The sequence below is a fragment of the Peromyscus maniculatus genome, chromosome 8 (assembly GCF_049852395.1).
Source record: "Peromyscus maniculatus bairdii isolate BWxNUB_F1_BW_parent chromosome 8, HU_Pman_BW_mat_3.1, whole genome shotgun sequence".
NCBI lineage: Eukaryota > Metazoa > Chordata > Mammalia > Rodentia > Cricetidae > Peromyscus > Peromyscus maniculatus.
The window spans coordinates 97,000,132-97,144,310 of record NC_134859.1 but is presented as its reverse complement, the minus strand read 5'-3'; the positions used below and the strand labels follow the sequence as shown (position 1 = coordinate 97,144,310).

Here is a 144,179-nt window from a genome sequence, read left to right as displayed (position 1 = left end):
TCTCTCTCTCTCTCTCTCTCTCTCTCTCGTGTGTGTGTGTGTGTGTGTGTGTGTGTGTGTGTGTGTGTGTGTGTGTGTGTGTTTCACAGTTACTTTTTCTGTTGTTTTATGAGAAAAAGTCATGTCATGAACCCAATGATTCAGCTGAAATGGCTGGGCAGCAAGCCCTAGGGATGGCGCTGTCTCCACCGCTCCAGCACTGGGTTTACAAGCATGCACCACCAACCCTCATTTTCATTACATACGTTCTGGGGGTAAACTCAAGTCCTCACATTTGCACAGAATCATTTTCCTGACTAGGCAATAGCCACAGTTTTTATGGGTTTATTTGTTTGGGCTTTTTCTTATTTGTTTATTTGTTTTCTTCCTTTAATTCTTTTTTTTTTTTTTTTTTTTTTTTTTGGTTTTTCGAGACAGGGTTTCTCTGTGTAGCTTTTGTGCCTTTCCTTGGACTCACTTGGTAGCCCAGGCTGGCCTCGAACTCACAGAGATCCGCCTGGTTCTGCCTCCCAAGTGCTGGGATTAAAGGCGTGCGCCACCACCGCCCGGCTCCTTTAATTCTTTTAAATCTGTTCTGTTACATGATTTTTGGAGAAAGGAAAAACCTCAGAGGAGTTTGGAATGTATTAATAGGCCACCAGCCCAAAGTCTGAAAATGGCACCAGATATCATCTGAGACCTACAGTAGAGATGTCCCTGCTTTGTTATAACCCGCCTACCTGATGTTTTCACAATGTATGTGTATATGAGGGGTACCACGTAATTTTTATCTTTCACTTTTAAACACTTATTTATTCTTTGAAAATTTCATACATGTATAACATATTTTTATCACATCCATCCATCAGCGGTGCCTTCCCCCAACTCTCCCCGGTGCAGCTCACCCTGTCTCCCTCCAAACTTGACATCTTCTTTTTGTTGTTGCTGTTCTTAACAACTTCCTGAGTCCAGTCAGTATTGCCTATATGTGCATAAGTATGGTCCAAACCCCTGGGACATGGACAACCTAGCAGTAGTCATAACCCCAAAGAAGAGTGACAGTCTCTTCCTCAGCAACTTTCAACTGCCAATAGTTCCCTGCCAAGCATGAAGCCCAGGGCCCCTTTCCATTCATGCTAGAATTTTGATTGGTTTGATCTTGTGTAGGTCTTGTGTAAGTAACTACAGTTACTGTATGTTGATTGCACAAAAACTATGCCATGTCCAGAAGTCAGCATTTCATAGCTTTTTCCAGCATCTGTCAGCTCTCACATTTACCACCACTCTTCTTCAATGTTCCCTGATGTTGGTGTGTGTGTGTGTGTGTGTGTGTGTGTGTGTGTGTGTGTGTGTCTGTGTGTGTGTAGGGGTGTAACAGCACAGCTAAGCACTCACAGTTACTTGTGCTTGGCACTTTGACCATAATGAGACTCTACATTAACAACTACCAACTACAAAAAGAAGTTTCTCTGACCGAAGTTGAGATTAGCACAAATCTATGGATATAAGCATAATCCGTATTTATTTAGAAGACAGTTGGACATCATGATTATTTAACATAGCTACAACAGTAAGTTTCCCACAATCTCCCCAATCATGAGCTTTGGACCAGGTCTATAGTACCAGGCATGAAATCCCTCCTGTGCCGCAGGCTTCATATTCAATCAGAAAGTGGTTGGTTACCCCCATAACAGCCATGCCACTATTGGACCATTGGGTACAGCTTTCCAGGCAGGTTGGTACTGTAGCATGCATGGGGCAGTGCTAGGTGAGACCATTGACGTCTTTTCTCCCCAAGCAACCTTCCTAGCACCTTACAGCACTATGTAAGCTATCCAACAAAAAGAGACTTTCCTGATCGCTTGAGATTTATTTCTCTGTGTCCTGCATCCAAAGTGAGTGGTGTCTTCATTGATACAGTCTTGCCATTTAGTTATGGTGGGAAATCAAGAGCAATGTCAAGTATGTTTTGTGTGCTATTTTGGGTGCCTCTGGGGACTCCAAGACCAATAACTCTTCAGGAGGCATCTTGTGCTTGACACAGTTTTTCTTTTAGTAACCCATATCTTCTGGAAGTACCATTGTCCATTCTCAGAGGATATGCCTGTCCAAATTCCTTTTATAAACATATACTACATTTTAAAAAAACTTGTTTATTTTTATTGTGTGTGTGTGTATGTGTTTGCCTGCTTGTCTGTATGTATACCATATGAATGCATAAGGTCAGAATAGGGCATTGAATCCTCTAAAAGTGGAATTTCAGGAGACTGAAAGCTACTTGATGTGGGTGCTCCAGATCCTCTGGAGAGTAACACATGTCCTTGACCACTGAGCTATTTCTCCAGCCCTATATTGTGTTTTTTTAATTAGCTTACAAACGAGTGGATTTCTGTAAGGCTTCCTTGCTCACCCTCAGTTTTTGTTACTCCACCCCTTATGACCTTTCCTTTCTTATCACCTTCATCTCCTCTCCACTTAAACCTTTAACCTGGAGCACTGCCTATGATCATCCATGTCATTTATCATTCAGTCTACTGTCCCCTCTGATTATAGTTTTGACTGACCACCCATGTTTAAGACTACCTTGATTTATGACTTTCTTTTGTTAACTATAAATCTTCCTAAAGTTGTTACCATGTGGAATATGGTGTTTGGGATAACCTGCATCTGTGTCCATGGGCTACGGTCACTCTTATTTGGTTCCAGAATAAACTCTTACTCCCTTTGAGGGAAGAGATGTTTTCCCATTGACAGTTGATCATTGCCTCCTTCTACCCTTGAGAGTGCCTCATGTGGTGCTGTAATAAGCTCTGCCTACCTTCTAACCTACCTTCCGTACTTCTCATTTGAGCCTTTCTGCAGAAATCACAGTGCTGGGGAGCTAAGGGAAGCCAGGGCAAGATCCCAGGAACACCATCAGAATATCTCCCCAAGGAACTTGGAAAACATCAGCCAAGTATTGACTAGTAAATATTAACCCTGTGATGACATAATAACTTTCCTCTTTACAGCTAGTAAAGAAGTTTTTTGTTTGTTTGTTTAAATTTCACTGGATCCTGTCCTAACTCAATGGACAAGAGTAATGAGTCTGGAAAGATTGAAACTGACCTATTAGGTCATTCATGGCTCTAATCGCTCTTCCTTTCCCACTACCCTTCCTTCCTTCTCTCCCCGCTTCCCTCTCTTTCTTTCTCCAATCGCTTTGCAACCACACACACAAACAAAGGGTAGATGAACTCACAACTTTCCCCCACTGAAGCACTTTTTACAACAGCTGTAGGCTATCCACAGCCCCCACTCTCAACCAGCTGTTTATAAGCAGCAAAATAATCTCACAGCTGCGCAAAACTGTGTGCCAAAGAGATGGACAGATCTCTCCACAAGCCAGCAGCTCAGCTGGGTGCCATGGAGATCATCTTGTGGCTTTTCCTGCACATTTAAAGGCAGGACTTCTGAGGCAATTAGCAGACTGCAGAGGCTACATGACCCATGGTATTGCACCCAACATGAGAACCAGTTCTGAATAAGCCTTGGGTCGCTAGCATGAGAAAACCCCTTACAAATATTTTAAAATATAGACATTCTCAGGTAAGTTTCTCAGTAGTATCCTCCCTACTGTCCAGGGCCCATTATTAGTAGCCAAGAGGCCAGACTTGAGGATAGGGTAATGATATTCTCCAAAGAGGAATGGAAAAATGAATGATGTCATTGCTTCCTGGTTCCCCATGGCTTTCCTAGTCCAAATTCCTGCTATTCTTGGGTTATATATGACACTCCAGCAATTTAAAAATAAATCACCCTTTGTTTTGTTAAAACTTGTTTCAATGAAGGTTGAATACTTATAACAAAAAATAATGATAGATACTTTTACACCATTTTTCAATGGAGAAATTACATTAAGTAACAATGGTGTTGAGTGATTTGGCCAGCATCAAATGGTTCTCTTCCCCAGTCTTCTTACTCAGAAGGCTGGGACCTTTCCACTGAGCTCATGAGGTCAGATATACCTAAGCTGATGCCGAGTGAGTCATCCGGGTACAGTTCAGACATTTAAGCATCTGCATTCTCTTTAGTCAACCATTATTCACTAAGCTTCCACAGGAAGAATCAGCTTTTCAAAAGGAACCACTCACAGGGAGCTGACTGTTGAGTCCCTACTGGATCACAGTCTTTTGCAAGCCAACACTTTCCTCCTTAAGAAGTAGGCCGTGGGATTGATGTTCCAGTGGTATGCTATTCTGGTGTGAATTTATTAGGAGGTAAGTTGTTTCCAAACCTCACTGTTAGCATTAAGATTAAACAACATTTAGGATGCTTTCAGTAGTTGGGAAGAGAGGCTCACAAGATTCCAAATGATTGAACCATATGTGAGCTCTAGGAAGGCTGGAGGCCCATCTCATCTCTACTCACTCTATGATGTATGTTTTACTTAGATAGATGAGAATAAGACCATAAATGATTTTCACTCATAAATGCTAGGTAAGAGAGACATTAGGGGGACTGTTGCCCTTACCTCAACCCAACAGTGTCTATAGTTCTTAGGAGTAGATAAGACCAACAAAATACAACCCCATGTCTAGTCCTTAATTAAGAAAGAGCTGGCTTGGAGAGAGAAAGACTACAGTATAGAAGGGGTGCAATCATTCATCCAGAATCTAACCATTATCATTCAACTGAATTGCTTTAGCTCTGGGTAAATAGATGAGCAGTGGGTGGGTAAGTGAGTGGATGAATTGATGTTGATGAACAGCAGGGTCTTGCTGTGGGATGTTCTTTATGGCAAATGTGTTGCTCTGATTGGTCAATAAATAAAACACTGATTGGCCAGTGGCTAGGCAGGAAGTATAGGTGGGACTAACAGAGAGGAGAAAAGAAAGAACAGGAAGGCAGAAGGAGACACTGCCAGCCGCCACCATGACAAGCAGCATGTGAAGATGCTGGTAAGCCACAAGCCACGTGGCAAGGTATAGATTTATAGAAAGGGATTAATTTAAGCTATAAGAACAGTTAGCCAGAAGCCTGCCATGGCCATACAGTTTGTAAGCAATATAAGTCTCTGTGTTTACTTGGTTGGGTCTGAGTGGCTGTGGGATTGGCAAGTGACAAAGATTTGTCCTGACTGTGGGCAAGGCAGGAAAACTCTAGGTACAGGGTCTCCTTAATTTAGGGGTCACTATTATACTTGTAGATAATGCACTGTGATTGCATTCACACCCCACTTCTCTCTCTCATCCCCTCCAATTTCTGCAAATACTCTTCTTCCTGTCTGGCCCTCCTTTTATTCTCATGCCTTATCTTGTCTTCTCCAGGACCCATGCTCACAGTCATAGCTGCTCCTGGTTGCTACAGCTGTCCACATAACCAGAAGATGGCACCCCACCTCACACTTCCCCATTCTCTAGTTCCACAGTACTTTTATCTCCTCTTTTGGGGGTGGTGACATTCAGAGATGTCCCATCTAAGGTCAAGCACCACACAATCCCTTCCCAGCACCTGAATCCCCACTTGAACCATTGCCTGCTTTGACCAAAGCTAAGCTGTATTAACTAGTCTATGGGTATAAACATAAATGTTTATAAGAAGTTTAACTACATGCCAATTTGTCAAAACATCAGTATTAGATTCCCCAGTGGAGCCTGTGACCTCCCTAGCCATAAACTGTTGAGCAGTTCTACAATGTCATGCATGCATTCTTCCTGATGGAGCAGGTTTTAGATCCAATTAGGAAGCAGCTGGAATGTATGGGGTGGGGGAAACCACATAGAAACCTACTATTTATCACAACAACAACAGCATGGCATGATAATCCTAAGGGTTCAGTGATGGAATGCCTTCCTTGGCAGTAACCATCAGCTCTCTAATTGGACTTCAGACCCAATCAACAAGAGGAAAATCATCTTCACACTGGAAACCCAGCCAACTATCAAGAGTAAGTGAAGTCATGGATCTTGGAGGAGAACCTACAATCGCCATGTTACTAGCCCAGCATCATCCCTAACTGCATTCTAAATAATTGTCCTTATACCCATGAAGAAGTGTAGACCTCACCCCTCAGGGAGGAAATGTGTCTCTGCAGCAGCAGAAGAGACCATTACAGAAAACCACAACCAAACAAAGTGAGTTGCAGAGTCCAGTCCCAACTGATTCATCCACAAGACAACTCCTACTCTTAAGGCTCGGGGATCATTACAAAGAAGGGATGGAAGGATGCCAACAGCCAGAGAACAAGGAGTTTGCTGTAAGACTGTTCTCCTAGAAGTGTCAGGAGCTACACCCATGAAGTCTCATTAATATGGTTGTCTAAACATGACCTGAACAAGGATGGCACTAATGAGCATGTCAGTGTGGATGAGGGAAAGCTCATGAGGCCTCAACCTTAGACAAAGAACTACAGACAACGAAGAAATCCTGAGTGGGAGAAACAGTTTTCCCAAGGGAAGAGCACACCAATTTGTTATCCAACATTAAATCATGAGTCTTGAAAACACACACACACACACACACACACACACACACACACACATATTTATACACACATATGTGTGTATTGTATGTATATGTGTGTGTGACATCATATAGACTGATCTGTGTATGTATGTTTCTCAACAATTAAATAAAAAGAGGTTATGAATTTGAAAGAGAGCAAAGGGGGCACATAACAAGGGGTTTGCATGGAAGAAAGGGAAAAGAGAAATTATAGAATTATACTCCCAAAATTATATTATTTTAAAAAAGAAGTCTACTGTTTTATAAGCTAGCTAAAAATGTGACTTTAAAGGGCTTAGTTTGATTGGAACTGCTTTCCATGGGTGCTTAAGGCTGCTCCCAGAAGTCATGAGCTTTCAAAGAAAAATCCCAGTGCCAGGTACAGGATACCTCCCCAGGAGTTGTTGGCAAGATAGCCCCCAGAGCCTCCTTATCAATACAGGCTACTGTCATTGCCCTTGGTTGCCCACTGGAACTGAACAGTAAGACCATTGGTGAAAACACCACACACTCTGGATTTAGGACAAAAAAAAAAAAGTACGAACCAAACTGGAAGCTTCTTCCATGATGATTAGCATTCATAGTGCCAGAAGGTGCTTATGCAGGCTGCTGAAGGAGGAAGATCACCAGTGACGACACCCGACTATGGATCCTGTATGCTACAATACTGAACTGCCTGCCGAGCTATGCCCACTGATGCAGTCTTGGCATAAACATCTTGAGGTAAGTAGCCACTTCCAGTTTGTGTCTTTCAAACGGAGCATACAGTCTGAGTACATTTGACGTTAATACTGACACATCTAAGCCGTTTTAACAGTTATTAGAGCTTCCACAAACCAGATATCTGGTTCAAACTGTGTTTTCTGGCAGTTAAAGAGACCGCCTGTCTGAGAGCAAGGGGTGGCTTCTTCCGAGGTATCTTGTCCAGGCTTGGCAATGGCTATTGTCTTTCTTTGTCCTCATAGGATCTCTCTTCTGAGCCTGTGCCCTTCTACCTTCTCCTTAAAGAAGAGTAGTTGTTAGATTAAGAGCCCGCCCTGATGACCATATTTAGCCTTACTTTCTACCTACTTGCCTAATTCACCTTGGAGCCAGGTTCCCGGATGTTGAGAGCCACAGCTTGAACAAGTGAACTAGGGAACACAATTCAGCCCATAGTAGTCATAAATATTCTAACCAATCATTATGTACTTGTTCACATATCCTTTGTTCTTTCTTTGTGTCCTCTTGACTTTGAGGGTAGGGATGGATTTTTATTGTCCCATCTTTTCTCCATTAATGTGAAACTCTACACACATCAATCTTTTAATGTTAGACACATACTCGTAAATTATCAAAGCACAGTACAAATGAGATCTTTATCCATTTCTAGAAACTACAAAGACCTTGGAATACTTTAACTCTACCTCAACTCTTCATGTTTTCATGTTTTGGTTGCCTTATATTTCAATTCAAAATTTATTTTGCTATTATTGATTATGTGATCAGTATTAATCTCTATTTGTTTGCATATTATTCCAAGAAACAAAATCATCTGTTCCTTTTATTTCTTATCCTATCTTGTACAGAATACATGAAAAGGGATATTAATCTTCTGAGAAGATAAGTAGAAGCAGGACTGAAATTCTAAACTCTAGACTTCCAAGAGAAGAAACCACAGAAATCAGAAAGTTATACCCCATAATACATAAATTCTGTCATATAAGATGATATTGTTTAACTTCTGTGGTGTTTATTTTGTTGTGTTGGCGAAGGAAAGGGTGAAGGAACATATCAAGTGTGAAAGAGTCTGTAGACTGGAACAGGGGAATCTTGGAAGACACCCAAAACCTCAGAGGTTTAGCTGGGAAATGTAACCCTGACCTCAGTTGGAATTCAGAAGTTGGTAAATATTTATTATTCCCAACCTTAAGTTGCTGAATTAAAAGAGACCAGAAAATGAGAGCAGAGGCCCAGAACTCATGCTGGTGACTGCACAGTGAGAACTCTCCATATTTATGAATTCTCCAGCAGTAAGAGTTATCTTAGAGTACTGTAAATACTGTCATCCTGTCCAAGGGCTTGTGAAAACCTGTCTAGAGCTTTGCAACCTGTGAATATTTAGCCTCAATTAATGCAAATAAGCCACATGCTCAGGGTGAAAATGTCCTTGCCTTTGCCAGCTCTACATCTTGTGTCTTATTAATGACATGATTCTGGGAGTGATATTGACAGGTACAACCTAACCCATTGTTCCCACAAGCATGTAAGGACATCTCACAGAAGGCTATACTTTGAGTCTTGTATGTTAAAATGAGGGTCCTGGGTTTGCTAAATTGACATACTCAAAGATATATTGAAGCCATATTTCTTATGAGAAATTTTATTTCTTATAAGAAACTGGATAACTCATGCCCAAAGTTTGGGCTGCCTTCAGGCCTTGATATCAGTTAATGGAAGTCTTTGTCTTTTTTGGGCCTTTTCCTTCTTCACAAACAAGGACCAAACAGAGCCTTACTGGACATACTTCAAATGAGGAAGCTTTCAAAATATCAACTTTATTATTATAAGTTAATATTTATTCTGGATTGGCCAAGGGTCAAATGTTCATTGTACAGTTCATAAGCTGCATTATACTTTCTCATGCAGACATTACAATGGTCCTGCCAGGTGCTCCTGTTGTCTCCACTTGAAAATGTGGCAAGGCTAAGTAGCTTGCCCCAGGTCCACTCTACAGGATGTGCTGGGGTCAATAATCACACCTGCCTTCTGGCTCCAAAGCTTATTGCGTCTTTGACCATCCCACAGTAACACATCCTAAAATGAGCTTGCCACTTGTCCTATCTCACTAATTGAATTAATTAACCCTAGTTTATCTCTTCTCGCTATAAACTCACCAAGGGTGAGTAAATCAAGAAAACCCATTTTCAAAACTGATCCAGCCAAGTTGCCAGATGTTCCACCTGGTCCTCCATCCTCCTCCAGCATGGGAGCGCTCTTGTCTCAGGACTTCTTTGCTATAGGCTGAGCCAATCTGAAAAGAGGAAGGACAGCTACAAGGAATTTCTTCTAAGAGAATGACAATAATATTTAAACATGGATGGAGTCAAGGCCTGGTGGGACATAGCTCGGTGGGAAAGCATTTGTCTAAATTCACACCGAGTAGAAAGTGTTGAAACGCATGGTCCACACAAGTTGCATGACAGTTTGTCACACATTAGTTCTTCTATCAAAGTGATAGATTTCATGTATTGACCTTCTGGGTCCTTATTCCAGTGTGGTGTATGTGTGTGTGTGCACACATGTGTGTAGTTGTATGTGCATATTTGTATACATAAGTGTAGAGCCCAGAGGTCAATGTCAATGTCTTCCTCAATCTTTTCCCACCTTACTTCTTGAAACAGGGTCTCTCTTTGAACATGGAGGTCACAGACTCAAGCCAACACAGAAAACTCCAGGGATTCTCCTGTCTCTACCTACAGCATTGGGATCGCACATGCTGGTACATCTGCATTTTGACATGGGTTCTGGGGATCAAACGCAGATCCTCACACTTGTGTGGCAAGCACTTTATTGACTGAGCCATCTCCCAAGTACCCACTTCCACTTTTATAATATCAAAGCTATGGTTATTGGTTCATCATACAGGGGCAGAGCATAGGTAAAGAAGAAAGCAGAGAAATTATTATTTTCCTGGCTCTTATGTTTTCAAAGCTGATGATGTCAGAGGTCAGGAAAGAGTTGACAACCTAGACAGAATAGTTCTTGGAAAACACCTTTAATGAGAAAGAGTAAGACCGTGTAGGAATTATACCAAAAGGAACAAGGAAGTCTGTGGTATCATGTTTAGGCCAAGAGGGGAGGACCAAACAGGAGGGGCAGATGTCTTATCCCATGACCAAATAACAGGATTAGATGCCTAAAATTTAAATCCAGTCCTAGCACCGGAAGAAACTTCATATTATCTGAGATTAAAGTTTTCCACCTTCGTGAAGCAGGAGCTAGGCTGAATTTCAAAACTCCATAAGTTATTTTCCTCGTACACTTAAGCTCCTGGGCGGAGTGAGATTCACACATGTGACAATGCGGACCATTGAATGCAGATCAACAGAGTTCCAACGCAGACCTCTGTCCCAAAGGTCCTCTAGGACAGGACAGCAAGGAAGAGGTGACAAACAGCAAGCCTGGGAGAGTTCTGGACAGCCAAAGGGACAGGCAGGCCATGCTTCAGTGCCAAGTTAGCTCAGATGAAAGAGCAGTTTGTCTCTTTACAGCCATCCCCCAGGAGGGACGTCAACAGTTTCGAAACACTTCTAAAGGAAAGGTCCAAGAGGTTACATAAAGTTCAAAGGCGATTTACAGCCAGAGGCACAGGCCTTGGACCAAAGCTTCTCTTCAAATGTGTTCAGAGGTTTGTTTCCCTGAAAAGGAAGGCCATGGTCGTATGCCCCAGGAACTGGATGCCATTGTTCATTTTGCTCTTAGCCAACAAATGGAAACAGGGAGAGGTCCGTGGCTGTGTCCACACTGAGTCCCCTTTGAATGCCAAATGTCCTGCTTCTTTGCTACAAGTTGGAACCTAGCTTCATGCACACGGGAGCTCAGTGGATGCCTTGGAGACAGGGCGAGGAGAGGAAGGACAGGAAAGGTGCATCCTGCATTCATAAGAGGTTCTTGACCTTTCTCCCCAAACCCAAGGCTCAGCAGAAAAAGCAGTGCCTGGGCCTCGTTACAAATGCTCTGTTCCGGGGCCTGCCTGAGTTTTGTTTCTGTTGCTGTCCTAAAATGCCCCAAGAAAAGGCAATTTAAAGGAGAAATGGCTTGTTTTAGCTCACAATTCCAGGTTACAGTCCATCACTGCAGAGAGCCCACAGCAGTGGGAGCTGGAGATATCTGGTCACACCACAGAGACAAGAACAAAGAGAAATGTATGCGTGCATGCTCGCTTGCTTGTGCTCAGCTCAGCTTCACCTCGAACATTTCACCACCCCCTGCCTAGGGAATGGTGCCACCCACGAGGTCTGGTTATTCTCACATCAATTAACCTAGTACCCCACAGACACACCCACAAGTCACCCCAGTGTTGACAACCCCTCACCGAGTCTCCTCCCAGGTGAATATAAGTTGGATCAAGATGACGAAGAAAACCATCACAGGACACCAGGTACATTTAATTAGGAAGTTTCATTTTTACACAAGATCCCCCATGTGGTTCGGAAAACTCAAAACAGTGTGAGAAACTGCACTATGGAGCCAGCATCAGGCTTCCAAAATGTAGGAGACTCCCTCAGTAGCCCAGCAAGAAATATTCCTCCTTCATGGAGTGCTTGCAATTACTCAACTGTCAGAAGAGAAAGGGCGGACCCTGGAATTGGTCTGACTAACTTAGGTGTATTTTAAGGACCTAGTTCCAAGGCCTAGGGAAATGGCCCAAGTCAGTAAAATGCTTGCCATGTAATCATGAGAACCTGAGTTCAACACCCAGCACCTCTATAAAAATCCAGATGTGGTGGTGTGCACAAGAAAACAGAAAAGCAGATCTCTGGGGATCCCTGACTACCCAGCCCAAGCTAATAAGTGAGCTCCAGACAGACCCTGTCTCAAAAAACAAATAACAAGTCAGGTGAATGGCACCTGAGAAATGACCCCCCAGGATTGACCTCTGCCCTCCACACAAACACGTGCGCGCGCGTGAACACGCGCACACACACACACACACACACATACAAAGGCAGCAAACACACAGAGACTTAAGACTCTAGACGCACTCTGGAGCCCTTAAGCAATGTTGTGTCTGAGCCCGAATGTTTTCTTCTATAACATGAGGATAATGATGACAATAGCTGACTCGGTTCCCACTGTGGTTGTAAGGCTTAGATGACTCAGGATGCATCAAATGTTTAGAATAGTGGCAGGATGCATCAAATGTTTAGAATGGTGGCGATTATATAAGCCCTAAAAAATATTAGCTACTGGCACTTTTTAACTAAGTAGTTTAGTTAGTGTGTGTGTGTGCCTGTGTGTCTGTGTGTGTATGTGTGTGTGTAGGACAGAGGACAATTCTCCCCGTCCACCATGTGGGTTCCAGGGATCAAACTGAGGTCATCAGACCTAGCAGCAAGCCTTCCTACCCTGCTAAGCCTTATCTCTGGTCCCAGATACTGGTGTTTTAAGAAGAAATTCCTTTAATGCTTTGGGTGCCAGATAAAGGTGCTGAAATCATCTTGGAGACTCCTTCCCCATTCTCCCTTCCCAGCTGAAGACATGAGGATGATTTTAAACCCCTCTGGCAGGCCTATGATAAGTGATGCGCCATGGAACAAGTTCTAGAGAGGAGTGGAATAAATCAGTGTTTCCCAAACTTTACCCATTTCAGGAGCATCATCTGCACTTTTTTTAACTATAGCATTATACAACCCTTATGTGCTATTTTTATTTAAATCAATATACAATGAACTTGACTTTTTACAAGTCACATCCTAAAGCCATAAATAACACCTATAAAATCAGAAAGTTCAGTGCACTGGGTTGTATTTCTTTCTATTGCATATTAAAGTAAAGCCATAACTCTGAGAATAAATATGTTCGCACGTGCATAAAAAGGTTGTGAGAACTCCAGGCCATCTCTTGCTTCCTATGTTAGCATTTTATTAGCTTCCAGCTGCGCTTAGAACTACTTTGACACCAAATCTCTCCACAAGGGGTCTGTGCAAAACTTTTGCTTCAGGCCCATTCTGCTCAGCTGAAGACCAGAGCCACCAAGTGACTTGCCCAAGGTAACACAGCCAGTGTTGGGCAAACAGATCAGGCCTCGGCTGTTTCATGATACAAGTGGTAGGAGCGTCTTTGCTGTCCCTAAGGGCATGTAGATAGCAGGTCTCCCTATGTCTCCCCACCCTCCCTGCTTGGTAACTTCTGTCTTCTCATTGTTTGATGTTCATTTCCTTTCGTATGGAATGTGATTGATGAATTCATAGACTAGAACTACAAATGATTATGCCTAATAGTCATGGCTTCCATTCTGCAGTCTTTCCATGTTGGAAGATGGGGTGGAGATTTTGCTCAGCATCATCCTACCCATCACAAAGCAACTTTCAAGGAATGAGCCTCCGTCTTCTTCACTGTTCAAGGCTACTTGTAAAACACAGTGATGAGAAAATTCTAATGCATGCCAACCTCCACTCCATTACTTTTTCCCATGTCTCCTCTTTGTGAATTATTGCTGGGGATAATCTAGAAATCTGTATGTAGTGCCATAAAGAGAGTGACATATGTATGTATGTATGTATGTATATGTGTGTGTGTGTGCCTTATGCATACATGTATGCAGTGTGCGTGCAGAAGAGGGTGTTGGTGTCCTCCTCTGTCATTCTGCCTTATTCCTTTGAGGCAGGATCTGTCCATGACTCCAGAGCTTGAATTTTCCAGTGAGGCTGGAAACCAGCAAGCCTTTGGTAATCCTCCTGTCTCAGTGCCCCCAAATCACTGGAGTTACAGGCCTGTGTGAGACCATGCCTACCTTGATATATGGATGCTGGGGTCTGAACTCAGATCTCAAGCACTCTTCACCACAGAGCTATCTTTCCAGCCCCTCTGGTGATTTGTGATTAATTAGTATACAAGAAAGAAGAACAAATTAGCACAATTTCCTGTGCCTCACGGTGGGCATGGTAGCATGGCAACATCCCAGAATGCTACCTTATCTGCATTCAACTCCACCCATACCAGCCCCAAGTGCTAGGTCCTGGGAGGTCACCACAGTCAATGCAGAATGGAATGGTCTTCACTAAAGAAGGGTGTGTCTGTTCCATAGGGTCGCCTCACAAAAAAGAGTTTTCAACTATGCTTTTCTAAATCCTGCAATCTCAATAGGGCAATTTTGCCTAGGAGCGAGAAATAATGGTTCTTGGAAGCAAAAATATCTTACATTTCTGTAAGATATACAAAACAAAACACACAGCTCATGTTTCATGTCTCTCATGAGGGAGGAATTTAATTTAACTTTAATTGACTAAAGCAATTAATTCAATAATCTAAGATAAGTTTTTTCTTAAGGAAGTAATAACAAAAAGGAAAGAAGTTGATAACTATTTATCTAAATAAAGTAAAACTTCAACACATCTGTCTGTCCTTGGTCCCAGCAAGACGGTTACTATTATCTGTCTCAGAAAGAGCCCAAGAGACACTAAAGAGAAGCAGGTTGCTCACTGCATCATCACCTCAACAAGAAAGCCACCAAAACAGCCATCCCTGTTGAGGGACAGCTCAACAAAGAAGGAGACATCCATTTTGAGGAATTCACACGAGAAGCCTGCATGCTGTTTTAATGGCTAGAAAAGGCCGTTTGAGGAATACAGTGATTCTTTGACATTGGAAGGGAATTGGCTCCAGGATCCCTCAAAGATGGACAAAAGCCTTCATACAAAATGGTGTTTGGGGGATGAGGAAATGGCTCATGGGTAAAGCACTCACAGCTCAAGTATGAGGACCTGAGTTCGAATCCCCAGCACCCCTATACAGCCAGACCTGGTAGCGCTCCTCTGTGATTCTGTTGCTCCTCTTGAGAGAAGGGGCGGAAACAGAAAAATCCAGGGGAGGTCAAAGGCTAGCTCTCCTGGAGTATGTATCAGAAAACAGTAAGTGGAAGGTGAGGACCACCATCTAGGGTTGTCCTTTGACTTCTACATGTGTGTCATGACACGTGCATACCTCCACTCACACAGATACACACCAAGTTTAAAACAATAATAGTAATTAAATAGTACACTTGCACAGAACACCTTTCTTTATAAATCATCTTTGGATAACCTGCTATAACTAACTAAAGGAACTGCTGTGTAAATAGTTCTTGTGCTGTGTTATCTAGAATATAATCTATATACAATCTATACACAATCTATACACAATCAATACGGGTGTTCTTTTTTCAAATTATATTCTATCTGCAGTTGATTGAATCTGCAAATATAAAGCCTGTAGCTACAAAGTATAGGTATAAATAAATAAATATTTGTGTGTATATCTACACATATACATATATATCTGTGTTTATATGTACGTATATAGAAACATATATAAAATCACATACACACACAGATATATACATATATATGTATATATATATGATCACACTCATATTGAAACAAACCGACCCAGCTCTGTGATCTTCTTTGTATGCATGATCTATATGCAATCACAAAAGAAGAGCTATAGAGCTAACACAGCTACCTGGGAATAGGTTGAAGAGGTCAGAGTAGTCCATACATCTTACATACATTGATTTTGTCATCTCCTCCTCCTTCTCCCCTTCCTCCTCCTCCTTCTCCTCCTCCTTCTTTGTTGTGTGTCTCTGTGTGTGCACACCTGTGTGCGCAGCTACATGTGTGCCCATATGCACATCTGTGTGAAAACCAGAGGTCAGTCTCAGGTGGTTTCCTCAGGACACCATCCATCTCTCTTTTTGGAGACAAGGTCTATCATCAGGACCTGGGACTCACTGAGTATACCAGGCTGGCAAGTTGTCCCCATTCAGCACTGGAATTACAAGTTTGAGCCAACATGTCAGGCTTTATGTGTGGGTTCTGGAGACTGAATTCAGGTCCTCTTGCTTGCAAACCAAGAATTTCACTGACTGCGCTGTCTGCCAAGAATGAGTTATGAATAAGTCATATAAGTAAGAATAATAAATACTTAAAAAAGAACCCCCACCTCATTCATGTCAGATTATGAACTATTTTCTTATCTGAAGAAAGATTTATTTAGCCCTGAAGAACAGATCTGTCACCGGATTTCTAATAAAACTAGAAATCAAAAGCCTATGTGTGCTTCAGGCCAATTAAAGTTTTATCTTTTTATCAAGTTATAGAAAAATGACATAAAGATATGCCAAGTCTTTGTAGAAATAACTCCCTAAGGTTTGACATTTTGAAAGAATCAAAGAGTAAAGAAAGATAGATTATACTTATAAAAAGGGGAACTCTGGTGGCCCTCCCTTCTTTAAGGAGCGTTTGGCAAATGTGGATCTAATGTAAGTGAGGACGTCCACCAGCAACCAGAGTTCTGGGCATCACACAAAGACGCTCGTTGCTGACTGCTTGCAATGGAGAGAAGACAGAAATCCTTTAATAAACCATTGAGGAGACTAGAGAAGCGGTTCAAGAGTTAAGAGCACTTGCAGCTCTCCCCAGCACATGTTTCAGGTGGCTCACAACCACCTTCAACTCCAGTTCCAGGAGATACAGCGCCCTCTTCTGGATTCCATGGGCACCAGCACACACATATACACATAAAGTAAAATAAATCTTTTAAAATATATAATTCCATTAATAGAGAATAGAAGTAAGGGCTACTTTAAAAAAAGAAGAGAGCCAGAAAGTGAGAAGGAAATAGATAGAGTATGTCAAAGTCACGAAAATGCCATGTTGAAACTCATTACTTTATGTAATAACTACATGCTATGGAAACTATTCAGATCATACAAAGTATGGTAGATACACAATAGTCCATCGTCCATAAGGAATTCATCCCAATATCCCTAGTAAACACCTGAACTCTCGGGTGCTACTAAAATCTATATTCAAATAATGATACCCTGGCAATCTGCTAACGAATGGTGGACAGCGTATGTAGCATGGATACACTGGACAAAAGGATGAATTTCATTCCAGGCTGGACAGAGTGGAACAGTATGAGATTTCATTATACTACGATTTATTTCTGGAAATTTTCATTCAGTACTTTGAGGCTCATTGGTCACAGACAGCTGGCACTTGCTGAAGTGAAGCAGTACACAAGGGAGGGAGGACCACGGTGCACAAGGGAGGGAGGACCACAGTGCACAAGGGAGGGAGGACCACGGTACACAAGGGAGGGAGGACCACAGTACTGAAGGAGACCCTCGGGACTCATCCTCAATGGTGGCCTGTGCTCATTGACATGGTAAGGAAAACATCTGCATGACAGTAGTTCACATCAAAAAGCTTGTTAGAAGGGTTAACAGCCTCATTTACGCACAAAAAAATTGAATGAATGTACATGTGTACACAGAGGACAGTCTCGAAAGCTGTCCACCAGTATATTAAAATTTAACCACTCAGGGCTAGAGAAATGTCTCAGTAGTTAAGAGCACTTATTGCTCTAGCGGAGGGCCCAGCTTTGATTCCCAGCACCCACATGATGGCTCACAACCACCTACAACTCCAGTTCCAGGAGATCCATCTTCCTCTTTCATCCTCCATGGACACCTTCATGGGCACAATGCTCATCAACATGTGGTACAAATACATGCATGCAGGCACATATGCATTCAATAAAATAAATCTTAAAAACAAATCTTCATTTTATAAACTGGAGGTTTTTTATTATGTAAGCAATAAATGAATTATGTTAAAAAGAGGAGCCAAACATATTCCAGGAATACAAGGAAGCAGCTAATGACAACACACTTTCATGAACTATATGAAATAATAAAAGTGATTACATATAATTTGAGACTATGTTCTCCACCAGCCATCCAGGAAAAGAAATGTTATACAAAATACATGTTTATAATGATGACAGCTACCAGAGTTCCTCTAGCTGTAAGATGCAACTTTTTCCTACTTTTAACTTCTCTAAAAGCAGGTTGTATATCCAACAACCACCTGTGCTATCCCCCTATGAGGGGTCATATTGGCAGCTGTATTTCCTGTTCAGAGACCATAAAATAACAAGTGTCTTACAAGTAACAGCATCTCAGCCTCCACGGTACGTGTGTATGTGTTAGCTTCTGCTGCATAACAAATGATGCCACGACAATAGCTTAAAGCATTGTTAAATTGTTTCATGGTGCTTGTTTGTGGGTGAAGCATCTAGGCTTCAAATCTGCCTCCGAGTCTTGCGTATGCTTCTGTGGAGGAGATTCATGGAGCCAGTGTTACTTTTAGGTGTAACTGGAGAAGAATCCATTTCCAAGATGATCTTGTAGGTAGCTTTCAAGTCTTGCCATTTGCTAGGCTGGCAGCCTCAGCTCTCTGCTGACCAACAGTTGTAACCGACCTTCTGTCTTAGTTAGGGTTTCTATTGCTGTGAAGAGACACCATGACCATGGCAACTCTTATAAAGGAAAAACATTTAATTGGGGTGGCTTACATTTTCAGAGATTCAGTCCATTATCATCATGGTGCGACATGGTGGTGTACAGGCAGACATGGTGCTGGAGAAATAGCCGAGTATCCTCTATCTTGATGTGCAGGTAACAGAAAGTGGTCTGAGACACTGGGCAGTATATTGAGCATGTATGAGACCTCAAAGCCTGCCTCCACAGTGGCATACTTCCTCCAACAAGGCCATGCCTTCTCCAACAAAGCCATGCCTCCTAATAGTGCCACTCCCTGTGGGGGCCATTTTCTTTCAAACCACCACACCTTCATTTCCTTACAACAAGGACCCCTACAGCGAGCGTTCATAACAAGGACACTGGATTTATCAAAGTGGGAGGAGCAAAAGGGCAAGAGAGCAAATGAGACAGAGGTCACATTTTTATAATGCAGTCTCAGAAGTGATATCCCATCGCTTTTTCCCATTGTTCTACTTCTTGGGTGTAAATCCCTAGGCTCAGCTCATAGTTTTTTATAGAAAACCATAAGAACCAGGAGGAGGGATCTCTGAGAAACTTCTTAGAAGCTATCTACCATAAATGATTCCTATAAAGACATAGCATGGAGAAAATATTAGAAAGGAGGGGACATGGTATTATCTTATTGACACTTTCAAACCAAAGTGGCAGAGGAAACGGCCTGTCACTCATCATGTGGCTACCTACTAGTGAGATCACCAATGGAGTGAAGTCCCAGGAGCCAGGGAGCCTGCTCAGAGACTGGACCCACTTCCCACACTGACTGACAAGTCAGAGGGACCAATCCATCCTCAGGCCTGGGATCAGAGGACCCTGACAGATCACGAAGACAAGAGGCAACTAACTGTAAAATATCACAGTTGACACTAAAATTTTCCTTGCCAATCTTAGGTCTCCCAAGCCATTGTGAAAATCATAAACTGAGGTAAAGACAGAACACTCAAAATCCCCACACTTTCAAGCTTCTTGATATTCTATCACAAATTCTTGACACTGAATTATAGCAATCATTCTCTTTATCTGTGTCTTCTCATAAGCTGCCAAATATTGCTGGAGAGACTTCTAAAACTGTGCCAACTGGTTCTGCCAAGCACACCTCATAGTTCCTGCCAATGAACTTCTATTCTCTTCCCCAACCCCCTAGCAGCATTGGAAAGACAATTGTGTGTGTGTGTGTGTGTGTGTGTGTGTGTGTGTGTGTGTGTGTGTGTGTGTATTCAGATAGAGAACAGGTAGGTGATGGAAGGAAGGAAGAGAGGATGGGTGGATGCATGGATGGATGCATGATCAGATGAATGGATGGATGGATGGATGGATGGATGGATGGATGGATGGATGGATGGATAACTAGATAATAGGTGATCAATGACCATAAGGTGGATAGATAGATGACAGGTAGGTAGGGAGATAGATTATCATCTAGACAGATAGATAGATGATAGATAGATAGATAGATAGATAGATAGATAGATAGATAGATAGATAGATAGATAATAGATGTATAATATGTATGTAGATAGAATATAGAATATTGATATATAAATAAAATAATAGATGATAGATAAATAAATAATAGAATACCATCACATTTTCAAAGCTCACACAAGTGCCCTTGTTGCCTGGAGTGTTCAACTCATCCTTGATGCCTCCATTCAAACATTAAAACATCCTTTCACTACAAAGGCCTTTCTCAGGCCCCATTCCTCAGCTTGTTGGGGTACCTGGGGTACTGGAGTGGTACTTATGGGGAGCACTCTGTGATATATAAATTTTTCAAAGAAAACCCAATGATCTACCAAAAACATTAAAAAGCAATAATTGAAGGTATTTCAGTTTGATCACATCCTGTTTTTGCAAAGTTGTGTTTGAATGGTGTGATTTTTTTTTTTAAAGTACCATATGAAAATCAAATGCACAGAAGGAAATGAGAGTGGCCATTTCTAGTCTAACTCAAGGTCTATCTGTAGAAAGTAAAGAAGCTGTGTATATTGTTGTTTGTCTGTAGCTATTTTTACATGTATGGGTACTTGGCCTGCATGTATGTCTGTACATCACATGGACGCTATTTTCCCAAGGAGGTCAAACATAATCAGATCCCTTGTAACTGGAGTTACAGCTGGTTGTGAGCCACCCTGTGGGTACTGGGAACCAAACCTAGGTTCTCTGAAAGAGTAGCCAGTACCTTAACCACTGAGCCATCTCTCCAGCCCTGTATTTGTGCTTTTTAAGAATAAAATTAAAATATAGTATCTTTTTTGAAATGGATATTAAGTTGTTAATATACGAATACTTGCAAATTTTGGAAGAGCTAATGACTTACTAAAGACAGCTTTTATGGATTTTTTTTTTTTTTTTGCCTTATTGTGCTGTGAAAGAATGGTCAAGACACTAAGGATGCCGTGAACCCTGGATATTTGGGGATTTCTGCCCTGGACTCATCTCCAGAGCTACCAGCCTTTGTTCTGCTCCTGACATTTCTGCCTAGGCTAACCAGCCTAGTTCAAGCTGTTTACCTGAATAACAAAGTGTTTAAACTGCCTATTGCTAGTACAGACCACCACACACACACACACACACACACACACACACACACACACACACACACACACACACCACTTGCATATGCATCTGACCTTTCTTCTTTATAACTAGCACAAGCCACAGAAGAAGCTTCATGACACATGAATAGATACACAGAGACAAAAATCTTAAAGGTGGAAAATTGAGGAAAGGACCAAAGAAGTGATAAAGGACACAAGAAAGAAATGAAGCCATACCTCTGCACCACCCACCCTTCCGGGTCCCCTAGACTCTATATGGAGGGAAAACACACAGGTAGAAGCCATTAGAGTTGTGAAACTCTGGGCCCAGGGGAAATGTCAACTGCAGAGCAGACCATATAACACAGAATAAAGATGCAGCCCTGTCCAAAGGCCCACCCTCCCCGAGGCATTTCACAGAAGTGAGCACAGGTTCTTGGACAATATGATCACAGCAGATGAGAGAAAACCAGGAGCCAGCATGAGCAGAGCAGACACTGTGGTGACTGTGGGAGGTAAACTAGATTCTGGGCCTCCCCTAAAGACCTGGGAGAGTCTAGAGAAGGGATGAGGCCTTGTCATTCATAGGTAGGAAGAATCTGTATGCACTATAATCTGTGAAGACAAGGACCAGTCAGGGATCTTTACACTTGCCTTCAATCCCTAGGGCAGAGCTTACTATGCAATAAAGGTTCATTTATTGGTTCTCGTCTATGTGTATTAACAAAGGCAGATATTTCTAGCCTACCAAATTCTGCAACTCAAGAACAAACTCAGTGGCTCCTCCTTCTTCTCGAAATGCCCTTTCAGTTCTCCCATTGTCTTAGTTAGGGTCCCTATTGCTATGAAGAGACACCATGACCAAGGAAACTCTTATAAAAGAAATTATTTAACTGAGTTTGTTGCAGTTTCAGAGGCATAGTCCATTGTCATCATGATGGGGAGCATGGCAGTATGCATGCAGGCATGGCGCTAGAACAGTAACTGAGAGCTTTACATCCGGATCCACAAGCAGCAGGCAAAGAGCCACTGGGCTTGGCATGGGCTTTTGAAACCTCAAAGCCCACCTTCAGTGACACACCTACTCCAACAAGGCCACTCCTACTCCAATGAGGCCACGCCTCCTAATCCTTCTCAAACAGTTCACCAACTGAAAACTAGGCAAGCAAATACATGAGCCTATGGGGGCCATTCTCATTCAAACCACCACAGCCATGCTCTTCCTTTTTATTTTGGTATCATTGTTTTGCTGCGTATTACTTTTCAAATGGGCATCTCATTATATTGCCCAGGCTGGTCTTGAACTCTTAAACTCAAGAAACCCTCCCATTTCCACCACCTAAGTAGCTGGGCTACAATCATAGATCACAACACCTGGCTCCCCCATATGCTCTGATAGCCAATACCCAATTTTCCAACACAATTTTTGTCTCTGTTCTTGAATGCTGCCTTATTCAGACGTTCATTCCCTCCATTCTAGTCCATCCTACAGAACACTTGCTCAAGCCTGCTTGTGAGCTGGGGATGTAGTTCCATTGGTAAAAATGCTTGTCTATCACACACAAAGTCATGAGTTCAATCGCCAGCATCACATAAAATAAGGCAAGTGGAACAAACCTGTAATCTCAGCTCTAGCAAAGTCAGGGTGAGAAAATCAGAAGTTAAAGTCATCCTGAGCTACCTAACCCTGAGACCAGACTGGGCAACATGAGACCCTGTCTCAGAAGAAAAGAAAAGAAAATCCAGTTGTTCGTTCTTGTACTCAGAATCCCCTGGCTTCCTGTCAACTACCCAAGCAAGACTGGCCTTCTTAGTGATACCCGTGAAGGCCCCACTGGCAACTTGAAACTCTTCCATTTCTCATACCCATGCTAAAGTCCACCTATACTTATTTAATTTGTGTGCATTTCTATTCCTATGCCTTGTTGTTTCTTCACTCTGGTGCTAGATTAGAAGTTCCTTTGATCTTCTGTTCCTTTGTAGCTTATCTTTAAATTCCTCTAGGCCCCATGTCTACCAATCCCAGCACCCTGTTTGGGGCAGAGAGATTTAATTACTAACCCATGGGAAGAGCATCCATGACATACATACTTCCAGCCTCTCTGCCTTCTTCCATGGCCAGGAGGACTTATCTGACTCAAAAGTTTGGCTAAAAGATCTGAGCTTGCTCTTCCCAGCATCTTCTTCCCTCTTAGAAGAGACAACCACACATGGGAAACCTATACTCTCAGCAGATCTTCCATCGTCTGTTCTCGGCCATCCCAAAGCCTTCTAGAAGAGATTATCCCTGCAAAGGGAGTCTACATTTGGGGGTGAGTGGTGTTGGTATGATCTGAGGGATTCCACACAAGCTGTCAACAAGACCTGAATCACGGCCTGTATATAATATAAAGCTCGGTGAGTAACAAAGGAAATGTTTCTTTATTTCCTTTTGGAGACACTGATTAAGAACTCTTAATCATTGGAAGGAAAATACATGGACGTGATTAAAGACAGAAAGATTGGTGGAGAGGATTTCACACTAACAGGAAACTGTCCCTCCCCTTAACCTCCATCCCTCACATAACAAGTTTCCGCATATGAACTTCTAGAATGCTCAGGGTTGCAAACACAAATGGAAGAAGTCTCTGAAATTTTCTATATTTCATACTGTGTCTCGTGTCGGCATACAGATATTCTCCATTCCTTTCCAACAGCTATGCTGGCATCTTTTGTATAGAACAGATCTGTCTTCCACTGAGCCCTTCCTCTCTGCCGACCACTGTTCTCTGCCGGCATTCACGTTTGCTGTTGGGAGCTCAGCTGCAACGCACATCTTTGTATGGTCTTCTTCAGGTCCGTGTTACCAGAGTTTTTTCTCTAATGTACATCTAGAAGTGGTGGTGCTGGGTTGGAAAATGCATATATAAATTTTTTTAATGTTGAAATAATTACAAACCTACAGAAACTTTGCAAGAACAATGCGAAGAATTTGGGTGTTTTCTTGTTTTGCTTTGAGGTAAGTTCATTACCTGATGTCTTAGCTGTTCCAATCCCTGAACACCGAAGCTTATTTCCAACAAACAAAGAGGTATCTATAGTGCCAGCATATGCAACAGGAAACCAGCTTAACCTGATTACATTATTATTACCTAATAGTCAGACCCCTATTCAAGTTTCACCAGCTGCCCCAATAGTGAAAAAGTTCACACACATCATTCACCTCAATTTCGCAGTTCAAAGTATTTTTTAATCTGTGTCCTTTTGGTTCTTAAGTCTGTCTTACAATTCTTTCCGTTTAAGGCAGGCTTGGTGATTTGGTTTTCAGGTCATGTCAAAAACTTAACATCACAAACATACTGCATGTGTCCTGAACGCATTCTAACAGAACTGACTTGAAATCTATCTCAGAAACCAATTTTCCATTTGTTCATCCTGAGGATGATAAAGCAAACAAAGCCTTATGTTATGAATAGTGTAACAGCCACATAGCTTCTCTCGTCCAAGGGAAGGGAAACATGGGCTTTGAGAAACATCCTCTGTTATTTCTCAGACAGCAGGAGAATGGGGAAAAAACAACAACAACAAAAAAAGTTTTTCATGCCCAATTTCTTTTCTCCTCTTAAGAAATTTGGTTTTATTTCCATTTTGTTTGGTTATCAGATTTAATTTCCTAGTTGTATTTTGTTTGGGGGTATTTTTCCAGTAACCACTTTAAATTTACAAACAAACAAACAAACAAACAAAAAACCTTTTCCTTATTCTTCATATTCAAGATCCTTCAATGTAACTCTCCATCTCTGGTCCATTTCTTTTCTCTGTACTTTGCTTTTTCAGTGACTCCATATATGGATTTGGCAGCCTGTGTGGACTTGGTGGTTTTTGATCCTCATCTCAAAACATCTGCTGATTCTTTTCACTATTTACTTGGTCTGGAAAGTAAACCTTCTCCTCCCACCCCCCGGAGTTCCCAGAGCTCCTTCCCCTCATTTTTCCATCTTGACCACTGGCCCCTCCCCCCTTAACAAAGCTCTCCTTGCTTTGAAGAGCCTCTCATTTCTCCCTTCACTTGTGGTTCTCCTCTAGCTACCCTCCCCCATTTTCTCTCCCCCTCCCTGCCTGTCACTATGGACAGACAGACAAACAGAAGGGGCTAGATGCTCCTCACAACAAGTCATTCTTACAAAAATGAACCCAGTTTCATATGAAGATTACGTTTCTTAAGGGCATTGTCACCCTTTATAGACAATCCCCACCCCCTTCCAACACTGCCACGATTACAAATTTCCCCAACAGTGTTACGAGGAGACAAAGAGTACCCAAGCCAGACCTGGCAGGAATAGTATCCATGCCTGATCAATGATAAGGATAGACACACAAGGTGTTCGTTGTGTGTGTGTGTGGAGGAGGATGCACAGCTGTGCATGCACATGTGTGCATATGTTGTGTGGAAGCCAAAGGTTAACCTCAGGTGTCAGTGTTCAAGTATCTTTCATCTCATTGCTTGAGACAGGGTTGCTCATTAGACTGGAGACCACTGCACAGGCTAAGCTGGCTGGTCAATGAGCCCCACGGATGTGTAAGTGTGGTCCCCCGGTGCTGGGGTGCGAGCACCACACCACACCCAGACTTTCTTACATGGGTTCTAGGAATCAAGTCCTCGTGCTTGAGAGTCGAGCACTTTACCAACTGAGCCAGCTCTCACCTATAAAAGAGGCACACAAGGAGAAACCCATTTCTTCTCCATCCTTCCTTTCTCTCTGTGATGTGGATACCTAAAAAGACAAAGCACGAGGCCGTGTCATCTTGCTGTCATAAGAGGTCAAGAGCACAGAAGCCACCATTGTGCTCCAACATCTATAGAATGGCCAAGCCTTTGTGGCAACTGCTTGACACCCAAATGGCCACGGGCCGATTACCCTCAGCCAGCTATCTTGAAGCATTCTTCTGAAAGTCTTCACCTCATTCATTGTCACAGAATGTGTCGGGATGTCTATACGGACCTCACTGAGACCCTTATTTCCAAACGTTGAAATGAGGGAGACGGGTTTAAGGAGTGCACACAGGTGAAACAGATTAGAAGATTATGTGTCCACGCAGCTCAGCTCTACCCGGTGGGCTAGGTGCTGCCCAGTGGGATGTAGGGACAAATCACACATGAGACACACGGTCCACGGGAAGAAGTGGCCAAAGATGAGGTCAACATGAGAGTGGCTTCCAAAGGAGTCCTCCCTGTGTAGTGGACAGAGTGGGAAACTTTCCGCCAGAGGACAATGTGATGAGATTCTGATTTTCTTCTCTTCTCATAGGCCCCTTTCTGGCTTCTTTCTCAACTCTTCTTACCGCCACTGTTCTGGTGGTTTGACACAGCATGGTTCATAGTTTCTACCCAGCACAGGACTCTTCTCTCAGGTGCTCTTTGCTCCACGCTGCATGAAGAGTAGCCTCACAGCTGCTCCCTCTGCCCAGCAAGCCTTCTATGCTCCTAATTGACTCAATATCTGCGTGACAGGGAGCCCAAGTGGTCCCGAGGAGTTCCTATCTGTTACATGTGACAAGCATTAAGTCGTTTTATTTCAAAGGAAGAAGAAGAAAGGTTAGTGATTTCCTCAACTACAACAATCTACCAAAGCACTCGGGAGGCAGAGGCAGGCGGATCTCTGCGAGTTCGAGGCCAGCCTGGGCTACCAAGTGAGTTCCAGGAAAGGCGCAAAGCTACACAGAGAAACCCTGTCTCGAAAAAACCAAAAAAAAAAAAAAAAAAAAAAAATCTACCAAAACAGGTATTCCTGCCCAATGCAACTCATTTTCCTATCGAAATGCTTAGCACCCACTGCTCTTTGTTATTGTTTGAACTCAGTTAACCCCAATAAAGTCACATACTTTCCCAGTCCCTCTGAAATCACCTTGGTTTCTGTCATCTCACTTTCCCCCCTGAATTTATTGTGCAATTGTATACTACATAGAAAAAAATGAGTAAAGATGAATTGCTAACACAGAAAGTACAGAGACCGTCATGCAAACCCCATGTGCATCATCACTGATTATTATACAGCTACTGTAGTGTGAACTGAAGTCATTCAACGTGTAACTCCATCTTCCTGAAAGCTTTGTCTACGAAGCTCAACTTACATGTCTGTATTAAACACACTCCAGGAACACAATGGCCAGAAGTATTGTCGCTAGAATTCATTGAAATGATTCTCCTTCTGAGAACCCAGCCATTTATTTCACAAAGAGGCTCATTTTATTTCCTCCTTTTATGTCAATCATCGCTGAGCTCAAATTAATCTCCCGAGAAAATCATGGATACCTGAAAATCTGTTAGCACTGCCTCCTTATGAGGAAACCACAAAACAGATAAGAATCAGCTTTCTCAGTTCCAGAAAGCCACTGTCATTGGCATACTGTTTCCGCTCCTTGATGTTCTCTCTCAGGGGTCAGCACCCAGCATCTGCAGACTCACTCTGGCCTCCTTTCTACTTTTATAAATAAAGTTTTATTGGAAGACAGCCATCTCCATTAGTTTACATCCTCGCTATGGCCGCTTTAGTACTGCCATGCAGACATGAGTCACTGCAATAGAAACCATCTGGCTTACAAAGCCCCACATGTTTACATTTCAGCCCTTAAGAAAAAAAGATTTGTTAACTTCTGTTCTGGTTTCAAACCCATGGCTTGCTCTTACACTTCATATATCTTAAACTTATTTCATTAACATTTTAACGTGTCGACACCATCATATATAAACATCGATCTGAAACCAATGTTTGTAAAAAATCGTAATGCATGCTCCCCTGATTTATTAGATGATTATTTCTAATCATATAGGTTTTTAATTATCTTCTTCCAAATAGCATCTAATGTCTTGAGTCCAACAGTTGGTATGGTTAGTCATATTTTAGACTATAGGTTCAAGCTTTAGGATAATAACAACAATAATAAAAAGATCCATGGTCAAAAAACGGAAATCAAACAGCTATAACTTTAAGAGAAACTTTTTAAAGTAATTATTCCCTAACTTGGAAAATGATTACATATTCCTCTCTTCCCTTTTAGAAAATTACATCTCTAAAAACAAGATGACAACCTTTTAAATGCCTTCCAGCCTTAGATCTCTTGACATCATGGATCTTCCTATTTTTAATAGTATGACCAATCTTCTAAGAATTTATCAATGAATCATGGCTAAAGAGAGAATTCCACATTAAGCAAAAGTGATGTAGGGAGAAACCAAACTGATCGTCTGCTGTATACGGCAAGTATGCAGAGCATCAGAGTGTGCTACGATTCAAAGATACCCACAAGGCTAAGCTTGTGGCTGCCAGCTTCCTGTGTCAGCTCTCTTGTTGGGGTGCCCTGTATTCATTGTAGCGCATAAATGGATTCAGTTTCTATGTGACTTCACCCTTCTCCCTGCACTTCTTAACTTCCCTCTACTGCCTCCCTCTCAAAACAATACGATTACTTCAGTCGTGTGAACCACAGCGTCATTTGCCCTGTATGGTTTTCCATGTTTGTGTGTCAAATACTGACTCTTGTTGCGTTTTTTTTTTTTTCTTTTTTAACCTCCAAAGGTAGCACAGAGATCTTTGGATAAAAGTCATAAAAATACTGATAGCCCAAAACCAGAAAAAAATAAAACTGATTGTTCACAAATCCTACCACCTAAAGAAACCTCTGAGTGCTGGGATTAAGCACCCAGGCATCAGAGGCAGGCAGATCTCTGAGTTTGAAGCCAGCCTGGTCTACAGAGTGAGTTCCAGGACAGCCAGGGCTGCACAAACCTGCCTTGAGAAAAAAGAAAAAGAACCCCCTGAAATGTTGTTATACATTTACTACATAACCAGTAGGTTAAATGCTACCCACCCCTAACCATACCATTCAAAAGGCAAGTCCACTTGGAACAAGTAGTTATAACTTTATTTGGGAACAAAAGACTTGTGTAAAAGCAAAAATCATCCTGCTAAAGATCTCAAAATGACATAATTCTGGATTATCTGTCAAGTCCTAAACTCAATGACAAAGATTCTTATAAGTGGGTGGGGGACAGTAGGTGGAGGATAAGGGCACACGAAGACAGAAGCTGACGTGGCTGTGATTTTGCCACAAGCCAAAGAATGTCTGGAGCCTTCGAAAACTGGAAGAGGCAAGGGCAGACTCGCCTCTCAAGCCTTCAGAGGAAGCATGGCTTGGGTCAACTCCTGGTGTCCAGGGATGCAGGACAAGTAATTTCTGTTGTTGTGGCAGCTCTAGAGAAAGATATTGCGGCAGCCCTAGGAAGCCAAGGTCATGTACGTATGAGCCAGTAAAGCATCAAACTTTACGCAGACATAGACATAGAAACATGCCTTAATGGGTCATAATATAATTGTTTCATATTAACACATTTCCATCTAGTAAAATCAACTGTGAAGCTGGAGTGATTAAGTAATTAAGAACACTAACTGCTCTTGCAGAAGACTCAGGTTTGATTCCCAGAACCCACATGGCAGCTCACAGCCATCTGTAACTCTAGTTCCAGGGGATCCAACGCATGTATGTGGTGGTGTACAGACACACACTGAGGCACATACATACACAGAAAATAAAATAACTATTTAAAAATAAATAGATAAGTACACAATTTTGACAAACAATAAGTATACATATACCTTGTATGTAAACCACTATTTTCCTTAATCAGGTCTTGGTTTTTTTCTTTTCTTTTTTTTAAAGAAGGTTTATTTTTATTTGTGTGTATGGGTGTTTTGCCTTCACGTATGTCTGTGCAGAGTTTAGGTCAAAGCATCAAGCTCTGTCTTTTCATTCCATCTATGGATTGACATGATCTGCTTTCTGGAAAGTGTCTTTCTCATCCAGAGTTTAGTGCTCAATGGTAAGTCCACTGTCTACATTTCAGTCTTGGGCTGACTGTGAGAAAATCTCCCTAGCCCCTCTCCCTACCTGCTCTTTCTGCATCCCCTCATCATTCTTATTAGATAACAATTATATCTCCTAAAATTTCCCTTTGAAATACTTGGTGAGCTTTCCAAGTCCTAACTGGATATTATCAAATATCATTAACTTCATTCTCCCCAATCCTAACCAATTTCATTCTTTTTTATAATGAAAATGTAAGGGGAAAATGATCCTTTATGCATTGCTTTTATCTAATTTCTCTGATTCATTAGAAATGGGGAAAGCTGAATATATGGCACATTGAAATAATTACTTCTAGGAAAGAAAGTGTGAAATAATGTAGTCAGCCTTTTTGATTGGGACCATCGGCTCCCCAATAATGACCTGGAAACTTATTAATTATGAAATCTTGGCCAATAGCTTAGGCTTATTTCTAACTAGCTCTTATAACTTAAATTAACACATTTCTATTAATTTATTTTCTGCCTCGTGGCTTTACTACCTCATCTCCATAGTGCCCAATCCTGCCTGCTCTGCATCTCCTAGCATCTCCATCCTTTTTCTTCCCAGCGTCTTCTGTGTCCCCAAAAGCCTGCCTAGCTATTGACTGTTCAGCTTTTTATTAAACCAATCAGAGTGACACGTCTTCACGGTGTACAAAAAGATTATTCCGCAACAATTCAAGAGACAGAGAGGGAAGGAAGGGAGACCCAATTGTTATTATAAAATAGTATATGTCACTCAAATATTCTACAAAGAGAAAATATTCAGGTGTTATTTGTAGAATAAAAAATAAACATGTCATGACAATGAGCTACTCTTGCTGCTCTGACTGCTCCCTGTCGCTGTCATCGGAGCTGCTGCTGGGTGCCATCATCACCCTAATTCACTTTGAGACAACTTCCTAGTGTTAGACTGAGGAGGCGGGACCCCGAAGACCTTCTGGGGCCATGGAGATCCTACATCATGAATGGATCAATATTCTCCTTGAGAGACTGGGTTAGTTCTTTCCAGCCTGGATTAGGACTCACAGTACAGGATTAGTCATGGGAAGAGCCAATTGTCCAATGTAAGTTCAGCATCCTTAGCTTCCCCTCTTCATCCGCGCTTACCACGTGACCACTTCTCTTTTCTTCTGGTGTCCTACCAGTAGCTGATTAGATGAGTTCACTGACATTAGACAGAGCCTTGAACTAAAATAAGCACCGTCCCCTTCCCCTTTTATGACATACTCAGCCTCTGTTATTTCGGAATGGCAACACAAAGGAGGATAAGCCACCTTTCTTGGGAGGACTGACGAATTGTCTTTAGAAATGGCGCATCCAGAAAGAAACATCTCAAGCTCCAATGGGGCTCTATGTCTCATCCCTCTAGAACCCCAAAGGGCAGTGGGAGCTCAGCCTGTGTATCTGCTAGAGTTTTCTCAGATGAAGGTCGCAGGGTTTTGTTTTGGTTGGTTGGTTAGTTGGGTGGTTCGTTTGGTTTGTTGCTGTTTTGTTTTGTTTTAGCAGCATGTCTCAATGAAACATCTTATTGAGGTGAAGTCCAAGTCCAGATTTTCATTCATGGTGTGATCACCATATGTCTGGGGAGAGATAGAGGGAGCCATTGGGTACATTTGAAAATGAGGGCTCAGTCTAACCCAGAGAGGAAGAGACGTAGATAATTCAGCACAGACTAGGGCTACAGTCATCTGTCTCTTCCTAAACTGACAAATAATCTTTTAACTTTCCGTCTTTGCTTCCAAATTGAAAATAAAACCACCATTGAAAGAGGTGAGATGATCATTGGTTTCTTAAATATATTTTAAACTATGAAAGTTGGCCAGGAGTAGTGCATGCCTTTAATCCTGGCACTTGGGAGGCAGAAGTAGATGGGTTTCTGTGAATTTAAGGGCATCCTGGTCTATAATGTGAATTACCTAGTGAGACCCTGTCTCAAAAATCAAAGATAAACAAATGAAGTATGAGAGTTAAGATGATGTCATCTCTTTCATCCCAGTTACTCTTAGTAATCTTCTGAATCATGATTTGACAGAATCCAATTAACTTAATATAGCCAACTTCACAGTTTACTATTCTAAATGGTACACCATCACATTCTACATGTATGAAGTTTTTCTTCTGGGGAAAAAAAGAACCCTTTAATTACACAGCCAATAGAAAACTGTTGAGCTGACTGTGTGGGGAATGGAAATGAAAATGGCAAGGGGGGTGGGGGCAGAGAGGATCACCCTCCATGTCACTGGGACAGGACTGGGGGGAGGAAGCATCATGGTGGGGGAATATACAGGATCACAGGAGGAAGCAGCCTGGGGGGGAAATATATGGGATCACAGGAGGAAGCAGCCTTGGGGGGAGGAATATACGGGATCACAGGAGGAAGCAGCATGGTGGGGGATATACAGGATCACAGGAGGAAGCAGCCTGGGGGGGAATATACGGGATCACGGGAGGAAGGGAGGGGAAAAGAGACCATGAAGCCTTTGCAAAGAGACAGACTTAAGGCTGTTTAGAAACATGCTGCAGGGCTGGCGTCATGGCTCAGTGGATACAGCACTTGCTGTCAAGCCTGACAACCTGAGTTCAAAGCTCTGGACTCATACAGTGATAGAACTAACTAACATCCCATAAGATGCCCTCCCCCAACCCCTACACACGCACAAGCACTATGGCAAATTAATTAATTAATGTAATGAAAGCTTTTTTTTTTTTTTTTTTTTTTGGTTTTTCGAGACAGGGTTTCTCTGTGTAGCTTTGCGCCTTTCCTGAAACTCACTTGGTAGCCCAGGCTGGCCTCGAACTCACAGAGATCCGCCTGGCTCTGCCTCCCGAGTGCTGGGATTAAAGGCATGCGCCACCATCGCCCGGCTGTAATGAAAACTTTTATAAAGGTGTGTGGCATACCTCAGTAACATAATTCTCACTTCTCCACCCCCTCAGGAGTTATTTTGTGAAAGCCTATGTTAATTGTCAAAGTTCTTTGGAGTGCTGTCTGTTTGTTTTAGCCGTGTTGGCGCTCTGGACTGAACTTTGAGCCAGAATATCCATTCCTGTTTCGTGGGTTGAATGTGCTGTTTAAGTAGGACAGTGAGACACAATGTGGATCACCCAGGCACCTGAAGCTCGCCTAACAAGTGCATGGGTGCAGCTCAGAATCACCAGGTCTGGAAGTAGTCTACTATGCAAGGGTCTGTGGATTTCTTCTCAGACAATTGCTTTAGGTCAAAAGTGTTCCTGCTTGCAGGCTTTTCCCTCTGTTGTACATCTTCTCAGGAAATGGAGTAAATGTTTGACTTTTATTAACCTTGTTTCACCTTACCGTTAAAACCCAACACTGTTGAAGATATCCATTTAATAAACTAAAATAGGGTAAATATTTGAGAAGGTAGAGGTGTTTGACCTGATTTAAATGTTACACAATGTTTATATGCATCCAAAAATCACATGGCATCCCATAAAATGCACACTTTGTGGCTTTATGTGCCCATTAAAAATTAATTTAGCTATGTATGATGGTGCATGCCTTTAATCCCAGCACTCAGGAGGCAGAGGCAGCAGATCTCTGTGAGTCTGAAACCAGCCTAGTCTACATAGTGAGTTCAAGACCAAGACCAGCCAGGGTTACAGAGTGAAACCCTATGTAAAAAAGAAAATTAATTTAAAGTTTTAAAAAAAACTAAAATAGCCCAGGATATAATGTCATGGAATAAATCACATCAAGCTTTTTGAATTTTTTTGAGTCATGGTCTCAGGTAGCCCAAGTTGGCCTCAAACTTGCTACATAGCCAAAGATAACCTTAAACTTCTGATCCTTGTGCCTCCTCCTTAGGAATGCTAGGGTTACATGCCTGTGCCACCATGGCCAGCTTTATATGGCTCTGGGGATTTAACCCAGGGACCTGTGCATGCTAGGCAAGCACTCTCCCAACACAGCTACCTCCCCATCCAAAGTCAAGCTTCTTAATGAAATATGATAAATATACTGACAAATGTAGAGAACGATATGAGCAATAGCCATGAATAGCCATTCAACTCTGTCAGATGTCAGCACTTCAGAACTCCTGACAATCCCTGTCTCTCACTTCAGTCACACAGGGCAATGCATGCTGAATTTGGCCCTTGCTATGAACTGAATGTATTCCATTCCAATTCATAAGTCAAGGTCAAAACCCCCAAAGAGGGCAATGGAAGATGAGGTATTTGGGACATCATGGAGGCGTGGAGATGGAGCACTGATGAATGTGATTAGTGAATTATAGGAGGATAAGAGGTCAGAGCTAACCCCCTCTATCATGTGCTGCTACAATGAGATGTCCATCTGAAGATCAGGAACAGTCCTCACTTGACACCGGACCTGCCAACACCTTCGTCTTGGACTTGCAAGAATTTGCCACTGTTTAAGCCACCCAGCCAGTGATACATTTGTTAAATTCACCCAAACTAAGACAGAAGTCATCATTCTCATCCATGTTTTTTATTATTTTACTACATATGTATTTATTTCTTAATATCAAGAATTACTTTTCCAATTTCAAAACGTATTTCAACAGTTACACCACTCCTGCACACATTGTGAATCGTTCCATCTTTATACAACCTGAGGATGCATCAATATCAAAAATATGTAGTTATATTCCTCCACCCTAGCTGCTGTTTCCCACTGTGTGGCCATGTCACAGCTTATTAACTTATGCTCCTATAGATGAATATTTACTTTTTATTTAAATTCTTTGCTACTATAAGCCATACAACATGAAAAAAAATTTTTGAATGAAACACATACAGCCTTTTTTTAAAATTCCATTTGGTTTTTAACTTGTAGCTATTTGATTAATATAATGGTACCGGTTTTATTCTGTTATTGTGATGAAAATATTTTGACCAAAAGCAACTTAAGGATGAAAAGACTTATTCGGTTTATACTTCCAGGTCACAGCACATCACTGAGGAAAAGTCAGAGTGGAAATTCAAGGCAGGAGCCTGGGGACAAGAACCCTGCAGAAGTAGTGCCTGTTGACTTACTGTCTGGTTCATGTTTAAGAGGATGAAAGATCAGAGCTCACCCTTCATTTGCTTACACAGCCCAAGGGCACCTGCCCAGGGAATGGTGCCACCCACAGTGAACTGGGCCTTCCTACATCAGTTAACCATGAAGACAATCCCTCACATGCATGCCCACAGACCAATCTTACAAAGACAATTACTCAGTTGAGACACTTTTCACATGATTCCAGGCTCTGTCAAGTTGACAACACTAACTGGGTAAATAACCAATAATGTTGACTTCATTTTTTTAATGTGTGTGCCTGTTATTTTTAAACATGTGAATTCCTATGGTCATTAAGATGTAGAACAGTTCTATCACTCAGTTACCTAACACTACTAGTTTATAGTCCAACTTTTGTCACCCCATTACCTGGCAACCAATGATACAATCTAACAATGGCAATGCCATAGTTCTTAGTTGCTGTTGTTGTTGTCCATTTCTTGGACATCATGTAACTGTAGCCAAACAGCATACAAACGTTTTGAGACTGGAATCTCTCACTCAGCACAATGCCATTCAGATCTGTCCTGCTACTGTGTGTCTCAATGTGATGTCCTTCATCTTACTAAGTCATATTCTATCACATGTGTTCTCATTGTAGATTCCAGGGTGTCTGCCTGCTTTTACCTTCAGAGTGCTGGGATTGTAGGTATGTGCTGTTCTGCATAGAGAGATTCTTTTAAACATTCAATGCTAGGGTTTGTTTTGTGTGTGTGTGTGTACGTGCATGCGTGCGTGCATGCGTGCGTGTGTATGTGTGTGTGTGTGTTTGAGGGCACATGTATACAGGTGGGCACGCATGTATATGAGTGTACATGTGGAAGTCAGAGGACAGCCTCCAGTATCATTCCCAAGGATATACACCTTCTACCTCCTTTGAGACAGGATCTCTTGTTGGCCTGGAGTCACTGGCCAGTGAATTTCAAAGATCTTCCTGTCTCTTTCCAGGGTACTAAATTACAAGCAGGCACCACGATACCTGGCCTTGCTTTTAGATTTATTTTAATTAATTTACTTAATTCAAGCAATCCCCCACAGACATGCTCACAATCCAACCCAGTATAGACAATCCCTCATTAAGACTATCCTCCAGATGGTTCTGGGTTGTATCAAGCTGACAATTAAAGCCAACCATCACACCACATGTTTTTAAGAGCTTAAGAAAAAAAATAATCTATTACCTTTACTTAGATATTTACCGTTTCTCTGTTCTTCCTTCATCCTTGATGTTCTGGGCTTCCTTCTGGAAGTATTTGTCTTCTGAAAATCCCCTTTAACATTTACAAGGGCTAAACTCTCTTCACTCTATTTTTTTTCTTCTGAGAATGTCCTTATTTCATCTTCATTCCTGAAAGAAATTAATGCTGGAAGGGAACTTTGAAATTGTCTAGCTCAAAATACTCATTTGCATGTGAAGCAAAGCCCAGAGGCATTAAATAACTCTAACCCGTGCCATCATGATCGTTAATGGCTGAGCCCGGACCGTGGGCTAACTCCCTCGCTCCCAAGCCTGTACTCTGCCCCTCTATATAATGGCCTGACTTGTTATTTCAATTATTGGGCTTGATTTGGGAATAAATTTATGCAAAAACAGACTCTTACTTGCTTATTAGTAAAAATGTAAAATTATCTCTTTTGAGAACTGAAGGGGCTTTTGAGATCATGAGCTTCGGTGTTCCATAGTTTTCAATGTAGAAAATGAGGCCCAGAAAAGACAGTGCAGTTCCCTAAAGAAGCTGTATTGATTAGTGCCATGACTTTTTAATAGCAAAATCATACTACATACCCACCATTTGTAGAGAGCAGCAGGCTAAAGCTGTTTTGACATTTGTGTTCCCAAGCAGTAGTAATGGCTTGTGCTGAGCAAACACACTTTCTTTAGCTCCTTAGGATGTCCTAATCACAATGGCAATGAGCAGCACTGGACAGTACAGCCTCGCTGGACACCTGGGATCAAATCTCTGTCTCTGCCACCATTAGCACTGTCTTCCCAGCCAGTGATTCCCAGACTTTATTGTTTGTCTGATTCTTACAAGCCTCTAAAAATAGGCTAGGCTTGGGGGCTGGGGGCTGGGGGGCTCAGTAGTTACAGAGCACTGGCTGTTCCTCCAGAGGACTCAGGCTTGATTCTCAGCACCCACATGGTAGCTCACAGTCATCTTCTATAACTCAAATCCCAAAGGATCCAATGCCTTCTGGACTCTGAGAGCACCAGGCACACATGTGGTGCACAGACATACATGCAGGCAAAACACCCATACACATAAGATAAATAAATATTTTAAAATTAAAATAGGCTTATTGAAAATACACATTCCCATCCCCAGCTCATCCCCTTTTCCAAACATTCTTTTTATTCTTTTTTTTTTCAAGACAGAGATTCTCCCTGTAGTTTTGGTGCCTGTTCTGGATCTTGCTCTGTAGACCAGGCTGGCCTTGAACTCACAGAGATCCACCTGTCTCTGCCTCCCGAGTGCAAGGATTAAAGGCGAGCGCCGCCACCACCGCTTGCCCCTTTCCAAACATTCTTGTGCATGTGTGTATATCTCCTCTCTCTCTCTCTCTCTCTCTCTCTCTCTCTCTCTCTCTCTCTCTCTCTCTCTCTCTCTCTCTCTGTGTGTGTGTGTGTGTGTGTGTGTGTGTGTGTGTGTGTGTCTGTCTGTCTGTCTGTCTGTCTGTCTGTCCCTGTCGGTCTGTGTGTGCGTGTGTGTTTGTGCATGCCTGCATGTTTGAGTGAGTGCAGACATGCATGGTCCATGGCATGCATGTAGAGTTCAGAGGGCAACCTCAGGTATTGGTCCTCAGTGTGCACCTTGAGACAGGGTTCCTCATCGCTCCCGATACAGACCCCAGTCTAGCTGGAGTGCAAGCTTCTGGATCCCCTCTGGTCTCCGTTTCCTATCTCCCATGTGTGCAGTTTCCTGCTGGTTCTGGGGATCCAAGTGCAGCTCCTCAGGCTTGAGTCACAAGCGCTTTGTCCACTGAGGTGACTCCCCAGCCCCAACCCACTTCCAAACATCCTAATCCATCCAAATCCAGGGCACAGCCTGGAATTCTCATTTTTATAAACACACCAGGTATTTCCGACACGTATCATGCACTGAAGAGAAACCTTCTGTCTATTTTGAGGCTCTGTGTCTCAGTTATGTGTAGAAAATTCTATCTGGAGTTTCAAACTCAAAATAAAAGGGAGGCCAGGTGGTCCAGCTACTACACAGACTAGGGTAAGAGGATAACAAGGACTACCAGACTACAGAGTGAGTTCAGGTCCAGCCTACAACTTACAGGGCACTTGTCTGATAATAAAAAAATAAAGGGAAGCTAGAAATATACTCAGTGTTAGAGTGCTTGCTTAGCATGTGTGAGGACCTAGGTTCACACCCCAACACACACAAGAAAAGGAGAAGGGAATTCTAGACTGTCTGGATCTGGTACATACTAACTCAGTCTCACTCCATTCTGGTTTTACCATGCAAGATCATTTCAAATGCCTCCCTCCTCTCACTGACGGCCGAGAAGCCTGGCAGGTAGGCAGCAGCACTGCCCTCACATATGCCTGCTGTGTAATAAAATCACGGGGACATGGATGCTTGTCTCCCTAAAGGCTCTCACCCACTTCTTAGATAGAGCCGTTAAGATTAAGATAATAGGCCTCTATTTCAACATAACTGCTTGAAATCTGGGGCTGAATTTTATAGCTACAAATTATTTTAAAGATCTATTTATTTTATATCAAGTGTTTTGCCTGTGTGTATGTATACAGGCCATGCCCACAGACACCTGAAGAGGGAGTCAGATCTCCTGGAACTGAAGTTACAGGCAGTTATAGGCCACCTGATATGGGTGCTGGAAATCAAACCCAGATCCTCTACAAGAGCAACTATTTCTCTTAACTGCTCAGTGATCTCTTCAGACCTCCAATAAATAAAAACCCATATCACCCCCTACCCATTCCACATGTGACTACACAATCACACACACATACACACACACACACACACACACACACACACACACACACACACACTATATTCTTTAAAAAGGTGTATTAGTTTTCATCCATAGGCCTTACTGTATATGATATCCTGTGAAGACCAGAAAGATGGTGGGGGGGGGGACGACAAAAAAACCCACATGTCATGAAGTTCTGGCTTAGCATAGAAAACCATCCATACAAATAAGAAATAATGTTTTAAGCAATGTGTGAACCGTGTGTGTGGTAAAGAGAGGGAAAAAAAGAGTACAAACTTCACAGATGAAGAGCTTCTGTATTTAAATACTGCCTCTGTTCTCTTCATGATTTAATTCCTGGAAGGAGAGAGGACACACTATTTCACAAAACCGAAGGGGAACACAGGTGCGCCTTGCGTTTGCTCCAGATGAGGCATGTAGTGGTACAGATTCCCTAATCTGCTTTGTGCATGGCCTCTCTCTTTTTCTTTTTTTCTTTTTTTTTTTTTTTTTTTTTTGGTTTTTCGAGACAGGGTTTCTCTGTGTAGCTTTGCGCCTTTCCTGGAGCTCACTTGGTAGCCCAGGCTGGCCTCGAACTCACAGAGATCCGCCTGGCTCTGCCTCCCGAGTGCTGGGATTAAAGGCGTGCGCCACCACCGCCCGGCTCCTCTCTCTTTTTCTTAGTTGGCCTGTAGGTACAGATGGATCTGTCTCTCTAATGATCATAAGAGATGCTTGAAGGCAGGAAGTAACTGTGTCAATATTTCTTCTGGGTCTCCTACAGGGTTCAAAATGATGTCATTTTATCATCACCAATGGTTAATCCCCTATGGTGCTCTCGGCCCTGTGTGAAATGCCATAATGGCAGAGATTTCCAGGATGCCTGTTCCTCATTCAGCATGCATTCCCTCAAATGGAAGTCTGTTTACCTAGAGATCTGTGTCTGTTAATAAGTCCTCTGCTTCCTTTGTGCCCAGGGTGGTGCTCCGTGAGGGGAATGGACATGCACACCGCATTAGCCTGCAGGAGCGGCTATAACAAGGCATGGCAAAGCGGCTCGCTCAAACAACAGAAATGTATTAGCTCACAGTTCTAGGGGCTAGAAGTCCATGTTCAAGGCATGGGCAGAGTTGGTCTCTTCTGAGGTTTCTGCTCGATGCCTCTTGCCTAGTTTGGGGGGTTTGCTGGCAATTTTCATGACGCTTTGTCTTGTAGTTGCACTGTCCCAATTTCTATGTTCATCTTTACCTAATTCTGTCCAGATTTGCACATCTTCCCCACCCACACTTCCCCTTAAGGATGCACTCTACTCCAGGTTGACTCAACTATCCCTGCAATGACCTGGTTTCCAAATATGGTCACACTGTGAGATATTGGACGTTAAGTTTTCAGCATACCAATCTGAGAAGGGGGCACATTTCAACTCCAAACACACATAAACAATGAAATACAACATGGGCAATGTGAAAGCACAGAACTATACGAAGAGCTGGGGGGAGGGCGTGGCACTTAAAAGCTGATAGCACTGAGTTAAATGGTCACAAGGGAACGCATCAGGGGACAAGGGACACATGGCCAAAGCTTCAGCAGAAAATGGATACATGGATGTTCTTCAAGTTGAGAAGGGAGAAAGAAAGATCATTTGTTGAAGAGTATCTCTAGGAACGCAAAGCACTTGAAGAACTGCAAAGACCGTTATGTTGTGAAGACTAGAGAGGGGAGTTATTTAGAAACGAGACTGGAAAGGAAGTTAGAAGCCAGGACATGAAGAGCTGTGTCACAATGGATGGCCTGATCTCAGGGCATGAGGAAGCTAAGGTACGTCATACCCTGGTTGTATCTACATGCTAGAATTCTGTTCTGGTGAGCATGGGTGAGCACTGAAATGGAGCCTTACTGAAAGCCAAGAAGCAAGACTTGCTTGTCTACAAATCGACAAATTTATGAAGCTCTGGATGCATCCAAGAGCAGCAGAGATGGAATGGGGGAGATGGGTTTCTGGTGGGAAGCTGAAGAGAACGGCAAGTCCTGGAAAACCATTTAGAACAGCTTCAGCACTAATTGAGACTATGTAGCTGAGGCTGGTCAGGAAACCTGGGAGCTCAGACATGAAGAAGCAGAGGAGGAGAACTCCCATTTGAAAAAGAAAGAGATTTGGGGAATACCTTGAAAATAGCAGCTAGATGACCAGTCCTACATGCAGACTACTGTCCTAGCTTCACTCTCACTTCCTCTCTGACCTCTACGCACAGTATTGCCCTTGACCTTTATTTTAGATAATCTTCAAGCAAGTCAGAAATAGCACTTCCTATACTGGGGCCAGATGAAAATGTCTGCTGAGGAAGTGTGACCCCATTGGCTGGGGAGAATCAAAGTCATAAGGCTTATGGTGTCTTTGCCAGTCTGAAAACATGCAACCAGCTTATTATCGAAGATACTGCACCGTCATTCACTACCTGGCTTTTTAATCTACTGGCCATGATGCCTAATTAGACACAACAAAAGTTGCAGATTTTCTCAGAAACGGACCACCTGCTAAAATTTAACTCTACATAAAAATGTCAACGTCCCACAGGCCTCTCTGAGGCTTACGGGTCACATCCATGTGAATAGGCTGGGAACGATGTGTCTTGAGGTTTCTGACTTGGGCTCGGCCTTAAGAAATCTAGTTCTTTCCTGGTGTTTTGTGTTTCCAAATTTTTCTGAGTTTTTTTTTTTCCTCAAATCATAAATAGTCTCCAACCTAACCTAGTGCATTACAAGAAACAAGAAGTAGTCATTACAGCTGACACATTTCCTAGTTATCTAGCATGGGTTAGGGAATATTCTAAGCAGTCTATATACTTGAACTCATTTTAGGCCTCAGAATGACCTCATGGGGAAAACTTTCATTTACAGGATGCTGAGGCAATAACTCAATTAGTGGACTTCTTGCCATGCAAACATAAGGCCCTGTGTACAGTCTCCAATATCCACATAAAAACCCAAGCTAGTGGGGTGGCATAGGTTTACAATCCCAGCTCTGGGGAGGCAGAGACTGGATGATCTCTAGGGTTCCCTGACCAGCCAATCTAGTCTAATTCATGAGCATCGGTCCCAGTGGAAGAACTTATCTTAAAAACATCAGTGTGGACAGCTCCTGAAGAACGACAATCAAGGTCGACCTCTGGCCTCCACACACGCGCGAACACACGCGCGTATACACATACACACACACACACACACACACACACACACACACACACACACACACACACACACACCTGAAGGTAAGAAGACAGCAGAGGCCACAAAAATATCTGACTAATGGCAGGGAAAACGCCATTGTGAATGAATCCACAAGCTCCATAGCGCGTCTCAGGATGGAGACTCCAGCAAGAGACTGGAGATCCTTAACCAATAAAATTAGCATACATAGGCGCTTTGCTGCCCAGACAGGCAACAGCTGGCAGAAAGGATGCCTTTTCTTGAACATTCTCCAGGGTGGGGCTACCTCCCCAGGCAGACTCGCATTTTACTGTACTCCCAGATTCTAAAACAGAGAGAGCCAGGATTTCAGGGCGGCCCCACCTCCCTACCCCCACCGGGCTCCTCAGAAGGAAGGACCACGGGTGGAGAAGTGTAAATGACCTCACAGGGTATCTGGAGAAAACCTAAGTAAGCGGGCCCTCCAGTGATTCATTCGGGTGGACTACTTTCACACCAAGCTACATTCAAGCAAGAGTTCGGAGTGGGGTCATCTGGGGCCCCTCCCTCCCTACCATTTCCTCTTTTCAAAGTACTGGCAGATTTGGAGTCAAACTCCATCCAAACAGGAAATCACCCAGGTTCTAGGTATTAAAAAAAAAAAAAAAAAAAAAAAAAAAGCCTTAGTTTTAAAGGGCAAGTTCTTTGTGCACAAAGTGGATGTGTCCAGAGCAAGTGCCTGCTTTGCTCTGGGCACGTGATTGTTTATGTTTATGCCCTGCAGGGAGCATGCTGAGAGATGAGATCCAAACCCCCATACACACATCTGGCAAAGCTTACAGGAGAAAGGCTTTTAAGGGTTTGCATTGTCTTTTTTTTTTTTTTCACCCTAAAAACTAAAAATGGAAATAAAAGGCTCCAGCCCACCTCACTTGAGTCCACCAGAATATCTATGAAGAGCCCCAGCAGGGAAAGTAGGAGGCCTGGAGCAAAGAGGAGGGAAGGGGGGAGGAGAAGAGGGTTGATGACAAGGTGGAGCGGCAGAGCCGGCGGCAGAGGGATTGGGAGTTTGGCTGGCAAGCTACGCCAGAGGCAGGTGCCAGCTGAGAGTGGGCGGAGGTGCCGGCGCCAGGCCAGGCCAGGCAGGGGGGAGGCCAGGCGTTACCTCTGCCTCTAGGAGTCCAGGCGCAGAGACAAGCTCGCCCCGGGGCGTCCCTGCTTCGTCAACTCTCCATTCCCTCCCCTCCTGCCAACCCGGACCAGGGGAGTCCCTGTCGCCTGCAGGAGGAGCCGCTGCAGAGCGACAGCATCCTTGGGAGAGACACCCGGGGCTACGTAGCCTCCAGCCTCCTCCTAGGGGAGAGAGCTCCCTTGCACTCCTAGTGATCACCCCTACCCGGCCACCGGCCACCAGAGCCTGCACCCGTGCCTCGGGGACCTCCACCTGCGCGGGCCCGGGGCGGGGGGAACACGGGGCAAAGAAGGCTCGAGAAACGGGTATCCAGGGAACCCCAACCCCGCGTCTCTACTGGGCGAGAAAAGGCGGCGCTGTCAACATTGTGAGCTTCCTGCACGCGGTCCCCCAAGTTTAGGGGCGACACCTTTCCAGAAGGAGCTAATCCCCCCCGCAGAGAACATTCCAGCCCCTTCGGGACTCCTGGAGCTTCTTCCGTCTGCACCCTAAGTGTTTCCCGGGTCTCCGCTTGGGCCATGCCCGGGCTGCGCAGGGACCGCCTGCTGGCCCTGCTGCTCCTGGGCGCGCTCTTCTCCGCCGACCTCTACTTCCACCTCTGGCCGCAAGTGCAGCGCCAGCTACGGCCCCGCGAGAGCCCTGAGGGCTGCCCGTGCTCCGGCCGCGCCCCCTCCGAGTCTCTGCACTTGGCCGCAGCCTCCCGGGACCCTGGCACCGCCGCGCACAACTTTTCCCAAGCCCGGCCGGGGGCTGAGCATCCCAGCCGCGGCCACCCTGGTCCGCGCTCCAAGCTGCAGGCCCTGTTCGCCCACTCGCTCTACCAAGTCCTGGAGGAGCCGCCTCTTCTGGGGCCCGAAGACTGGCTCTTGGCCAGCCAGGAGGCGCTGCGGTATTACCGGAGGAAGGTGGCCCGCTGGAACAGGTGAGGACCGTGCCAGGGGACCCTGGGCGCCCAGCTCCCTAGCCTGGACTCTCCAGGCGCTGGCTACCCACATCCACTCCCTCTCTGGGCTGCGGGGGCTTCACCCTGCCCTCACAGCCTGGCATTGGGCTTCTTTCCCCATCTGGACCCTCACCAGCTGTTGCAGACTTCAGACATCAGCCCTGGAGTAAGATCTCAGTGTGAGAAATAATTTCTTTGCAAGAGCAAAGAAATGCTCCCAGCCACTCCCCTTGAGTTCTCCGGTTCTCTATCCAGTTGCTTTCCTGGTCCCAGTGCCTTCTCAAGCCCTTCTCATGGTCCAGATGTAGACAGCTGTGTTAGGCCTTTGCTTTCCAGAATGAGGTTCGAGTTCAGCACTCACCTTTGCTCTTTGGTCAAACCTTGAGCACTTTGCACAAAGCTATGCCAAATCCCCAAAGACCTAGTTTTTCCCCTGTCTTTCTCCCTCTGCCCGGGGTTGGAGGCCAAAGAGGTCAGCTGGAGCGAGAGTTAAACTCTCAGCTCTCTGACATGGTCAATCCCTGTTGCTCATTAAACGTGGCTTGTCGGTTTGGGGGCAGTGTTCTGAATTGAAGGGCAGTTTATTATCTTTTATTATCGTGTTGATTTGGGCTGAGGCTTCTGGGGGAAGAGAGAGAGACAGAGACAGGGAAACTGTGTGTTCTAGGAATTTTATAAACTGAAAGTAAAATTTAGAGGGAAATATTAAAATATTTAAGGTAAATTTAAGAGTGTTTTGCAGGAGTGTGTTGGAGATGGCGTGGTAACGATTGCTGGGGAGGTCCCCAGCTGATGGCAGAAAGCCTTCTTAAGGACTCTTTTTCAAAGTATAGAACTTGTCTGTCACTTGAATCCAGAGTTCCCTTTTCATGCCACACCCATCTGTTAACACAAGAGATTTCAGAATGAGATGTCAGGGGTGGTTTTATGGTCCCTCGGGAAGATGAGAACGCAGTAAATCTCAGTTGAAACCCGCTGCTAGCCCAATTTAACTGTTTTCTCATTATTCTGTAGGGCTAAAACTGGAGGGGGCGGGAGAGAACTTCAGCAAATGAAGGGAAAGAAGTTGAGACTTATCAGCTGAAATCACTACAGTGAATTTCATTTGCAACCTCTATGGCTGGCGATTTTATATTAGAAAGTGGTTCTCAATTCTACTGCTAATTGCGTGTAATAAAAAGGCAGTTTAAGATTGCCTCACAGTGCTGTCACTTTCAATATTACCTTAATTTCATCAATAATGTGGGAGCATCATGAATCAGTGAACTAAGAAATTCTGCCCTTAGAAAAATTATCCACACATCAAATGAAGATTTAAGAATTACAGGCTGTGGGCAAAGTTGCTTGCTATTGTAAATGCAGATGCATGTTTGCCTAGTCTTGTTTCTATCACCTTCAATTTCCCTATGTTACTTAGGTCCTGAAGGAAATTCCATGGAAATATTTTGGGAGAAGAGCAAAAATCTTCCTTGCCAAGCTGAGTAATTGGTTTTTAAGCTTGCTTTTTAACAATGATATGTGTCAACACACAATTTACTGCCCAGAGATGTTGGTCATGTAACAAGGGATCAATGGGGGCTGCTGACCTTGCTGTCTGTCTTCAGAGGATCACTAAAAGTAGCAGTTTGCCAGGCAAGGTCTGTGGATAATGTGAAAAATTCAACTGCACCTAATAGTGGTGAACTTTGACCTTAGAGGCAGAAAACACATCCCCTCCACCTGAAGAGTGCTGTAAACATCAACAGGATGGTATTAATAAGCAAGTGTGTTCGAGTTAACACCAGTGTTAAAAACGGAAACCCCTGGGTTATATAGCTCAGTTGGTAGAGTGCTTGCCTAGCATTCATGAAGCCCTGAGTTCGATTCTCAGAACCCCACAAATCGGGTGTACTGGTGCACATCTGTAATCCTGATCCTTAGGAGAAGCAGAAATTCAAGGCCAATCTCCTCTACTTATTGAGGTTGAGACCAGTCTGGGGTACATTAGACCCTCTCCCCAAATGCATGGAACCTAAAAGACTCATTGGATTGTAATCATATCGAAAGTTCTACTGTAATAACACTAACCCTTACTGAAGTTTGTATCCTGATGACTATGAGGATCTGTGGATGTGTTAATGAACCCTGAGAACCTTGGTACAAGACCAAGGAAGCATCCAGCTCCCTCAAGCTGGCATTTAGAATGGGCAACCGAAGGAGAAATAATGAATGACCTGGCCAATTGTTTGTGTCTTGCACAGACAAGTCCTAGTTTGTAGCCATGACCCTGCTAGCATTTAAAAGCTACTGATACATAAGTGGTGCTTCCCTGCCAGTAATTATGTAACATTAATTGCTATCCAAAACTAAACCTATCAGCAAACTACCTACCACAGTAGGAAAGGTGGAGGCAATAAAATAGCCAAGTCAGCATTCTTCATCACTTGCCTAGAAGAGAATGTTATAGCCTCAGTGATTCCTTTTTTTTTTTTTTTTACTACTACACTAAGAAATGATGGTATTCGGTCAGAAAATGCCTTTTGACAACTAACTGGAGCTAGTTTCCAGTAGGGGGTACATCATGGCTTCTTCCACTCCTCACCCCTGAACATTCCTCTTCGATTTCACACGGTACCAGATGGAGTTTGTGCACTATCTCGAATGTTTCCATTCTCACCCGATGACAATTTATTGGATGCAGTGTTTTAGTTAGGTTGAAATGTGGAAGCGACGCTGTGTGTCCTGTGATCCTGAAGACTGGGCAAACCTCCTTCTATGACAGGTCTTCCTTGTCTTGCCGCCTGCCTCTCTCTCATTCGAAAAGCAACTGAGTGTGGTTCAGTCCAAGTTTAAAATGTAATCAGGGAAAGTGATCCTGTCAGGTTGTCAGCGGCTGATCACAGCGAGCAAGCCAATGCCAGGCTCCATCAGCCTTGAGGACACCTCTGGCACCTGTCTGGAATATCAAAAAGACAGGACAGGGAGCAGGAGTGTCAAGTTCACTATTTCAGGCCATAACTAACAACGCAGAACTATCCCGCTTTTGTTGTTAGTCCTTAATCGGCAATGGTGGCGGCAAGGCTTACCTGGGTCTGAGGTAACAGTTCACATTTGGGGCTATCCTGGCATTCTTAATGGCTGATCTTGGAGTTTCTTCTATGGTCCACAGCTTACCCAGCCAGAGGATGTTGGTCTGTAGACACAGACATGTCAAAACTGGAAAGCTTGGCCTGGCCTTTCGCCCACATATCTTTGGTCAGTTCTTCTGTAATCCTCTGGTCTTGGTGGTCAAGGTCAAATAGGGTCCTGCTTCCCTTGTGTGGGAACTTCAGCAGCTGTAATGCAAGTGTGAGTCCTCTGCTCTCCGCTTTTCTTTTTTTCTTTTTCTTTTTTTCTTTTTTTAACAGAGCTGAGGACCGAACCCAGGGCCTCGCGCTTGCTAGGCAAGCGCTCTACCACTGACCTAAATCCCCAATCCCTCCATTTTTCTTCCTATGTGTCTTCCTCTGATGTCAGGAACGTGATACTGGCCAGCAATCACAGACTCAGCATCCCTCAGAAGCGTGTGTGTGCGTGTGTGTGTGTGTGTGTGTGTGCGCGCGCGCGTCATCCCCCATCCCGAGCTTCTGCCATTCCCCTCTCCAACCTCCTTGTTGTCACGGAAAGGAACCCTGGTCCAAAGTCTCTCTTTAGAAGTCGCAGCGAAGAGACTGGGCAGCTTTTCAAAAATGACAGTTGTTCAAGAAGAATAAGTTGGCTGAAGTTTTTCTGGGGGAAGCTCTGAGAAGATGCAGAATCAGGGCTGACAGAGGAAAATAGGGAGAAAAGGCCAGGAGAGGAGAAAAAGAGTGCTGCTGGAAATAAGAACGGTCTAGCCAAGAATTCTCAAAAGATTAGCTCCCTCCTCCCACGGCCGTGTGCAATGAGCAACAGCATCTCTCCATTCTTTCTTTCCACGCCTTGGTGCCTTTGTATCTTTCTGGCTTACCTCGTGACCACTCCAGACCATTTGTAATATCCATATCTCACGAGCAGTTCAGCCTTCGGGGTGTACCGAAGTCCAGGCGCACAGTCACAGACAGTGGCATTTACCTTCCTCCCAGAGTCAACAGGACCTTGGTCTTTATCTGAGCATTCTTTCAGCAATGCCAGGCTAAGAGAGAAATGGCCTCCCAGGATTGGGGAATGCTCTCCAGCCACGGCCTACATGTGGTGAGCAACTGGAGTGGGGATTCATTGCCATCCTTCTTAATTAGAGCCTGGCTGGGCTGATTCGGGGAAAGCTATTATCTTGGTGGTTTCGGAGACCTCAAGCTGCTCAGCAGCCACAGGCAGATGGTTTCTGAGTGAGTGAGTCCAGAAGGCCAGTTCAGGCTCCCTCTCATTGCACACTGGCTCTCACTGCCTTCACCTCAACCAAGAACTAAATCAGGGAAGTACCAATGCCGGTTATCCAAGGAAGGTGACACATCCTGTTTCCAAACAGATCACAACGAAGACCCCTCCCCAGTCATGAGCCCCCGGCCCTGTCGTCATTTCCAGTCCCTAGCCATCTTCTTTCTTCTCAACCATCTTCCCATCTACCCTGGAAACTCAAGTGACTGATCTTTCATGTGTAAATCCTCCTACCTGAAGCATGCTTGTTCCATGCCAGTTCCTTCACCTACACTCTTCACTTGGCCCTGCCTCACAGGTTCTGTAGAAGTAGAGACATGTGGTCAGCACAAGTCCAAGATGGCTGCCCGTGATTTCCATTTCATTGTGTGTCTGCTGTAAATATATTTTGCAAGATGTCCCAGAATAGGGAAACTGTCTGGTGTGGCTGATCTGATCACATATCCCTAAATCAAGATCCCTTGAGTTTATGGGTAAGGGGGGAACCAGAAAGTTTGACTATTGCTGCTGACTTCAAGAGAAAGGAGACTGTTTCACGGGGGATATAAATGACCTTTCAGAATCTAGGTTGACACCTGCTGATGAACAGCAAGAAAATAGAGAATTAGGTCCTCCACCCCCAGGAAATGAATTCTGCTGTCAACAGGAATGAGCCTGGAAACAGAGATTGTGCCACACTCCCCAGTGCCTCTAAACAAGAATCCATCTCAGTCAGGACCTTAACTTCAGCCCTGTGTGACCCCACACAGGTCACAGATCCACTCAGAGCCGGGCCTTGAACCTCCAGAACTGGGAGACAATGTAGGGAGGGGAGGTGTTTGACCTGTTGGCTTTGTGATGATCCGTGGTACGGTAATAGAAAGGGAGCACACTGCTACTCTGTAGTCTGCTGTATGGAGGAAACGGGATGAGATGGTCACACAAGCTGCCCAAAGTCAGGAAGAAAGCAAACCACGCCAGGCTTTGGACTCAGAGGGGATGGCTCCAGAACCACGTCTGTAACTAGCAGCTCCCCAGCCACACCCCTGCCTGGTGTCCTTTGATGTCCAGAGGCCATCACCTGGACTCTTGGGGAAAGCCTCTTCTGGTGACAGTCCCCACCCTGGTTCTGCGGTGGCTGTGTGCATTCTCTCCACATATGCCACCAAGCTTTGCATGATCATCTGCTGCGCTCGACGATCACTTCATGGAGCTTGGGGTGAGGCGTGAAGATGAATGGCCACTTGCTCTCAGCATTGAAAGCCCCGGCTGTGTGCCATCCCCCCACACATCTGTTTCATCGTTTGCCATGGGGCTGATCACTAGTAAATGTCTGTGGAATGCATAATTGTGAGGAAACGACAGCGGGATTGGGGACTGTCAGTAGCTGATGGTCTCCTGTGGAAAAGGCCTTGACTATAATAGATCCCGACTGTGAAGCCACCCTACCTGTGACTTCCTGACTCCTCTCCTATGAAAGTCTAAAGCAGAAACACCCTGATGGGGCAATGTGAGACTTGGATCTGGGTTCACTTCCTGCGGTAGGAGCCTGAAGAAAATCAAGTTCGGACCTGAGAAGGAAGCAAGAGGGAAAGCTGAGAAGGTGTCATTTGCTAAGATGAAGGAATTTCTTTAGCATCTTCTGCTTTCTTAAGAAGAGCAGCCAAGAAGCCTTGCATGAAATAAAAATGGGAAACACAGAGGCCTTGACTTTGCCAGAATGGTCCCTGCCCTGCCCCTTGGCAGGTGCCCACCTATACTTTTCTCGTGATTATTCATTAAGCTGGAAGCTGATGAGAAGCTGCGGGTTCTGCTGAAGTATGCCTGCGTATGGCTCAAAGCCCACCGGGAACAGCATTCTAAACAGCTGCGGCTTCGGCGGGGCAGAAGTTACTGGGCATAAATTATACCTGTTATTATAGGCAGGGACTCATGTATGTGCCTAATGAAAACCAAAGTATGGAAAAAACACTTAGCTCTCTTTGTACCCTGCCACTTGGCACACCAGCGTCCTATGGCTGAAGTGGGAAATCAGGACACAACTGAGTTTGAGGGCTTTGGGGAGAGGCCAGTGTCCAAGACTTTCCACCCGTGGAGCTTGGCTTTAGGGGCCAAGCCTTGGGGGCAGCCAGGAGAATTTGGCTGGAGCAGCAAGAGACAAAGTGAAGTCCCAGAAAGGGGCTGTTTTATTGGAGTCACTAATAATAAACCGGATAATAAAGTTGTGGAGCCGCGGGAAACAGCACAGTCAAGGACGACAGTTCCTAAGAAGCCTGGTGCCTGTAATAAACTCAGCAAAACAGAGAAACGCTGGCCGAGGGGCCCGGGAGATGCTAAGTGGGAAAGGTGCTTGCTGCACACGTGTGAGCTCAGTGGTGCACACCTGTAATTTTAACACTGGGGAGGCAGATACAGGGGGGTCCCTGGGGTTTGCTGGCCTGCCAGTCTGGATGAGCTCCAGGTTCAGTGAGAGACCCTCTCTCAAAAAAATAAGGTGGTGAGCAACTGAGGAAGGGACCTGATGTCAACCTCTGGCCTCTGCATTCATATACATTCTCATTCCTCTCTCTGTCTCTCTTTCTCTCTGTATGGGTGTGTGTAGCACGAATCTTAGAAGGTCTTATTAATAAAAACAAACCCAGAGCCAGGTTTTGGGGTGAACGCTGAAAGATCAGAGAAGCAGAACAGGCCACAGCTAACTTCACCTCGCCAATTGCTCAGCTGATCCTGTTTCCTCAGACTGGAAGCCTCTGAGTCCTCACCCAAATGGATCTCAGCTCAACTGCTGCTCAAAAGCCTAAAAGCTTAACAAGACTCTAGTTCTTGGTCCTCACGCCTTATATCTTTCTGCTTCCTGCCATTACTTCCTGGGATTAAAGTCGTGTGTCACCATGCCTGGCTATTTCCAGTGTGACATTGAACTCACATTGATCCAGATGGATCTCTGCCTTCGGAATGTTAGGATTAAAGGTGTGTGTGTGTCACCACTTACTGGCCTCTATTTCTAGTGACTGTTCTGTTCTCTGACCCCAGATGAGTTTATTAGGGTGCATAATATATTGGGGAACACAATATCACCACATGTGTGTCTCTCTCTGTCTTTGTCTCTGTCTCTCTGTCTCTCTCTTACACACACACACACACACACACACACACACGATGGCACAGGAGCATGTGACTAAGAAACTGGATCATAAAAAGCATGGTGGAGCCTGGCAGTGGTGGCGCACGCCTTTAATCCCAGCACTCGGGAGGCAGAGCCAGGCGGATCTCTGTGAGTTCGAGGCCAGCCTGGTCTACAAAGGGAGTTCCAGGACAGGCACCAAAACTACACAGATAAACCCTGTCTCGAAAAACAAACAAACAAACAAAAAGCACGGTGGCCTGGATTTATTTTCCCATACTGGAGGTCAAACCCAAGCTGGAGCCCTCGCCTAGCACACACTCCACCACTGAGCCCTAGACATACACCAAAGAAAAGCAGAGCTGTTCATCTGCTAAGCTAAGAACAGCTCTCAGATGGCAAACCTGTTTCACTTGCCAGAATTTGGGCCATAGGCAAACATGTTTGATGGTGCTAACCAAAATAAAATCAATGCAAAGGGACAGATCATCTCTCCTGGCTCAGTCACATGTCCCAGAAGGTCAGTTTCAGCAGTTGAGATGGGCATATATGTGTATTTCTGGTCCATTTTTCTTTAATAGCAGAAAACTCACAGACCCTGTAGGGAAAGTTCATATCTGTTCTCACAGCTCAACTCATGCTCTTTATTACTCTGATAAGAGTTATGCATCACCAGTAATGCTCCTTATTTCTACATCCTGTGTTCCCCTGAGCACTCAGAAAAGAAGAAGTCAGACTGAGTGACCCCAATTCTATAATCAAATCCAGCTTCCTATATTAACCAAAGTTTCATTGCGGAGGGATTTTAACTGGGGTCACTGTATCCAACTGAGTTCAGGTAGGATCCGCATTTCCCTTAAATTATGCAAAATTTGCATTCCGAGCATATGTTCGGCCTCCTAGGAAATAGTTCATTATACTTGCAAAGTGCTCCTTGCATTCATCAGGATGCATTGGTTTAGTGAATTAGAAATCCAACTTAAGGTAGCTCAAGCAGGACTAGGGACAAAAGTAGACGCTCAGGAAGCCAAACCTGGGAGAAGGAGAGGGCTAGCCACACACAGCAGAAGCAACCTTTGACGGCCACTGCTCTTGCTCACCACAGCTCCCCTGCCTGTCTTGGCCCTGCCTGTCCAGTGCTCGCTCTCTGCCCTTTACCTTTGTTCATCCTTTCCTGAGGCTTATATTCCAGCAGCAACCAGGGGCCCCTTGCTTCTCTTCTTTGAGCCTCCTCAGCCTCCCTGCCTCCTAGACAGTCTAAATATCTCCTCTCCACTCACCCCCTTTTTAACCTACTTGTTCATACAGATAGACTGAAAGTCCTGCTTCTTCTAGAGCCTCTACACCAGACCATATGCGCGCGCGCGCGCACACACACACACACACACACACACACACACACACACACACACACCACTTTGAGGTCAGAAGTACAAAACTAGCTCTTTGTGTTTCTCTTCTTATAATCCTAGTCCTCAGAGCTGGAGAGATGGCTCAGCAGTTAAGAGCACTGGCTGCTCTTCCAGAGGACCAGGGGTCAATTTCCAACACCTGTACACAGGGGCTTACAACCATCTATAACTCCGGTTCCAGAGAATCCATCATTATCTTCTGACCTCTCAGGGCACCAGACACTCACCAAGTACATATAAATCCATATAGGCAAACACTCATACACATAAAAACATTTAAAAATAAATCTGAAAATAATAATAGTATCCAAGACTAACAGATGCTGTGATTCCATGTACCACACCACTTCTTCTTAAAAACCAATGTAATATTTAGAAACAATAATGAAAATTTGTCTCTCCTTAAGAGGTTTATGAAGAGCTTGTGTTTTAGAACAGAACTCTCAAAGACCATTCATTGTCTGTCCATTTCTCAGTTGGACATCGGTGATTGGGCTGAAAATGCCTGACTTGAGGCAAAATGCTTGAGGCCAAAAACATTTTGGATTTCAGACATTTTTGAGGGGAGAATTTTTATATATATTGTATGTGTGCGTGTATTATATGTAATATATATAATGAGATATGCAGAGGGTGGGACACATGTCTATATAAATTGCTGTTTTTGTTACACGTGTGTCCTGTACACATAGCCTAAAGGCAATTTTACACAGTATATTGAGAACTCCTGGTTTTGGCCATGTCCTGCTATATGACATCAGAAGTCTCTGCTCAAAAGTTTCAGATTCTGGAATCTTTTGGATTTCAGATATTTCAGACAGGGGCATTCAACCTGTAATAATTGTCGGCATTAACGCCATGGACATGCAGAGTCATTTGTGTAATTAGTTTCCCACTGAAAGGATTGGTCTGAAGCTGAGCATGATACACACGAATGTAACCCTCTGCACTCAAGAGTCTGAGGCAGGAGGATCACAAGTTCAAAGACAACCGGGGCTACATAGCATAAAAAAGAAATTGCCTCAAACAAGCAAAGTATTGGTCTGCAGAGCCAGTAAGACTGGCCTGAAGAGTCCCCTGCACAGCCACCGGCTCGTTCACAGTTCCCTATGACGTTACCGGCCCACTGGCCCAGGCTGCCCCTGCAGCTTCAGCTGTCTGCATAGGTGCATAGGGCCCCTGGTGAAGACATCCAGTGAGAAGCAGAGGTGCTGGTGGCATGCTAGGACCCTGCAGAGACCAAGCACCTCTCGAGAAGTCCCCATTTGCGTTCTCTGCTTTAAGCACTGCTGGGAGCACAGACATTTAAGGAAAGAAGGGTTTGTCTTGGCTCACAGTTTGAAGGTGCCTTCCGTTATGTCAAGGAGGTCATGGCAGCCGCCGGAGCTTGGAGCAACCGGTCGCATTACATGTGCCGCCTGGAGGTAGAGAGACATGGATGCTGGTCTGCAGCCTGCTTTCTCCTTTTCATTCAGTTGGAGATTCCCCAGTCCATGGAATCCTGTCACTCACATTTAAGATGGGCCTTCCCACCTCAATGAACCTAATCTAAAAGCTGCCTCTCTGCCTGCCTAGAGGATTGTTTCTTAGGTGAGTGTAGGTCCTAACAATATTAACCATCACACCATTAAAAAAGGAAAAATAGCCTCAGTGCAACTCCACAGCACCAAAGCAGTATGGAGGAAAATGCATGCTCTACGTTTATAGTTACAATCACAACATTATTTTCATATATAATAATATTTAGTGCAGTGGTGAGAAACAAGGAATGGATCTCCTAGGGCAGTTTACTCTGAGAAAACAAAAATGCCTGAGGTGGAGTTCCTACTACAAATGTGTCTGCCTCCTAGCCTGGAGCCCTCTACAGAGAGAGAACTCTTGAGGATCCACTCGGTCCGGCTGGGTGCCTGAGATGTCACACTTTCAGCCCACTGGGAGCCAGGGGACCACCCTGCCGTCCCCAAACAAAGGGAAATCAGGCATTGGTTGTATTTGATACGGAGGCTGCCATCGTCTCTGCCCTCGATGGTACCTTCACTTTGCTACCTGCAGCACTGAAGTGATGCAGCCTGGGTGCCAGCCAGAAGCCTCCCTCCAGCAGCTCCGGGAGACTTTAGTCCTCGCCTCGCCTGACTGGCATCCCATGCCCTCTGGCCATCACTACAATAGGTCTGAAGGCCACATCTCTGCCTCTTCTGTGCCTATGTGTACCTGTTTCCTCTCCTCTCCTGCCTGTGTGTTCGTGTCTCCCTTCTATCTGTCTGTACATGTTTCCTCCCCTGTCTGTCTTTCCCTTCCAAAACACTTGTCATTAAATTCATGGCCCATGTACATAATCCAATCGCATCTCAAGAATCCTAACTTAGTTGCATCCACAGAGTCTTTTGCCAAATGAAGATCTGTTTACAAGCTCAGGGTGCAGGCCAGGCATGGAGCATTTGGGAAATCACCATTCAGCCAGGGACAGCTATATTTCATTACAAATACAAACTCTATGTAGTTATCTCTTCAAATGTTTTTGAAACCTTTTAGATAAAAGAGAATCAAAGATCATCCATTAGATAAGCTTCCAGATATATCATAAAATAATCATGATCTGTTGCAACATAAAATAAAAAATAGTCGAAAAAATAGGTCAAAGAGAAAATGAGACTCGAGATCAGTGGAGTGAGTTGTAAGGAGTTTCTCACGTTTGCCAAGAAAACGTGCCAGAGTCAGCTCTGCTTAGAAACCACCATCGGTCTCTGAGACAGAGGCCTGGGGAAGCAGTGACCCCTGGGGTGACTCAGCAAAGAAATGTCTTCCCCAAGGCCCTCAAGTCCTCCCCACATCACTGCCACCACCACCACAAGTCATAGCACTGCGTAAGGACTGGCATCCTCCTCCACACCCTTAGGAGAGCCTCCCCGCAAGATGTCCCTCAGCACAAGCCTCCTGGAATTATCTTCACCCAGACCCACACTAGTGCCCTGGTACAAGTCTCTGCCTCACTCTTGGAAAGAAGGTAAAGTCTTGAGGCTCCAGGGCAGTGGGCACGAGACATCCTTTGGACCACCCTGCAGGAGCCTTGCCATTTCAACAGAGCCTCTGATCAGCACTTGAGTGACAGTGGCATTAAGATAAAACTCCAACAGCACCTGGGCTGCAGCTTTTCAAGGTTGTCATTTAGTGCAAAGAAACAGAGTCTGTAATTAGCTGAAGGTGGAAGTGGAACAGAAGGGCCTTTGTGCAGGTCATAGAGTTAAACAGCCTAGGTAAGTGGACACAGTCACTGACCTCTGTCCGAAGGGAAACCACAGGTCCCCAGGCCAGCTAGATTCTCCTCAGACTATACTTTCGGGTCTGCTGGGATGGGCCAATGAGTAATTAATCAATCAATATGCCATGGATGTGGCTGCAAAGTTAGGAGCTGGAAAAAATTTTAAATCGATTATAACCAAATGAAAACCATCAATAAAGCAATCATTGAATGCCTAATGCATCAGTGGCCTCTCTAGGTTAAACTCATTACTAAGCAGACACCCAGTTATTCACAGTGGATAACATCTGTTCTGTTATTAGCTATAAACCCATTAAAAGACAGGAGAAGCCAGCCAAAAACTACAAGCTTGGATTTATAAAATTACAGATTATATTTATATGAGCTACGACCCCTTTATTTGGTAGCCATGGAGTCTGTGATCTATTAAAAATAACGTGTGCGTTGTGATAGCAAAGCCATCTCATCTACATACATGAAAAGTATGTCTTCCCCAGTCCCCTGGTGAGGGATACTGTGCCCCACTCATTGGAAGTATTATCTACTGAAAAAAGGTATAATTTAATAAACAGGTGCACCTGAAGAGCCGGGTTCCTCTGGAGACAGCCGGTTGGCTCTTCTTGTTCTCTGGGTCTTCTTTACAAAAGGAAAACTTCTATCTTGCCATCCAGAGGGCACCCTGTGTGCTTCTTTTCCCAGCCCCGTTTTACTTTTCTGGGGGCTCCAATCACAGCTTGCTATGCTCTTGTTTGTTGACTTGTTTCACAATAACCTACCCCCACTGGATCCTAAGCCCTTTAAGGGTTGTCTGGGATTAAATAAGGGCTCCACATTCTAACTCCTGGCTCTTGGGAGTAGCTTCTTGTTCTGGGGAATAAGTCATTTAAGTATTTAAGTCAAGAATAACTTTTGATTGGTTTAGTTAAATTGAAATGAACCCTCATTGGGGATTATCAACATGGTCCCCAAATCCATTGTCAAGCGTCCTTATAAGAGGAAGATTAGACACATGCAGAGGAGATAGCCAAGCCTGCAGAGACTAGAGTGAAGCATCCATTATGACAATGATGGTCTTGGAAGAAACAAAGAATGAACCCAAACCCCGAACCCCAAAATGAGCTTAGCCCTACTGGCAACCTGTCTTTTAGACTCTTAGATTCAAGCTGTGAAAGAATATGTTATTTTGAGTGAGTGAGAGGGTGAGTGAGTGAATGAATGTGTGAATGAGTGAATAAGTGAGTGAGTGAATGAGTGAGTGAATCAATGAGTGTGTGAATGGGTGGGTGAGTGAGTGAATGGGTGGGTGAGTGAGTGAATGGGTGGGTGAGTGAGTGAATGGGTGGGTGAGTGAGTGAATTAGTGAATGAATGAGTGAATGGGTGAGTGAGTGAGTGAGTTAGTGAATGGGTGAGTGAATGGTGAGTGAATGGGTGAATGAGTGAATGGGTGAGTGAATGAGTGAATGGGTGAGTGAATGAGTGAATGGGTGGATGAGTGAGTGAATGGGTGAGTAAATGAGTGAATGGGTAGGTGAGTGAGTGAGTGAATGGGTGGGTGAGTTAGTGAATGGGTGGATGAGTGAGTGAATGGGTGAATAGGTGGGTGAGTGGGTGGGTGAGTGGGTGAGTGAATGAGTGAATGGGTGAGTGAGTGAATGGGTGGGTGAGTGAACAAGATAGTTTAAGGAGCTCAGCAGGCAACCCTGAGTTCTGTCCTGGCTGCCTTCCCTGTGCTGTAAACCTGAGGCTTGTTTCCTCAGGCCTGAGTTTCCTGGTGTGTGAAGGAGTGTGATATGCATCCCAAGGGTGGCGTGAGGGCGCCTGGTGCCTTCAACACTGAGTCGCCAGTAGTGAAAGACACTGGTTGGTTTCCACTAACATTCCATGTGAGCTATTTGGTTCCCGTCAATATCCAGCCCTCTCCATTGTGTTTGGTGGTCGGGCTGATGGTGAAGAAGCAATGTCTGTGGTCCCCGTGCCAGGAAAAAGCACCCTCACTTGCAGGCTGGTCATGGCCCTGGTTTGACTTAGCCAGAGCTGGCTCATCTACACAGAGAGTGTGAAATGATCTCTCCCTCAACACTGAGATGTAAAACACTAGAGCTTGGAGGGGGAGAGAAAATACAGAGTGGTCTATATCTGCAGTGTGTTCACCTGTTTCAGAAACCTCTCTCTCTCTCTCTCTCTCTCTCTCTCTCTCTCTCTCTCTCTCTCTCTCTCTCTCCAGATTCTAGGACACCCCCCCCCGTTCTTTGCCTCTCATGAAGCTTGTATTAAACAGGCTGATCTCGACTTATGGGAGACTTTCCCCTCAAGCTATAGCTCTGTGGACCTTGCCACACAGATGCAGCTGGCACACACCAGCACTTTGTGTTCCATACAGTGTTAATATAATACTGCCCAACCCTCAGAACTCTGTATGCAGGTCCTGTTGTCATCTACCTTTTCAGACTAGACTGGACTTACGAGTCAGGGAGATGCTTCAGGCACAAGGAACTCGGGTCCTTGTGTTGTAATTCACATAGAAGGAAAAGTGGGGTTGGTTGGAATGTGATGATCTCAGCACTGGGGAAGCGGAAAAAGACGATTCCTGGGCTCCTAAAACAACCGTCCTCAGTTCAGTGAGGAACCCTGACTCAAGAACAAACAAGGTGGACAGTGCCTGAAGAACCATAGCCAAGGTTATCCTCTGGCTTCCACCAACATGTGCGCGCGTGTGAGCGCGCGCGCGCACACACACACACACACACACACACACACACTGGATTTCAGGTCAGGTCTTTTCAACTTCAGAACTGAAATTTGACACTGAGTTTCACTTCAACTTCAACACGTGCTCTCAGCCAGGTCCTAGAAACAAAGATGAAATGAATGCAAGTCCAGGAGGCTCACCGCCCAGTGGTCTCAGGCCTTCAGCTCTTCTTGCCAAGGCTCAGACATTAGGGAGGCAAAATGACTTCCATGGAAATGTAAACCATGGTAGCCTGCTGGGGATCAGATTAACAATGAGCATCAAAGCTTTAAAGATAGAGCCACTTGTCAACGGTTAGACACGCTGTTGTTGTTGCTGTTGTTGTTGTTGTTGTTGTTGTTGCTGTTGTTGTTGCTATTTTACACCTAACGTGTTGGGATTCCTCTGACTGATAGGGGATCGTCCCTAATAGGATCTCCCCATCAAATCCTGTGTCTTTCTTGAGTTTTGTCCTAAGGCCAGCTGCTGGCAGTGCCACCGTCATTGGCACCGGTTCCTGGCTCCCAAATCTTGAAAACGGAGAAAATAAGAACCTTGCTGATACCCTGAGGAGCGTCTGTGAGGACGGAATGGGTTAAATTTGCAAAGTGATTTAAACAGTGTGAGGAACAAGATCCGGTGCTGTGTACAGTTTACCTAGTGTCCTTATTCGGACTCATTTCAGGTCACTGGTTTCTCTGGAACTGAGACAGAAATCCCTGTGGTCTCCAGCCCAGGGATGGTCTATGATACTCCCATTCTCGTTCGGGTGCCTCTCCAAAAGCCACGCCCCACTCTGGGTAGGTGTTACTCAATAGCTGAACCAGGACTGTGGACAGACAGGGTCAGGACAAGGTCGGCACCCAGGCAGTGCAGACCCATCACGAGGCAGCTCCGGAAGAGGAAGCGACGCGTCCTTATCACCGCCGGGAAATGGGAACTCTTGGTGAAATCTCACTAAAAGGTCAGTCCAGTCATCGCTTTCCTAACAGCAAACAGATGACAAACTCCAGTGTTTCCCCCACACCACCATCACAGTTTTTAAGAAAGTGACATCAAAAAGTCAAATTAGTTTCCTTATTAAAATTTTAGCGTACAAAAAATAATGGGTTTCATTATACTCCCTTCATACGTGTTTATCATTGCACACTGTTCATAGCCACTCATTAACTTCTTTTATCCCCCCATATATAATATATAAACCTTAATTCCACGTGTGAGAGAAAGCATACAATCTTCCCCCATCACCCTGTCTTATTTCCTCCTAACCCCACTCCCCACAATAGTACCCCTTCTACTTTTAAGTCTCTTTTCAAATCTGGATTCTACATATGAAAAAAATGTGACATTCATCGTTCTGATCTGGTTTATTTATCTTAACATGATGCTGTGTGTTTCAAATCCATTTTCTTGCAAATGACCTAAGTTAATTTTTCTTTAACTCCATTGTATGTGCGCATGCCTGTGGCTATATGCACTCCATTTTCCTTGTCATCCCTCGGTTGGCGAGCCCCTAGGCTGGTTTCATGTCTTGTCTCTTGTGACTAGCAGAGCAACAAACACTGTTGTGCATGAGTCTCTCTGTGTGTGCTAACATGGATATACACCCGAGTGGTATAGCTGGGTTGTGTGGTAGATCTATTTTTAGTTTTCTGAGGAACGGCCATACTGATTTCCATAATAGCTATGCTAATTTGCTTGCCCTTCAAATTAAATTCTTGACAAGGCATCAGTTTCTCTCAAGCCACTGGGGAAGAATGGGAAAGGTTCTGGTCAAAACCCAGCTTCAAAACCTTTTCTACTTGACTTTTATTACTTCTGCTTGTGGACCTTAACCCTTTCAATGTTCAATGCTATAGTAAGATAATATGTCCAAATAACCCAAGACTCTGCCTTCAGTGAGCATTACACAAATGCACGTTAAGTGTTAAGTTCAAAGAAATCCCACAGCAGAGGCATTACTGATCAGTAAAATCAGTATATTGTATTGTGAGTGACAGATCCCTTGCAATTAGGTGGGTCGTGTGACCAGCTCTAGCCAATGGAAATTCAGTTGCAGTTACTGACATCACTTCTTGACAAAGTCCTGGGAAGCCAGTGCTGAACCCTATGGTTCCTCTCCTTGCCATGAAGAACCTAAAGTCCATGTTACTAGGCTCCTCTATGCCCGTCAGACTGGCTGTGAGTCACTCTATGGAGCAGAATCCCTAATGACTTTGGTTAGGCATGCAGTATAACTGAGAAATATGTCTTGGTTGTGGTAAGTCACTGAGGTTTGGCGATTAAAATGTTGCTATATCAGAACCAAACCCAGTCTGACTAACGCAGGAAGTAAATGGGTAGATGGATTGATTGTGTTCCACCAACTCAATCATGGAAGAAATGAAACACCGACTTGTTTTTCAGAAATCAAATCAAATGGCAATCTGAGTCCCTTTCTATTAAGATGGCTGGAAACTACATCTCAGTCATCACAGAGCCCCTTCGAGCAAACCCCTTCATGGCCAATGTCCTTATGGTCCAGGCACTGTGACATCTGAAGAGGGTACATCCCTGCTCCATCACCACATGCATGTGGATGGTAGTGTTGCTTCCTTGTCGATTTCCAGCACAAGATGCTTGGCTGAGGCTAGATTCCTGGTGCCTAAAATGAGTCCTCCTTGGTACCACCCGGGCACTCCTCACAGGACCATGCAGCCAATGTTCCTCTCCTCACCTCAGAAAAGCTTCATGCTTCTCCCAACTTTTATCCACTTCCTACTCACTGTCAGTCTACATAGCATATTCCTTCACTGAATCTAGACTTTCAAAAAAATAATTAAAACAGGGAAGGAGTAAAGAAAGCTGGTCCTGCTCTCTCAACTTTCAGTTGGTTCTGAATCATAACTGCCCTTCTAGACAAGGAAACATGAAGGCCCAGCTACCTCCTTCAAACAGGAGTGTAGAAAGTTCCAGAAGACAAAAAAAACAGCATTAATTTCTCACAAAATTTCCAGCCACATGGTTGACTGCTCATGTTGAGGAGGGAATGAGGCCAAGTCCACAATTACAATCCATTTGCCAATCAAGTGGAAAATAGTAGCATGCAAATTAGCACTGGTTCATAGGCCAACGACTGGAAAATTTCATCGGGTAGATCACAAGGAAATTTGCTTACAAACTACAAAAAACATAAGCCTGCCTCCATTCGGATACTCTTCTCTTTCAATACTCACACCTGCAAAACAGTTCAAGTTCAAACTTGTTTGAGGCCAAGTTCAAACTTGTTGACAAACAAATGTATCCTAGTAAAACTCTTGATTACTGGAGTTTCCAGGGTGTGTATTTTTAAACCTCCTGAATTTTCTGCTCAAAGAATTGTCTTTAGACCATGTTTCTGCTTTCTGTGCTCAGAAAAATTATAGAGCAAAGAGAGGACTCATATCCACCAATACCAATGTCATTTACTAAAACTGGAGTGTGTGTGTGTGTGTGTGTGTGTGTGTGTGTGTGTGTGTGTGTGTGTGTATTTGTATATATGTATGCATATGTGTATATGAGTGCCTATATGTGTGTATATGTATGTACCTGTATGTATTTGTGTGCTTATGTGTATGTGTATTTGTATATATATATATGTGTGCATGTATGTATGCATATATGTATATATGTATGTGTATATGAGTGTGTGTATATGTAAGCATATGTGTGTATGGGTGTGCAATATAAAGTGATTTATTTTAGGATTGCACAGTTAAAGGATGAAATACAATTTGGCATTTAAGGACATCAACACTGCATCTTTTGGGAACTAGTGTGTTTCAGTGTCTTGTTCCTATGCCTGTTAGGCTGGGATGAATCTGACAACTAAATGTTCACTGACACAGATTTACATAAAACAAATTAAGTAACATTTTTAATTTTTGCTGTGCAGAAGATATACAGCATATGGGGCCTTGAGGAAGGCTTTTATGCTGTCAACAGAAAATATTAAATTGCTCAGAGTCTAAAATCCATCATAGCAGTTTTCAGGCTGTCATCAGAGGATTAAGTGCTTTAATTCCTCATGATTCCGTGGCTCTCGTCCAGGGTTTCTAACCCCAGTATTACTGACCTCTGGGGCCAGATAATCTCCTGTGGTGAGACTTCATTAATTACATCATAGGACGCTCCCACTGTCTCTCAGCACTCCGTCCACTGGTTATGGCCACCACCAGGGTCTCCAGACATTGCCAACTCTTGCTTGAGGAGTGAAATCACTCCTTGCTGAGAACCACAGGCCTGTGCAAAGGAAGAAACAGCCATGTGACAAGTCTGCGGCTGTGAGATCCCAGCTCTGTGAACACCACATCACAATGAGGCTGAGAGCTCTTTGGGCTAGTGTTCACAGTCAACATCCCTGAACGTGCATGGATTGAATGTGCATACCACACAGGAAGGGCTCCCTAAGCAAGAGGCTTCATTTCAGGACTTCTCTGGACCTTCACCTGTCTTCTCTGCACTGGCAATCAGCCACCAGGTCACAGTTCAGCTTCACTTTGCATAATCATTTGTCTGGAACTAGTGATGTTTATTGACCAGTTTGATTCTTAGCTCCACACCCAGGACTAGAGTCGAGAAAACTGCTTGGCTGGAAGGGATCTGCCAGTCCCCTGTTGTGATTCTGGGAGTCCCTTAGACTCGGGGGTCCTTTTACTGTTTTCCTCCAGAGTGTATAGAGACCCACATCTCCAGCGATCAATCTCAATGCTGCAGCAGAGGGAAATCTTAACATTCCAACTCTTGGAATGTCCCTTCTAGCTTACCATAGTTGTCTCCTTAAATCTGGGAGCCATCTAGACCCAAACCTGTGAGGCCATCCAAAATCATCCAAAGTTAACAAGTCTGGTCATATTGATAAACCATGACAAAGTCACACCTGGACTCCTAAGAACCTAGGATTCCTAATTTTATCTAAGATTTCTAAATCATTTAAGATAGTCACTTTCTTCGTGGTTCCTAACTGGTGTCTTCTACAATACCTTCAAACAGATGCAAGACTTAATTGAAGGCTGAGTACTGTAGAAGCTCTCCATAATGCATTTGGAAATTCAATGAGTAAGAGAACTCTATTCTAACAGAGACAGAACTCCATCCCTCAAGAGATTCTTTCCCCCAAAGCTTGGAACTGGGTAGCGTTTATCCATCAGGAAACTCACCTACACAGCTAATGACTAATAACTTATAGGGAAATTTACTATGTGCATAAGCACTTTACCAAATACTGAAGAGGATGTGAAAGAAATCCAAGGCAGAGTCATGTCCTCAGGAACTTTAGAACTTTGTTGAGAAAATGACACAGGGCTGGAGCCTTTCCCTCTGGCTCCATTTTGCTATAGCCTGGAGACTGATAACACTGAGTTTAGAAGAAACTCAGAGGCTCCCCTCCTCCTTCCTTCCTTCCTGTTCAGGATCCCAGGTACCAGTGACTAAGGTCCACAAATCCCAGCCCAGAGGATGGGGAAGGAGGACACACATCTTAGCTCTTCACCAGCCAATGGCACCTCCTGGAATTGCTCAAGGATGCATGGCTCTAGGAAATGAACTGTGGTCCAAGCAGTTAGAAAATAATTAAAGAATTATCACCCAGTTCCTCCCCGGGGAATCTCATGGTAAATGTCTGCTCTGCTAACAGTTTGGTGACCAGTGACTTTAACAAAACATTGCTTCCCTGGCATGCAATTTAAAGGGCTATGCTTGAGGAGATTTTGCATCATTGCTCCTGGAAGTGAGACTGTGGCAAGATGCCAGCAGAAAGAGTCGTGATCTCAGCAGAAATGACAGAAGATCTTCCCATGATCAGTTTAGTCCTTCTTGACTTAGGAGGACTTGAAAGTTTAGGATGTGACACCATGGAAAGGAGGAAGAGTAAAGGGGGAGATTTCTGGACTTTTTGATACAGCAGGCATATGAGATCCATAAAGCAAGTATGTAATGTCAATAAAGCAAGCATATGATATCTGTAGAGATGCAAGTCTGCTCCTCTTTTCTGGAGGGCTTGAATAAGCCTGTGGATCTCATTGCTGTCTGTCCAGAAAAAGATAGGGAATAGTTCTCAGAGAACTGTGCATCACCGTGGGTCAGGGAGGGACACATTCATTCACCCAAACCATACTTACATGTCAAATTCTAAGAACCCAGTGTTCAACAAAACCAGAAACAGACTATGCCCCATAGTGCCTGGAGTGGAAAATCATAAACAAAGGAGAAATGATGAGTGTAAAGTATATAAAGGAGTTGGGTATTGTGCAATGGAACACAAAAAGGAGGATGTGGGACATGTCTGGGGGAATGATGCAGACACCCAAAAACTGAGACTTGAGCTGATGGAGAAGGATATAAGGATCCAGGAATGGTGGTGCACTTGTAATCCCAGCACTCAGGAGCGTGAAGCAGAAGGATCACAAATTACTCCTATATGAGGAGTTCCAGACTGGCCTTAGCCACACAGCAAGAACAGAGAGGGACCTAAGGAGGACAAAGAGGAGAAGAAAAAGGCTTGGGAAATAGCATGTGCCAAGCCCTTCTGAGGGATGGATCATTAGGCCCCAGCCAGAGTAGAAGACCTTGGGTCTCGACCACTGGACCCAGAAGAACTCTGCATGTGGCAGAGTTGTGCTATAGTCACAAGTGACTACTACGAAGTCGAGAAGTGGCTGCCATGTTGTGGAGCCAAACCTCAGTTTTAATGTGTTTAAATCTTAACGTGTTTAAATTTAAATAGCCCCATGCTCCGGGTCCAGGCTCTGAATTTGATGTGAAAGAAGCTTGTCTAGTAACAGCAACGGAGAGACACTGAACACTTGTGAGCAGGACGATGGCAGGGCTAGAATTGTGGTGTGGGAAAGCCATCTTTCCAGCTACAGTAAGAATGGATTAATGAGAGTGTGAATGGGGAGAACCACATAGGATGCTATTGAAGAAGTCCAGTTGACTTAGAGTCTGGTGATGGTGGTAGAGAGCAGAGGAGTAGAGAGAGCCAAGAACTAGTAAAGAGGTAACAACTACATGATTTGGTGGTGTGGTGGATACTGTAGGAGGAGGGGATTTAGGGTACTTCTGGGATTCTAGCTCAACCAGATGGATAGTGACATGGTCAACATGCTGTTTCCCTTCCAAGCTCTATACCCACCCTCCAGTTTCTGTATGTTTTGTTGCTGGTGGCTAAGACACTGACCTGACCCTTTGAAAGATCCAGAAGTATCTGAGAGCTTTACTTTATACATTTAAGGAAATTGGCTATAGGAAAGAAATACCTGAAGCCTCTTGTATTGATTTATTTTCTGTTGCTGTTGTTGTTATAAAATACCCGAATACAAGCAACTTAAGGGATAGAGCTTTTCACTGTCTTGCAGTCTCCAGGGGATGCAGCCCAGCATGGCTGGAAAGGTAGGAAAGCTGGAGCATGAGGCTGGTCAGCAGCCAGGAAACCGAGAAAGAACAGTCTCCTATTTCCTCCAGCAAGTCTGCGCCTTCTAAAGCAGTAGTTCTCAACCTTCCTAATGCTGTGACCCTTTAATACAGTCCCTCATGTTGTGGTGATCCCCAACCAAAAAGTTATTTTCGTAGCTACTTCCTAACTGTAATTTAGCTACCATTATGAATCATAATGTAAATATCTGTAGTCAGAATAATGAAAGCTTGGCCTTAGCTTAGGCTTTTTCCCAACTAGCTCTTATAACTTAAATTAACCTGTCTCTATTAATCTAAATTGTGCCACGCAGCTCTGTTACCTCTCCTCTGTGCCATATGTCTAACTTCTTCAGTTCTCACTGGCGTCTCCTAGATTCATCCCGAGTTCTTTTCTCTGCCCAGCTATTAGCCATTCAGCTCTTTATTAAACCAATCACAGTGACATATCTTCACACGGTGTAAACAAGTATTCTGCAACAAATATCTATTTTTTCTGATGGTCTTAGGCAACCCCTGTGAAAGGGCTGTTTGACCCCCAAGGGGTCATCACCCACAGGTTGAGAAAACTGTTCTAAAGGTTCCACAGCCTTCCAAAACATTGTTATTATCTTAGGACCAAGTATTCAAACACATGAGCCTAAGGGGGATATTCATATTCAAACCATAACAACTTGCTTTGTTTGTTTTATTTTGTTTGTTTTATTTTGTTTTGTTTTGTTGAGACAGAGACTCATTATATAGCCCTAGCTGTTTTGGAACTTAGTCTGTAGACCAGGCTAGCTTCAAACTCACGGTTTCTGCCTGCCTCTGCCTCTTGAGTACTGTGATTAAAGGCATGTGTCACTACCCTGGTTCGTAACACCTCTGAATGTTGGGATTTCCCTATTTGGGAAAAGGATCTTTGCAGGTGAGATTAAGTCAGGGATCTTGAAATGACCAAGCTAATCCTAGACTGGGTGAATCCTAAATGCTACCATAAGTATGTATCCTTGTAAGAGAGAAGAAGAAAAATCAAGATGATCATGTGGGCAAAGACTAGCGTGATGTAGCCACAAGTGAAGAGCTCCAAATGTTGAAAAAAATGGTGAATGGAACTGGATGTGATGTGTTATACCTGTAATCCCAACACTCTGAAGCTCTCAGAGACAGGATGGTTGCAACAATTCAATGCCAATCTAAACTTTATAACAAGTTCCAAGCCAGTCAGGGATATAGAATGAGATCTTGTCTCAAAACAAAACAAAACAAAACAAAACAAAATGAATGAATAGATTCTACCCAAGGGTCTTCAGAGAGCATGCCATCCTGCTGATTCCTTGATTTTGGATTCCTGGACCAGTAAAATATGAGATAAGAAGTTTCTGTGGTTTTAAGACATCAAGATGGTAGTGATTTGTCATGGAAACCACAGGACATAAACACTCCCTGTCATTTTACCTCAGAACTATGCTAGTCTGTGCCAGACCAAAGTGAATCCAAAATCCCAGGTACCTGGACTCAGGATAAAATTGGCTTTCAGTATAGCGATTCAGGAGCTTGCTAAAATTAAAGCTAAGCCTGAGATAACAACATCCATGTCTGCCTCCTCCACCTGTCCTGTTTCCCTTCCTTCTTTACCAGTTTCTTCTTGGATTTATTCATCAACTATAGATCAACCCATTCCCCAGGCTGACTTTTAGAAACATCTATAGGCAAGACATGTGCCCTGTACTGGGGGAAAAAAATCACACCTGAGGCCCAGAGGTCCAGATTTGGAGGGAGGGATGGTTATGTGTTTGGCTTTCAACATGGTGAGTACTGGTGCTCCTCAAACAGATGTGAGGAAACCGTGACCTGCCAATCAAATCTGTCCATGACCACCTACTTTGGAACTTGTGTACTGGAACCAGACTCCTCTCACTCACTTACAAACTGGCTACAGCGCCTTCCAACACCGCCATAGCAGAGTTGAGCAGTTGAAACAGATCACTTATCCCCCAACACTAAAATATGTGTTATCTTGGACTTTAAGAAGCACCTCTCGACCATTGCCAGCAGTCTTTTGTGGGGGTATCTTTGTGGATTTCTGTGGGCCTCTTTAGCACTTTGTTTCTTCCTTTTCTCATGTGGTCTTCATTTACCATGGTCTCCTATTCCTTGTTCTCCCTCTCTTTTCTTGATCCAGCTAGGATCTCCTGCTCTCTTTCCCTCGACCCTCGCCATTCATTGCTCCCACTCATGTCCAGGCTGTTCATGTAGATCTCATCTATTTCTCCGTGTCTTTCTTGGGGTCCCATTTTCCAGGTAGCCTCACTGGTGATGTGACCTACTCTGGTGATGGGATGGCCAAACACCCTAATAGTTGTGCCAGAAACCCCATCCAAGGACTGAGGAATCTGGATGCAGACATCCACGGCTAGGCCCCTGGTGGAGCACTGGGAGTTTAATTAGTGAGAAAGAGGAGGGTCTATATGAGCGAGAATTGTTGAAACCAAGGTTGGATAAAGCACAGGGACAAATAACCAAATGAATGGAAACACATGAACTATGAACCAAAGGCTGAGGGCCCCCCAACTAGATCAGGCCCTCTGAATAGGTGAGACAGTCGATTGGCTTGATCTGTTTGGGAGGCATCTAGGCAGTGGTACCAGGTCCTGGGCTCGTTGCATGAGTTAGCTGTTTGAAACCTGGGACTTATGCAGGGACGCTTGGCTCAATCTGGGAGGAGGGGACTGGACCTGCCTGGACTGAGTCTATCAGGTCAATCCCAGTCCTCGAGGGAGACCTTGATCTGGAGGAGGTGGGAATGGGGCATGGGCTGGGGGGAAGGGGAGGGGGGAAGGAAGGGAGAGAACAAGGGAATCTGTGGCTATTATGTAGAACTGAATAATATTGTAAAATAAATAAAATAAATTTAAAAAAAGAAGAAAAAAAAGAAGCACCTCAGAGGGCTGGAGTATAAATTTGTGAGTCCTCTGCTTAGAAGCAGCAGTTGAAGGTGCAGCTGTGGGTACAAGTGTGTCAGAAGGGAGGAAGGGAGAGAGCCAGAACGGAACCAGGGGGTTCTGGTGTGTCCTGATGAATCAAGGGAGACTGAAACAGCAGCTGAGCACCCAGAGCAGCAAGAGGAGAGCCAAGATTCCCTCAAAACCCTAAAGGCCTAGACCAGTAAGATGGCTCAGTAGTAAAGGCACTTGCCGCCACATCTGATGGCTTGAGTTGGATCCCCAAGACCCACATGGAAGAACAGAGCTGACAGCTGGAAGTTGTCTTCTGACCTCCACATACACATGGTGTACACACATATACACATGTATACACATACATATATATTTATGAACATACATACACGTACACACATACACATGTACACACATGCATATATATACACATGGACATACATATGCACATATGTACATGTGTACAAGCATACATACATATGCACACATGTACATGTACATGCGCATATGTACACAGATATACACACATATACACATGTACATAGGGTAAATAAATAGATAAATGTGAAATATCTGAAAGACCAACCCCATCTAAGCTTTTGGGACATCGAAAGCTTTTGAACAGTCGCTGTTCTGGAGTGCCCATTGATCACGTCCAACTTCTCTCCACGAGAAACGCCAAACAAGGTGCTGTTTTATGTTCAAGGATGGCTGCAGATGTGAAGGTTGTGTCTGTTAAGAGGAACAAGAACGATGTCTAAACTGCCATCATTCGGATTATGGAAGGAGAGGCAGGAAATGAAGAGAGGTTACATGAAAACTTGAGGAGGGGAGAGAGAGGAAAGGCTCGTCCTCATTTAGAGGACTGTACTGGCTTGGCTATGACAGCTGCGGGGTGGCGGGGTGGCGCGGTCTCTGGAGGTAAAAATGTAAAAGAAGGAACATCATGAGGTCAGGAGGAAACACAGAACTTAGGTAAGAAAGGAGGAACTGATATGTAAACACACACATAGATATGAGTCTACTTGGGGAGTGCTGAAGAAAAGATTTGGATCAGAGAAGCCATGGAAGGATTTTGTGAGAAAGGCACATGTCTGGAGACACATTTCACACGGTTGACTTGGCAGCGGTGGGACCCAGAGTGAAGAAGGGAAGAAAAGGAAGAGTGACATCATAAAATCAGTAAAGAGGCTCTTCCGGGTGCTGGGCTGGGGCAAGATACAGCTCAGCTGGCACAGTGCTTGCCTGGAAGGCATGAGGTCCCGAGTTCAATACCCAGCACCGAGTTCAATTCCCAGCACCACATAACGGTGGTGGGACATAACGGTGCGTCCTTGGCTACAGTTTGGAGCCAGCATAAGATACATCTGACTCTGTCTCAAGCAAACAAGAGGCTGTTATCAAATTTGTGGGTCACAATCTGTGCCTCGAGTCAGATTGAGCCACCCCTCCAGCCCAGAGATCAAAGTTTAAATAGAGAGTCAAGGATTTACATCTCTACACAGTCCTGGTCAAGATGTGGTCCCGCCCACCACTGACCCATCCTTATCTGGTCTCACCCTGTAAGCGTCCTTAGAACTGTTTGAAATCTCTTTTAGGGAGACCAAGTTCCCCCTCCAGCTAGTGTTTTTCCTATTTTCCAGCATGAGATTCCTGGGGGAAATTTTTATTTTTTTGGGACCCATTGTTTCATTAGTCTAGTACTCAGACAAGAAAGAGTCTCTTTAAAATATTTTCATTTCTGCCAGGCCTGTTACAGAGCTATTCCATTATCCAGGCAGAGAACTGAGTCATAACACAGGCTACAGGAAGACATGCAAATTAAGAGGCTGTGGGTGCAGAAGCATAGAATGTGGACAGAAAGGGAGACAAAGATGCTTGTGAAGCCAGGAGGTCTGAGGAACAAACAGCTGACTCTACACTGTCAGAAGAGAACACACACACACACACACACACACACACACACACACACACACACACACACACACGGAGCAGGGAGGGGTCCTCTACTTTCCCTTCCAATTCTGCCCCCGTATCTTTTCTATAACAGTCATCAGAAAATACTTTTGTGTTCATGTCTGTCTGGTCTGGTGCCAAAATTACTCCAAAAGGGCCTGACCCAGCACATAAGGAACTGTGCACATAATAAAAGCAGTATGTGCGCCCTAAAATGCAGTGTGGATTGGGAGTGTCAATCCTAGCCCTTCTATTTCCTCAAGACAAGAAATGCAGGCAATGTTTCTAGAACTGAAGCTATGTGGCCAGTGGCTAGGTGTGTGAGGAGCCTGCCCCAGCCTGTGAAAACCTTCTAGATCCTCCTGGAATCCTCTGAGTCACAGCCATCTTCCCTCAGAGTTTCACAGCACCTGCCTAGTTGGTACCACACCCCAGCGACTCTGCTCTCCAGAATCTGGGAGGAAATGGAGTGCTAGTTGGCACCCTCAGCTCTGTGAATCTCACAAAGCTAATGAAGATCAAGGTCCTGTGTAATCCACCCGAGTCTCACCTCCAGGCTGACCAAACCTGACGTCCCCACCTGTGTCCCAAGCACAGACCTGCCTGGGTTCCCTTCTCCTAGCTTAACAAAAATGTAGTCTGCACACTGAGACACCACAAACAAGCTACATCGAGACTCTGAGGTCAGCTGGTGCTCTTCCACCCTGAAGACATGCCAAGGCGTGCAATTGTGGGGGGCGGGGGAGGGGAAACCCTGTGACATAGACACTGTCCCATTGCTTGTGATATGTTCCAGGGATTTCTCTCTAGCTTGCAAAGCAAGTCGTTTCTAGTTACTCAGTAAGTATCGTGGTTCTGAAAATCCCCTTCCTGGTTTCTTGTCTTTATAACTGGTAAAAAAAAAAAAAATAAGAATTAAAAATAGCACTCAAAGATTAGGGAGGTCGTTCAAATGGTAAGCTTGGGTTCCATGCCTGGCACCACAGAAACCAGGCATGGTGTTGCCTGCAATCCCAGAACTGGGGGAGTAGAAGCAGGAGGGTCAAGGTCATTCTCTGATACAAATGAGTTCAAGGCAGGCCTGGACTCCAGGTTTCAAACAAAACAAAACAAAAAAAAATCTACTGTCATCACTTATCTTTTGGTCGTATATTAATGCATTTAATCCTTGTGATACCAGGAGGTAGCAATCAGGACCTCCACAGGAGGTGAATGGGAGTTCTGTGACAGTCACCACATCCTAAGACTGTGTCACATTCTCAGTTGTTTGACTTGCAAACTGTGGCTAGTGGGTATCTTGTCCAGGGGTGGGAGGATCATCCGAGACATTGTTGTACATCAACAGCACTTGCTCCCCCCTCATGGGAAGGCAGTATATGTCTGTGCTTGAGCATGAGCACACATGGAGGCCAGAAGAGGAGTCGAGACTCCTGTTCTAGTGAGGCAGGGTCTCTCACTGAACCTGGTGCTAAACCAGCAGCCGGCAAACCCCAGCCATCCTCCTGTGTCTGCCTCCACGCTGGGGTTTCCAGTGCTGGGGTAACAATGTCGTCAGGTCCTCTGGCTTATGTAACAAGCGCCTTGCCCACTGTGCCGTCTCCCCGGGGCCCCACAGTCAGCACTTTTTGACACAGGCTTGTGTCCTTTTCGGTGACAGCACTCCTGATGACGTCGTGTTCAGTTAGCCGTGTGTCTTTGACACTACACTCTCTTCATTCCAACAGGGGTCCTAACACGTCATTGTCATCCTTGCTGATAAAAACAGACCTTGTGTTTTGCTTGGTGCTGTTGATTCTTTATCCAGAGTGTCAAAGATAGGTTTGTGACAGCGATGTGGGTCTTTGAAATGGTCCTTGAAGGAGCTATCAAGGTTAACCAATGTTAAGATGGTTTTAGGTCCTTCCCGAGGAAGGGACTGTCGGGGAGAAAGACAGCAATGACGATAATTTAGTCTGGAGATGAAACGAAGGACTAGCTATGCACCGGTGGTGCTGTGATTGATGGGAAAGGCGCCTCCCATGTTCGCTTTCACAGAAGAGGTGAGTAAGGAGGCGGTTTCACTTCAGGGGTAAAAAAGCCAAAGCTAGGCGTGGAGGCTGCACCTGTGATCCCAGCACTTAGCCGAAGAATCAGAAGTCTGAGGCCAGCCTGGGTTACGTGGCAAGACCCTGTCTTGCAAAAGTGAAAGAGGAAAGAAGGGGGGGGGCGGGGGCAGGAGTGGGGAGTGCTTAGTAATTGTGGACTTGGCAAATGAGTTTCAGACCCTTGCTTGGACATTGTAAGGTAGAGAACATGACTGGCTCTGTCCCTCCATGGTGTGGGCTGTGTAGAATAGGAGCTGACATTGTCTCTGATGACATTATCAAGAAGATCCGAATCTTTGAGAGGGCAGCAGAGAGAAATCCCACCCAAACCTGTGGAGGAAGGGGTTTCATGGGATAAACATGAAGTCCAAGCATGCTGACTGTAGATACACAAAACATGCCACCAGGCCCTCTGGTGACATCCTGTTCTCTACTTACCTTCCCCCCACCCCCCATGGCGACAATAGGGAGGGTTTTCTGCCACCAGCAACTTCTCGTTTTTTAGTCCCTTCCCTCTTCCTCCCATGATAGGGTATCATACAGCCCAGGCTATATTACTTGAAAGAATCATTTTAATCATATAAAAACAATGTGGGAAAATTAACAACCCTCTACAAAATAGTCAGAAGAAATACCAATCCTCTTGAACATGTGTAAAAAGACAGCCTCACTTCTAATAATATAGACATGCAAATTCAGAACACGCAAGATACCACTGTTCAAAAAAAAAAAAAAAAAAAGATACCACTGTTCACCTACCAAGTTGGCAAAAACCAAAAGGCGTAATAACACTGTGGCGAAAATGGCCCTGCACCATACGTAGCAGGAGGGACAAGCTGAGGATTTCTAACAAAGATCTGCTTACTTTTATCCATTCATTACGTTACCTTTCTATGAATTTATCACACAGATGCACTCTCACACATGGGAACACTGCTTATCAAACAACTCAGAATTTTGGGGAGTTAGATTGTGCATTGGGGTTACTGTAATAAAGCACTATGGAATGGATGGCTTATAAACGAAATGTATTCCTCACAGTTGGGAATGTTTGGGAAATCCAGGGTCAAGTGAGTCATAGGAAGCATCATCTTCACTTGGTGTCTTCACATGGTGGTGGGGCCAGGCTAGCTCTCTGGGATATTTTCTATAAGAATATTAAAGCTAGCCCTGAGAGATCTACCACAAAATCTTGATCACCTTGTAAGACCCCCAACTCCTAATACTATCGCCTTGGAGAATAGGATTCAACGTACGCATTTGGAGGGGCCACAAACGCCCACATCACACATGTCAGTGTCCTTTCTGTTGCTGTTCTAAAGCACACTGACCAGAAACATCTGAGGGGAGAAAAGGGTTTATCGGGCTCAGACCGTTCATGATTGAGGAGAAGTCACAGCAGCAGGATCTTGAGACAGCTGGCCACACCACGTCCACAGCCAAGAGCAGAGAGAAGCGAATGCACCCATGTCGCCTGCTTGCTTGCTTAGCTGCTTGCTTGCTTAGCTGCTTGCTTGCCTAGCTGCTTGCTTGCTCATCTGCTTGCTTGCTCATCTGCTTGCTTGCTCATCTGCTTGCTTGCCTAGCTGCTTGCTTAGTTGCTTACTTGCTTAGTCACTTGCTTGCTTAGTGTTTAGCCTGTTTTCCCTAATTTATAATGCAGGGTCCAACCCAATGAAATGGTCATGCCCACCATGAGGGTGGGTCCTCCAACCTCAATTAACAATCAAGACAGCCACCATAGACATGCCCACAGGCCAACTTGATCTATATCATTCCTCAATAGAGACTCTCTTCCCAGGTAATTCTAGGCTGTGGTGAGTTGACATTTAACACTAACCATCATTCCATAGCAGGTTAATTACATGATTTCCACACACTAGGCTATAACATAGTCTTAAATATATATTTTCTAAATAGAGAAGTCAGGCACCATGGTACATACATGACCGTAATTATAGCATTCAGGAGGTCTAGGCAGGAAAACTGCAAGTTCCCAACCCCATCTTGACTATTATAGCAAGACCCTATCTCAAAAAAAAAAAAAAAAGACAGAATTCTGTATACTGAATTGAAAATTTTCCAAATTTTTTTGGTGAGAACAAAACTTCTTGTAGATCTCACTACACCACATATTTAGAAATAAAGGTAAAACAAAGAGTGAAAAAAGTAGATAACTGGCAACATCATTTGCCTCCAGGGAACAAGGGTAGGAAGATGACTGAGATTTAAGTTCTAAATTATCTAAACATGTTTTATATTCAAAACTAAATAACTAAAAAAAAATCCAACATTTTATAGTGCTTTTTATCCAAAAGAGATGTGCATTTTAGGGAACATTTACCAAAGGAACTTCATCCCTGCCTGGGGAAAGGAACAAAGAGTGGCTTTTACAGCTCAAGGTCACATGACTTGTAACTACGGTATTTTATTAATGTGAGCAACAGCCGTGTGTAGAGTGTTTAATACTTAGTGCTTCAATTTCATGCTATGTACTTTTTCTTTTCCTTTAAACTAGAGTTAGCTTTAAAACTGGGGTCCTCTCATGGTCCTACACCCTGCTACACAGGTCTCTACATCATATAAACTGATTTTTATATATCCATTTAAAATATAGTGATGTTCTTTCAAAGGCTAACTGGAACCTAAGTCTGCTTCTTCTGATACGTTGGGCTTCCTTAGCCTTCTCCCAAAGCATCCCTCCTCACCATGTGGCTGCTTCTCTGCCATGTGTCTAACCTCATGCCTGCTCAAATGGCATGGCTTTGTTCCCAGATCTCCCTCTGGATATTTCCTCCTGTGGTTGACACAAAAGGAGTGCTGTGCAAAACCACCAAGCAAGGGGCATTATATTGCCATCGTGTCCCCTGAGGACGCAGACCTCACTACTACGCAGGTATAGGAGGATGTCCTGGTGACTCGGCTTCTGATAAAGAGAGAATAAGCTAACTGCAGCTTCAAGAATGTTTAGCCCTAAGGGATATTCTGACTATCCAGAGACAGAGTTACCAAGATGCCCTGCAGAATTCCTCAGCTACCTCATATATAGCTCCTTGCCTGCAAGGTGGTCTGTGATGGTCTTTTCCTGGAATAAGTAGAGGCTCTTTTTAGAAGCCATTCTTACTCACAATTCAGTCTGTTGCAATTAAAATGAATTAGATACAAGAATAAGTACAAGGATAACCGTGCCTTGAATGTATCCCCCGGGAAGGGTTCATGGGTATCCATCAGAACCTGCCAAGGCCAGATTTGTCTTTTTCCCCAAGTCCTGTCCTTTCTCTTATCTGATGAGCTTAACTATCTCACCCTCAGCTACAAAGCCTCTTTTTTACTGCTGCCCTCTTGAGCCACTCCATTAGAATTCTGCTACCTTCCCCAAGCCTGACAAGCAGGGTGGGGGAAGCAAATAAATTCTCGTGTGTTTACCATTTTTATTTTGTAAGCACACAGCCATCGTCAGACAGGCTAGATCTGGGCAGCCAGCTTCTCTGAGGGTAAAAAGGCTCTAACTTGTATCATTTGCCAATTGCCATGGTGTAAATACTCCAGCTGTGGTTGAATTCATAGCCAACTCCAAGTGATGAGTCCAAGCCATCCCCAGCATCCTCAGCCCCACCCCACCCCACCCCACCCCCGGCTGTCTAGTGCTCAAGCTAAACTTCTGCAAGAAGTAGATCAGTCTTTACAACTTCACTTTGACCACTAAAAAAAACTCACAGAGGGAGACATGCACAATGCCACCCTTTCTTCCTCCTCCACACCACCACCCCAAGAAGAGTGGGACTCCAGCAAGGGCAGCAGAGCCAATCAGAGAAGCACGAACCCCCACCTACCAGTAAATGGTTTTTAGAAGCAGTGAGAGAGAGAACTGAAGCTGCACCCCGTTTACCACGGCGTTTCAGTTTAGATGCCGTGTCCCCAACTGTGGCTCTATTTGCCATCACTTAAGAAAATGTCACTTCATTCCCAAACCCAGCTGGGCCAGAAAAACTGTCACTCTTCCTCCTACTCAATCCATGTGCCTTGTTACTCGGGTTCAGGGTGACTGACTTGGCTGGGGACTTCCCACTCTTCCAGAAAACTCCCAAGAGAGTCTAGCGATCACACAGCTGTAGCCTCCAAAGAACCCTGGGAACTAAAGCCTGCCAGATTTGGGGTTTTGTTTTGTCTTCTTTTTTTTCTCTCTAAAAATAAAACGTTAATAAAGGAAAAACTGGCTAGAGACCTGGTCAACAATTTGCCCTTTTCCTTGGTTTTTTTTTTTTTTATAAAATCCTATGTCTAGAAAAATGTAATGTTGGTCATTTTTAGTAATTCTAAAACTAGATCTTTTGTTGTTGGGAAAAGAGGAGTGAGTCCCAGGCCTGGTCCTGAGCTTCAGAGCCCTCACCAGCCTGGGTTCCCTCCCTCCACCCCAAGTTCAAGGCCCACCAACTGCTTGCTCTTGTAGGAGAGAAGATTCAACCATCATTTTTCTGCTCCTGGAACCAATGTCTTAAGTAATAAGAGTGTTTTATTGTCTTTTCTCCTCTCCTCATTTATATACCTTACATTGACAATTCTTGTTCTCCAGTAGGGCAGCCAACTCACAATGACCGTGAACTTGCCTGGCCTCTCATGAGATAGTGTTTACTTTGAACCAACATTTTTTTCTTCTTTTTAAAATGAGCTGCTTAATTGGGATAACAATCTGGATTTCTAGCTTCCCCTTTTGAAAACTCAAAATAAATTACTTGCCCAGAAAATGTTTCATGAGACAAAGAAAACTGCTTTATTGTTTACACAGCTCTCTAGTTCCAAAAACATAGATCAGTATCTAGCTCTCAACAAACATTTGATGAATGAATAGTGTCCGTTCAAAACAACAGAGAGCTGAAAGGGAACATGGCTCTTCCCTTTCATCTGGGGAGTCTCCTCTCTCATCTGACAAACTCCTCATCACTCCTTCTTGCGTTCACCCTGCATTCTTTGCTCATTTAGGCTGCCTGCCCTGCTTGCGATTCCCTCCGGAGTAGACAGTTGCTTCAGACGTTTGAATCAGTCTGCCCTCTCTCTGTGATTGTTACAAAGTTTATATGTCTCCCCGCCCAGTGACCCCAGAGAAGTCAAAAAAAAAAAAAGTCCATCCAAAAGTTGGTTAACCCCTTGAGGGACAAAAAATAATACTCTGAAACATTGATTCAGTTGTCTACATTGAAGAAAAATATTAGACCAGGTATGGTGGTGCGTGCCTGTAATTCTCACATTCTCAGCATTCCAGAGGCTGAAGCAGGAGAACTTCAAATGCAGGGTCAGCCTTGAGATGCTAGACAGATGATAGATGGATGGATAGACAGACAGACAGACAGACAGACAGACAGACAGACGGACGGACGGATGAATGAATGGATAGATGGACGGACAGGAGGGAGGGAAGAAAGGAAGAAAGGAAGGAAGGAAGGAAGGAAGGAAGGAAGGAAGGAAGGAAGGAAGGAAGGAAGGAAGGAAGGAAGGAAGGAAGGGGAGAGGGAGGGTAAAAGGGATGGAGGAAAGGAGAAGAAAGGTATTTAAGGCATATTTTTGTTTTGTTTGGTCTGGTTTTTTGGTTTTTTTTTTCAAGACAGGGTTTCTCTATGTAGTTTTGGTGCCTTTCCTGGAACTCACTCTGTAGCCCAGGCTGGCCTCGAACTCACAGAGATCCACCTGCCTCTGCCTCCCAAGTGCTGGGATTAAAGGTGTGAGCCACCCCCCCCCCCAGCCTTTGTTTTGTTTTTTAAGATAGGATCTTAGTATGTAGCCCTAGTTGTCTTGTAACTTACTACATAGACCAGGCTGGCCCTGAATTTACTGAGCTCTGCCTGCTTCTGCCTCCTGGGTGCTGGGATTGCAGGATATATTTTAAAACTACATAAAAGCATATGCTTAAATTAATAGTGTGTGGCTTCTCCTCTTTGTGAACAGAGTATGCATCATTTTCTGCTACTTTTATAAACTACCTTAAACTTAGAAACCTAAGCAGTACCTGCTTTGTTCTGAAGGTCGGAAGTCTAGGAGGACGTAACTGCTCTCTCACAAGATTAAAATCAAGGTGTCCACTGTCTATCTGGGACTAAGGGGCTCCCTTTTGAGCACCTTCCTACTGGTGGTTGATTGAGTTTCCTACCTGGCCATCAGCCAGGAAGCAATCTCAGCACTTTGTGCCGGTTTGGTGGTCTTTGCCCTTGACCCAGCCCATCTCCAGAGCCGACCACAGTGGTTCCCCACTCATCATCAGGCTTTGTTGTCTTCCTGCCTTTTCCATGCTACCAGCACGTTTGCTACCAGCTCGAGAAGACCTCTGCTTTTAAGGGTAATGGGGATATAGCAGAGAGAACTTAATAGTCTTGTTCCATTCAACTGTACCATGAACACTAGCATGATCATGGTGACAAGAAGGGATCATGGACCAGGTCTCGGAATGAGGTCATCAAATGTGTGAGACCAACTTTAGAATTCTATCTACGAAAACCTTCTCATATTTTCTTACGCTATGAGATTTCTTTTTCAAAATGTGTCCTGCCTTTGGTTACAATGATAGAAGGAACATTGTCTATAATGAGAGTAGTGACTGATCCCACATTCTCCTTTACCTTGGGCAATCTAGAGCTGAGGTCTCAAATTTCACTCTGGAGGTCAGAAATAGGAGAGAACGTGTAAACATAACTGTTTCAGTCCTTTTGAACCACTGTAACAAAACACCATAGACTGGGTAGCTCGTAAATAAGAAAAATTTACTTCCCACAGTTCTGAAGCCTGGAACAACTTCCAAGATCACCATTCCTGGTTCATAGGCAGTTAACTTCCTGCTATCATTTTTCACTTCAGAAGAGGCAAGGCTGTGTCTCTGGGGTATCTTCATGGTGCACTAATCTGATTTAGAAACTCTCTGCTTTCTTGACCCAAACATCTCCACAGGCTCTACCTTCTAATAGCATCCCTTGGAGGCCAGGATTTCAGCCTATGAACTGGAGGGGGCGGGGGACAGAAACAGTTTGTCCATCGTAATAACTAAGATTACAGATGGACACAAACCTCTGGCCTTGGAAGAGTCATGGGAGAAAGGCAAAATTTAACATGAACACGGAATAATGCCAAGACCACACAACAGCCATTTTTGAATATTTTAAAGGCTATACTATAAGAAAGGAATGTGTCCGCCTAACTTCAAGAGCCTAAAATAAAGCATTAATGGAAGGTATGAGAAGATTTTTGGCACCATGTTGGAAAGCACTTTCTAAGGGAGATGGACAGATTGTTTGAGCTGGTCTGCTTATGGCATGATGCTCTCCCTGGCACTGCTCCAGAATGAAGAGATAACAACTTGATAAGAATGATGTGGGCGGGGAGAATAACGTGAGGAAGGGGAGTTAGGTTAGATGGGCCTCTAGGCTCCTCCTCCTCCTCCCCCTCCTTCTCCTCCTCCTTCTTCTGTTCCCCTCCCCCTCCCCTCCCCTTCCCCACTCCTCCTTCTCCTCCCCCTCCTCCTTTTCCTCCCCCTCCCCTTCCTCCTTCTCCCCCTCCTCCTTCTCCTCCTCCTTCTTCTTCTGTTCCCCTCCCCCTCCCCTCCCCTTCCCCACTCCTCCTTCTCCTGCCTTGTTTTTGTGTGTGCATGTGGAGGCCCAAGCTTGACGCCAGGCATCTTCCTTGCTCCCTCCCTCCCCACCTCATTCTTTGAAATAGGATCTCTCAATCAAATCCAGAGCTCACACACATAGTCTATCCAGCTGGCTTGCTCCCCAGGGATCCCCTGTCTCTTCCTTCCAAGGTTGGAACAGCCACCACATTCACCCAGTGTTTATACAGGTTCTGGGGTTCCAAACTCTGGCTCTCTTGCTTGTTCAGCAAGTGGTTTAACTACTGAGCCCTCTCCCAAGCACCCACATACACGCATTTTGCCCTTCCTTTTACAACGAAATAAAAATTTGACATAGCTCAAATAAAAATCTGACTCTGAACTTGCTACGTAGCTGAGGATGACCTGGAACTTCTGATCCTCCTGCCTCTACCTCCTGAGTTCTGGAATTTCGAGCCCATGTCATCACACTCAATTTAAGTGGTGCTAGAGCTCAAAGCCAGGCTTTCATGCATGCTAAGCAAACACTGCATGGACTGAGCTACATCCCCAGCACCCACACATACCCTTGAGTTCTTTTCAACCCTGAGGTCATTGTTTGATAATGACACTACTTCTTTTACAGTTGTTTCTTTGGTTCAAATCCTCCACTTTTTTCTGCGTGTTCTCCACCATGATGGTAAATGTTACAGACTAAAATCAGCTTCACCTGGTCCTCTTTTCCAGTTGCCTATTTTCACAATCAAGTTTGAATAGCAGAAAATATGAAGTATAGATAGAAAGAAAAAAATGGTAGATTATGTAAAGGCACAAGTATCATGGCCAGCAGTGCTTTGAGGGGTGACCATTGGGGAAAGACTCTGGGGGGAAAAAAGAGCTAAAACCAAGGATAATCAGAAGGATATAATATAGGCAAGATAGAGGTCAATAAGGCTATGTCTGGGGACAGCACAGGGTCATAAACACCAGTGAAAATGGAACACAAGGAACAAGATTGATACAACAGACTCGTGGTAGGAAAGCCAGTGGAAATTTACAGACCTGGTCTTGATAAGATGGCAAAGCCTCAAGACTGGAACCTAGCTAAGCAGGCAGCCTGACTTAGCCCTAGGTGGAAAAGTAACTCTCAGAAGACCAAACAGACGGTGAATTCAAATTCCAAGAAAAGGTGGCTGAGACCCACAGGGGTCAGAGTGGCTATTCAATGCCAGGTGTTAAGAACTTCCTCCAAAGACTAAGGAAAACTTCATCCAACATCAACAAGTTGGAAACCACATCACTCATCATTGGCTTTTGGAAGAACCAAACCCAGATGCTAAAAGGCTGGTTCCCGAGTCAGAGCATGCCCAGATGAACAATCTGATCATGTCCCAGATTTCCAGGATCATCTAATTCTGACAGCTTGAAAGCCTGATAAAAATTGAACTTGTCACTGCCTCCTCTGGGCTTCTTAAATATGAAAGAAAATCACTTTCATGAACATGAATGATAATAGTGAATGTCTGTTCTGTGGCCTTCCTTTTCAGTTAGGGGCTTTTTTATACAAGTAGAGGAAGTGCAGATTGGTGTTTCATAGGCAGCTTTTGGTTTCTTGGCCAGTGAGTTGCCACGCCCTGCATGGATAGATCCTGGAACCCCCGGCCGGGGCAACATGGGAATGAAGAAACAACAGCTAGTGAAGAAATGACAGCTACACATACCAAAAAGCTGATCAGGTGGGCTGTGCTCACTCCGATGGAGGGCGCCTACAATGCAAGCAGGAAATTCAGCATATTTATTATGTACGGTACAACACAGCAGGGTAGCCAGGCAGGGCTGGTTAGTAGGAGAACGGTCTCAGGTTGCAGTCACCCTGGAGGAGGGAGCTGAGGATGCTAGTTTTTGCACACACTGGTCAATCATTCATAAACTCAAACCTGGACCAGAGGAAAGCTTTCTCATTCCTCTGAGACTCACCTGAGGAAGGGCTTGCCACTGCCATGGGGTGGAGACACTGGGGTCATTGACATGGCCATGCCCATGTCCACGATACAAAATTACTCAGGAGCCGGGCAGTGGTGGTGCACGCCTTTAATCCCAGCACTCGGGAGGCAGAGCCAGGTGGATCTCTGTGAGTTCGAGGCCAGCCTGGGCTACCAAGTGAGCTCCAGGAAAGGCGCAAAGCTACGCAGAGAAACCCTGTCTCGAAAAACCAAAAAAAAAAAAAAAAAAAAAAAAAAATTACTCAGGAATTCACCCACTCTCCACGTATCATTGAGCTTCTTTTGTGCACTTGGCTGAAGAAGTACTCTAACATGTCCTTCAAGAAAGGACTAGAACATTGAGGAAGAAAGAGCAGAAAAATCCTAAGAGACAGAGGATCCAAAGGACTGATGTGAAAGTATCCTCTGGATAGGGCAAGGGTGCTGCCACCATGAACTCGAAACAGTGCAGTTACCTGAACAAGACCCACACAGGATCGTACCAATCAACATGGCGCCATGGATGAGGGAAGGGCCCTCAAGGCCACACCACATCAGCTGATGGCTACTGAGGAAGGGAGAGCCAGTTTTATTCAAGGACAAGCCTCCAGGTGATAGGTTGTCCATGCCCACATGGTCAGCCACACAGTAAAGTGCATATGCACAAACTAATTGTACTCAGTAGGTTGTGTGTGTGTGTGTGTGTGTGTGTGTGTGTGTGTGACTATTATAGAGGAAGATGACATGAATTTGAAAGTGAAGTGTTAGGGGATACTGAAGGATCAGGAGTGGGGAAGGAGAGGTGGATATGATGAAAATACTTTATACTCAAGTATAATATTCTAAAAAAAAATTAAAAGGAATTTTTTTAAAGCTCTCTTACCTGATCAAAAGTAGCTCCATGTCTACAAATAAAATGACCTTTTAAAGGTGAGGAAATGTCTTCAGCCTGCATTTTCTAAACTGACAGAAATCATTAACTGTTCAGTCCATCCTTGTGAGTTGGTGTTCACCATAGATGGGTAGAGGTGGAGAGTGAAAGTGCACACTGTCACGTGTTGACTATTTGCACACTCAGAATTCATTCATAAGTAGGAGCGTTAGCCCCCAATGTATTGGAGTTGGAAGGGGAGCTTTTCTACATTTCCCTAACTACTTCCTAGCCATACCAATTGCCTCCCAAGTGGGGCTCTCTGAGACGGTAAGTGCCTTGTAAGTTTCTGCTTTTATCCTTGCAGAAAACCCTATTGAGTGATCAGTTGGTGAACAGTTACTCATCCTTTTCCTGGCTGTCAGGACCCACATCCTCCATTCCCTTTGTCCTCCAGTTACCTTCTCTGTACCACCCCCCTGCTCCATGGGATATAAAACATTGTAGGATATAAGAAATAGACTTTTTAGTGACAAAGTGCAGCAAGGGCCCCAAAGTACAGGACATGCCTACTTCTACTCCTAGCCATCTGTCTTTGTGTTTATGTGTGACCGTGTAACTTGATTTTTCTCATCAAGACTGGAAGCTCTCTGAGGGCAAGGAGGAGCAGGGTATACTTTGTTCCCTGTGGTACCCTAAGGGCAGCATAAGTCCTGGCCAGTCACAGATGCTCAATGCGCTTGTTGAATGAGTGAAAGCACAAATGGGGTGTCCAGACCAAGTGCTTCCTGGGGTCTTTGCATTCTTATTCCACCAGTTTAACAACCAAATCACTCTTCTGGCTCTTCCAGACAGCACAAGATATACAAAGAACAATTCAACCTCACCTCCTGGGATCCTCCGCTGCAGCTCCGACCAGAGGCCAGCTGGGTCCAGTTCCACTTGGGGATCAACAGCCATGGGCTGTACTCCCGGTCCAGTCCTGTTGTCAGCAAGCTCCTCCATGACATGAGACACTTCCCTACCATCAGTGCTGGTGAGGCTCACGGGGTTAGCCAGGAGGGACTGACTTTCTCCCATGGGCTGAGATGAGCCATCTCAGGCCAGGCTCCAGGAACTAGTCAAGGGTTGCCAGCAATATATGATTATACAAGGTTAATAAGAAGCAAATTGCATTCCTTTTGAAGGAGATCTTATAGCATTAATCTCATCATAGAGAGAAACCTAAGATATAACAGAGACCTAGATGTTCTGTACTCTTCATGGAAGGTGATGTCATTGTTTACTGAGTGCATCCTTTGTACCAGGTGATGTGTAACTGGATGTTTCTCAGTTCTGCCTGGCCCCATGGCCCCTCAGCCATTTATAAATTAATCATTCAGAGACTTATATTAATTACAAACTGTATGGCCTATGGCTTCAGCTTCTTGCTAGCTAGCTCTTTCATCTTAAATTAACCCTTTCCTATTAATCTATATATTGCCACATGGCCATGACATTACCAGTCTGCTGACATGCCTTTGGTGGCAGCTGGCATCTCTCTCGACTCCGCCCTTCTTCTCTCTGTATCTCTGCTTAGATTTCCCGCCTAGCTGTAAGCTTTCTTGCCATACGCCAAAACAGCTTTATTATTATTATTATTATTATTATTATTATTATTATTATCCAATGGGAGCCACACATATCACAGCATACAGAAAGACATCCCACAACAGTGATGTGTTCTTTCTTATATCCTTCTGGCATGAACATTATCACTGCCATTTACAAATGGGGTTCAGCAGGCTGGGCAAAGCCAGTGCTGGAGCTAGGATTCAAACACAGGCTTATGAACCCCAAGTTTGTGCTTTCAAGCACCTATGACAGGACACGTGACGTGAGAAGTTATTAGCAGAAGACAAAAGTAGACCAAGAATGGCTGAAGTATAGAGGGAAGGGCCAGAAAGCACAGAGTCTGGGAAGGAGCAGGAAGAGACGGTAGCCACTGGGCTCTAAAAGATGGCCTCCTGGGTGTTCACGGCTAAGATTCCCAAGCTCCATCAGTCCCTCCTCCTGTGGGGTGGGGTCAGAACTGGGAGCCTGTCTTTGTTGGGGACCCTGAAAGAAGTCCTCATTCCCCTTCTCCTCCTTTGCAGATTACAGCCAGGATGAAAAGGCCCTGCTGGGGGCCTGTGACTGTTCACAGAGTAAGTGACCCGACACAACCTCCAACCAGCCTCCAACAGGGGCTCTCCCTGCCCTGTCCCTGAGAACTCAACACTCCCCCCAGCCACCCATAGAAACTCTGGGGAGCATCAAACTGGTCAAAATGTAGTGCAGTGGGGCGGATGGTCAGCATTAGGGAGCTTGTTAGAAACGCAGAATCCCCCTCTCCGCTCTGATTTTCAGAATCTGAATGTTGACAGAATCTCGGGTGACTGGAGTAGAATTGCAGATCCAAGAGGCAGTGGTACAGGACAATGGTTCCTGATGCTGCATCTCACCCCTGAAAGCTTTAAAGAGGGCTATTGCCTGGCTCTGCCTCCAGACGTCTGGGCCCAACTGCAGAGAGGGAGGCTCATGGCAATGTTTTTAAAGTATCCTAGGTGATTCTCATGCAACCAAGGTTGAAACATACAGGGGTAAATGTCAGACAGAATGGGAAAGCCAGGAGAAAAAGGGGTCAGGGCTCCCCTCTGGGTGCTGCAAACTGGTTTCAGGTAGGTGAAGGCTGCAAGTTGCCCCCAGCCCTGAGTGGCCTCAATTATTTGCCTAGATGTGCTGAACACACATCTCTACATATTCATGAGATGACACATGCCTGTAATCCCAGAACTTGAGGAGCTTAAGCAGGAGGATCATGAGTCCAAGGCCAAACTGGGCTATACAGCAAGACCCTATCTCAAAGGCTGGGGGGTGAGGGGGAGAGGAGAGGAGGGGAGAGGAGGAAGAAAGAAGGGTACAGAAGAGAGATGAAAGGCAAGAAGAGTAGAGAGGAGAAGGAGGCGGGACAAGGGAAGGGAAGATGACAGGGTGACAAGAAGCATAAGTGTCACGATAAATCTTCAAATTCACAAATTTTCAGGTTCATACATGACATTCTCAAAAACACTGTTTTAAAACAGGAAGCAAAAGGTCCTGGGTTTGATCCAAGCACCACAAAACAAAATGAGATTAAAAACAAGAATTGTACAAGCCCTAGACCCAGCCCAGGCATAGAATCTTAAATAGGAAGCCATTATGGACACAGAAGTCTGATACAACAGACAACTTAGTAGGAAATCTTAATATCACAACTGGAACCCAAAGAGAGGCTGGTCCTTTTAGGAAAACAGTCTATGGGGAGTTTTCAGTAGCATCTGTTTGGGGAATCCTGTTCCCCAAATATCTGGCCTCTTCCCAAACAGGCAGAAAAGCTGTACCGAGCCTTCTGGACACAGCCAGACATGGCGGGGTTTGCCCTCAGGCTTTGCAAAGCATGTTGTCTTTGGAGTCTTCTTAAGTAACAGAAAAAGACTGAATTTATGAATTGTGTCACAGTCCTGGGCTTAGACATCACTCTTCTACCCCTCCTAGTTGTGAAACCCAGTGGGGTCCACCTGAAGCTGGTTCTGAGGTTCTCGGACTTTGGGAAAGCCATGTTCAAACCCATGAGGTAAGTGAAGCCTTCCTCACCACCTGGTGGTAACCCTGGGGGAGCGTTAACCAAAAGATAGTAAAGATAGCCTAGTATCCTCATCCCCGTCTGCCCCACACATAGAACTATTTTGGTGACAATAATAATAATTAAAAGCAATAATAACTACCCTTACTGTTGACTGGGGCCCTCAGTAGCATCCATGCTGCACATGCTACATGAATTGTGGTTTTGGACATCAACAGTCTCATGAAACCTCATGACCTAAGTGTAACTATAACGTCCACTCCGAGATGAATACACCAAGCATCTGAAAAGCCAGATTGCCCCAGACTTCACATCACAAACAGTGGGCCCATGAATCATAGCCAAGCAGCAGCCAGACTGCTAAGCTGACTTGCTCTTACTTATAATGAATCCTCAACTTCATCAAGGACCAACAATCACCCTCTTTTTGACATCACAAAGTTTACTTCACATGACAATACTTGCTTTGACTGAAAACCTAACTGATGAGAAAGGCTGCCATGAAGTCCTGTGCGTATACACATTAACATATTTTGTTCATAACAACAGCACCCATGCCTTTGGACTTTATAGCACATGTCCATGAGTGAAATGATGGCAGAGTTTGGTATGTGCATGCATTCATGAATGTATGCATGAGAGGGAGAGAGAGAGAGAGAGAGAGAGAGAGAGAGAGAGAGAGAGAGAGAGAGAGGGAGAGAGAGAGAGAGAGAACTACCAGCCCCCAGTGGGTCTCTGGACCACAGGTTTGGGTTTCCTGGAATAGAGTGCAACGCCTTGGCCAGTAGAATGTTCTCTTGTGGATGACATGCATAGGGAAGAATGTCCTCATAAATGGTTCTGTTGCTCAAGTCACGTGTTCCTCCGGAGCTTTCTGCCTTTCAGTGCTGTTTATTTGTGTTGACTTAGATCCACACTTTGCAGGCAGCCGACCGAGGAGAAGCCTGCTGAATAGCCCAGTCACTGTTTGTGGTGGTGGAACCTAGAGACCTGAGCACTGAATGCGTCTCAGTCATCTGAATTAGGGGACAAAAGCACCTCTTTAAGTACAGGGTTGGAGTCAACAAGCTGCATGTTGGATTCCCTTTGGAACTTTGAACAGCTGAGATGTCTCAGTCCCATTCTCTCAGAGTCCAGTGGGCTTGCTCTAGACCCACCCTGCATGATCCCAAGGCCCAAGTAACCTTGAGAACCCTTTATATAAAGAGTTTCCTCCATCAGAAATGCAAAAACCAAGTTGTTTATTTGATTTAAATATACAACCATTCAGTGATACAAAACATTTGAATATCATCTGTTCATATTTATTGATTTTTTTGTTTTGTTTTGTTTTTTGAGACAGGGTTTCTCTGTGCAGCTTTGCGCCTTTCCTGAGACTCACTTGGTAGTCCAGGCTGGCCTCGAACTCACAGAGATCCACCTGGCTCTGCCTTCTGAGTGCTGGGATTAAAGGCGTGCGCCACCACCGCCCGGCTATTGATTTTTTTAAATCCCACCACCCAACATATAAAACTATACATGAAATTTAAAATGTTGCCCCATACACACTTCCACGTTTCATTTGCCAGCATTACTTGCGCTGCTCTTTATCATCCCTAGAGTCAGGCTGAGTGTCACTGTTAGGAGTGAGTTCTTTCCTCTCCTCTCCCATCACCAGTGCTGTTCTGATTGATGTTGGCCTTGGTTCCATCAGGCCACACTGCCAGCACAGATGAGGTCCTTCCCACCATTGTTAGTTTGTGTAGCTGAGACCAAATACCCAAGAAAAGGAACTTAACAGAGGAAAGGTTTGTTCTGGCTCACGGTTTCAAAGGGCTCAGTCCATTGTGTGTGTGTGGCAGGGGGTGTTGGAGCAAAACAATTCTTACCATCGTGTCCAGCAGACAGAGAAAAGGGCACAGAAGGTGGGGTCGAGGCAAGATGGGCCCAATGACCTACCCCTGCCTCCTTCCTTTCACTGCCTCCCCCAAATTCTATCCTATTAGGATCTACTTGGCTCTGGAAAGGCCATCATACACACACCCAGATGTGTTTTTGCTGACCTCCTAGGCTTTTCTCAGTCTAATCCAGTTGCCAGTGACGTTCATAACCATCCCACAAGCTGATGAAGCTGCCTCCATCAGATAAAGTAAACTGTGTAAGAAACTGAATGTTAAAACATTCCTTTTCCAAAGGACAATTTCAGGAGGAGAATCTCATTTTATGGCCAAACATACAGAGCACCAAAGTCAACATATTGTGTGTGTGCACATGTGCAAATGTGTGTCTATGTGTGTGTGTATGTATCTCCCTCTCTCTCTGTCTCTCTGTCTCTCTGTCTCTCTGTCTCTCTCTCTCTCTCTCTCTCTCTCTCTCTCTCTCTCTCTCTCTCTCTCTCTCTCTCTCTGTGTGTGTGTGTGTGTGTGTGTGTGTGTGTGTGTGTGTGTGTGGTTGCAGGTGCTTCCATGTGTCTGGAGGCCAGAGGACCGCCTTGGGCATTGTTCCTCAAGTCCTGTTTGTTTGTTTGTTCTTTGAGGCAGAGTCTCTCACTGGCCTAGAACTCACCAAGTAGATGAGGGTCTCGGCCTCCCCAGTACTGGCAAAGCCAGGCTTTCTTTTAAATGTGGGATCTGGGTTCTGACTGAGCATCAGTCCTCTTGTTTGCAGACTGAGCTACCTCCTCAGGCCCTTTGTCTTTATGTCTTTATCTTTAAGAGATGTGGTCTTTCCATGGCTGGTCTCAAACTCCTGAGCTCAAGTCATCTTCCTGTCTTGGCCTCCCAAATGGCCATGCTCTCTAGTCAGAGCCACAGCAGTGAGCATACAATCACAGGCAGAGACCCCATCAGGCATGTGACTCTTTAACATTATGCTCCCCTAAACAAGCTCTATCAATGGGGTTCTAGCCAGCATAGAGTTTTAAATTATGAATACCCATAAGAGAGTACCAGTTAGAGCAGGCCACCTAGGGAACACAGATAAATGAAACAAAGCAACAAAAGGGGAGGGAGAGAAGAAATAATGCAAAGTTTCATTCATAATTCTATGAAATTTAGTTCAAAATCCAAGTACAGTATCATTTTTTAACATATTTTTTCTTTTAAAATGGATGTGTGTCTTCCCTCTGAGTAAGTTAAAGTGAAAAGCATTTGTCCCCTTACAACAAGAATGTAAATTTGTCATTGCAAAGTACACATTCTAAGCATGAGGGTGAGACTTTTACTTTTGTTTGTTTGTTTGGGACTGGGTTCGAATTCCACAGCACCCATGTGGAAGTCAGAGGTAGCTCCTAGGAGTCAGCTCTTTTCTTCCACTGTGTGGGACTCAGGAGCAGAACTCAGGCCACCAGGTTAGGGGGCAAGTGCCTTTTCCCACTGAACCATCTCACTGACTCCCAGGTGTAGCTGAAGTTTTTCTGGTCCCACCCAGCTCCTGAAGCCCCATGGTCCCACAGCTGCTCAGACCCAAATGAACAGACAGAGACTTATATCAATTACGAACTGTATGGCCTAATGGCTCAGGCTTCTCGCTAGCTAGCTCTCACTTCTTAAATTAACCCATTTCTATAAATCTGTACTTTGCCACGTGGCTCATGGCTTACCGGTACTTTTACATCTTGTTTTTCCCTGGCAGTTTCTCTCTCTGCTCCGCTTTTTCCTTCCTCTCCCTCTAGTTAGAATGTCCCACCTAACCTCATTCTGCCTCACCATTGGCCAAACAGCTTTATTTATTAACCAATCAGAACAACACATATTCACAGCCTACAGAACAATATCACCCATCATTTCCCCTTTTCCTTTGAAGACTAGATAGTTATAATTTTCCTTGGTTATGATAAAAGATAAATTAGATATGAAACTTTAGACTCACAAATATAGGATAGATGATAGTATATTTTCTTTAATTTTGCCAAATATAAATAGACTAGATATTGTAACTGTAATTCTTGCTTGATAACTGTTCTATTATATGTAATTTTACTATGTTAAAATTAAAACCTTCCTTTTTGATTAGACAGAAAAGGGCAAATGCTGTGGGATAATGCTTTTGTACATTGGTTTAATAAAGCACTGGTTGGCCAGTATTCAGGCAGGAAGTATAGGCAGGGCAAGCTGATGAGGAGAATTCTGGGAAGAGGAAGGCTTGAGTTGGAGTCACCAGTCAGACTTGGAGGAAACAAGATGACAAGGCAGAACTGGGAAAAGGTATCAAGCCATGTGACTAAACATAGATAAGAATTATGGGTTAATTTAAGTGTAAGAGATAGTCAGTAATAAGCCTGAGCTAATGGCCATACAGTTCATAATTAATATAAGCCTCTGTATATTTACTTGGGGGATGCAAGTGGGAGAGATCTGTCCCAACTGCTGGCCTGCTGGGACACAGGAAAACTTCCAACTACACCCAGGAGATACTTCAAACTGTAAAATGTACAACATGTTGCACATGAAATGTACTTTCTTTAGTGCTCAACATAGAAGAATCAGTGATGTCAAGTAAAAATAGCCTTTATTTTTTGGTTGTTAGTTGGTTTTGATGTTTTGTTATGTTTTGCAGGACAGGGTTTCTCTGTGTACCCCTGGCTGTCCTGGAACTCACTCTGTAGACCAGGCTGGCCTAGAACTCAAGAGTGCTGGGATTAAACTCGTGCATGTGCCACCACCACCCAGCAACCTTCCAATTTCGAATCTATCATATCCCACATGAAAAAAATCTAAGAAATTTTATATTCTCATAGGAGATTGGGGACAGACACGCAGCATCCAGCAATGCCCTCAGTTTCTGGATGCCGTGCTAGACCTGGCTGCATCTCTATGATCTGCTTCCTGCAGCCTCACTGCAGAATTGGCTTATGCTCCTCTGGTAGTGTGCCTTACCATTTGGCTTGTGGAGGCTGGTTGTCTACATGTTGTTTGTGGCTCTACCTCTGTTTATGCCTACCTTTGCTTTTCCAGTCTTTGGAACAGGGCCATACTCTGTACTATAAAATTACTCGAAGGTCATCATCCTTCCCCATTTATTAGTGTGAAAGTGAAGTCAGTATGGAGGCTGGAAGTCGGCCCAGGATGCCAGAAGCACTTTCTTAACATCCAACCACACCTCCCAGCACACTCCGCAGGGTGGTGAATCCATTGGCGATTTGAAAATAGGACCAGGTCGATTTCATCTATGTCGGCCTCCCTCAGCTCTCTAGCTGGGCCCATTCTCAAGCCGCACCTGAGTTTCTAAGAGTTCTGTCCCCTGTATTTCTCCCTCAGACCTATACCTTACCGTCCTTGTTCACATTCATACTAAGTTCTTTAGTACTTTCTATTGCCGGGTTCTAGCTCACACCTCACCTTTCTTCATACTGGGGCATCTAGAACCCCACCACCATCACTTTTAATAAATCTCCAACTAACACACAAGAATGCATGGTTTTCTTCCCTAGGTTTTTTGGGCAAATCGGCCACTATTCCCCAACGCTTCTTAAGCAGGAAACTTGGCAACAGTGGTGCCTATAAAAAGCCTGCCTCTTCCTACTTTGCATGTCTCCTCCCTGCTCAGGAAGGGAGAGGCCCAGTCCTAATTTGTGTGTCCACCATCTACACCCACATGAAAAGCATCAGACAGGCTCTCTCCTTGGGTTTACCATGGAAAGCTGAGTCCAGGACATGATTCCTTCCTTCCTTCCAGACAGCAGCGAGAGGAGGAGACACCCGAGAACTTCTTCTATTTCATAGATTTTCAAAGACACAATGCTGAGATCGCAGCTTTCCACCTGGACAGGTAGGTCTGGCCTCTGAAGATGACACAGACTACAAGGGCCAGTCCCCTGGGGAGGGGATGCTACCCAGACCTTTGGGAAGAACTCAGAAGTACTTATTCCTGGCTTTTCATCGCTTCACCTCAAGTGTAGGGTCTTCAGATCTCATTTCTCCTTCCAACTCCATTAGGTTAAAAACATAAGGCCTTTTAAGATAGTAAACAATTTATATATAGTTTTATTGTTGCTGAGATGGACTATTATGTAGCCTAGCTTGGCCTCCTATTCACTCCATAGCTAAGGATAGATTTGAACTCCTGATCCTCCAGTCTCTACTTCCCAAATGCTAGGAGTACAGATATATGCCCTATACCCGAAAAAATGAGACAGCTTAGAAGACAATCACATTGCCATGGTAGATATGACATCACCTTTGTCCTACTTCCTGATCTGGAGATGAAAAATGCAATCCTATTTGCCACAAATTCAGAAACCATATTTGGACCAGATCCTCAAGTGACTAGTATGCACATTCTAGTCTGAGAAATATTGACCAGGACACAATGTGGATGGTAGGAGCATTCACCCGGGAGCTCAATGGAAGAAGGATCCTTCCTGCATAACTTTCAGGGTACGATTTGCCCTGGTCTTGATTGGGTCCACAGAGCAGCAACGTCCTTAGCTGCTACACCACTGCTATATTCAGACACACTGTCAGGTTCTAACATGTGTTGGCACAGGTGTGGGGCTCTTCCGCAGTCCCTGACTATCAAATCTGAACAAGGCTCCTTCTCTTCCAGGATTCTGGACTTCCGACGAGTGCCACCAACAGTGGGGAGGCTAGTGAATGTCACCAAGGAAATCCTAGAGGTCACCAAGAATGAAATCCTGCAGAGTGTTTTCTTTGTCTCTCCAGGTGCAGTATCAGCCAGAGCCATATTCTAGATGTTAGTACATGGTAAGGCATCCTGTCGACTGTTGTGTTCAACAGTGGTCTGAGCTCTGCCATTAACACATGTGTCATTGGAGCAGGAGGGTAATGCCATCTGAAACTCCCACCCATGCCTGCTAAAACATAACACCAGATAAACTACGACAATAAAAAGGTGTGTGAGACACATCCCCAGAACTGCTGGCCTCCCAGGACTCAGAGATTATCCGTCTAGCTTATCAAAGAAGTTCATCATGTGATAGGATGCTCTAAGACATTTGAAACTTGGTACCCAAGATGTTCCGTTTAGTAGCATCTTCTAAGCCTAACAGCCTTTTCCCAAGCTGGGAATTCAAAATTCCTACTTTTAAGGGGTTTCTTAGGGCAGAAGATGACATACCTATAAGCCCCCACTTTACTTCTTTCTCCTCCCTCACCTTCCAGCTAACAACGTGTGCTTCTTCGCCAAGTGTCCGTATATGTGCAAGACTGAGTATGCTGTCTGCGGCAACCCACACCTGCTGGAGGGCTCCCTCTCCGCCTTCCTGCCGTCCCTCAACCTGGCCCCCAGACTGTCTGTGCCCAACCCTTGGATACGCTCCTACTCACTGTCAGGAAAAGAGGAGTGAGTTGGCTTCCTGACCACAACACCATGCCCAGGGCCCTGCAGTCCAGCTCTTCAGAGTTGCCACAACTAAACCCTAACAGCTACCTCCATCCTCTTATTGATACTAGGACCAACAGATCAAATATAGCTCCCTGTAGCTCATATATTGGGTTATAAGGTGTTTATTCTATAACAAAGAACCACTTGAGGGGCTGGGGAGGTGCTTACTATATAAGCATGAACAGAGTTCAGATACCCAAAACACACTTGGAGCCAGGCAGGCATGGCAGCCACCTATAATCTGAGCATGCAAGAGACAGAGACACTGGATCCCCACCACATAGTGGTTAGATAGACCAATAAGAATTGGCATGTTCTGGGTTCAGCAAAGACATTGCTTCAGTAAATAGTGGGGAGGGATAGAAGAAGATACTAGACATCAACTTCAGGCCCCCGCATACATGTGAACATGTGAACATATACACATACGTATCACATATCTCAATAAAGAAGCACACAAGAGCTGAGGGAGTGAAACCCGGAGCAAGACCCCTTGACTGTATGCCCAGGGCCTAGCATATCTAACAGAGTAGACATGCCAAATGAGTGGACTCAATGAACAGGTCCATTGGCAAATCACCACAGTCTGGTGGGAAGAAAAGTTGACAGGAGAATTTCTGGCAGGCATGGCTCTGTGAGACTGTGTGAAGGCAAGGCATATGTAGCAGAGGCCAGTCTGTGGGGTCGTGGGTGGTGTAGGAGTTCTGGACAACCAAGACCTACCAGGTGTGGTGCCTGCTCCCACCACCTGCTCTGGGACACCCTCTAGCATGTGGCACCCCAGCCCTTCACTTAGCATTCAACAAAATCAAAGGACTCTGAACCTTCCCACCACCTGGAATCTGCAACCTCCCTTACCAGATGCCCTTGCCCAGGGTCCTCCTGAGGGGCGCCAGCTACCACCTGGCATCCTGAGATCACTAGCCCAGGGTGGGCTTGGGAGGGTGGAGATGGTATGGAGAGGGCCCCCAACACCCTGGCATCTTGGCTTTTCCAGCCCCAGGACTTCTTCTCCCCCTCAGGTGGGAGCTCAACCCCCTTTACTGTGACACGGTAAAGCAGATCTACCCATACAACAGCAGCAACAGGCTGCTTGGCATCATCGACATGGCCATCTTTGACTTCTTGATCGGTAGGTACCCCACGCAGGGCACCTGGAAGAACTGCACCCTCTTCTTTGCCTAGGGTTCTGGGAGACCTCAGCAAAATTGCAGCCCGGATCAGGAGGGGTGGATAGCCCTACACCTCCCGTATACGCAGGGGATGAAGTCCAAGGAAACCAAGTTAACATGCCCTGGTCTCTTGGAAGGGGGTGGGGTGGCACAGGTGTTGGAGGGGTTGCCACTGTCGAGGAAGATGCACCACCCTGCCATAAAGCCCAAACGGGCATCAGATCTGAAGCTGGATGTCCCTTCACTCAGTGAGAGGAAGCCAGTATGAAGGTGAGAAATAAGTATGTAGCAAGGCCACAGCTCCACAAACTAGTAATTCTACCATCTAGCCACATTGTGACCAGGCAAGGATGCTCCACCTTAGAGGCTGTGTGGGCTGAGAAAGCCCAACCTCAGTATGTACAAGAGGCACAATGGCACAGTTCTGCTCACTAGGCGGCCAGGCTGAGGCTGGGGGAGAGGGGAGAGTAAACAACCTAGAAATGGTGGTTGTGGTCCATGCTCAGGCTCCTGTGTTCCATCCCCAGAAGGCAGGCCAGGATCTTCTGTATCCATGGTCTTCAGACCCTTGCTCTCATCTCTCCCTTCCATTGCAGGAAACATGGACCGCCACCATTATGAGATGTTCACCAAGTTTGGGGATGATGGGTACCTTATTCATCTTGATAATGCCAGAGGGTAAGCACCAGTGCCCATGTCCCAGCTCTCCATCTCCAGCCATGTTTCCTGTGGCTGCTTGGGCACTGGAGGCCCTGAGGAGGGCCTGCACTGCCCGGATCCGTCTCCACTCCATCTTGCCCTATTTTCCACAAACCTTCTCCTTTGCTCAGTACCACTGATTCTCCAGTGTAAGAGCGCGCTTGTGCCCACCAGTGGCTGAGACGCCCAGTGTCTTTTCGCTAGTTGTTACTTTCCTAGATGCAGCAGAGCATGGCTTAGCCTCGGCGGCTGGCCTGCAGAGGCAGGAGGAGCTTGGTACTAACTTAAGAGACTTCTGTGACCTGACTGAGGAGGGAGCTGTTGAGACAGCTGCCACGGTGTCTGTCTGGCACCTTATCCCAACTAATTCAAAGAAGGGTTAGGGAAGAGAGCATCCAGAGCGTTAAAGACTCTAGGCTTGCTGAAGCCCGTTTCTTCTCCTAGGTTCGGACGACATTCCCAGGACGAAATCTCCATCCTCGCCCCTCTCTCGCAGTGTTGCATGTAAGTTTCCATGCTTTCAAGTACCAAGGGCAGGCGGCCACTCAGACATTTCATCCTGCTTGCAACCCAACTCGGAAAGCCTTCATCAGCTTTCCCTGGCCAAGGGCATTATGGACAGAATGGTGTGAGCTGCCTTGCTTCCCATTGCACACCCGTTCCCCGGTGACATCTCCTCTAGCAGAAAACGAGTTAAGATCTGATCTTTTAAAGTTGCCAACTTGAACCCTTAACCCACTCAGATAATCACCCACTTTTGCAGATATCAATGCTCTCTGAAATTAATAATCAGCCCTTCACTTTTCCTGGCCCTCTTGTAAGCTCTTCAATATTGCTATTTCGTCACCATCTAAGCAAAACCCTGACTGAAGTCTGGAAAGCTGGGTCAGACTGCAACTCTGGCTCCTTCTCTAAAGAACACCTACTCCTGCATCTCTGGCATTTTAGCCAGACTTGTGACATTAGGTCCCTCTTAGCTATAGCTAATTATGAAGGGGTGATCCAGACCCAACAAAACTATCCCATTTGTTCCTGTGGCACGCGAGTGGCCCAAGTCAACTCCTTGGGTTAATGTATCTCTCTCCTCCTGGACAGGATGAGCAATCACTTGTATCAAAGATCAGCCAGTTACACTGCTTGTACGAGTGTGAAAGAAATCAAAACTCTGAAGTCAGAATGGACCTAGTCGCTCGTCATCCCTGTGCTTTTAGAATCTGACACATTCCCAAGTTGGCACATGGAGGTTGGACTTTTAGACAACAACTTCACCCACCTACTGGAAGCTTCTTCCATCAGCTTTAAATCTTAAAAACAAAAAAACTTAGGTGACATTTCACTTGACTCTGTTATCACTGTCAGAGTAACTGCATACAGCTTGGCATCACCAGGGGTAACACTACAATTACTAGGGTTCTCCATTCAATGGAGAGAGACCAGAGCTGGTCTCCAGGACCCACATGGTATAAAGAACCAAGTCCCAAGTTGCCCTCTGACTTACACACACACACACACACACACACACACACACACACACACACACACACTATAAGAGTGCAAATAGCTTGGCAACACTTGAATAAAGACAATTGGACAAAGGCTGTTACCCACTATTAATTCTTTTCCTACGTGGCTTTCACTGAAATGTGTTTGCCTGGAAATAAAATCTCCCAAGAATACCAGCTGCAAAAGCTGTTTGCGGGGACTGGGCAAGTGCAGGCCAAGCTACTTTCCTTAATTTGCTGATCTGGTTCCACTGGCTTTGTCTCTTCAGGATAAAAAAGAAAACACTTTTGCACCTTCAGCTGCTGGCTCGGGCTGAGTACAGACTCAGTGATGTGATGCGGGAGTCACTACTAGAAGATCAGCTTGCCCCTGTCCTCACAGAACCTCACCTCCTGGCCCTGGACCGCAGACTCCAAATCATCCTTAAGACAGTAGAGGACTGTATAGAGGCCCGTGGGGAACAGAGAGTCATAGCTGATGGCCCAGCACCACAGTCGGCCCCAGACTCAGGCCAGGCTAATCTCACAAGCTAAGAGCCAGCTGCAAGGGTGAAACCTCGGAACACACAACTGGAGCCAGCGGTGGGTGCTGGTGTGCAGGGCCCTGCTGCCCCATTGCACCCTGGGGTGCTGGAGGCCAAGTCATGAGCTCAGGGAGGAGGCAGGTAGGCTTTGACAGAGCAAGTGGAATCTACCAAGCCTTATCTTTACCCTTGGATGGAGCCCACTGCTTTTACAGTGCACTGGCTGGGGCTCTATCTTCTTAGCAAGCTCTGGCTCCATCAAGGCCGCAGACTACCTTCTGAGCACACTGTGAAACCTGGAGCTGGGCCAGGCTTGGAAGGTGTGGAGGCCCTGTTCCCAGGAAGTTTTTACTCTACCATGTAAATAAAAGAACATCAAGTGGATAACTGGCTTCTTCCAAGTCCTTACTGTACATGCACGAACATTAAAAAAAAAAAAAAAAAAAAAAAAAAAAAAAAAAAAAAAACCTCCCATCTCCCAAGCAAACCTAAAATCTATAAATCTCAAGTTGATGCAAAAAAGAAAAAAAAAATCATCACCCTTTATCTTGACATTCCAGTCCCTAGCACTATTTGAATACAATACAATGACCCCCACCAAGTCATTCTGCAGTTACTTCTTGGGAATACTAAAGGTAAATTTGCTAAGCAAAGGGGGACTTCAGTCTGACGAATTGTCAAATAAGGAGCTGGCAACTAAGGAGCTGTGTGGCTCATACAGTTGACTGAGTGCTTGCCTAGCAGGTGCAGAGCCCTGGGTTCGACCCCAGCACCACATAAAAAAGTCAGGCATGGTGGCATGGCTTGCAAGGCCAGCACTCGGGAGAACCAGAAACTCAAAGATATTCCCAGCCACACCGAGAGTTCAAGGCTAGCCTAGGCTGTGTGGGGAAATAACACTACGTAAGTCAAACCCAAGTCAGACGCAAATTAGGGTGGCATTGGTGAAGAGTTCAGTAAAAACAAACGGCTTCAGCAGATTTTTTTATCCTCTGATAAGAGCCAGAGCATCAGAAAGTAAGAGGGAAGAAGGGGAAGGCACCACTAAGAGGGCAAAGTCAAGAATGAGAAATGTCACCACAGACCTCTGCATGTGTCCAAAGGCAGCCAGGACAATGGGTGGTATTGTTTTGGTCTTCTGACTTGAGGGCTCATGTAGTCCAGGCTAGCCCAGAATTCTTGCTCTTCCCATCTACCTCCCAAGTGCCTGGATTACAGGCGTGAGTCACCATGCTTGTCTTGCAATAGCACCCACATTATGGTTCTGACTCATCCTAGCACCCCACATTACACCATCCCTGGACCCAGTTTGCTCAGTTCTCCCTCAAGCCTTGCCATGCCCCAGAAACCTTCACCAGTCTGAAAGTCGACACATAGGTTTGCAACCCTCCTCAACATGCACAACTCCTACCTCCAAGGGGCAAGGAAGCGAACTAAGGCTCTCAAAAGGTTAAAATCAAACCATTTTGTGGTTTAGACCTATTCCAAAGTAAAGTTTGTGAAGTTAAATTTGTTATCTGAAAGAAAAATTACGCTGGGCTTTGTGACTCACACCAGCAAATCCCAGCCCTTAAGGGACTGAGGCAAGGTGTAAAGCTGAAAGCTGGTCAGGGCTACAGAAAGAAAAAAAGCAAAAATCAGCTCTTGAAGAGAGACCTTAGTGCTGAAGAACCTTCCCATCCAGGGCGGCCCTTCCAGGAAGCAGATCCTTCCATCAGCAGCTGTCTCTCCTACTCCCCTCTGTGGAGGAGGAAGCACCAGGCAGCCACTGAAGAATGAGGAAAAGAATTCATGTTCAAGGAAAGAAGGTTTGAGACTTCCAACCAGTCTCGGGAGAGCTGCAGTCCACCTCCAACCCAACCTCCCTTGATGTAGACTAGTTTCTGAAGATTCTAGAATAAAATTTCTGCTATACTTTTTAAAACCAAAGTAAATGAATTTGATCATATGTTGAATGTTGAATAACTACATAGACTTTACTTTTAAAATTCACTCTAACAACAACAACAAAAAAAAAAAAACCCTAAGACCAGCATTTTTCAAAAATACCAGAAAACAAAAACCTTCCATTCTCAGAGGTATCAAGTTCTTACAGCTTACTCACACTGAGCCATTGCTCAACTTCCATGAACAAGTACTCGGGCTATGTGAAAACCTTCCATGTCACCACCGACAAGCAAATCAAGACGAGGACTGCACACTGTGTCAACTGGTGGAAACCGGTTTAGACGGATATGCCACAGCCTTCTCAAAAGCCAGGAGGATTCAGACCTCAGGGTAAGCCAACTCTCTCACATGCAGCAGCAATTATGTCCTATCCCTGGCCGCTGAACTGGCAGGTAATCATTGCCATTGCCTAGGAGAAATACCACGTCAGGCTCCTAGGATTCACTAGTCAAATTTCACCAACCCGTTAACACAGAACCTCATTTTGATGATGCATCACTTTACACTGTTGGTTCTTTAACATTGCATCTGCCTACTACACATATTTTCACAGTAAGATACAGTTTCTCACACTCAGGAACATGAGCCAGGACATGAGCACTATCCTTAGGGACCTTTTGAATAGTGAGTGAATTCATCAATCATAAGCATAAAAACACACAAAAACTGTGGTGTGAGGATGTCCCCCCAAAAAGACACACTCACAATTGATAGCTAAAATGAGGCTCCAGAGCTCTTTCAGCATTGGGTAGGAAAGAGTGCACTGGAGAATCACATTTTCACTGCTCAGCCCTCGACATCCAAGAAGGCTGCCGGTGGTGTAGTGATCTCGGGGCCGGACTTAAACTGTCCCAAGTAGGAAAACGTGCAAACACAGAAGCTGTAAGGACAGCTGCACTCATTTGGGGTTTACAAAGGAATGAAGGAAAAGCGCTCCATCTAGCGGCCACTTTTTTAAATCCCCAAGCTACTTAAACTCTTACAAGAAACAAAAACAGGACACCCAAGGGCAGCTAAGTTACAGGGAGTCACAATGAAATCACAGCTCTAAAGTTATGTCAAGAAACAAATTTTAGCTGTGTGTGTACACAAAAATGATGATTCCTATGAAAATACCCAAAAAAATGTAAGAAGGGAGATTTGTGGTTCCCCTTGACAGACATGCAGGACAAATTAAAATAGCGACTGTTCCTAAGCGGAGTTTTGGTCCACCTGAGAATACGCTGCCAGGGCTTAGCAAAAATCCATGAAGGGACAATTACTTGGGGTTGGAGATAAAGTGATACAAAAAAAAAAAAAAAAAAACACCACTGACACTGCGCTACTTCCATTTTAAAATGTCAAAGGCAACAGTGAAATGCATCATGGGCCAAGTTTTTTTGTTTTTTACTCCCCCACCCCCTTTATCTGAGGACCGAACCTGGGGCCTTGTGCTTGCTAGGCAAATGCTCTACCACTGAGCTAAATCCCCAACCCCATGGGCCAAGTTTTAAGGGAAGGCCCAGACTATGCTGAGTCCAACAGACCCTGACTTTCTTCAGTACCAGCCCATCCAGCTGGTGGAAGGAAGGGAATTCTGAACCTGTACAAGGTACACCTCACAAAGCAGAACTCAAGCCACTAATGCTGGCTTCCCTGTGCGTGAAGATCCCAGTTATCAGTACACTGAGTAAGTCATTAGCTCACTCCTCAAACTTGAGGAGTAAACATTAGAAACAAGGCTTAACATGTGCAAGGCAAACACATGTCTAAGTAGCTAAGGGCAGATCTTACAAACCAAACTTCCCAGCAAGTCTGTAGTCACAAGGCACAGGTCTGTCCTGTGACAAGGAAACCATGGCTTTGGACAGAATCTTCCTTCCACAACTTGGTGAATCTGCCACATACCCATGAGCATTTTAGCAAGGTTTTGAGACCCACCCTTTGACAAACTGAATCGGAATGTATTAAAAAATAAATAAATACATTGCTTTTTTCAAAACACTAATCCCAAAATTCATGTTCATTCTTTCCCACTGAACTTTTGGGGAAGGACAGAGAGAAAAAAGGAGAAAAGGAAGAAAAACTGATTCATTTAAGAATTTAAATTATTTAATCTTTTTTATTCCGTGACCTACCATTGAGACAGTCTGTAACAAAAGAACAGCGTATATTAGATTAGCACATAGTATATCAGACTAGTATCCAGGAAACAGTAACTGTCCCTTTGACCATCTCCGATTTCTCAGCAGCCCTAAATTCACCCACCCATCAGAGACAATGGTGCTTAGCGTCCACAGACACAGTCTGCCAGCCATGACTGACTGACACTTAAACCGCACAAAGATAAAGCTTTCAATGTGGTAATTTTTAAATTGAGACTTATTCTGAAAAGTCTAAGAGTGAAAACTACAAAAGGGAGTAACCAGCAAGCCAGCATTTGAGTAGAACTCTCTAGAAAGCAGGGCGTGTCTCTGTATACAAGAACAAAGGGATATATACACATGAAAATGCATTTTATGGCATTCTACATCATTCATTTATTTTTGGCATTTAAACAAATATCAAATTAAGCTTTAGTCTAATAACATAATTTTTATTTTTTAAATATAAAAAAAGATAGCCAACACAAAGTACAGACAACCCTCATTTAATATAGATTATGGAAATTTTAGAAATAGCAACAAAGCAGCTTTCTACCCCATACTAAAACCTCAATGAAACTTCTTTCCCAACTCAGTAACAGCTTTTCAACCTATCAAGGAAAAAAAAATCCATCATAAGCAATTTAAGTTAACTGGGAAGGAAGGGTAGGAGGGGATTAATCAGAACCACTTGCACACACATGGAAAATGCTTGCAGTCACTCCCAAATAGAACCCGACAATGTACATAACTCACAACGTGCCTAGTTATGAACTGTGAAATTTTGTTTAAAAAATAACAGTAATAAAAATAAACTGTTGGGTTATCATTGGAATAATGTAACACATAAGGCTGGAAAATACTGAAATACAGTTAAGACTCAAACACAAGTTTACTTAAAGAAAAAAAGAAAACAGACACACACACAAACAAAAAAAAATAATAAATTTACCAGAGAAATTCAAGGTTAGACAGGAAAAGGCAGGACTCTCAGCAGGATGGCCTTTCAGACCACAACACAGCCACATCCTACCCACCCTCCTTAACAGACACGGGGAGAGACTAACTCAAGAACAAAGCTTCCTGTCTCTGGACACCTGACCCCATCCACCTTCAGTAACAATGCCTCCATTTCTTTCTCTGGGGCTTGTCCTGTCTCTGTCTATTCTCCGTAAATCCAATCTCCTAGAACCAGTAACTGAGGACAGATTACACTTGTTAACCACAGTTAACCAAGAGTATAGACCTCAAATTCTCACTCACAATTCTGCATCTCATGATCAGTATTTGGCACCAGCTGGATAAGTAGTTATCATCAGAATCTGTGAGATGAGACCAATGTACTTAAGTCACGACCCAGTACTTGCCATCTACACTTGATTTCAAACTTCAAAGGCAGGTATAGACAGCCACACCAAAGTATTTCGGGATTGGAGAAGAAACACTAGCAATATACAAACAAAACCAGGCTGAGGGGGCTGAACTAGTTTTATCTGTCTGGTAATTAGCAAAACATGGACATTTCCCACACACTTAAACTAGTTTAATTACAGGCAGATGTCTTTCTACTGTACTAGGATTTTTCTATATCCATTCTTCTAATCCTTAAAGGTTAAAATCATTTATTCTATAAAGAAATACAGCAAACATGGCCACAGTCTATTATGTCACTTGTGTCATATGGAAATGGAAATTTGTGTCACTTAAAAACCCCTGCACTGTTATTACATCATTACGGTAATTCACCAGTGCAGGACCGCCCTCACCAAAAAGCATGGCTCTCACTGCCCAGGTTGAACACTAGCACTGCACAGAGAAGCGGTAACAGCCAAGTCCATACAACTCTCTATTTATTTGTGAATGAGCATTCAGTTAATGCTCCAAATGAAAAAATGGTGCAGTAAAGCAACTTTTAGTATAAAGAGACAGGAAGCTGTGAAGCCAGTGGCCACTTGGCGCTGCAGACAGGAAGAGAAAGCAGTCTGCATGGGTGAAGCATGGACCGGGGAGAGGAGAGGCACAGTAGGCAGATCTCAGACGGACAGTGACACAAAGCTGTTGTACTGCTGGATGTTTCGCTTGAGGATATCTGAGCATGGGCCGAGGACACGTTCAAACCGAGGTCGGTCCAGCTTAACACACTTCAAAGGGCCACGTGCAACCACTGTGGCAGCCCGAGGACGATTCATCAGCAGGGCAATTTCACCTGAAAAAGAGAAGGGCAAAGGCTAAGAGCAGACTAACATCTATAGAAGCCATTTCCTTAAAGGGTCCACTTCTGAGAAAGAGAACAAAGATTTACTTTTCTACTAACTGAATCAAGAGGCTACACAACAACTGCATGCTAAAAAATATTGCCAACTAATAGGTAATAAAGTTACTCTAGTCTTTTACGCCCACAATCCCAACATTCAAGGGGTGGAGGCAGACAGGAAGATTACAAGGAGTGAGAAGCTAGCCTCACTGTACAATCAATTTCAGGCACTCTAGGCAACCTAAGACATGGGCGTGTGTTTATGTGTCCCCACATCCACCTATTAACTGAGTGAAGTTAAATCTTACAGTATTTCTCTGAGAACCAAAAAAGAGTATAGGTTAAGAAATCTAACAGGCATCATGACTATAATCCCAACACTTAGGAGGTTAAGGCAGTAGATCTGAAGAGGGCCAGCCTGCAATGTTATCTGAGGCCCTATCTCAAAAACAAATAAAGGCAGGCGGCATACATTTAATCTCATCACTCTAGAAATAGAGGCAGGTGGATCTCTGTGAGTTTGGGGGCAACCTGATCTACAGGGTGCGAGTTCCAGGCCAGATTCTGCCTCAAAAGTAAGTAAGTGAACAACAACAACAACAACAATCAGAAGACCAATTATGAAAAACTACACTAAGAGAGATTTAAGTCGTGTGTCTGTGTCAGAATGTAACATACCGAAATAATCAGAAGGCCCCAGTCGTCCCACTTCAACAAACTCTTCATTCTCTGACCGACGCTGCAGCACAGCAGCTGTGCCCTGTAATAACATCAGCGAGAAGCTAAACCGATGCTTCCTAACCCAGAGGGGAATGTCAAGGTGCTGTGCAATCTCCGCTACCTTGCAGAGGGGAGGGGAGGACTCAGCAGTTATTTCACTTTGTCTATGCGCTATGGTCAAAGGTGAATGAGAAGTCAAGTCACCCCCCCAACTCCTTACCCCCCCCCCTGTGATTTCCATTTAACCAGCATCCCGCTATCAAGGTTCTTATCCAGCTCAAGCACTTAAAAAGGAGTGTAGAGTCAGGTTAGCGAACTTTATGTAAAGGCCAGCCCAAGCTTGCTGCGTCTTTTGAAAATAAAATGTTTGTAAGACTATCATACTCCGGGTCCATGTTTCTATGGCTGCATTTGCAGTGAGACAAGAGTTCAGTCTCTGAAGACGCTATCTGGACCTGCTTAGCAAGCAGGATTATAGGTAGATGTTTCAGATAACACAGTAACTTTTAGACTTTTAAATCATTACCCAATAGCCTAAGCACCTGTGTTTTAAACAGCAATGGCTCAGAATCGTATTATGGTTGAGGGGTTTTATATCATGGTAAAGAGTAATGTCATCAATCATGGTAGGGCCCTTCCAAAATTCTAATTCAAATTCTTTGAAAACTGTAGCAGCCTGCACATTAAGTTGTATTCTGAAGTAAAAGGTATTTTTAAAATAAAACGTCAGATAGTCCTAAAACTACAAACCAGATTAGCTGCACCCCCGCTGGGTGAACAACACTGTAAGGAGTCAAATGCAGAACTCTATACCTCTAAAATAATGAAGAACTCATCCCCTGGCTCTCCTTGCACCACAATCTTCTGTCCATCTTCAAACTGGACAGGCTCCAATGCATCAGCTACTGTGAGACGTTCCCATTTGTCCAGAGACTCTGAAAGACAAGAATCCAAAGAATTTCATTATGTATTTGGTATGCTAAAAAAAAAAAAAGTAAAATTTAAGCAAAAACAAAACTCTACAGAGGAACAACCAACTAGCATGCCCACTCAACATCCCAACAGGCGAGTTCTCGTTGCATGGGAGCAGCACCTGTCTCAACAGGACCGCCTGCCTATTACTGCAGACAGTGCTCAGAGCCCTCCTTTAACTCTGGCCAGCTTAGATCAACTGCATCCCATGGCAAAGGGCTAAAAAAATGCAATTCTGAACATTAGTATCCAGGAAAGCAAACCTACCAGTAAGTAACCAAAGAGAAAGCTTCCCTGCACACCATTCCAAAGATTCAAAGAAGTAAACTGTCCACTTAACCCCTCAACTCAGTTTACCTTGTGAATAACAAGGAGCTGGAAAGTAACTTTTGTTCCCACAGACCCAACTAATGTTCAAAACACTAAAATAAAGGACAAATAAAGCAAGAAAGTCAAATCACTGTAACAAAACCACAGCAGTTTGTCACCTGGGAAAAATGACTACCCACACCCCATACAGGACAGGTTTTAACACCTCCCAATCTATGTAAGGAAATCTACAGAAGTATTTCCAATTAACCTGCTAAGTTTTAAATTTCAACAGTTTTAAATTTCTGGATCTTTTCAAGAGGCCAACAAAGATATCTAACTTTTCTCAAACAAAACCCATCAAAACCCATTCCTGGGACCAGCAAGGCAGAAGCTGCAGCAGGAATAACTGCCAATGTCCAGAGCATAAAGGACACTGAGTTTCCTGCATCTGTAAAGGAAGGAGCAGCATCCATGCCATCAGAAAGCTTTTACCAAGTCTAATTACAGGGTTTGTCATATATCGCAAATTAAATGAATACACACTAAAATTACTATTAACTTCGCCAAACTTTCAACATTGTCAAAATTACATAAGGTCATGATTAGCAAAAGCAAACAAAAACATGTATAGAAACCCATATAAATGAGCTATAAGATTTAAGTCAAGTAAAAAGCTGTGCGAAGTATCACAAATGCTCCAATTTATCAATTATTCATACAATTTTCCAAAACTCACCTAAAATAGACACTTTACTAAGGAATTCTTCATACATCTTCCTCTTTCTCAGAGTGCTTCCCTATTTAAAAAAAAGTCATGTCCAAAAGAGATGTAATTATCACACAATGCTACAGAATAATTAATTTATATTTTAAACCAACTAAAAAAAAGAAGTAAATGTGGTAATATATTGTGTACCCTAATAAAATGTGCTTGAAGTCCAGAGAACAGAACAAGCCACTAGATTAAAAACAGATACCACGTAGTGGTCGCACACATCTTTAATCCTAGCACTCGGGAGGCAGAGCTCCGTCTAGATCTCTGTGAGTTCAAAGCCACCCTGAACTACATGAGATTGACTCAGTCTAGAAGAGAAAACAGAGCCAGGAAGTGGTGGCACACACCTTTAATCCCAGCACTTGAGATCTCATGCCTTTGCTTGGGAAGCACACATGCCTTTAATGCCAGGAAGTGATGGCTGGGTGGAGAAAGGTATATAAGGCATGAGGAGACAGCAACTAAAGCCTTTTCGGGTGAGGAAGCTCATTTGGCTAGAGGCCTATCAGCTGAGGCTCTTTCAGGCTGAGGAGTTGGTGAGGTAAGAGGTGGTGCTGGGGCTAGATCAGGCAAATTTTATCAGGGTACACAATATATCACCACAAGTAAATACAAAGCTTGCTGCTGTTGCTTCTTGACTCATGACCACTTTATTTGCACTGAACGGTGAGGTCCTGTGCAGCTCTGCACAAAGTTCTCTGTGAGGATCCTAAAGCAGCAGCAGGTGTGCATGCAGCCCAAGGGAGGACACAGTTCTAGGAGGGAGAAAAATGCCAAGCAGTTCTCTAAAAAGCAACTAAGCGGCTAATCATGAATGAGCATGAGACTTCAACAGTGTAGCTGACTATCTCCCTCCCCACAGGCTGCAGGCAGGGAACAAACAGACAACTGCCACTTACAATGAAACAGGCAGGCCACAGTCCTAACTAACTAGGCTTGTACAGCCATACCATCCTGATGGGTGATGTCATTCTGTTATGTCGTGAATATGTGTTGCTCTGATTAGTTGATAAATAAAGCTGTTTGGCCAATGGTGAGGCAGAATAGGGTTAGGTGGAACATTCTAACTAGAAAGGAGGAAGGAGAAAGGCAGAACAGAGAGGATGCTGCCAGCCGCCGCCATGAGAAACAAGATGTAAGTCATGAGCCACGTGGCAACATAAAGATTTATAGAAATGGGTTAATTTAAGATGTAAGATCTAGCTAGCCAGAAGCCTGAGCCAACAGGCCATACAGTTTCTAATTAATATAAGCTTCTATGTGTTCACTTGGGTCTGAGCAGCTGCAGGACAGCAGGGCCATGGGAGCCCAGACGGGAATAAAAAAAACTTTCAGCTACACCATCCCGAACACTCTAGATCTATCTGAGGCAAAGTGCTGGGTACACTTGGAAGAAAACAAGAATACTTCATGTGCTTTCTGACAAACTTTGCACACAAGATAAAGGACCCCAGTACTACTACATATACCTGCATATGTACACGTGTGCATATTACACACACCATCTGCCCTCCATAGTCACAGGTTCCACATCTGCAGTCAACTGCAGGCAAATTTTTATGGGGCCGGGGTGTGTGTGTATGTGTGTGTGTGTGTGTGTGTGTGTGTGTGTGTGTGTGTGTGTGAGAGAGAGAGAGAGAGAGAGAGAGAGTGTGTGTGTGTGTGTGTGTGCGTGTGTGTGTGTGTGTGACACTTTGCTCAACATGCAGACTTTCTTCTTGTTTCCTACAGAATATATCAACAACCTATTAAACAGTGTACTGTGCTTTAAATATCGAAGCTAAGCTAGTGATGGCTTAGAAAAGACAAGAGTATGTACACAGGTTATGTGCAAACACTATGTCATTTCTGATAAGAGACTTGAACGTTCATGGGTTTTGGTGCACATGAAATAGAAAACCACAAAAAAGCCTGCAGCTGAGGAGCTAATGAGAACGGACAGTAACCAGGGGAGGAAGAGTCATTTTTCCTTCAGGGTGTGGCTGCTAGAAAGCTGCCCATGCACCACTGTGAATTCAAACAGCACTAGTGAGGCTCAATGGGATATATGTACATACAGATGTATACACATAGGGGTTCGCAGAGGTGGGAGAAGGACAAGATTCCCTCTCTCAGGTCCAGGGGTATGAAATTGTCACAGAATAAATAAAAATGTTTTAAATAAAAATCCACAAGGATATTAAAAAAATAAGATGGCATTTTTTTTCTAAATTATGTGTATGCCTGAGTATGGGTTTGTGCACACAAGTGTAGTACCCATGCTGTCTAGAAGAGTGTCTCAGATTCCCTGGAGCTGGAGTCATAGGTGGTTGTGAACTGCCTGGTGTATGAAACCAAACCTGGGCCTGTTACAAGAGCAGTACACACTCTTAATCACTAAGCCATCTCTGCAGCCCCAGACTATGTATCTTCAAACAGCCATATGGGCACCAAGAAAACCATTCAAGATGGATAGGACCATTTGCTGGCACTTAAAACATCTAAAGCTCCTCTGCAAGATTATCAAATTTCTCAAGAAGTCTCACTGTGAGTAGAATGCCTCAATGGTCTTTTGCTTTGGTAATTCCTCTAAGAAGGCAGCATGAGTTTATTACTGATAACTCTGCTTCAGTTTAGAGAAGATGATTATTTCTGAATGGCTTTAAAATGACTTTATGCACTTAAAACCAATCCAGTGGGCAATCTATAGTAGGTAAGATTAAGTAAGATTAACCCACTAGCAGACAGATTACTAAGACGAGCTGACCATTACCTACTTACACGCACAAGATTCTCTGGTTATTCCTGACTTAACTTTTGTTTTACTAACTGTCTCAAGTGACATAATATTAATCTGACCCTAATGCCAACTATCCAACCATTAAAAGTAGGGAGAGCCTCATTTTAACTTGGTGATAATAATAAGGGTCAGAATTCTGAATCCCATTCTAAAAACCCATAGCCTCTTACCATAAGGATTCTTCGATAGCTGTCTCGGTCAATGCCCCACAGTTTCACATTTGTCTTTGCTTTGACGGTGGCTGCTCTAGGTGTTCCATAAATCAAAGCCAGTTCTCCAAAGCTCCCTCCTTCCCCAACACTGGTTGCCCATTCATTATTAACATAGACCTAAAATAAAAATGACATCAAACAAGTATTTCTATCTACATATACAACCGTGTTAATTCTCAGACTTTTCCAAAAGGGAGAATTCTGAACCTGTTTTAAACAATAACATATACACATCTAGAGAACAGAGCAGAGCAAAACCACTGATAGTTGACAAGTTAAACAATCTGATAAAGGTGCCCTAGCAGATGCCGGGCGGTGGTGGCACACGCCTTTAATCCCAGCACTCAGGAGGCAGAGGCAAGCGGATCTCTGTGAGTTCGAGGCCAGCCTGGACTACCAAGTGAGTTCCAGGAAAGGCACAAAGCTACACAGAGAAACCCTGTCTCAAAAAACCAAAAAAAAAAAAAAAAAAAAAAAAAAAGGTGCCCTAGCGGGCTGTCAAGGAGAAATGTTCAGACAAGCATTAATATCAGATGACATACATTTACAGAAAGCTGGGCTGGGCACTTTATGTGTATTAGGTCACTGAATTTCCTAATAACCATAAAAGACTGAGTTGATTTTTATCATTACTTCACTGGTTACTAAAACAAAACAAAATAGAAATTTTAAAAGCTGTACTATTCCACAGTGGAGCCCTAAGCTCTCTTACAGAATACACGCATTTTCCAACTGCTATCCCCAGTGAAAGTAGTGAATGATATGCATAGATAGGCAAGCTACCTTTAAAAAGTTTGTGTCATAAAAATGCTTGGCAAATGTTGAGGGAATTGACTTATCAAGGCTATAATCATCTGCCTTTGCAAACACTATGCTTAGTGCTTAGAAATTAAGAGTTAAATCAAGATCATCAACAATTTTTGCTATTATTAAATCTTACATCCATTTCTCCTTGATCAATCACATAGAAGTTATCCCCTTCATCACCTAGAAGAAAGTGAAGAGTCAGATCATTAACAAAACAATCAATTTAACATAAAATAGTAAACTTGTGGGTGGATGCTAAGTGATTGAACTTAAGGAAAAAATGAACAAGGTTTTTTCAAAAGACTGACATGAAATTAATCACTCCTTTTGGTCATCTCACAATACCTTTTAAAACTGCACTTTAATAAAGCCACTTATGGGACCCATGAGACAGCTCAATGTGTAAAAACACCTGTTGCCAAGTCTGACAAGTTGAGTTTGATTTCTGGGACCCACATGGAGGAAGGAGAAACCAATTCCTAAAAGCCAATACCTTCTGAGCTCCACAGACCAGTGCTGCACATGCACAGGTGTGCACACATATACAAAAAAAATAAGTCAATAAAATCTAATTTTAAAAATGTTAAGCCACTTACACATACAAAGTTAACTGCTATGGAATGTACAAACACAACAACTCAACAGTTAATAACAAAAGGATAGGCACCACAAAATGGGAAAATACTTGGCTTATGAAGAACCATGAAAATGTTAAGAAAAAAAGAAAAGTGTCCAATAGTTAAGATTCATTCATGTTAGCCAACACGGGCAAAAATGGTTAAGATGCTGTAGGAGGCATAGAACCATGTAACAGATGGGCTAGATGATACAGAATGTGGGTGGTTTTGTTTATTTGATCTTAAAAAAATAAAAATAAAAAGGACATGTGAGTTACTGTTCTGAAATTCTATACACTATCCAATGACAACATAGGCATTCCCTTTAATGGTGAAGTTATCAAAACTATTAATCCCATAGAGAAAGTGTTCCTTCTAACTTAGAGAATTGTCTAATAAAGAAAAACATGCTAAGGCCTACAGACTCTAATAAAACAACAAAAGGCATCCTCATCTCACCTCCTTTCCTATGATCACAATGCACGTCAGCAGCCCTTACCTTGCTGAATAACCGTCTCTCCAGCAATAAAGGAGACTGGAAACATGGCATCAAAAATGTCACTGCAGGACAGAAAAGGCCTGGGGTTAGACTTCGCAGGTCTCTTCTATAGATTTCAAACAAGCTTAGCATTAGAGCTCTCATTTTCTCAGTTCTGTCACTTGGTGCACCGCTAGGAGCCTAGAACTTGCAACAGCAACAAAGGTTTGGTACCACCCCCCCACTGGGAAAAGAGTGTAAAAGTACCAGCCTGTACCTACCTTCTCTCATTATCATCAAGATGTGAAAACAGCACATTCTTTTCGATGGCCTTGGCTAAAGCAGCCATTGTCTTATAATCTTTTGGTATAACCTAGAAAAATATTAAAGGCCAAATGACAACTTAGAAACCAAAGACATTTCATGTTTGTATCTTGCATTTCAATTAATGGTATTTAAACAAAGCTATTTTGAGTTAAATATTTTCACTACAACACACTTGAATGATTCACAAAGTACTCAACAAATACTGATTAATCCCCTTGCCTAGAGCCAGGCTTATATTTAAAGGTCAGTACTTGATTCCAAGTTAACAACTAAACCAAAAACACATAAACCAAGATCATTATTCTGAGGCAAAACTAAGTATTTTATAACAAACAGTCAGTTTGTAAACTATGGTCATACAGTATTGTTCGTTTCACAAGCATCAAATGCCTGGGGCCTATTTCCCCTAAAGGTAAAAACCTAACTCAATGTTGGCAGGCTCTAAGGAAGAGCAGACCAGGATGAGCGCAACTTGTAGGATAAAAGGTTAAAAGCCAAAACCTGAATCACAGTGTCAAGAGGCTGACAGCGTGAACTAAAGGAAAAAGGAATACTGCCTGCTTCTGCTGCAAGAGAGCGCATAGAAATCAGCAATGCCTAAATGTGATTACTCACTGGTTTATAATCACGTTTCTCTGGAGGAGCTATTACGTCTGTTCTCAAGTGCTAACAACCGCGCCTTTGTCTTTCTTTGACATAGAACACGTACTACTCATCAAAGGCCTACAGCTGACTACGAGGCGAGCCTCAGAAACAGGTCACGGTCAGACATCAGAACTACCTTTCTAACATAGGATGCAGCGTCTTCCTCTGTGTAAACTTCAGCACTGATAGCACCACGTCGCCGACGGCCCTTAACCACTGGGTTGGGAGGAGGAGGAGAGATTTCATCCTCCCTGGAGTCAGTACGAGTGCCAGTTTTCTGTAGATTCTGAATCTGTTTTGCCTCCTCCTGAAAGAAAGTTGTTTTTCAGAATCTTAAAGCTGGTACTCTCAAATTCCAATGACAGCCCAGCTCACTTCAAACCTATTTCAATACCAACATAAGGAGAACAAGTCAGTTCCAAGGGGGGGGGGGGGGGACGGCGACAGAGTAAAATCCGAGATAAGTCACCGCAGCACGGTTACTCAGGTGGCACAACACACTTTATCAGTGGCAGCGCCATCGGTGCTTCCTGAGCCAAGTCACATGAAAAGGGAAATCAAGGTTTTCTGTGTTCTACTTGGCCTCTCACTAAAAAGTTCTTGGGCCTGAAGGGAATAAAATAAGAATGTTATCTTCTATTTCTTCATTTATTTCATCCATTCTTTGACTCTTCAAAACATCTTTCAAATTCAAGTTAACTCAGCACTCAGCAGTAAGCAAATTATTTAGAATAAAAGTGACAAAAAAAAAAAAAAAACCACCTTAAGATACTCATTTCTCGTCTCTACATAGCTCTAGCCCTGCTTCCAGCAAACAGATCAATTCAAGGACTCTGAACTGTGACTAGCAAGGTGCTACCAGAGCTCCTTTCTACTAGTGCCAGAATGATGGAACTCTAGTTCTTCCGGGCGAAGAGTTATCAATCCAGAAAAAAACACAATGAGAAAAACAAAAATAACTATATTATCCATGTGAGTATTTAACTATGAGCACATTTACTTCTTAACTCAGTATTCTAGTAGTTCTGCTTCTATAACTTTTAAACAAGCTTATGTGCAATATGACATCTCTACAGAAACATTTCTTCTGATTAGTTTTGTTTTTCAAAATAAAACCTTGGAAACAACTAAAATGAAGGTCAGTGGCAGTGGTTACACCATACTCATACATACGTATCACCCTTGTGTTAGCCGTTGAGTTAGCTCAGGCAGTCAAATGCTTGAGCAAGCATGAGGACCTGAGTTCCACCCTCCAAACCCACTTGAAAGAGAAAGACACGGCACAAACTTGTAACCCCAGCACTGGGGAGGAGACAGTACCAGCTCACTGAAGATCCAGGCCAAGGCGAGACCTGTCTTAAAAACACAGGGCAGGTGGCTATAAGGAATGGGCCCAAAGGTTGTCTTCTGTCCTCCACACACTTACCTACGTGAATACATACAAACACATACACACAAAGAAAAAAACAAACCACTCTTTTAGAAATGAATGTATCTGTAAATACCCACAGACTGCCTTCAGAACACTGGCTACATGCAGAGACAATGATGGGGTGGGAAGACCTTTCATACTGGCACAATTTCAGTCTGTGACTCATTTAAAACTTTGTATATTTTAGAAAGTTCACTCATTTCATTCAGTTAGTCCTAGAAACTAAAAAGACCTATTTCATATTAACACCAAACTACAAAACTCACCTAAGTTCAAAGGGTAAAAGCACTAAAAAAAAAAAAAAAAATCTACCTCTCAAGCTAGTCTTTGTCATTTCAGAAATTTTTCATTTAAAAATTCACAAATGACAGGCTGGGGAGATGGGGAGATGGCTTGGTTGGTAAAAGGCCTGCACACATCTTAGCAGACAGGCAGGTCCCTTTAGCATTCGGATCGGCCGGTCTAGCCAGCTAGCCAATCAGTCAACTCCAAGTTCAGGGAGAGCTCCTGCTTAAAAAGATAGAAGAACACCTGATATCAACCTCTGGCCACTACGCATGCATACACATGTGCACCCACTAACACACACTACATACTCAAATGCTATACACTACACACACACACACACACACACCTCACAAATGAAGTATCATTTCGGACTGTATTCTAGTTACCCAAATTTTAAAGATAATTCTGAAGTAACAAAAGCATTCTGATTTTAAGTCTTGTGGATTCCAGTGAGGGTCTAAACAGCAATCTGAATATAACCTAGTCTCGATGACTCAGAGACATTCCTGAGATCATCCATTTCTAGTGCGTACAATGATACATTTGTATATCCGTCACTCAGCTGTGAGCCTCCCTCTTAGCTCTCAATCTATTTACTGCTTAGTAATTTTCTATTTTCTTGATCTTCTGCATATGCTCTGCACTAAACTGAGCTTAAAATTCTCAACTCTTAGGTTCAAATTGTTTCCACCACTCTTTTAATATGTTCTCCTAAGTATCTGTTTCTTGCCTGCTCTAGTCATCTGTTTTTGTAGACAAGCTTCCCACCCCAATGACTTGAGGCTTGGGCACATGATTTGCTATGGGCCATAGAATGTAAGTGGACATGTCACGCTATTGTGGTCTGCTTCTAGTGGCCTGGATTTCTGTTCTTTCTCTGCCTTGAGATCAACAAGCCCTAGATAATGGCTGTTCTTTCCGCTCAAACCCAGAACGAGACACACAAAGACAAGATAGGCATATAACCAAGAAATACACTGAAATTCCAGAGCTACATGCTGCTGCTGCAATACCTAACTCCTAGGATCAGAGCTATGATTTAACTTCCATTAGATTCAATTGCTGCCTCAGCAAAATGGTATCAACACCCTACCTTATATATCTCAAGTGATGGGAAAGAGATAGACTGTGTGTGTGCAAGTGTGCATGTGCATGTGTGTATGGTGCTTCACACAGTATTAAGCACACAGGAAACCTCAACAGTAGTAGACACAACTACTCTTATCCACCAGACAGGCAAGGTTCTAGTAAATACAGGCATAAGAGGACTTAAGTTCCAGGCACAATGGTCTGAACTAAAATGCAGCTGTCTCCACTGACTAACTCTATTCTTTTGTGTATTTCTTCTGAAGTCATTGAAGGTTTCAGAAACATAACCCTTGGTTACTGGGGAAGGAGATGGTAAGAATGTGAGTTTATTTTCAGACATAAAAATTAACACAATATATGAAATAATAGCTTTGTTAAAAGGCCAAAAATCTAGTTAATTAATAATCCAAGTGGAATATTACATATATTCAACTCTGGCAAGCTGACAAAAAACCTCAATGTACAAGAAAGGTGTTTTATTGTGTAACTTTTACTGGGGGGTGGGGATGGGGAGTGGGAAGGTCCATGCACATTAACTTTAAAATCCCATCCACAGAGAATCTACAAAAACGATTATCTGTTTCTTTCCACCTTGGTTAGTCCTTACACACTCCTGAGGTAAATACAGGCTTTGAAATTAGTGTCACGCACTCAACACTCCCTATAAAAAGATAGGCACTTAATGTCTCACCAACTTAATCCTCTCATTTGATTTCTACTGATGCCCAAAGAAGAGGGATCGCCTTACCGTGACCCATTTCAGAACCAGATCTCCAGGAACACGCTTGATTTCAAAACAGAGCACACTCCTGGCCAGTATGTCCATTATTAGCGATTGCTTAAGTAAGAGAAAGCCAGCATTTCTACTGCAAATCCAAGGTGGCAAGACTGTATTCAGAGGACGATTTAGCAGTTTTCTTTTCTTCCAGTTAGTCTAATCATTCTAATCAATAGCATTTTAAAGATTTCCAAGGAAATAGTGTAAAATACCTACTTACTGAGCTACTCAAATACTTTTTAAAAACGTTCACATACATATTCTTTTATGTAAAAACATGGACAGGAAGAAACTGCCCAAACCAATGTGAATATTGTAGATATTTCTACTGTACAATTAGATATTAAACATGTTATCAGAGATATGAGCCACAGTATTTTGAACCTCTTCAAGACTTGAATATGCACAGCAAGCATAGCAAAGTGGTACATTCACCCCCAAACACTTACAGAAGCAAACCAAATCAACTACTTAACACACTGGGTGAACCAAACTTTTGAATGCATCATTTCTTGAGGAAAGTGCACAGAAGCATCATCCTAGATGCAAAACTGTAATTCTGCTTATGCACATGCTGGAGGCTGGAGAGCAGGCTTGGTAGTTAAGAGCACTTGCTGCTCTCTGCAGAGGTCTCAGGTTCAGTTCCCAGAACCATATGGTGGCTCATAGCCATCCCTAACTCTAGCTCCAAGAGATCTGACACCCTCTTCTGACCTCTGTGGGTACCAGGCAAGCATGCAATGCACATACATTCATGCAGGCAAAACATTCATACACATAAAAATAGGCAAACTTTTTTTTAAAAGAAAATATACATCCTCTGTGTGTAACAACACAGAATAAAAATCAAATGCATCCTTTCTGGGAAACAAGTCCTAATCAAAATAATACAGTAAAAATGTGATAGCCATCAATCTCCTGTCTTCCCAAACAGTAAAACAAGAGTTCAGAATTGATTTTGATTATACCACCCCAAGCTAGACACAGATGTATGATTATAGTTTTAAAGGTGGGATAAACTAAAAGCTCACCTGCTTTGTTAAAGAAGAGCACTAGCTGTTTTTAACTATTTCTCAATTCATACAACTGTCATACTAAACTTGATTGACTGTACCTGTTTTAGTCAATTTTAAACATTATTTAAAACAATCAAAACCAACTGTTTTGATTGAAACCCTTTAATGGCCAAAGAAACAGCATCGATTCAATTTCTGACAGACTCTCATTAAAATTACTAAGAAATCCTCCACCACACGCTAATGTAATTTCTGTTGGACTTCTCATTTGGTCAGAATTCCCCTTCTCCCAAAAGGCACGAACCAGGCACATTCAGAAGCATTAAACCTAACTAACAACAACTGCCATGGTCATCACATCGCTCCCTCATTTATTTTTACCTTCTCCAGCCTCTCAAAGTATTCCCGAAGGAATGCCATAGGTCTCTCGGGTCGAGCAGTGCACAACTGCACAATAGAATCCTTCAGCAGGGCCTGGATGTTGTGCTTCTGGACATAGATCTCACATTCCCGGAGACTCCGCTCTTCCTCACTGGCGGTAGTACTGCCAGACGCCATGATTCTCTGGGAGAAAAAGCACAGGTGTGCTGGGTAAGCTAGAAAGTACAAATGCAAATTTGGCCTGTGAGTTATTAAATTCACTAGACAACAGATTCATATAATTCTTTTCCCCACCCAATAGTTTTGTGTTTAAAGAGAAGGTGGGGGCTGGGATATAAAATATGTACAGAATTTGAGTTCTTCAAAATGAAACTAAAGTGTTTCGTTTAGTTCCTACTGTTCACCCTGAGCTCAGTGTGCACAATCAGAGAAGACCCTTGGCTCCTGGGAGGGAGCAGGAGCCAGTCTGCCCTGCTGAGCAAGTGAGGCAGTGCTGAGGACTCAGGCCCTAAGAGAATTTCATTCAGCAATCTTGCAAAAGACATCATGATGATGACGTGGGAAATGTGTAAATGGTAAACAGGACAGAGAATTACAAGGGCACACAGGTCGGCTCTAAGTGAAAGCACAGAGCACAATGAAGAATATCTGGCATTCCCCTGTGCGCACCTCCCATCCCATGAGCACAGCTAATGTCACACAGCAAACCACCAGGGCAAAGGAGCTGATTAGCCAAATATTAGTGGAATCAAATTTTCTGAAACACAAAAGAAGCCTCGGGTGCCTTTTCTCAGCAATCTTTCATTCCATTATCTTTCACTAAACTACAGCCCTAGAAGGTAATACAATTATCAGTAGAAAGAATTGAAAGGTTGTAGTACAGAAAATAAAATCTATCAAGCAAACTAAGATTTTCTTCATCTAGACAGGAATATGTTAAAATACACTGGCTGAAAGCTTACAGGATGACTCAATAGATAAAACTGCATTCAGACTACATTAATGTGAAATAGCAAGACAATAATGGGCAGCCAACCTGCCAGAGTTAAAAGCTTGGTACTTCTAACAGACATTTAGTTTTCCTAACTCCTAATTACTAAGCACTTGAGATTAAAAGATGATTCCCTCTCTACTCTGCAAACCATCTGAAAATTAACCACTTTTCAAATGATAATGCTCACAGACCCACCAAGTAAAACTGTGAATTTAAAAGAAATGGCAGGATAAAGAACTATTTCAAAGTGCTACACTGTTATCGTTTTGTTTTGACAACTTTCTAGATAAAGGTCAATAACAGCAATTAGCAGACCAGGAGAAAGTTTGTGGTTCCACGACAAGCACACACATTAGAAACCACAGAGGCAGGCACGCTGTTATTTCAGAATAAATTCTAAAGGGAAGATTTTTTACTGTAAGATAACATCTGCTCTTGCCATGCTTCCAGGTCAGACAACTATCTGAAACCAAGAATCTACTTCAGAGAATTTTCTCCATTCCAAATACTGAAGGTCACCAGGAACATGGATAAAACAAATCTTTTATGCTCCAAAGCATGCAGTCTCGTTTCCACAATGTCAGTACATGTATATTTGACCGACTAGAGGAATCGTCCCCAGATCTGGTCTCTGGCTGGTAAGACGGCTCAACTGGGCCTGGTAAGTGAAAACTGGTTTATGCACTACACAGACCAAGAGGGCGGCACTCCCCCCAAATTACTGCAGTCACCATGTGAAACCCCAAAATTGAATTTTATGGCCTTAGTATCTTTAATCGGTTACGTCTTAATTCCACATTTGTGCTTATTTTTCAAAGCCCAACAACTCCAAAACAAACATTTTAAAGCCATCACCGCACTGTCTATTCATGAGGGCAAATTCTTGAGGAAATTCAGCTCTGATGAAACTCTCGCTTTCAGAGGGACTACACTGGAAGACATATTTAAAACGCCCTGAGAGCCTGTTGCTGACGCGGCCCGCATCCCCTGAAGGATGCCAAGGAACACTAACACGGCCTTGGGGGGGGTCGTCCTCTGGTTCGCGCTTTCTGTTCTCTGCTCAAGAAACCGATCTACTGGGGTTCCCTCGAGTCACTGGCTGTCCCCACCCCCGTCCTGAGCTGGAGGGGTTAACGGGCGCCGCGTATTTTCAAGAGGGAGGACAGGAAAAGTGCCCTTCACTTCACGTAGGCCACGGTCATGACCACTGCGTGCAGAAGGACGACCCTCATCCCTCACCAGGCAGAAGGCCTCAGACGCTGAGCGGGAGGCCTGGGGAAAGCTGGGGGAGGCGCTGGGGGGTGGAAATCGGGGAAGGAGGAGACGTGAAAGGAGGTGGGGGGGACGGACAAAGAGAACTGGAGCTGGACTGGGAGTCACCGAGCGGAGGGGCGGAGGGAGACGAGCCCGCGAAGGGGAGGGGAGCCAAGCGCAGCAATGGCCGAGTGGGGATGAGGACGACAGCCGAGTATCACGACCAAGACAGAGGAACCATGGCGGATTCCGGTTAAAAAAACCGAGCTGTTGTCCTTCAGGAAGTGGGGGAGGGAGGACGAGCGCGGAGGCCGCGGCGCGCGGGGGCGGAGGCGGCCGGGGAGCCGAGGGAGGCCCGAAGGCCGCGCACGGCGGGGGCCGCGGAGCCGCGAGGGCCGGGGGCGGAACGGTGCGGGCCACGGGCGACCTAGGGACCCCGTGAGGAGGGGTGCAGGGGCGGCCCGGGAGTGCGGGGCCGGCGCCAGGCCCCCCGGCCGCCCCGGAGGCGCAGGGGGTGCGGCCGTCCCCCCGCAGCGCGCTCCCCGGGGCGCCATCTTGGCTCGCTCCCGCGCCTCCAGGAACGCGCGGCCGGGGCACCGCGGCCGGTGGCTCCCGGGGCAGCCCGCGGACCCGCACTCACCTGCGGACGGGCGGCGGCGCGGGCGGGACTTGCACGGAGAGAGGCTGCCGGGGTACCGGGCGTCCTCGGGGTGAATTCAGCTCGCAGCCTCACTCCACTCAGCGCTAGCGGCTCCGCGACGGCTCCACCGGAAACGAGCCGACCGCGGCCAATCAGAGCTCGGCTGCTGACGTCAATGCGCCTCGCTCTGGCCAGAGCGGTTGCCTTGGCAACCTTAAAGGTGCAGACGCCTGGCTTCCTTCTCCTCCTCCTCCTCCTCCTCCCCCACCCTTAGCCGTCGTCTTCGGGCTAGAATCGTTCTCTTGCAGCGCAGCTATCCATCTTATCTCGTCGTGTATGCACAGCCCCTCCCTCGTTCCCATCTTTTCCTTCTCTTCCCGCGAACCTAGTTTCTATCTCCTTTCTTTCACTTGCCCCATCCTTACCTGTCTTTAGGTGTCTGGGGGGTCCTCTAGATTCTTCTGTTGTTGGGAGGTCTCAGCCTCTCTCCTCGGTTCCTCCCAGGGCTCTCACGTCTGCCTCCCTCCACGCCTCTGCCTTTTCTCCCTCCCTTCAACCCCTCCTCCAGCTTGACCCACGTGGGACGTTTCGGTGACAGGTGGGCGACTCCGCCCTAGGTCCTGTGGGGCGGGGGCGGGGGAGTTAGGACGCCGGGCAGGCGGGGAGATTCCTGCTGTTTTCCAGGCCCTGGAAGAGGCGGAGGCCCTAGCGGATCTGCCACAGCTGAGCGCAAGCGGATGCTGGGATGCTCGTGATGGACAGACTGCGCATCCTGAGTACGCCCCGCCATACCCGGGGCTCCGGACTTGGCCTGTCATCCGGTCCAAGAAATCTGACCCTTATCAAGCCTCTGCTTGGCTGATCTGATTGCTGTCATCGGTGGAGGCCCTCTGGTGCCTACAGAGGCACAAGACAGGGAAAAAGAGAGACTTGAGTCCTACTAATGCCCTCCATATCATGCCTGATGGCGTGGTGCGCAGTACAGATGGGCAGATCATGTCAGTGACCACACAAGAAATCTCAGCTGCAGGAAAAAAACGGGAGAATTTTGGAGAAAAGGCGACTCCGTTATTCCTTCAGCCAATTTTCCCCCATAAGTATTTGAACATGAACACAGGGGAGGCAATTTTAGACATACGCAGTTACATGAATAAAGTGGGCCTAAATAAATACATACAGTAGGCACTTGCAGTGTGTGGGTCTGCATGGCTGCGGGTATTAACAGCTGCATCGTGTATGCTCTAGGGCAGTGTGTGTAGAAAACATCATGAATTTAACACTTAATACCCCCATAAAGTGATAATATCCCCTGCTTCATTTTTACATTGATCCCAGGTTAAGATATTTGAGCTAAATAGTATCTTTAAATTTCACTTATTTTTCTTTTACTTTTTCAGTGTAGCTGTTAGAAACTCTTAGTTACATTTCACATGTGTCTTACTGTATTTCTGCTCCGCAGAGCTGTCTTATGAGCCTGTCTTCATCCTTAAATCCCCCAGACTAAAATAAAGGCTCTGAATATTAGGAAGGGGGACTAGAAGAAGGAAGTTGCTCCCTTCGATTGCACCCCCACCCCCAGCATGTTGACCATTGGCTTTTTTTCCAGAGATGAATGGAATGAAAGATTAAAGGCAGTCATACAGGATTTCACCCTCTCCAGTACAAAGAAAGGCTGATAAACTCAACCCTAAGCTGGCAAACAGGAGAGAACATTTGATAGCATTGAGCATGTCTGGTCTTGCTGGGGGGTGGGGGGAGGGCGTGGCGCTGCAGATAAATCTGAGTTTGGTTTCATGCTCTGCCATCTCCGGTGATGGACTTAATCTCCATGAGCCTCATTTTCCTCCATCTCCAAAGGATAGATGGGACTGCCTTAACATTGACTAACATGGATAAAAGCAAACATGTGCATAGCACCTACCAGGTGTGTAAACTGTCCTAGGTGCTTCAGGCATAATCATGATCATGGGATGGTGTTGTCATGTCAGAAAGTACATGACACAAGAAGTTAGGTGACTTACAGCTAGTGTGGTTCAAACCCAGGCAGTGATCATAAATCACCCTCCTGTGCAGCAGGACACACACACACACACACACACACACACACACACACACACACACTGCACCCCATACAATGTAGGAAACATTAAATGAGAATTTGTTTCTTATTTCTCTCCCTTCCTAAACTGCAAGGTGAAGAGTGAATGGTGCTGTGTCCAAGCACTAGTGTTACCTTCCTAAGGCAGTTAAGCCACTTTAGAAGAAGGAAACAAGCAAGCCGGTGACATCCAGCCCGATGTTTGGAGTGACAGCTGCTTCCTTGCTAAGACCTGGCCGTGCGTCCCCATTCAGCTGCAGGCAGGCATCAGTCCAACCACCGCCGTTTCCTGTGTCAGTTGCTCTCAACCTTGTTCTAGCTGCCAGAGTCTCATATGCTCGGGCTTCAGAAGACAAAAAGGGAAATGGGCAGTGGAGAGCTGAGCCCGGGAGGGGTCACTGAGACAGCTGTTGTGAAAATCCAACAGCCTCCGGGCTTTCCAAAGGGCACAAATGTGCTTGCAATTCCGCTGGGCCACTCTGAGAAGACCAACTTGTCAATTACATGGCAGAAAACAACAGTTGTTTGACAGTAGCCTCTTCGAGATTTCCCTTCCCCAGAGACCCTCTGCCCTAGACTCCAAGATCCGTCGATGCCCTTAAGAAGTTTACATTTCTAGAACAGTGAGTTTGTAAGTAAATTCTAGTCTTTGAATTCCATAACTGGTATCACAGTGTTTGTGGAACAATAGCAAAAATAATTTCACTGGGACATTTAATAAACAAAAACAGAAGGAAACTGTAGCATAAAAAAGGAACATGGGACCCATTCCCCATGCTGGGTGGCCCCACCCAGCCTTGATGCAGGGGGAGGAGCTTGGTCCTGCCTCAACTTGATGTGCCATGCTTTGTTGATTCCCATGGGAGGCCTGCCCCTTTCTGAATGAAGCTGGGGAAGAGGAGTGAATGGGGTCAGGGGTAGAAAATAGGTACTGGGGGTGGGGGAGAAAGGAGAGGAGGGAGGGGAAACTATGGTCAGTATGTAAAATAAATGAAAAAAAATAATAAAGACATAGTAAAAAATAAACACAAAAAAGGGACAAAAATACAGAGAGAGAGAGAGAGAGAGAGAGAGAGAGAGAGAGAGAGATATGTGGGGACCTAGAGAGATGGCTCAGTGGTTAAAAATCAGTTGCTGCTCTTGCAGAGGATCTGGGGTCAGTTCCTACCACACACATTTCAGCTCACAATCTCCTGTAACTCCATTTCCAGGGGATCTAACCCCTCTTCTGAACTCCTCGGGCAAGAAGCATGTATGGGAGACCACCAGGCATGCATGATGTATGCATTCAAACATACAGGTACTCATATGTGTACCTCAATAAAATAAAAATGAATCTTTTTTTTTTTTTTATAAGGACTATGGACTGGGAAGATGGCTCATTGGATAAAGTGCCTGCCCCACAAGAGTGAAGACCAGATTTTTTTGATTCTCTGCTCCCAGTCAAATGCTGGGTTGACTTACTAGTGCACCTGGAAGCCCAGGGCTCAGGAAACAGAGGCAGTAAGTCCATCCCTGGAAGAAGCTGATGAGCTGGACTAGATGCATCGGTCAGTTCTGGGTTCCAGTGAGAGAACCTCAGTATATGAGATAGAGAGAGACTGAGAGAGATGCCAACACCAGCTACACCACACACTTTTTAAACAGGAAGACTCTGATGGCTCGTTTCTTAGTACTTCTGCTCAGAGTTCCTACTGGCTAAACACAGATCCACAAGTTTCCAAGGAAAACTTAACAGACTGTCGCCACCTAGTTGGGGTATGCACTGGGCTAAGTATTTATGCTTCCTAAGGGACCCAAGGTTGTGGTTCCCAAATAAAACCCAATTCCAGCACATATCCAAATGTCAATGGTTGTACCATTTTTTGTTCCCCAATGGAAAGTGAACTAAAGAGGGATGTTTATCTTGTTCATGTACTTAAAAAAGGATTCCAATCTTGGGTCTCACCCTAATAAATGAGTTCCAAATAAAACTATCTTTACCCCAAACATATTTTCATCCAAAATAGCATATTGAACTTCACAGTGTCCTGCAACAAGAAGGAGTTGTTAGTAGGGGTTCACTGGAGAATTAGAACTCACAGGGTATGTGTAATGGAGAGAGATTTATTTTAAGGAATTGGCTCACACAACTGTGGGAGCTGGCAAGTCTCAAATCCACAGGGCAGGTGCAAGACAGTCCAGAAAGCTAGACCCAGGGAAGAGCTGATGCTGCAGTCCGAAGTCCCAGACAGACCTTCTTCCTTGTTTATTTATTTTTATTTCATGTGCATTGGTGTTTTGCTTACATGTATGTCTTCATGAGGGTGTCAGATCCCCTGAAACTGGAGCTACAGATAGTAACTGTGAGCTGCCATGTGAGTTCTGGGAATTGAACCTGGGTCTTCTGGAAGAATAGCCAGTGCTCTTACACACTGAGCCATCTCTCCAATCCCACTTCTTCAGTCTTTTAAGACCTTCAACAAAGTAGATGAGGCACAGCTGTGTTGTGAGGGAGGGGTCTGCTTTATGTAAAGTCTGTGGCTTGAATGCTTATAATCTCGTCAAAGAAAACTTCACAGCATCATCTTCGAGACTATAGCCTACCCTGGTTAATCAAAGCTAACTATCCCAAGCATGTGTCCAGCAGCCCAGAGCAGAGAACTTAGAAAGGGGTCATCGCTTTCAATGCATCATTCTGCAAAGTACTGTGACTGCCACTATAGAGGACAAACACAGACAAGTCTCCTCCAGAAACTAATGAAGAGAGTAAAAAATTTAAAAATTAATAAATGGCAATAAGTACTGGCTTCAATATTGGGGAAAGGGGAGACTTATTTACTATTGATGGAAGTACAAATCGGTACAGCCACTATGGAAATTAGTGTAGAGGTGCCTCAAAATAAATAAAGGAAGGAAGGAATGGAGGAAGGGAGGGAGGGAAGGAGGGAGGGAGGAAGGAAGGAAGAAAGAGAAAGAAAGAAAGAAGAGAGAGAGAGAGAGAGAGAGAGAGAGAGAGAGAGAGAGAGAGAGAAATCGACTATACAATTCAGCTATACCGCTCCTGGTCATATGTTCAAATGACTCTGTATCAAGCTACAGAGATATTGCTCATCCATATTCATTGTTATTCCATTCACAATAGTCAAAACTGGAAACAGCCTAGTTCTCTGCCAACTATAGATGGATAATAAAAATGTGTACACACACCAAACAGAATTTTATTCATCTGTAAAGAAAAAAAACATTAAATTTGCAAGTAAATTGATGAAGCTAGACATAATCATTCTGAGTAAGGTAACCCTGATGCAGAAAGACAGATGTCAATGTTCTCTCTCTCATACGTGGCTACTAACTTTGAACTTTACATACTTTAAATTGGAGCACCCAGAGAAGACAGGGAACTAGTGAGGGGCCATGGTGGAATTTTAAGAGAAGCAGGAGAGAACACATGAAGGGGAAAAGAAGACAGTAATGAAACAGAAAGGATTAAGTGGAATGGGGGATGGAAGGGCAGGGTAAAACATTTAAAGACCTTTGAAAATACCATATGGAAACCTCCCGTAGAAGTTTCCTAGATTATATACATATATAAAAGGAGTTTATATGAAGCTACTCTATAACCAAGGAACAATGCCTCTCCCAGACACCACAGGTTATCAGATAAAAATCCCAGTGCCAAGTATGGGTTGCCTCTTTTCAAATTGTTGGCTGGTAGGATCCCACAGACACCATACACACACACACACACACACACACACACACACACACACACACACACACACTAAAAAAAAAACCACTACAGGGCATTACCATTGCTCTTGATCATCCTCCAGAACTTAATGGTAAGACCCTATTGCTGAAGACACCACGTACTTGAGCCAGAGGACAGAGAGAAATTGACCTATTACTGACCTGGAAGCTTCACCCCTACTGGCTAGGGGTGCCAGAAGGTTCATAGTGCTAGAAGGTTCTATGCACAATTTGGGGAGAAAATGAACAAACAGGCGTTACCCAGCTGTGAACCCAATGAACTACACTAACCACTGGCCTGACAAGATATCCCAACTTGTGCAATAGTGGCCTTAATGTCGCAGAAGCAACCAACCACTGTCCAGTCAAATTTGAGGCCCATTCCACAGACTGGAAGTCATGCCTAGTGCTGTTAACTGGGGTGAGAACCTGTGGCAGAGTAGCTCATAGGCTCTGAAAGAGAAGAGGGAGTGGGGGTTGGATTTGATCATAACACATTATATGCATGTATGCAAGTCTCAATAAAAGAGTGTAGACAGTCTTGAGTTTCACACGAGCATCTTTGTGAAATAGTCTCCATGATGGTCACAGATGGGCCTTAGTAAAGAGCTCTTAGCACTGCTCATCCTGGAGAGATCTCAGTTTACAGACCTGGACCTGCTCGCTCCTGGGTTTGGATCTTGAGACTGAATTTTCTCATACTTTGTTATTGATTGGTCTTATCTATTTGTCTACCTTCCTCCTCCTCCTCCTCCTCCTCCTCCTCCTCCTCCTCCTCCTCCTCCTCCTTCTTCTCTCTCTCTCTCTCTCTCTCTCTCTCTCTCTCTCTCTCTCTCTCTCACACACACACACACACACACACACACACACACACACGGTGGAGCGGGGGGTCCCTGCTCTCTACCCTGAGTTTGGCATTCTGCACTTGCAAGTGGTTTCCTAGCCATGACTCAGGTTTTCACAGACCCTTTCCTTCCTCCAATGTCCATAACACAGTCTAAGGCCCTGCCCCAGTGTGTTCCTGCTCTTCACCATTTTCCCGCCATTCATTAATAGTTTCAGACTGCTCTTCATCCCTGGTTGGAAGTATGAAGTATCAGCATTATATGAAGCACAAGCCCTAAATGCATGCTTGTGATTTAAGGCTGAGCTAGTGGGCCTTGGTGGTTGATAGCCAAAATAACGCCATCAGGGGCAATAGTGTAAACAGAAGTTATGAGTCACTCTAGCTTTCAAAACAGTTCTCTAAACACTAAAATCCAACCATGCTTGGAATGGCACAGCTTTTGCATCTGACCCTGTCCACAGATGATCCCTGACCTAAGATGGTTTGAGTAACAGTTTCCCACTTTACAATGGGTTTCGTGAGATGTTAAATGCATTTTCAACTTACAAAGTTATTAAAACAATTCTGTTAAGCTGAAAGCATATATACTTTAAGTCAATAAAAATGATACATTGATAGTTGTTATATATTTTTATTTATAGAAAATGACAGGTAAAAGTTTTTACATGTTCAGAAGATAGACTGAGATTTTTTTTCTGGCATCTTCTATTCATAGCCGTTGACTCCTCAGATGTAAAACCCATGGGAACAGAAGACCAACAAACTGCATGAAGCTGGGATTTAATGTCACCTGGCTTTAGATTTGTATAATTGTAGCTCATACATTTGTGTCTACCCTGTGCATTGACTTGTTACAGTTCCGTGTGAACCTATTCTGACAGACAACAGACAGCAGGGTTTCCCAGAGAAGGTGGCTCTAAACCAATGGAAAGACAGAGGGAGAGTTGGTGAAGACGCCATCGTCACAGACTTGAGAGTGTGGAGCAGAGGTCCCAGGTCATCTGGGGAAATAGTAATGTTCTGTTAATATTTACAAATCCAAGGAAAGCCCTGGGCTACACAGTGCAATGGTATCTCAAACCAACCAACCAGACAAAAAGAGCTGGTGAAGAGGGAGAAGGAACACATTTCGAGCAGAAGAAACAGATGTAAAGTACGCCAAAGTAAGAGGGTCTTAATGAAGGACATTTGGGGGACTGGGTCATCCATTAACCATCAAACCGGAACTTCATGAGGCAACTTGGTCACTACATCGTAGACAACACTTGAGAGGGCTTACTCTGTGCCTGGAACCAGTGTGGTGCTTCGGGTGTGTTACCTCATCCTGCCTGGCCACAGCTTCTGAGACAGGTGCAATTTTGTGGCTTGTTTTACAGGAAAGGCGTTTTAGATGCCTTGCACAAATCACATAGGTATAGGGTATGACCAGGACCTTGAGCAAGGTCTAGAACTTGGCCTTTCGCCAAAAACTACTGGAACCCTTCATGGAGGGGAGGGTCTCGATGAGGGGGTGTGTTAGAAGGGCAAGCAACAAGAACATGGTCGACACTGAGAACTTTGGGGGTTAACACTCAAAGAGGATGCCAACAGACCTTGGAGCCAGTCTGGAAATGGGGCATGAGGGGCGGGTAACATGGCTGAAATTAAGGTCATTTGTCCGGTTTCCAAGAACTGAATGGGAAGCTGCCAAGATCCCAGCCAAGGCTGTGGGAGATAAGGGCATGGGAATGTTGTGCCCAACAGGCTGAGAGATATTTGTTAAAGGCAGGACCCAGCCTGCTAGCACCAGAATATACCCAGTCTCTGATAATTATCAACATTTCCCCCTTATCATACATTTTACAGTGCTAAGAATTGAACCCGAGACCTCACACATGCTAGGTAAAGTACTCAGGAGTCAACTGACCTGGACTATAGCTTTGTCACTTATTAGCTATATGACCTTAGGCATACTGGAATCTCTTCAAGCTCCAGTTTTCCCGATTATAAGTTGGGGGGGGGTGAGTATCTTTGTTCTCTGAGCACAGCTCCTGGACACAGGAGCCTATCACACACTTTATCAGCCTCTTCACGGTCATCAGTTCATCCTCCAGGAACATCCAAGGTGGTAGTCACAAGCCCGGGGAGCTCTTCAGAGCCAAAGGAAGTTAACTGACTAGAACTCAAAGGTCATTCCTCAATAACACTGCCTCGTTTCAAATGTCACCCATGGGTAGTGGCTTCCGTGTTGGACAAGATAGGCCAAGCATATTCGCATGACCAAGGAAGTAGCTGCAGGTCAGTCATGTTCCATGCTGGGATGTGACAGTTTCCTCATGGCTGGGACTCATCGCTGGGACTCACCGCTGGGATAGGACGCCTGACACAACTTCAAAGGATGAAAGACTTGGATCGCTCATGGTTCCAGAGCTTTCCGTCCATCTTAACAAGGGGCACTGGTGCAACAGCGTACACCCTGGCAGACAGGAAGCAGAGCAGAGAGGTAGGAAGACGAGGCCCAAACAAGATATGGCTATCAAAGACACACCCTCGCTAGTGACCTACTTCCTATAACCAAGACCCACTTTCTACAGTGCTACTGCCTCCCACTAGTCTGTTCAAAATTTGAATCTAGGCCTGGGGGTCATGGTTAAGTAAACAAAGACATCTTCCATGCAAGCCTGACCACCTGAGTTTCATTCCCAGGAACCACATGGTAGAAAGAGCCAACACCCACAAGTTTTCCTCTAACCTCTGAATGTGCACCCTGGAATACCTATCCATACATATGCATACACACACACACACACACACACACACACACACACACACACACACGCACATGCACACAATCATTACTGTTATAATAATAATAATAATAATAATAAAATTAACTTTTAAATCTTTGAATCCATTGAATTAAGCAGTTCATTAGGTCAGAACTCATAGCCTGTGGAATTATCTTCACTGACACGCCAGGAAGTATAGCTCACCAATCTCCTGGCCATTTTCAGTCCAATCAGTTGATAATCAGAATTAACCATCCTAGGAATTAAAGGTTTTTTTCATAAAAGATCAGATATTTATTTTAGACTTTGTGAACATAGGTCTTACTTACAACTCCTCACCTTTACTATTGTAGCATGAATGGCTATAGATAATACATAAGAATAAGTTTTGCTACATTCCAATGAAACAATAGAAGCTTTAGATTTCTTCTAATTTTCATGTGTCACAAAATATTATTCTTCAGAGTTTTTGTAAAATTGTACATAAAATCACACACACACACACACACACACACACACACACACACACACGCAAATAAGGCTTGCAACTGCTCAAAAACAATTAGCAGGCTATAGTTTATACATTTCTCTCAGGCCAAATGTCACCTCTTGCATACTGTCACGCTGGCTAATCTTCACTGTCAGATCTCTGGGATTTAGAATCACCGTGGAAACACATCACTAGGTATGTCTATGAGAGTTTTCTCAGAAAGAGTTAATGGAATAGGGAGGTCTCCTGAAGGAGGGCAGCAGCATCCAAGGACTTGAGCCCTGTACTGAATAAAACAGGAGAAAAGAGCAGATCAAGCTTCATTGTCTCTTTGCTTCCTGACTGGGGATACAATGTAACCAGCTGCCTCCACACCTGCTTCCTGACTTCTCCACCGTGAAGGACTCTGTACCCTTGAACTGTGAGCCAATAGTCTTTTCCTCCCTTAAATGCTCAAATATTGTTGATCATAGCAAAAAGTAACTAATGAAAATACATACAGGCTTCTGATCTGCTGCAGGAGAATGATGCAGAAGTTATAACTGGCTGAAACAGCTCACCAACGACCAAATAACGCCCCTCCCAAAGTGTCCTCAACCTATTCCCCAAACCTGTGAGTATATTGTTGAAAGGCTCTGAATCATCACAGGACACACCAAGACCAAGTTCTCAGCACAAGGAGATGGAAAAAAGAAAAAGAGAGAGGGGGGAAGGGTACTTGCCCTAGAGGGACAAAGGATTGCCTCTGGATAGAAAAGAGATATGCATGGCCCATAAGCATATGGCAGTTTATAAAGAAGAAACCCCATGTTAGGATGAGTTGGTTTGTTTAAAATGAGCATGCTAAGTGGGGGTAGCTGAAAGGGGGCTCTTGATTGCTGGACTTCAATACTTTGATGGCTGGACCTTGGTGGTCAGCCTCAGGAAGAAAAAATGTCTAAATAAGGGACTAGACCTTGGGGGCTAGCTTTAGGAATGAAATCTAACGGCTTAGCAAGGACGAGGGAATGAGGGAGAAGGGCAAGGCCTGCCAGAGCCGTGTTTCCATGCTTGGGCTTTCTAGAGCCCTTCAAATGTGATACATAGAAAGCAGAAATTAACATTTTGAGTGGGTTTTCGATTGATAATCAGGTGACTTTAAGATAGATAAAATATCCTGAATCATCTGGATGGGTCCAAAACAATCACAGGACCATCCACACAGACGAAGAAGGTACAAGAGCCTGTGTCAGCGTGAAGCAGCATCGGGAAGCCTCAACTTTATAGGTTGAGGATGAGAGAAGGGATCACAAGCCAAAAGACACAAGCTCCCTCCAGCAGTCGGAGAAGGCAATGTTATGGTTTCCATTTTAAGTGTCTCCCCAGAGGCCCAAATGCTGAAGTCTTGGTCGGTAGAATCTTTCAGGGAAGGGTAGAAGAAAGTCGGGTCACTGCAGTTGCGTCTCTGAAGGTGCTATCGGGGTCCCAGACCTTTCTCCTCTCTTTGTTCTGCCCACATTCTCTACCATGATGCTCTTGCCTTGCCATAGGCCTCAAAGCAAGGAAGCCAAGAAAACTGGACCTGAAACCATGAACTGAAACAGAGCTTTTCTCCTTCTTAAGCTGATGGGTCTCAGGTATTTTGTCTCAGCCACAGAAAGACAAATAACACAGGAAAGAATGGGGATTTTCCCCCAAAAAGCCTCCAAAAATAAACCCAACCCTGCCAGCATCTTGATTTTAGTCTAATGAGAGCTCCTTAGAATTTCTGATTTCCGGGGTTCAGATAATAAATTCATGATGCTGAAGGCAGGACATGCCTAGAGACTTGTTACAGCAGTAAAAAGAAGCTAATACATAGAACAGGAGAAGAGCTAGACATGAGATCAAGTGTATAGTTTACATGATGAGTACATGATGGTAAGAATGTGTCCATAATGTACAACATTAGCACAGAGGACAAGAGATGGGACCCTATTTGGTGGGCAGGGAAGAAGAAAAGTTTTCCTAGAAGAACCATTAAAACTAAATTTTAAAGGAATTTACCAGAGTGATGGAGGAGTTGGTGGATGGTAAACTGGGAGCAGAGGGTTGGGGAGAGTAGTCTAGGCAAGGGGAAGAAATGACAAATTGAGGCCAGCCCAGAGCAAATCACAGAGGGTGAGGACAAGAGAACATTTAGGAACCCTGTGGGTCATGACTCCTTTGGGGGATCAAACAACCCTTTCACTAGGGTGGCAGATCAGATATTTATATTATGATTCATAGCAGTAGCAAAATTACAGTTATAAAGTAGCAACAAACATAATTTTATGGTTGGGGGGGGTCACTGCAACATGAGGAATTCTATTAGGGTTAGCTACTCAACAACACAACTTTTCGTGTGCATGCGTACATGCACACATATACTCATGTTCAATGTGCACAAGTGTTTATGGGCACCAGTGTATGTGCATGCGTGTGTGTGTGTGTGTGTGTGTGTGTGTGTGTGTGCACATACATGTGAAAGTCACATGTCAATGTCGAGTGTCTTCCTCAAACACTCTACACCTTGTTTTTTGAGACAAGATCTCTCACTCAACATAGATTCTCCAATTCAGTCAGACTGGCTGGCCAGCAAGCCTCAGGAATTCCCCACCTCTTCAGGACATGGGGATTATAGGTGCACGCTGACGTGCCTGACTCTTTGTGAGTGTGCTGCAGACTCAGGTCCTTCTGCTGGCACAGTAAGCTCAAGAGGATACTATTTTGTTTCATTTTGTTTTTTGAGACAGGGTTTTCTCTGTGTAGCCCTGGCTGTCCTGGAGCTCTCTATGTAGACCAGGCTGGCCTCAGACTCAGAGATCCGCCTGCTTCTGTTTCCCAAGTGCTGGGATTAGAGGCGTGCAGAAGTTTGATTCCAGAGCAAGAATCGTGTCGTCCTGTTTGTTCCTTTCAGCAGTGAGCCAAATTTATTCTTATAATATGAACAGAGGGAACTTTTTTATTTACAAGAAGGAGGGAGAAAAGAAAAAGGGGTAAAGGAGGACAAAGAAGATGAAGATGAGGAGGATGATAAAAGAAAGGCTAAGGAGGAAGCATGAGGAGAAGATGGGGTGATGCACAAGGAGTCTCAAAGTGGGGAGCTCGTGACTCCTGATGCTATAAATGGACTTCAACCCAGAGACTGTCATGGAACAGTGCCCTGAAAGCTATTTGGGCTCTCCAGATTCTACTGCCATACAGACATCAAAAAAATCTCATGGGGTCTTCTCCATTTAGCTGAGACATCAATCTGACTCATTAAATTGACTTCAGAACTGGCTGGTTCCCGAGAAAGCTTTTCTTCCATTTTGATCCATCAAGTCGTCTCTGACTCACCAGGAAATGGGCTTAGAACTTCTCCACTAAATGTGAAGGATGCTCCTTTAGGATCTGTGCAATGAGTGTACTTGAGTGTACTTTTTTAAATGAAGAAAATGTAGTGCTCTGGGCTTTGCAAGGGGGGGGGGGGAATGAGAGGCTAGGATGATAGTTTAGTTAGTAAAGTGTTCACCATGTAAGCATGAGGACCTGAATTTAATCCCCCGTACCCACATAAAATGCTGAGAGTGGCAGTGCTTGCCCACAATCCCAGTACTGAGGAAGAAGAGACGAGAGGTTCCCTGGGACTAACTGGCTAGTCTGCCCTGCCAAATCTACCAGGTCCGGGTCCAGTGAGAGACCCTGTCTCAAAACTAAAGTGGAAAGTAATTGAGGAAGATACTGAGCCTCAACCTCTAGCCTCCACATACATGCATTCATGAATATGCATGCACACACACACATGCATGCAATCACACATACACACAAGTTATGGAAATGCTGCCTTTTCTATTCATTACAATGCCTGCACCTCCAAAAGTTTTGTGTATAAAATGAAGTCACCTTTCCAGTGGCACAGACATTGTCACCATTTTTCCTAATACCAGAGGGAAGCAGAAAGCTTGAAGCATCCTCTCTCTGGAGCAAAAGATCAAAGGGCTGAAGAGACAAGGGGCCACTGAAAGAGAAATATTTTTAGACAGTTTAACTTCCTAGGAGGAACAGATGTCCTCTCTCTGTCCTTTGCTCTCCCTCTGCTACAAAGCAAGCCCACTACCTCCTTCTCACGGCACAATCCAAAGAGGCACAGGAACCCTGAGGGATGGACGAAGAGCCTTGCACAAGATGGCCTTGGTTTTAGAAGTCATCATTCCACTCTCTGTTAAGTCAGTCACATCTCCTGCTCCCCACCTATGCTGAATTTCACCTTTAGTTATAAACTATTTGCATAAATAACTCCATTTACGGCATTTCTCAAGATGATTGGTGGGCAAAATGATGTGTTCAGGAGAAAAATCAGCCCATGTCTGCCCTTGAATCCAACAAATCACAAAAATTTGTGGTTTTGTCTAAGTCCTTGGTTAAAAATAATACATAAATTCATCTACAATGTCTTTACATATTCTACATAGCTTATAAACAAGATAGCTAATGTGTTAGTCATTATTGGATATTGTCTTAGCTAGGATTTCTATTGCTGGGAAGAGACACCACAACCACAGCAACCCTTATAAAGGAAAAACATTTAATTGGGATGGCTTATCTTGTCAGAGGTTTAGTCCATTATCATGGTGTGGCATGGTGGCGGGCAGGCAGACATGGTGCTGGAGAAGGAGCCAAGTGTCCCACATCTTAGCTTGCAGGCAACAGGAAGTGGTCTGATACACTGGGCGTGGCTTGAGCGTATATGAGACCTCAAAGCCCGCCTCCACAGTGACACACTTCCTCCAACAAGGCCACACCTCCCAGTAGTACTACTTCCTTTGGGGCTATTAGGGAAGAAAGCATGGTGAGGAAATACTGGACCAAAGCAAGACTGAAAATCATCTGAGCAAACTCCAAACTCTGCATGTCTGATGTCAAAACTCTCTTCAGATCGCCAACTCCTTTTGGCTTTGTTGACTGCAACATACTTCTTTCTCCTGGGGTGGTTCTACTCTCTGTTAGCAGCCTTCTTCAGGAGGTATCCCATGGCTCTGGCATCTCTAAAATCTTGGGAGTCTCCAAGGCAATCCAGGCTGAAACACTGAGCATGGCTTGAGCATATATGAGACCTCAAAGCCCACCTCCACAGTGACACACTTCCTTCAACAAAACTACATCTACTCCAACAAGGCCACACCACCCAATAGTGCCACTCCCTTTGGAGACCATTTTCTTTCAAGCCACCACAGGAGTTATGATAGAACATGTATTTATTTTAGAGCAAATGGAGCAAATAGAACTGTAGCTAGAGTTTTCCGGCCTTGCCCACAGTCAGGACAAATCTCTGTCACCTGCCAGTCCCACAGCCGCTCAGACCCAACCAAGTAAACACAGAGACTTATATTGCTTACAAACTGTATGGCCGTGGCAGGCTTCTTGTTAACTGTTCTTATATCTTAAAGTAACGCATTTCTACAAATCTATACCTTGCCACGTGGCTCGTGGCTTACCAGCATCTTCACGTGCTGCTTGTCCTGGCAGTGGCTGGCAGCTGGCTATATCCCTGAACACACAGATATCTATGGGATTAAAGGCGTGTGCCACCACCGCCACATTCTTGCTATGGCTCTAATAGCTCTGACCCCCGGGCAACTTTATTTATTAACATACAATCAAAATCACATTTCAGTACAATTAGATTACCACCACATTTCCCCTTTTATATTTTAATAAAAAGAAAAAAAAAGCAAAAGGTTATAACTAACAAAAGAAAAACTATATACAAAAGTACAATAACTATATACAATATATACAAGTAATAAATACCTAAACAGGTATTGGACAAATCAGAGAAAATAATTCCATTATCTATCCTATTTTGGTAAATCCAAGATGTATCTAATGCACTTTCTATCCTAATTAATTTTTCAACTATAAGTAACTAATCTTCAACCATAACTAACTAATCTTCAACTCCCTCAGAGACCCAAGAAGGAAATAATATTAGCTAACAAAAATAAAAAACAGGAAGTGCATGCAAGCAACTTCCAAAAAATTTGTGAGTTGACAGAAACAGCCAGCTGCCTGGGCAGTCACCTGAGGTTTCTCCACAGTGTTGGGGCATCATCTTCAGCCTATAGGCTTAGTGTATCTGACAGACTCATTTGTGAAGTAGGATGTACACAAGGTCAACAGTTCAATCTCACATTGGGTGAGAGCAGTCCATGTACCAGAAACACCTGAATTCCACTAGTGTCCTGTCATGATTCAGGATTTTAAATTCTGGAAATTGTTGACAGTTTTTTAATTCAGCTGTCCATTCTTCTTGGCTGTGTATATATGGCTTCATCTCAGCATCCCCTTCTTCTCCACATCCCTCTATTAAATGCCAGTCTACTTTCGAGAGGCATGAACTTTCAGCTGCTGTTCCATTGCACAACAGAAGCCATCGGCCCTCTGCCTGTTAAGCTGCCTTCGAAGAAAAGGGCACCGTACCTTTTCCGGATGCGAAGGCCACTTCAGGGATGGGGCCATATTGTCCTGGCCTCAGAAGATGCCTTTTGATAAAGCCATGACCACACTTGTTTTGGCAAGAATCAGTAGTCCCTTGTTTCGTGTTCTGTCTGTCAATTTTGTCCTCTTGATTCGAAGATACTTTGTTGTCCAGTGGCTAACTTTTGCCACAATGAAAGTTGACTCCATATGCAGTTTCTTCAATGCCCATATTTTCTCTGAAGTAGATTGGTACTGCCAGGAGCCAACATGTCTCAAAAAAGAAAAATTTTCTAAGTTATTAAAACATTTTAAATGCCATATTCTGTAATATGTACACCACACTATCGATACTTATTCAGGATTTCAATGGGCAACTGCTTTGAGTTCTGAAAAAGCTGATTCTGTAATCACTCATTTGCTAGAAGTTATGGCCATCATGGGTATACCTGCACAAATCAAAACTGACAATGCTCCATCATATGTCTCTGTTAAAATGAAACAGTGTTTTGCTTATTACAATATAAAACATATTACAGGCATACCACATAATCCTACAGGTCAAGCAGTTATAGAAAGATCAAACAGAACTCTAAAGGATATGCTAAATAAACAGAAATGGGTAACAAAAACCCCCAGAAATAGACTGCATAATGCTCTTCTAACTTTGAATTTTCTGAATGCCAATGAGAAAGGAACAACAGCTGCAGAGAGACATTGGATAATAGAAAAAACTACAGAATTAAATCAGCCTATATACTTTAAGGATGTGCTGACCTCAGAATGGAAACCAGGGTATGTAGTACATTGGGGACGAGGTTTTGCTTTTGTTTCTACAGGAGAAGATAAGCTATGGGTACCATCAAAATTGATAAAGGTTCGATTTGAACAAGAGAGACCTCTTAATTAAGGAGGTGATAGTTCATCAACTAGCATGAACATCCAATTTAAACTAACTTGTATCAATAACACATGCCTTTTCATTTAATCAGATAATAACTTGTCAAAAGGAAACATCCCCAAAATTAGTCTTGGGGAAAGGTTTTTGTTTTTGTCTTTTAGGAGAATGAAGGTTAAGGAATCTGAAGAACACTGGACAAATGAGACAACTGAAGAAAAGGGACAAATCATCTATCCCAAGAAACAGAATGAAACGGTGTATGGGTATATATTATCTAAAAAAATTTTATGTCTTCCTAAATGTTTGTTTCTGCTTTTCTCTAAAGATTTAACACTATTGGTTTTCTAATAGTCCCAGTTCAATTAAAATTTAAAGCTGACTTTGGAGTTGGAGAATGGTTCTCTCCTTCTTTAAAATCAAGCATGTTGTTAAAAGGAAAATGCAAACTCCCTGTATCATGCCAGAATAAGAGCCATCTTCTGCTATGGTACAGGACAAAAGCAAAATTAATTAAGGGACTATTCTATTACTAATCTGAACTCTTTTGATTCTATTCTGATTCTTTAAACTTTTCTTAAAGTATGAATTTTATATCAAAATTTACAAGATTAACATATAAATATATATAGATATATATACATTTTAAATTTTGTTAAGATATGAATGGTCATATAGAGTACTAACTAATTCTAGAAAAAAGGCTAGCTGCATATATATGTTTTTGTGTTCGAGTCTCTTATCAGTTTTCTGCAGGAAATCATGGCCAGGCCTAACATCAACTGAAGTCTCCAGAAAGAAGATGGGGCCCCAAAACAACAACAATTCCACGTGGATAATGATATCATTAAGCTGACAAACATCATCCACAGATCAGCTTTGAACTACAAGGTGCTCAGAACATTCTTTCAGGATAAAGAAAACTTCGCCCATACCCAGCAGGAAGCAATTTTAAGACGTCGCCCACATTCCCAAAGAGGTGGTGTGGGGCGGGTGGTTTTTTGGTCTTTTTAATGGGTTTTGGGTCTGGGATAATTTTTAGTATTTAGGGGGGTTGGTTACAAGTTATTGTCAAGGGTTAAGAAAAAGGCTAAGCAAAGGAGATTAGATTTAAGGTTCTTGTTTAAAAAAAAAAAGAAAAGAAAAAGACAATTACTAATACTTTACATTGGATTGAATTGTTTTATATTGTATACAAATTTGAAACTGATATTGTTAGAAAATGTTATATGTATATTTCTAATTGTATTTATACCATTCATTTAACAATGTAATACAATTTTCTGATCCTTGAATGTTATTATTACCAACTACTAGGATATAAAGAAATGAAAGTTAGTAGTTAGACATTACAATAGAACTTGTAGTCATATTAGATATGTTTTAAAAATTGAGCAGAGATGTTTTAGACAGGTCATCTTCAAACCCTTCAGAGATCTACAGAATAGAACTTTACTTTGGATAATTAAATGTAATGTCATCCTATAAATCACCACCTTTCTTTTCATAACAAATTTTGGAAGTTTTGTTGTTGTTGTTTTGCTTTGTTTTACTTTTTTTTTAGTTCTAGTTTTCTCTGTGATCAAGACTTCAGGAACACTTGCTGTCTGAAACCTGATGAAAGATGTTGTTTTGTTTACCAGCTCTGTCTTGCTGACTTTGATGAGAATCCAAAACTAAGCCAGACATGGCTCCCTTGATGTGAGAAAAACTAAAGTAAGAGACTAACAAATGCTTTTCATTTAATCAGACATATTCTGCCAAAAAATGAAACTCCCCAAAGTTAGGGTTGAGACAGGGTTTTGATTTTGTCTTTCCAAGAGAATAAAAGCATCCAACTAAGGAATATGAAGACCACTGGACAAATGAGACAATTGAAGGAAAAGGGAGAATCATCCAGAGAAAATGTCCCAAGAAAAAGAGTAAATTGGCCTAATGGTAAAGCATACTTCCAATAGGATAAAATCTCATAAATCTTCCCTGATGTTCCTGCTGTTCTCTACAGACATATAAGGCAAATGATTTTTTTTTGTAGTCCTAATTCAATTAAAAATTAAAGTTAGTTTTGGAGTTAGAGTGTGGCTCTCTCCTTCTCTAAACTCAAGCATGCTTGTTAAAGGAAAATCCAAAATCTCTGTCTCATATCAGAAGAGCCACCTGATATGGGACAGAAGAAAAACCAAAATCAAGGGACTATTCTATTATCACTAATCTCATAATCATTTGATTTTATTTTGACTCTTTAAGACTTTTCTTAAGATATAAATATTATCTCAAAATTTATAAGATTATTATATATCCATATATATAAACTTTCTGTTGTGATATTAGTGGTCATTAGAGTACTAACTAATCCTGAAGTAGGTTTCATCTAGCTTCCTGTACATGATTTGGGACTTGAGCTGAAGTAGGTGACTAGGAACTAAGTTTATGTACCTGGATTTTTTAATAGATTGGGGTCCTTAATCCTCTCCAAGACCCTGTTGCATATGACATTTAAAACATTTAAGTTTTCTGCAATGAACTGTAACAGTGACCTTTGAAGTTTCCAAAAAAAAAAAAAAAAATGCTGAGGCCCCACAATAATGATTCCACCTGAATTGTGATAATGTCATTAAGCTGACAAACACCACCCAATGATCAGTTTTAGACTAAAAACTGCTCAGAACATCTTTGAAGCTGCTAACTGAGAGGGTTTGGCCTCACAGACTACTAGCTAGGACTTCAGATAAGCCCTGCACTTTCCCATTACACAGAGACTGGACAACAAATGTTACAGCTAGTTTTCCCAGGACTTGACCATTATCTCGATTTTCTGAAGGTCCCCTAAAGATGCCATCACCCCCAGACAACAAGAAGTAATTTTAAGAACACAATGCCCACATTTCCAAGAGGTGGGGTGGGTGGGTTTTGGTCATTCAGTGGATTATGAATGTTTGTCATCATTTAGGAGGATTAGTTGCAAATTGTTAGGTCATGGTAAGGGAGGAAACTAAGAGAGGTTGGATTCAAGGATCTCTTTCTGAAAACAAAAAGGTGATATAGGAGTGATAGAATAAAAGGATAGACTATTGAATCTTCTTTTAGACTAAAAAAAAAAAGCAAATACTAATCTCAAATATTTTACATTGGTATGGATTTTTTGTATATTGAAACAAATTTAAGGTTTTTTTGTTTTAACATTAAATATATATATATATATATATATATATATATATATATATATATTCCTACTCTTCTTTAAGCTATTGTACTCGTGCAGCTTATTTAAAAATGTAATCTCTAGCTCTAGTCCTTAAAAGCTATTATTATAAACTATTTAGAATAATTAAGAAATACAGGTTAGTAGTTAGTGATCTATAACAATCAAACTTGTAGGCACGTTAAATATTTTTTGAGATTAAAAATACATTTTAGATAGATGGTCTTCAAACACTTCAGAGACCTACAGATACAGCATGTAAAATGTTTTAATAACATTAGGCTTTTCATGACAGAGAGACACATCTGCTCCTGGCCACACCAATTTATTTCAGAGAAGATGATGGGCATCAAAGAAACTCTATATGGAGTTTGTTTTCTGTCGTATCAGGTGTGTGTTCATGCGGGTCTGTGGAAAGAAGACACAGAGGCACTATAAGGATGAGTTTTTAGCCTTTCCAGCTGCAGAGGGTCAGCCTCTGGTGGACTGACTCCTTGCTGCTTTGCAAAGGGACTTTTTATTATTATACAATTTACACCTTTAGCAAGTCAATTTCCGCATACCAACACCTCTTATCTAAACTCCCCAAAGAGACAATGCCAATACAAATTTTAATTAAGAGGCTTCTCTGATTTGCCAGTCTTCCCTCAACTAAGTTTTGCATAGGCTTTGAACATTTAGGAAACTCTCAGATAAGATTTACATACTTCAAACAGAAGGTACTGGAGTTAAAGGCAACAGTCACAAAAGACAATCAAGGCTGCATGCTAACACTCTGGAATCAAACCAGCTGCAGAAATCTCCAGGAGCTCCCCTAACAGCTTTCAATGTGGCAAAGTTAGCTGCTGGACAAAGAAACTAACTTTGCCTCAACTGCTGGCAAGCATGACACAAAAGAAAGAGACTGCTAAGCTTTGCCAAGACAAGGTAAGACAGTCCTTCAGAATTCCAGTGTCACAAAATAGTCTGTCAAATATTCCAGGCCTGTAGGCTTAAGATGGATGCCCCAGTGTTACAGAGGAACCCTAGGTGACTGTCCAGGCAGCCAGATGTCTCTGTGGCTTCTATAGTTCTGGAAGTTGCTTGCTCTGCACTTCCTGTTTACTCAGATAATACTATATCCTTCTTGAGTCTTTGATGGGGTTGAAGACTAGATAGTTACAGTTACAGTTCTCCTTGTTACCAAATTCAGAAAAGAAACTCACAAAAGAGGTGTAAAGTGTATAAGGTTGAGAGACATAAAAGCTTAAGTTCTTTATCTAAAAAGATGTTTTAAGGTCTAAAAAGATATTTTTAGGATGGTAATGCAAGTTAAGATGAAAAGTGGTTTAGGTATAAAACTGTGGAGTCACTAAGATAGAACAGATAATACAGTATTTTCTCCAAATTTGCCAAATGCAAATGGACTAGAACTTATGAATGTAATTCTTACCTGATAATTGTTCTTATTGTATATAGTTTTGCTATGTTAGCCTTAAAACTTTCCTTTTTAATTAGATAAAAAGGAGGAAATGTTGTGGAATATTTGTTTACATTGTAAAGATGTGTCTCTGCCTAAGGCACCTTCTAATTGGTTTAATAATGAGCTACATGGCCAATAGTTAAGCAGGAGAGGTAGGCAGGACTTCTGGGGAAAAAAGAGGAATGGAAGAGGAGGAGGAATCTAGGCACAAAGATTTCACCAGAAGACTTGGAGCAATTTGGATGTGCTGTACTAAGAAGAGGTAACCCGAGGCACATGGCAGAAGATCGATTGAAAAATATGGGTTAATTTAAGTTGTAAGAACTAGTTAGGAAAGAGCCTAAACTAATGCTAAGCCTTCATAATTAATAATAAGTCTCAATGTCATTATTTGGAGGCTGGCAATCCAAAGATAGTCTGACAAGAAAACATGCTACAAGTTCAAGTTAGTTCAATAAGGTAAGAACACAAAGTAAAAGGTATCAATCTATCTCAGAAAGGAAGAACAA

General features: G+C 43.9%; 2 protein-coding genes and 2 long non-coding RNA genes across 11 annotated transcripts; 2 read left to right on the top strand and 2 right to left on the bottom strand.

Annotated features, from left to right (window-relative positions):
* Positions 1 to 28,974: 28,974 nt before the first annotated feature.
* Positions 28,975 to 48,339, bottom strand: LOC107401010 (uncharacterized). Of its 3 annotated transcripts, XR_013041939.1 has the most exons (4): positions 47,366 to 48,339; positions 44,662 to 47,235; positions 36,228 to 36,376; positions 28,975 to 31,564 (listed from the first exon to the last, which is right to left on the bottom strand). It is a non-coding gene; the product is annotated as an uncharacterized LOC107401010 (long non-coding RNA). The 3 variants fall into 3 exon arrangements; XR_013041938.1 differs by lacking the exons at positions 44,662 to 47,235; positions 47,366 to 48,339 and adding an exon at positions 44,434 to 44,650 and having other exon boundaries at positions 36,210 to 36,376; XR_001577681.3 differs by lacking the exons at positions 44,662 to 47,235; positions 47,366 to 48,339 and adding an exon at positions 44,434 to 44,650.
* On the top strand, positions 43,231 to 103,858 carry Fam20a (FAM20A golgi associated secretory pathway pseudokinase). The gene is made up of 11 exons (XM_006970463.4): positions 43,231 to 44,279; positions 84,863 to 85,047; positions 86,147 to 86,197; positions 87,567 to 87,645; positions 93,310 to 93,402; positions 94,180 to 94,295; positions 94,755 to 94,935; positions 96,000 to 96,109; positions 96,746 to 96,827; positions 97,293 to 97,352; positions 98,620 to 103,858. Exons 1-11 carry the CDS (start codon positions 43,876 to 43,878, stop codon positions 98,882 to 98,884), a joined length of 1,626 nt encoding a protein of 541 aa, XP_006970525.1. The 5' UTR covers positions 43,231 to 43,875; the 3' UTR covers positions 98,885 to 103,858.
* Positions 102,903 to 122,503, bottom strand: Prkar1a (protein kinase cAMP-dependent type I regulatory subunit alpha). 6 transcript variants are annotated; one of them, XM_006970465.4, is made up of 11 exons: positions 122,140 to 122,503; positions 118,827 to 119,009; positions 113,979 to 114,149; positions 113,152 to 113,243; positions 112,892 to 112,953; positions 111,909 to 111,955; positions 110,927 to 111,085; positions 107,939 to 107,999; positions 106,732 to 106,853; positions 105,877 to 105,958; positions 102,903 to 105,150 (listed from the first exon to the last, which is right to left on the bottom strand). In XM_006970465.4, exons 2-11 carry the CDS (start codon positions 119,001 to 119,003, stop codon positions 104,978 to 104,980), a joined length of 1,146 nt encoding a protein of 381 aa, XP_006970527.1. In that variant the 5' UTR covers positions 119,004 to 119,009; positions 122,140 to 122,503; the 3' UTR covers positions 102,903 to 104,977. The 6 variants fall into 6 exon arrangements, with proteins under 6 accessions (XP_006970527.1, XP_042138967.1, XP_006970526.1 ...); XM_042283033.2 differs by having other exon boundaries at positions 118,827 to 119,041; positions 122,140 to 122,271; XM_006970464.4 differs by lacking the exon at positions 122,140 to 122,503 and adding an exon at positions 121,715 to 121,898.
* On the top strand, positions 122,175 to 125,650 carry LOC121831501 (uncharacterized). The gene is made up of 2 exons (XR_013041940.1): positions 122,175 to 122,312; positions 122,399 to 125,650. It is a non-coding gene; the product is annotated as an uncharacterized LOC121831501 (long non-coding RNA).
* Positions 125,651 to 144,179: the final 18,529 nt, after the last annotated feature.

Excerpts from the sequence above, each read along its gene's own strand:
- Prkar1a (XM_006970465.4), bottom strand. The coding sequence starts at position 119,003 with ATGGCGTCTGGCAGTACTACCGCCAGTGAGGAAGAGCGGAGTCTCCGG. Across the intron at positions 111,086-111,908 it reads TTGATCAAGGAGAAATGGAT|GTCTATGTTAATAATGAATG; the intron begins GTAAGATTTAAT and ends TTTTTATTTTAG. Across the intron at positions 105,959-106,731 it reads AGTTCTTCATTATTTTAGAG|GGCACAGCTGCTGTGCTGCA; the intron begins GTATAGAGTTCT and ends ATGTTATTACAG.
- Fam20a (XM_006970463.4), top strand. The coding sequence starts at position 43,876 with ATGCCCGGGCTGCGCAGGGACCGCCTGCTGGCCCTGCTGCTCCTGGGC. Across the intron at positions 86,198-87,566 it reads GGCCTGTGACTGTTCACAGA|TTGTGAAACCCAGTGGGGTC; the intron begins GTAAGTGACCCG and ends TACCCCTCCTAG. Across the intron at positions 97,353-98,619 it reads CCTCTCTCGCAGTGTTGCAT|GATAAAAAAGAAAACACTTT; the intron begins GTAAGTTTCCAT and ends TTGTCTCTTCAG.